General features: G+C 44.4%; 3 protein-coding genes across 4 annotated transcripts; 1 reads left to right on the top strand and 2 right to left on the bottom strand.

The window, feature by feature from the left end:
- Positions 1 to 21,980: 21,980 nt before the first annotated feature.
- On the bottom strand, positions 21,981 to 43,758 carry MOGAT1 (monoacylglycerol O-acyltransferase 1). Its single transcript, XM_005232238.4, has 6 exons — positions 43,543 to 43,758; positions 32,477 to 32,655; positions 31,855 to 32,056; positions 29,105 to 29,279; positions 25,336 to 25,535; positions 21,981 to 22,265 (listed from the first exon to the last, which is right to left on the bottom strand). Exons 1-6 carry the CDS (start codon positions 43,634 to 43,636, stop codon positions 22,111 to 22,113), a joined length of 1,005 nt encoding a protein of 334 aa, XP_005232295.1. The 5' UTR covers positions 43,637 to 43,758; the 3' UTR covers positions 21,981 to 22,110.
- An 841-nt stretch (positions 43,759 to 44,599) lies between these two features.
- Positions 44,600 to 87,203, top strand: FARSB (phenylalanyl-tRNA synthetase subunit beta). Of its 2 annotated transcripts, XM_055816785.1 has the most exons (18): positions 44,640 to 44,756; positions 45,559 to 45,636; positions 45,845 to 45,900; positions 47,945 to 48,099; positions 48,638 to 48,710; positions 49,962 to 50,077; positions 50,517 to 50,667; positions 51,888 to 51,996; positions 54,291 to 54,361; positions 55,675 to 55,736; positions 55,824 to 55,875; positions 57,443 to 57,504; positions 57,928 to 58,135; positions 58,560 to 58,640; positions 61,611 to 61,703; positions 63,733 to 63,850; positions 70,449 to 70,601; positions 86,515 to 87,203. In XM_055816785.1, exons 1-18 carry the CDS (start codon positions 44,699 to 44,701, stop codon positions 86,664 to 86,666), a joined length of 1,848 nt encoding a protein of 615 aa, XP_055672760.1. In that variant the 5' UTR covers positions 44,640 to 44,698; the 3' UTR covers positions 86,667 to 87,203. The 2 variants fall into 2 exon arrangements, with proteins under 2 accessions (XP_055672761.1, XP_055672760.1); XM_055816786.1 differs by lacking the exon at positions 45,559 to 45,636 and having other exon boundaries at positions 44,600 to 44,756.
- Positions 87,204 to 89,424: 2,221 nt separating this feature from the next.
- Positions 89,425 to 131,491, bottom strand: SGPP2 (sphingosine-1-phosphate phosphatase 2). Its single transcript, XM_055817599.1, has 5 exons — positions 131,249 to 131,491; positions 116,909 to 117,067; positions 104,500 to 104,679; positions 101,868 to 101,957; positions 89,425 to 95,324 (listed from the first exon to the last, which is right to left on the bottom strand). Exons 1-5 carry the CDS (start codon positions 131,459 to 131,461, stop codon positions 94,779 to 94,781), a joined length of 1,188 nt encoding a protein of 395 aa, XP_055673574.1. The 5' UTR covers positions 131,462 to 131,491; the 3' UTR covers positions 89,425 to 94,778.
- Positions 131,492 to 142,539: the final 11,048 nt, after the last annotated feature.

Here is a 142,539-nt window from a genome sequence, read left to right as displayed (position 1 = left end):
TCAGCAGCCACCCAGAGCAGGCTCCCTGGCACCTTGTTGTGTGCCCAGGTGTTACTCTGGGCACAGATGCTTTGGACGTGCTGCAGCCCTGTCCACTGACACTCCTTGGCTCTCCTGGGCACAGCACTGATTTAAGACTGTTTCTTCATTAAAGCAGCACTGGTCACAGAGCCCTTTTGCTTCTTAGACCACCACAGTAAGACTCACCAGGTTGTCTGGATTACGCTGCGTCCCCCTGGCATTTGAGAAGGAAGAAGGAAAAAAAGCCACTTCCCTGGACAAAGTTGCTTTCTTCTGCAACACTGAATAAATAAACAGGGTAAAGGAAGTACTGTTACAGATAGAGCTGGTAGTTGTAAACCCTGTAACGTGACAGTGAGTGGCTAAAAGAATCCAAGAATACTTTACTGCTGTAGCAGGTGAAGGCTGCAAAGACTTCTGATCGTTTGCTTTTATTCACCAGGGTTTGTTTAGTCAACTACTGTACTATGTCTTCACAAAAGAAAACCATTTTACCCTCTAAGACTTCATCCACGAAACAAATAAACGTGGCCAAGGATTTCCAAAACAGAAGCTTAAAATCCTGCTTTTGTGCAAATCAGATGTTTGGGGTTATTTGAGAAAGTTGAGGTAAACTACAGAGTATTTGGCAGTTTGGGAAACACCATGACCTAATTACGTGCCTGAACGTAGCCAAGACGCGTTCTGGGAAAATATCCCCCATTTACCCTGTCTCCAATGCAAACTGCATTCATGGTGGAACTTCTCCCTCACATTTGTAATGTGCTTTTTTGTCTTGAGAGGGTATATGTCTGTTCAGAAATTTTATTAAATAAGTCACTACTACCCCATCAAGATTACTTACAACATTTAAATCTGAGAATCCTAACCAGCAGGAAAACTTTCAAGCTGAGAAGCAGAAAGAGGGTGAATGCATGCATTTTCTTACTCTGGGGTGTTAGGTGGAGGTAAATAACGAAGATGCTTTAGAGCAGACCGAATTTCAGAAACAAAGTCGTGACTAAGTGTAACAGTACCAAATTTTTACTGAACTTGTCTATACTGAAAATGAATACAGAATTACAAAGGTAGGAGTGAACGAATTTAGAGTCCTGCCTAAGCTATGAAGCAAGCTGTGAAATCCTTCGAGGTATGGAGGCATGCACTGCAGGTTCATCAGAAGATGAACGTCTAACTACAGACAAGTTATTCCTAGAAACACAAAGCTGAACCCTGTATACAAACAGGCAGGTGGGATGTGTAAGAGCCAAAACTATAGTATACATTTTGAAAAAGAAAGCTCTTGCAATAAGTCCCAGGTCTGGTATTTAAAAATCAAGCATTTGTGACTCACACACCCAAAGGTGCTGTTGATCAATACACTCAGAGACTGATTATTTAAAATGCATAATTCATTCATACATGAAATTGATTTTGAATGCAGGGTTGTTTGAATCCTAACACCTGCATCTAATTTCATTTTGGCATAACCAATCAATCATTTTAATACTTGTGAAATTTAGTCTGCCAAACTTAAGTTCGTTGAATGCACTTGGATTTCCTTTGTAGTGCAGTACAGCAATGCTTCGATAGAATTGTGAAACTTCAGAAGAACAGCTTTCAGTGTGCTTTGTATAGGAGGGAGCAACTCCTTTCCGCCAGCCAGAGATACAGCAAGGAAGCCATCCCACTGATTTACACTAAGCTCAACTAGGGAATCCTTCAAAAAGTTAAGGATGTAGTGGAGGTGTCCAATTTTGCAAGCCGTGCTGACCACTGCCAGGCTGTCTGCTGCTTGACACCTGCAAGGCAATGGGCTGTTGTATTTAGTGCAGTTTGTCCATCACACTCCTGTAGAGCACTTTGAAGACACTGCAGCCAGGCAGCAGCAGAGCAGTAGACCTGAGACATGCTGGTAGCAGATGGGAGGGCAAACCCCTTAACTATTTCCTTAAAGCCACATTTATGACATTTGTACATGTGTAAAAGCAAGGATTATTCAGAGGCTTATTTGTCCACGTGTTCTTCTGGGCAATGCTGAGCAGAATGTCAGATCTGCTCAGTTACACATTTACAGTGTTCCTTACAGATTGCATCAGACAATCCATACAACCTACTGCATAAGGGAACGTTTGCTCTTCAATTTACTCAGTAATGATATGAGGAGGTTTATTTAGGTTTTGATTGATGGACATACTCCTTTGCTTCATAGTAATTACTTAGTGATTGAAAATCTGGTATCAGAAACAGTAGACAAAGAAACAGAACTTCTCTAGCAGCTAGGCTTTATATATTTAATAAAGTAATTATACGCTTAATAAAGTAGTTGCAAAATTCAATAAGTCAGTCAGAGTAACTGCAAAAATCAATGAATTTTAGGGCTACCCCACCACAGTATTAGAGAAAGGGATCACTGTTTAAAACCCAAAGAAAAATAAATTCTAAATCAATACTGATATACTTACATACACTAAAATTCCATTCTATGCTATAAAAGCATATTAGAAAACACATTAGAAAGCATTAGAAAGCATATAGAACTGAGCACTCACAGTAACAAGTAAAATCAGAAAATATACAGAGAATAAAAAGAAAATATGCAGATAAAGGCAGGAGGATTTAAGAGAAAGGTCTGATTCAAGAATTCACAGCTGAAGGTGCAATAATGAAGTATGATTTATAATCCTCCTAAGTCTTCACATTATTCTGAAGTAAATCTACAAAGGCATAAATAACTGAAGACAGTGTGATCTCTTTGATGATTAAAATGATACAACACTGAATTCAGATATAGGGTGGTCTGGGTCTACAGAAAATAGGCCAATGGTATCTGGGAGCACCTGGAGCATTCATCCTCACCTGACACAAGAAAAGTCTAAGGATTAAAAGGATTAAGATTAAGGAAAACTGTTCATACGTGAGGAAGACTACAACCACACTTGCCTAACAACACACAAAGAGGACATCTGCATACCATGATCTACATCACTGCAAAATGTTTGCTTCATCAGTTAATGGATCATATGGGTGTTCTTCAGAAGACTGCATTCTGTACCTCTTCAATCCTCTGATATTTCAAAGACATGAGCACTTCTAAGAAATGAAAGTAGAATGTATGCAAATGTGTATATGCGGGGTGAATATTTTTAAGGGATTGTTCCCCTAAATCTTTCCCTTAGGAGACCAAAGCTCTATTATATTCACAGGAGAACACCATAATTCAAAGTCTTAATTCCTGAAAAGATGGTCCAGCTTAAACGTGACCAATATTTCCTCCTGAATACTGGATGCTGGACCTTTCTGGAGAAAACCCACAACAAGAAGTTCTAACCCCAGTCCAAACTTCCATTACCTTTCGCAAGAAGACAATGAACATGAAATTATCCTTTCAAACTACAAATCACTCACAAAATACATTTGTGGCTGGTCTTTGCTAGCCAGTTAAGTTCCTGAGCCAATATGTTCAGTACTCAGCAGTGACAAGGACCACTGCACTGCGTCCCTGTGCAGCCAGCTGGCAGCCGACAACACCGTAGTACACGTATTCACAGAGATCTCCTATAGCCAAAAAAATGTGTGGTTTTAATACATAAAGCTTTCACAATTATGCCAGTTTGGAAAAAAACTAAACATACTTTACCTAGTGATCACCTAGTTACTCACTGTAAAATGCTTAAATTGCATCTGCACTTTGTTTAGTGTTATTTGGGTTGGTTTTAAAGGCATTTTGTCTCATCTATTTCTCTAGTTGAGACAAAAACCTGGAATTTTAAATGATAGTCATTAGCACAGCTCACCAAGGTCATGTTCTCACATAACCTGTTCTGCACTGGGAGACAGTTCTGAGAGCTCAGTTGCATACACTGAGTCAGCTGCCCTTTCCTTCCAGAATAGATTGTTAGCACAGGCAACAGCATTGTTTTAAATCGTAGCAAGGTATTGCTGTTTACCACGGGAGGGTTTGGCAGTAATTAATTAGTAAACACATACAAATGAACATTCTTATCTGGAGGCCTAAATAAAAGTCTTCGTTAATTTCTTGAAAATATGCATGGATGTAAAATTTCAGACCTGATAAATATTAAGTCATTATACACTTCAAATTCTATTTCATCACGTAAGTTAAAGTAATAAAAGCAATAGTTTTGTAGTACAATGTGTTAGAAATGTCTGCGAACAATAGGGCTGGTTTAGCATAGACTATTTTTAGAACAAATTAGAGCACTATTTTTTCAAGATTTTAAGCCTGTTATAGGGAACTACACTACTCTGACAATACTGTAATTACAGAGATGTAAATGTAATAGTGAATAATGAATGTAGTTACGGAAAGTATATTGTGGAATATCTAATCAATGTGTGAAATCTGGATGCCCTTAGGATATGATCAGCTAGAAGAACTGGCATTAGATGTCATTTGCTTTGTTCCTGCTGAGACAAAGAAAGCATGGTACAAACCATTGAGAACTACTATTTATTAAGAAACTTATTTTTAGAAGCTATAGATTCTCATTACCTCATTATTTTTCTTGTGCAAGGGATACCAGATTTTATAGCAATGTTTCCTCTGAGTATCTCAAAAAACAAAACTCAGGGGAAAAAAAAAGCTTTACACAGCACTTAAGGTAATGATCGACATCATAGCCATTATGCCATGAAAAGAGCAGTTATTTTTTAAGTGAGAAAAAAATCCAGCTTGTGGTTTGGTTTTAGAAATTGATTAATACTATTCTGCAAATATACAAAGAATCATGCAATGTGGAACAGATTACACCCCAACACGCTTGTCTAATTGTTTGATTAAATATCCAACCCAACATAACAAGGACATGGGCCTGTTGGAGCGAGTCCAGAGGAGGCCACAAAGATGATCAGAGGCTGGAGCACCTCTCCTAGGAAGACAGGCTGAGAGAGTCGGGGCTGTTCAGCCTGGAGAAGAGAAGGCTCCGGGGAGACCTTATGGCAGCCTCCCAGTGCCTAAAGGGGCCCGCAGGAAAGCTGGGGAGGGACTTCTGACAAGGGAATGGAGTGACGGGACAGGGGGAATGGCTGGAGGCTGGAAGAGGGCAGATTTAGATCAGATATTAGGGAGAAATTCTTTCCTGTGAGGGTGGTGAGGCGCTGGCACAGGTCACACAGAGCAGCTGTGGGTGCCCCATCCCTGGCAGTGCCCAAGGCCAGGCTGGACGGGGCTGGGAGCAACCTGGTCTGGTGGGGGGTGTCCCTGCCCATGGCAGGGGGGCTGGGAATGGATGATCTTGAAGGTCCCTGCCAACCCAAACCATTCCATGATGGTTCTATGATGTTACATTTAGTAGTAACTTTTGTCTGGAGGAATACTAAATAGCCACGCTTTTACTTTTGAGGCACCAAATGATCTCCCAACCTGCTGAAAAGCACTGCTTCCAAAGTGCTTCTAGCCCTTATAGTCAGTCCTGGGCGAAACTGTGGTTTTCCTACTTTTCATTTACCAGACTCAAGTACAAAAGAAAAACTAGTCTTCATCTAAGAAAATCCCAGCAAACACAACATCAGTGCTTTTATAAACAGAGCCTTTAATCTTGACAGGCTCTGAATCCAGAATGCAAAGGATGCAATCTTAGATTTGCTATTAACATTTTTTTTATTTCCTGTGGCGTAAGTAAAGAGTTTAAAAAAACCAACTTTAGGCTTACAATGTGGCTTTCAAGAGACACTTCCTGCATACAGAACCCAGTTCTTGATTTAGGAAATATATATATATGCTATGCTATCATGGGAATTGGCTAACATAAATCCCAGAGAAGTCATATTTGAAGTACCAGCTGCGGAACACCCCGGCTGTGCCCAGCTGGAAACACAGGCAGGAGAACTGCCACTGGCATTTCAAGAGGAAGGTGTTACATTTCCACGACAACTCTTTTAAAAGAAGAGCACAATAAAACTGGTGCTGGGGAAGGAAAGGTCAACAGGTAATCCTCCTCTTGAACTAAACTCTTGGATCCCCTGAAAATTCTGATTTTTCCCTTCCTGCAAGAACATTAGTTCTTATGTTCAACTTTATCTGGAGCAGGCTGTTGCCAGGACATAACTCGCATGCTCCAACTCAGCTGCCATAACCCCCGCTCTCCATCACCTTTGCCCTTTTTTCTTCATCTTCATGGCTTGTTGTGGTACATGGAACACAGCCCTTGATCTTACAGCAGTTGCACTAGACTAGGATCAAAGTTTGGAGGCTGGCAAATTAGCATGGGAGACTCTAGCCACAAGGAAAAAGCCTCTTCATACTTGAAAAACAACATGCATACTTCTGCTGCCATGTAACTAAAAACATAGTTATGGTTAGGCACATGATGATGAGTAACAAGGATACAGATTACTAGCTCTTGAAAGCATGGAGATGTGTTCATGCCATCCAAAATGCTGACAGTGCCAGGATGCATCACTTTCTTTTAGTGACACCTCCCCTTACGTGCTTTATTTTTCCATCATGAGCAAAAATTGCGAAATGTGACAGCAACAGCTGGTTATGGATCTCCTGAACTGACGAACAAGTGGTTATCCACAGAAAGCCAGATATATTTAAAACACAATGGGAAGTTCATGCATCTGTATCCCATCTCATCAGCACTAATTGTGCCATGACAGGCTTAATGATCACCTCTCAACGGCAGCATTCCCTGCCCCTTAGCTCGGCTAACCGGTGGCTGACCACTTGTGCTGAAATGAGACAGGGAGGGGAGTTAAAACTGAGTCAGGTTCTCCAGCTCTTGGTGGCTCAGAGCAGCTCTTGCTGTTGGTTTTCATTCAATCCCTTCAACAGCTGATGGAAAAAATGGGATAGCGGGCCTTTAATATCATTCTCAGTGGTAATTCTGGGACTGGCAGCCGGTGTTGGCAGGAGGACAGTTCTCAATGGGATCAGGAGAGGCACTGCTGCTCCCCAAAGCCAGTTATTTTAAGTCACATCTAAACAAGGAATTATCAGCTTATGATCAGCATTTCTCCCCTGCTGCAGGTTCAGTTAGATGCAATACTTGGTAACTAAAAAGCAAAATTACATCCTTTTTGCTTGAGCCAGACTCCTGTTGGCTCTGGTGGGTGTTGGCTCCTACCAAATCGAAGAAGTCACAGCCTGGCCATAGGTATGTGGGTAAATACCTGGGAGGGTGACGTGCCCTGTGTGCCTGCTTGCGTAGCTGGATACCAGCCGGGGAGGTACAGCAGCCTCATTTCAGACACTGGTCCGCGTGCTAATTACTGGCATCCTTGCCTGCAGGAGGGCAGGTGACTCCGCACCAGTTCTGGTACCACCTGTGTGACACTGCCGTGCTTTCTGGTGGTAGTTATTCACCTTCTCTCTAGCTCATCCCCTGAGTAAAAATAAACAAACACACCAACAGAAACTATCACTGGACTCTTTACACTTCCCTGCCTGCCCCACACACGCTCATTTGCCTCCCTGCTGTCTGTACCCTGCATTTTCAGTGGCTATTTGCTCTTCAGCCATGCAGTGTTTAGCGGCAGCATATCTGCACCAGCGGTTTGCATCAGGAACACTGCTATAATCCAAGCACCATTGCAGACAAGGTCTCAGAAACACAAAGAGGCTCGCAATCAGGAAAACAAAACAAACAACAATGCTCTTAACACGTCTGTCAATAGCTCTATGAAGCTATTTTATGGGGGGCTATTTAAACCATCACTAGGTCATCTATACAGCATTATTGCCCATGAAATAGTAAGATTTATGTACTGAAACAAAACATTTGCTAACAACCAAATACCAACATCTTTATTTCTGCCAGGCCCAGCTGAGGAAACCTCTTGCTGGGCTGAAGCTAAGCACTAACCATGACACCCAACAGACATTTATATTGGAGATACCACTGGATGGTGACACCCAGCTCCAAAGGGCAAAGCTAGGCCTCCATTTCTCACTGCTGAATTACAAAAAATGCACGGGTAAATCCCCTTCCCCCACAAGTCACAGCATTTCTATTAACATCACTTGCATGAAGACTTCACGCTATATCCAAATACCTCTCGAGTTCAGGCAGGTGCAGATCCAGGGGTGACACTCATGTCTTATTGAGATCCATGATACTGCTCCTCAGCTTCCCTGCAGCTTTACCTGCCCACACCTAAGGCTTGGGCTCCACCGACCTTCTGACCTTCTCCTTCGCAGCTGCTGTGCCCTCAGCCCTGGTTAACCTGCTCAGCTCCTCTAGCTCAGTCTGGGTACGTCCAACTTCTCAGCCAGATTTCTGAAATGATTCAGTTTAGGAAATAAACAAAATGGAGCTTCCTCCCTGGGGGACAGGCATGAGCAACAGGTGAGCAGCGAGAATACCAGCAACCTGCTGTCACAGCTGGATTGTCATTAATTTACATTACATACAATTAAGGCTGCAGTTTAGCTTTGCTGAATTAATTTGTTCAATTCGCTCATTTGCTTTTATTGGAGGGGAATGATCTGAAAGCAGCTGAAATACCAGCATTGGGTCACCACATTCAGCTACATGTGGACTTTGGCTGTGAAGTCAAGTTCCAGATTTGCACTTAAATTCAAACTTAAAACCAGAAAACTCCCATCCAAACTCCTCTCTACTTCTTTGTGCCTGCTTCTTTAGGTGCAAAAATTTGTTTGAAATTGATGATGAATCAGGAAGCTTTTGTAGAATCTGACCAGAATAGAAATCCAGGTGAATTTTGTGTATATATACATTTTGAAAGATTTCACTTAATTTCATCAACATTGCTGTATTAAGCACAATACTTTTGAGAATCCAGGTATGCACTTCATATAAAAATGTGGAGCAAGCCTAGGACTGATGAGAATGCTGATGGAACTAATCATAGAATAATTTAGGTTGGAAAAGACCCTTAAGACTATCAAGTCCAACCATTAACCCAGCACTGCCAAGTCCACTAGTAAACCATGTCCCTCAGCATCACATCTACATGTCTTTTAAATACGACCAGGGAAATGTACATTGAAAACATAAAACCCTTCCCTTCAGTATTAATTTGATCTGGTGTATAACAGAGCAATGACAACCCTCAGATTGCTTTATACACCAGTGAGTTGGACTTCAAGTGCTTTATGACAGAACTAAGAAAGCTCATGAAAAGAAAAGCCATCATTCAAAATTTCTGAAAGTTTCAAAACTCTCAGAAGTGGAAATTAGCTACAGAAAGTTCTATCATCTTATTACATACATACACACACATGCATAGATGTATATGTATGTGGAACTGCTTATTTACTTATTAATTAACTTTTCACATTTCCCATCCATTGTAGCTCCTTTGCTGCGAGCCCCTAACCAAAGCTTAGGGTTGGCTGCAAAGCCCTTTTGAAACATTATCAGGACATGAACATTATTCTAATTCTTTTTATTTCAACTGTTTATAATTATTAAAACAGGAGATCTAGCTAACTGTGCTGTAAAGAAATCATGTTTTACCTAAGCTCAGCCTGCTTTTTTGGCAATACCATTTATTTCAATACCTGATAAATTCAAATGTATTGCCAGTGAACACACAATGAAAAGCTATTTTTCTGTTGAAAATTTAATTGAAAGCTATCCCAAGTAATAATGAAAAGCCATAAAAGCATTGGTGTTATATCAAACGTCAGTCCTGGTGCATTAAAAACGTGCTTCTGTACCATTCCTGATCAGAGAAAAGATTAAACGATACAGAGAGTTGACTGGTGTTTTTTTAATAAGTTCTGGCAACCAGGTTACAACTCTGGACAGTGGTCAGGAGTTTTCATGTGCAGTTGAGGATACAGCTCAAAACAGAGCAGGAACCAAATCCCCCTCTGCAGTCAGGGCTGGAGAGGGAACAAACCAGCAGGTGCTCATGGTGGAGCCCAGGAACCAGGACTGGGGATGGTTGTACATTACACTCAAATTAATTTTTATGTATTTTTTTAATGCAAGCAATTATAAACACTGCTGTCCACCTGCACTCCCCAAGGACAGCTGGTTTTGCCTGCTCACAGATTAAGTAAATCCAACCAGCCTCCGTCACCCACTGAGACCACTGCCCATTGATGTCAGTGCCTAGTCCGGTCCCATTCTTGCTCCACCCATTGAGTGTAAGCAGCAGGTGACCCCAGTGGGACACCACCATGGCCAGGGCAATCTAGATGCCTTTGTAGATAAGTCAAAGCGAGGAGGCTGTGCCTGACTGCTCCTCCACCACCTTGGGCCAGAGCAGCCCTCCGGTTGCGTAGATGGGGTCAGAGTGGCATCAAGATGAACAGGAACTGTGAATGAAGCAGAAAACATTGTACCAGCCTCGCCATTTGAGGAGCATCTTAGACCTCAGGGCACAGCTGAAACGATGCCCATCTATAAATAGCTCCTTGCCTTAAGCAAAGAAGTTGCCTTGATATCAGGTGGCAAAAGGGCCCTGAAATATGAACCTTCGTTGGAAGCAGAATCAAAATTTTTGATGCAACTGCAAAAAGTACAATGGCAGGCGATGAGCAATTTTACATGGAAAGAGCCAATTTCATGCTCTTCTTTATTTTTTCTAGCTCTTACTATCTTCCACTGTGAAATCCTACACAGCAAACATAGCAATATAGTCAAGCAATGTTAGAAGAACATCCTTCCAATACTGAAAAGGATACATCACATATAATGTTAGCAAAATGGTTAGTAATGCCATATAAATATTAAACATGGCAACATTAATATGCAGCTGCCACTGTGAAGGACTGTAGACAAATAGTATAATAAACATTTTTAAAACTGGGGGCTTCCATGTAGGTATCCAAACCAGTCACTTTTTTCACAGAGGTTTAGAGTGCTAGGCTATCATCATATAAAATCAGGTGAAGAGATTCTTGTAGAAACAAGACATGGATTCCAGTTTGTAAAACAATTAGTCAAACTTCAAAGTAATTTAATGTTGTTATATTCATACTTCTGGTTTTGTTCTTTTAAGTGTGGATCATTTTCTTACATACTTTGTTTTTTACTAACAGTTGCGCTATAAATAACGTGTCCATTTCATTTCCCCATCTCTTATAGAAAGGATCAACTAGGGCATTTATACCAGCTTTTAAAACAAAAGTTATTTTCTAAAGGAAGAACCTTGGAACTGTCTTGTCTACAACAGCAAACTTTAGTGCTTAAAAAACAACACCCAAGCTGATGACAATTTCACCTACTAGTTTTATCTCCGCTGACAGCATGCCCAGACTGAGATGAGAATCAGGGCTTTTCACACCCACGAGTGGTTTGCTTCAGAGGGAGATGAGCTTCTCAAGATACTCCTGGTAGGACTGCTCACCTTGCAGTGAGGGCCAGGTGTTCAGCACTAAAATACCTTATTCTCTTCTACTCGTTAACACCAGTGTTTGCATGGGTTGATTATTAGAAGTGGGGGTCGCAGATGCCCTGGGGGTAGCAGCCTGTGACACAGCCGTGCCCGCAGCCTTTGGTATCTAGCTACACTTTCAGCAGTTCGCAGCAGTAGACACCTGGGCAGCAGTAATGATGCTGGGGCCAAAGAGGTAAACTGAGGCACAGAGGGCGAGGGCCTGGTCCAAATCCCAAGGCAAGCAATGAATGAACTCTGATTTGTTTATCACAAAATGGTCATCCCTTTGTGAACCCATTCTGCCGACCCACTGTCCTGACTTCTGGACCACATTCAGACCCGCTTTTACCTGGTTAAAAGGACTGAGAAGGCAGCAGAAGATCGATTTTCCCATTTGAATTTGGTTTTAAATGCACGAGGGAAGTTGTTGCACCATCAGTACCAATAAGCGGAATCCTCTTGACCTGATCCTCCATTGGCACAAATGACTTCTCTGAAGGTTACTATGAGTTTTTAAGACTGAATTAGGACTCTCTGACATGCTTCATTCCCATACGGTTTGTGGCATAGCACTGAAGTCCATCACACCTGAGGTTTCTCTTTCCTTCAGCAGTATGCATTTTCACAATGGTTCCTAAGACATCTGGAGTGGTATGAGACTATCTGGGCAACGAGAAAACTTCAAAAGCTTTGCTCTGAAATGTCCAGTCTCTGAAGACAACACTTCCTGAAAGGCAAAAAAGTCTTGAGAACACATTCCTGCTAGGCTTGCAAGAGGACCCTGAGTCTAAAAGTCAAACAAACAAGAAACCCACACTACGAGGCAGACTGGATGAGTCTTTTTTCCTTGAGCTATACAAATTTCAGCTGACCTGCTGGTGACTTCTCACTTTTGCCTCATGTGAAACCGAAAGAAGCTTCACACATAAGACCCAGGATAACATGCTATCTACTGGGGGATTGAAATCATCTCAAGTTTTCCCACTGACTTCAAAACATTTCCCCTGACACCATATGTTTTCAAAAAGAAAATGCTACAGACAAATGCATTTCAGCCTTCCCTGCTGTTCAACTGATTCAAAGCAGATCTGAATTAGCTGCATCATATATATTTAAGAGTTGCCATACCCCAGTGAAAAGACATGTTGCATTGGACTTACTTCTGTAGTGCTTCTCGGGACAAATGCCTTAAAGGCTACAGATGTTTGGTTGCTGAGCAGAATCCAGAACCTGAGGATAGCAGCTGGGGGAAATTATTGACGTATCTACATTTTAGTTCAGCCTAGGGATGCATATTTGAACTGAATCTCTCAAGCATAGCAGTAAGAATTAGTTAAAGGTATGATTTGTGATGAGTAAATCCTATAAAACTGAAGGAGTAAATTACTAGGTACAACTTCGCTACTCACCTGGGAATAACATTTAACATAGGGCTGGAAATGGAGCCATTTCTTCTATAGTTGTTTGGATTCAGTGAGAGCTGTGGATGCCAGTGCCCATACTGCCTTTTCAACACACCTGTAAAATCCTCAGATACCTTGACTCCTCAAAAAATGACAATAGCTATTTCAGCTTGGCTGTGTGTGCTTTCTCCCTCCCTGTCACTGTTTGTGGCTGAAATTGCCCCTTCGTTTTCTTCTCCCAAACTTCCCACCGCGCTGTCCCCACCTTACGGAGGCTCTGCACCGCAACATACAGGACATGCTGCAATTCAAAGGCCAAAAGTTGCTAAAGCGCTTATGCAAGTTAATTACTGTGCCCGTTTAATCCCATGTAATGCAGATTAGCGCTGTCAGCTACTGTTTGGAAAGCATTTGATGTAACAGGCTGGCCAGTCAGTGCTCTTCAAGAGCAGCAGAGTTGCTTAAAGTGAGGAGATGCTGACCAGCGCCGGGAACAGGGAACAGAAACCTCTCACCCTGTTCCCAGTGGCTGTCAGGGCAGAGGAGGCAGACATAAAAGCTAGATACGACAAACAGGCAGGTTTAAAGAAGGCGTCGCACTCCTCATTTTGAGAGAAAATTGTCAGCTTTGACCCTGTGCTCCACTTCTGTGCATTCAGATTAAAAACTCCAAAGTTTCAGAGCACAGTCCCACGAAAGACATCCTTAGGTCAGGAACCAAGCTGCAGTGAAGTCAAGCCACTAGTCCCTATTTTCATATCAAAGTAAAAAAGCTAATACATGTTTCCATGAAAATGAATACTGATACGCCAAAGAAAGCCATCCAGTTTGAGCAGCCAGTCATCCCTACGGGCAGGAGAAGGTGGGAAGGTGGAGGGCTTCCTGGGAACTTGAGTCCAATTTAACTGGATTAATTTACAATTGTTACTCGAGTAAAACGCCCTTTGGCAGCAACGTGTGTTTACATAGGGTCTGCTTATTCCCCAGAAGAGTGCAAATACAATGCATTCAGATAGCTCATTCCAGAAATTAATGTAGTATTTCAGGATTTCCAACAATGCTTTTCCTGTTGTGGAGGGGTAAATAACACCGGTTTTCTTGATTTGTAAGTGGTAGCCGGGACTACGGCATCTCATACACCACCGCTGGTAACTGAGCTACAGCAATAATGCCTGTTTCACATTATATGACAGTTAAGCAAATACTTTCCACTGCAGCAGATTTTATGGTCAAATTTTCTCTCTCTGGCTTACAGCTGACAAAACTTTGCTTGATGGAGGTAATAATGGCAGAATATGTGATAAGGCTGGCTGCTGCTGGCTGCGAGCCAAGGCATGGGATACTAAACTTCCATGTTTTAAAAGCCTTTCTTTTTACTCCACGTGGCTTACAGATGCAGTAAAACTGAATCATTATTGTAAAAAAAAGGATAATTAAATATAAATCACATAAATACTTTTTTCCATTAGAAATCTAAGTCTTTTGTACTCTAAAACACCGAGATTTTGCAAGCAAAGGAGATGTTAGATTAAAAGATGAACAAGTGTCTAGAAACATTTAACCTCACCCTCAGCGTGCTTCCATTGTTAGCCCCAGTGCCTGAGGATGGACAAAAGTTTCTCTTAAACCAGCAGCCACCTACCTCAAGCTGAAACTGGTTCCCTTAAAACCTGCCTGCCAGCAGCCCCCCGCGCCACGCCGCAGTGATGCTCTCCAGGATGATGCTCGCAGGTGAGCGAGCAGAGTCTTGGCAGCAGCCAGAGACATCCCTGCCCACACTGGCCTCTTCCTCGCACCTCTGCCGCCTGCTGCCACCCGAGTGTCCATGATGGCTTGAGATAAGGTGCCAGGCTGAGATGGGGGGCACCCAGCAGCTCTGCTAAGGGAGTGCTGACGGCCGTCAGGGAGATGGGGCAGGCAGCGGAGGGGTGACATCTCAGCCACCATGGCAAGATATGCAGCAGCTCAGGTATCAGACACCCCACTGCTCTCTGCTTGGCCCCAAGGACAGTGGGTACCCGAGCAAAGAGGGGGTGTCCCTCTGACTCCACAGGAAGGGAAGGCAGGCGAACATATCGGCCAGTCGCTAGCCAAGCCCCCCGCCTCACACAGCGCTGGGACAGAAAGCTGAGAACGAGGAAGGCAAAAGCATCCCACAGAGGCAACGTGGCAAGTACCGGACAGCAGGGATTGGGAGAGAGGTTCAAAAGGATGAACACACAAAAAAGTAAACCCTGTAATGCAAACAAGTTTCTAATTTGAGAACATTAAATGTTCTCGTATACATGTTAAATGCTGAAGATCAGAAAGTGGTGATGTATTTCAAACAGCTTCCAGAGCAGCAACAGTTGTGCGACCTTTTCTCCGCCTTCCTTCCTCCCAGCCCCAGGTAAACATGCCAAGCTACGATGTCAGATAGAGAGAGAAATTTTTCAGGCGAAACGCTGAACCAGGAGGAAAAACGATGGAAGAAGAGGGGGTGGTGGCAGGGAAGGAACGCATCCGAGCAGCAGCACTCGCCGCAGCACCGGGACATGCACACGGAAAGTCGGGGCGCTCCGGGAGCTGGAGATAGGGCAGGAGCAGCAGCGCAAACCCGCCCCCCCCGCCCCCCGGCCCGGGCCTCCTGCTGTGCCGCCGCCGGTCCTTCCCGCTGCAGCGGCGTGAGCCCGTGCGCGCCGGCATCCCGGGGCCGGGGGCTGCGGGGCATCCCTCCCGCTGCCCTCCTCGGTACCCAGGCCTGCGGGGCATCCCTCCCGGGGCTGGGGGCTGCGGGGCATCCCTCGCAGGGCTGGGGCTGCGGGGCATCCGTCCCGCTGCCCCCCTCGGTACCCAGGCCCGGCCGGTGCCCGCTCTACGCAGCCAGCACGGGGCGCTACTTATGGCTCTAGGGGCTGGGCTGCAAAAGCTGATCACCGGTTTAAAAACTTGTTCATTGATGCTGGGAAAACCACAACGCCGGGCTTTGAAGAAGCGCCTGCCCTCCCGCTCTCCCCTTCCACCGATTCCGAGGAGCCGCACCGTGCGCTGGCCTCACCGGGAGGCTGCCGCAGCGGGCGCTGCCGGCCCCGCACACGCCTCTCGGGGCGCCGGCGGTCAGGAGGTCAGGGCCGGGCCTCCCGCCGCGGAGCCAGCCTGCCAGCGCCCGCCGAGGGAAGCGCTGGAACGCCCCGGCACTGCGGGCCCCGCGCTGCCGCCATCGCCCCGGGGCCGCCCCGCGCCGCGTCCCGCCAGCCCCGCGCACCCCACTGCGCCGCGGCACGGCAGCGCCACCTGGCGGCACACACGGGCGCCGCTGCCCGCTCCGCGCCGCCCCCCCGCCCCGCCGTCCGGGCCTTCCTACCTTTTTTGGGGGAGCTCCTAAACACGCGCACAGTACGGCACCGGGGGAAAACGCTGCTGTTGAGCAGCAGAGCCGTAGTTTACCAAAACGCCTGCCTTCACCAAAGCACGCGCGGGTGTACGCGGGGAGGGGGCAGCATCACCAGCCACGCAGCGCAGCCCCCTCCCGCCCCCCCGCTCCCCCGCAGGATTCGGCCCCCGGGGTGCTGAGTGACATCCTCACCCCAAACCTGTGTTCCTTCAGAGCGGCTCCGAAGTCGCGCATCACTAACTCCCGGTGGTAACTGATGCGGAGTGCAGGGTGCGGGGCTCCTCCGAGCACACAGCACCGCTCAGCCCAGCCCGGCTCTCACCTGCTGCGGGAACCCCAGTGCTACGGCTGCCCTGGTTTAACTGGACTCTGCTTAACATAGGCCTCTACTGGGCAGGAGCAATTGGGGGAACATCGTTAAAAAAATGCTTGCTTTAAATAGAAGAATTAGGTTTTACCTTGTACACATGCAGCAAACAAGTTTAGAGAAACAGCACAAATTTTAGCAACAGATAAAACACCTAGGCTCTGTTTTGATGTGGACTTTGCAATGCATTTTAAAGCACGTGTATGTCCATATTATGTCTAGGAATTAGTCCCAAGCAATTTCTCCAGGAAAACACTGTAATTCATATTGTCTCCTCCAGGACAGGCTCTGCTCTACACACACAGAGAGAGAAAGCTGGTTTTCCCGTCAACAGACCTACTCCCCGTATTTAAACACTGATTGACAACTGCAGAAGGGAAAGGTTGTACCACTGTTGATTGACGTTAGCCAAGAAGAGCTCCCAGCCGGCGTGCTGGGCTCTGTCTCGGTCTGTCTATCAAATTTCATCAGCCATTCAAAAAGCAACGGGGCTCCATTCATGTCAGTAGGAAATTCAACTGAAAATAAATTAGACGAACAGAAGGTGTCATTTGGCTAACAGTTGTAACAGCTACTAGTGTCCAAGATGGAGAAGAATCCAGGTTAGATGTTGGCCAAACCCAGCGTACAAAGGCAACAAGTATTTCTTGATCCCAGCACACTTTAAGGCGATCTCTGTTGCTCTGCACTGCGAAAGGCTCTTCCCAAGCTTGTGCTGTTTGTGAACCCTGCTGCTGGGGTATGGAAGGCAACCATGAAGGATATGGTTCCTCTCCTGCTTTTAGTTACTCTTTTAGAAGGATCTATGTCTCCATCATATGGCTACATTAAGTAAACAGATTTCCTCTTTGTTTCTCTTCCCCTCGTCTTTTTCTACAGCTCTAGTCTGTCTGTTAAACTGAGAAAAGCCATGGGACCACTGGGATCTGCAACACAGGCACTGCTCCAGCAGTTCAGCTGACATGAAATTGATACCACCCTTAAGAAACAGCAGCTGAAAAACCACCTACATCCTTCAAGCCACCTGATTCCCTCCATAGCATCACTTACCTATCACAGCAGTCCTGATCAGGGTAGGTGTTGCTGTAGCACTTTGAGAAGCATGAAGATTCAGTCTCTCTCCATTCCTCATTTCTCTCCATTTCTTGCCTTACAGGTGTAAATTGCTTCTTTTTAATATTTTGGCAAAACCAGGATGTGATGCTGATCCATTGATAAACCATGACACACCTCCTCCCACTTACAGACACGGGGGTATAATGAGACTACTTCATAAAGCAATCCAACGCCACTTTACTTTTTATCCATTTTCCCCCTTGCATCTATACTGAGATGCGAGGTGGGATTGTTGCATAAACAAAGTATTAAACCAGTAACAAGACACAATTAGCCTTTCCCAGGCTTGGGAATTCATACTTGTCACTGCAGCTGTTAACATAAACATTGCCACATTTTAAAAAACCCTAAAATACATCACTGTTTCAAGGTGGCTGGTCTTCCTCTTCCCAATAGACAGATGCAACACCTCTTTACTCCAAGCAGCTAGTTAGTTCCCCAGTTCCTAGTTAAGCAGAGCCTCTGCAGGGCTTGTTCTTTCTAGGGCACAGATACTAAGAGTTGGATTCCTTGATGCAAGTTTCAGCTAAAATTCAAACTTATCCTTAAATTTAAGTTGCATTCAACTCCAAAGGCTATTATATTACCAGTTCCTCAGCGGAGTCACCCACCTTCCTGTGCTCCAGCTTCCCTGCTGCACCCCTCGGCACGGCGCTCCTGGCTGTGGGCTGCGCAGCCCAGCCCTTCCTTGCTTCCTTGCCGTGGGTGGCTTCTTCCTCAGACCCTCTGGGGCTAACAGCAGGAACCTAGCTTCAGGCGATCCCTCGGGAGATGGCAGCGAGCAATCCACCCGTCTTCCCCGCCCCCCTGATTTCTCAGCACGTTATGGCCACAGCCTTACAGCTGGTCTAACACGACCTCCTGAGTTCAGATGGACCGAGGGTTGGAGCCCTTACCCAACAGCAGTGATGCATCTTTGAATTCCCAGTCAACACAAGCACACTTTGGTACAAACCTTTATTACCTCACACCTCCTTGCCACAGCTATCATTGAAACAACTGACATTCATCTTTTACTAGTACCATAAAAAGTTGCAAAATGTCAAATATGCTTTGTAGTTCGCAATGTAAAAATTCTTGAGGATTAACCTTCTGTAAACGAAATCTGGCAGAGATGCTCACCCGCAAGGGAACAGGCTGGCACTGTCACCTGGAGCAGGCTGGGGAGGCAGTGTTTGCACGGAGTAGAGGCAGAGCATCTTCCTTGTTGATAGATGACTAGCTTCCCTGGGCTTACCTGCGTCACTAAAAGGCACAAAGAGAAACACACCACAAAGCAGGCCCCAGTAGTGTGGGCATCCCACCAGAAATCTGAGCACTAATTGATTCTTCTAATCACAGCTGGGGGTGGAGGGTGTCACTGTTCCTTCTGGCTGTTTGCTCTTGCTTTGTCAAGCACGAACTGCAACCCAAGACTGCATTGATGCTCAGACCAACACGGGAAGCCTCCCGGCGGCTGCAGCAGTGGTGCCTGCACTAGCCACAGCAGGTCTACAGCCACCAGGGCTCTGGACTTTAGGCTCAGTGTTGCAGGGCTGTTTTACACACCCACACACTGACACAGAGGTATTTCAGATAACGCCATGCCTATCAGGTGGTATTTCAGATAACGCCATGCCTATCAGGTTTGGAGACTGACATTCTATTTTACAATAGTCCTAGATACACTAGACAATTTGTTAATAGAAGGCAGTTTGGAAGGACCACCATAAGCAACATGCAGCAGTTACTGAGCAACAATATACATTTAAGTAGCTTGTTTTCTTTGTTTCTCCATCTTCCTATGTTACAAAAAGAAAAATCAGTAGTCACAGTAACACAATCCCTACATGTTCTATCTGTGCTGGTTATGGATGGTATTCATAGCCCACAGATAATTTTCTCGTGGAATTCAAAGGTAAGCCTGTTTGTGGGGTACCTTCTGGACCATCTGTTGCCCCCAAATCAGTATCTGTGTATTCCCTAGAAGTTTTGGCTAATCCGATCATCAACAATCCATTGTTATTTCCCATCCTCAACCCAATGCTAATGCTTTTAAATTTACATCCTGAGCTTCTATATCATTAAGGTAATGAGGGGAAAAGCAGACTGAGAACGAGAGGAAATATCTCATTAGAGCAGATGGTCTAGGAGAGGACAGTCTGACACAGACTCCAAATTCTTCCTTCATGAATAATCAGCACTACTCATCAGGGCAGGCAGCAAAAAACTAAATCCAAAGGCAATTCCACACAGCTGGCTAAGCAAAAATGACTACTCAGGGCTCATCACTTACTACAGTCCTTGCAACCCTGGAGACCTCTTCCCAGATGTCAAGCCTGCTGTGTCTGACCCCCCTAGACACATGCCCTTCCAAGAGCTGAAACAATCCTGATCTTAAGCCTATGTTAAATGTGCACAGTCACAGCGCTTCCTCAAGCCCTGCTCCTAAACACCATTTCTGCTGAGTGAGAAGCCACCGCTCAGTATTTTGCATGCACACACAGTCCTTCAAAGATCTTAACCCAGGGGAAGATGGACAGAGTGAGGAAGTCAGACGTGTGCACCACAGCGATCGCCAGGCAGCAAAAGCGTGGGAAGGGAGGGGAAGCACACACGGTGCCAGGAAAGCTGGAGTACGGCAAGGCGAGCCGTGGGCACACGGGCAGCAGCCTGTCAGGGCAGAGCGGGCTACCTCAGGCATTGCAAATTCCAGCCCCAGCTCCAAGAAAGACACCTGTCGTCCTAGGGAAACTGAGAGCAGGATTCACTGGCTCAGTGCTGGTCACATCTGAATGACAGATAGGCACTGGAAGGAACTGGAAGTCCTCCTAAGGAAACCGACTTGTTGCTGGAGGTTTTTTTGGAGCACGTCAGGACAACATACATCTGCTCTGTCTGCCAAATATTTATTCAGCTTCAGAGCTTTGGTTCATTAGGAGGCCACTCCGTAGGAGTCGAGATATTTCCATTCTTCTTTAAACACCCACATGTTGCTAAGATCTTTTCTTTCAAGAGTTTTTAACTTTCTGCTCAAGTCCCAGCTGCGTTTCTTCTACAGAGACTCCAGCCCAGCAAGCACACGATGTGCCCAGTGCCTTTGTGGAGCCAGTGCTGCTATTCCCAGAGCACACCAGTGCTCATCTAACCCACCTGCAGATGCCCCAGGCTGCCTGGCAATCCTGTGCATGTCCTGTCAGGTCAGAGCACTTAACTGATGTAATATTCAGGCACCAAAACTGCTTAAAGCAAACCAAACACTTCAATAAAACCAGATCTGCAAAGTCCATGTGCAGATAGAAAGCATTTACAAATAACAAGGATTTATCTTGTAAAAAAATCCATAATATACTATAATTCTCCTTATGTAACATCGCCTCCAAGACCTAGGTGTTTTAGCTGAAAAAGAGTTTGGCTAAGACTTTTTTTTCTTTTTTTCAATGGATATACACATTTGGGATAAACCTTCTCTCCAATTTAAGCACCTGGTTTGTATAACAAAGCATCTTCTTAACCTGCTGCACCCTAGAGCTGTGCTCACACTGCCTTGGCAATTACAGCTGTGTCACACTGCAACACCGCTCTCTGCATACTTATCCACATCTGTCAGGGGGGAAGATAAAGGCATGTATCAAGTACGCTTTCCTTGGTGAAGTTTCAGGACCAGACTAAACAAACCGGGCTCCCCTTCCTTCTGTGGAATATGGCACATGACCTTTTTTAATTTGCACAAGATGTAAAGTTCATATGATTCCCCCACTAGCCTCCTCAGTACATTTCTCCTGTCCTGTGCCTGCCACCTCCTCTGAGGCTACAACTACCAAACAAAGCTGCTTCATCCTCCAAACCGATGATCCAAAGCACAGCTTGTCCCGAAGAGTCGTATCATTCAGTGCTTCCGACCATGCAGCATACACACGCACACAGAAAACTCAACACACTGTTCTCCTCCAAACAGAGGGTTTGCTCTGCTCCGTAACTTGGACAAACCATTTGTGCTGATATCCCATTCGGGGCAGAAAGCTCCTATTTATTCTTGAATTCACGTGTAAATGGCTTACAATAGCCATCTGCTGAAAACATACACCTTCATTTCTATGGAAGAGCAGCAGGGTTTTCTGATATTCAGGGAACAACCTGATGTCATGTTTGATACATGCTGGTAAGTCCCTCAACTTCTAATCAAAGACTTCTCAGGTTTATATTTTTCCTGTTGGTGAACTCATGCTGGGGCAATTTTGTCTGTTCAAGCTATGGTTCGGTACCCTGGGGGCAAGAACATCTGTGTCGAGTCTCTCACTAGTACTTCTGGTACAGATGAACGTAAAAGGACAACTCAAACCAGCACTGGCTTCGAGGCTCACACCCTAAGGATTTCTCCCCCTCCCGTCCCCCCAAGAGTAAGATAAAAATCAATACATCATCTAATAATCCCTTCTTAAAATTATTCCTTACACAAGGATAATTACAGATTGCAAAATACAGATTGCAAGAAAGACATCTTTCAGCATACAGTGGTTTTTTTCCATGAGATTCGGAATTACAGTTTGCTACTCAAAGATGAGAGTTTTATGCTCGGGGATTCCATAATTTCTTTTATGTTCTTCAAATAATTTTCTTAGTTTCTGTAGGTACAATGCATGCAGCTGTTCGATCTCTTCTGTGGTGGGGTTCAAGTTCCGTTTTACAGGGATGGGGCTTCCCACTGTAAATCAAACACAGCAGCAGCATTAGCTTCATTAACATCTCTTTTTAAGTAGAACTGCTCTCCCTCCTGTAACAGCTCCACCATGGCTCCCAGCGAGGTGGCAGAATCACAGGACCCTTCTCCTGCCCCAGGGCTTGATCCTGCCTTTCACAAACTTGAGCCCTGGGTCTGGTTCTCACTTGCTTCTGCTCAAATGTACATAAAATGAATTTTTAAAAAACATCATTTCAGTTTGGCAGCAAAAGAGCAAATGAGAAGGAGCAGTCTACACTTCAACATACAACCCCATGGGCTATGTGCTGTCTTGCTATCAGGGCAGGACTCCGCAAGGTGAAAATAGCATTTAAAAAATGCAGCTTCTCACCGGCTTCTGTTCTGATCTGAATACTAAAGGTATCCAGTGTGAGGGACATGCCTAAGACAGTGGTGCCCTCAAGCACACAGCCACATGAACAGGACTGAAGGAAACACGGGGATCTTCTGATTTATTCCAAATGGGTATTGCCACACCGGTGCCAGAAATGTTGTTGGCTACCTTATCCTGGGGGGTGGTAGCACGTAAAACCCCCACACCCTGAAAGGTGTCTCTGAACCATCTGTTGCCCACAAATATCATTCCAGCTGAAATGTTCTTCACGCCCCATGCAAAGCCTGCTACCCACCCTGTCAGAGCAAGAGGAAGCATGGGAGGCAATTCCACAGAAGTCCAGAGGGCAGCCCCCTCCTCCACAAAAAGCTACGGCGAAAAAAGCCTGCGATACGCTAGGAGAAGCTTCCCATGATCTCAGCCTTCCTCGTGCTGTTCAGTCACTACAGGTTTTGACAGCTGTTGTTGCACTGCAGGCACTGAGAGCTTAACAGACCCGACCAAGGTTACGAGGAAGTCTGTAGAAAAGCAGAGTTAAAAGCACCCCCCAGGAGCTTTTACAAAGGCACCTGAAAATCCCTTTCAACAGATGTTGCCACTTCAAATTGGATGGTGTTGACTAAGGGGAAGGGAAGCCTAACCAGAACCACAAAGGGGATGACTCTGCATTTTCCTGCCACAGCTTCAGCTGCCAACAGCTCTCAGGTGCTGACATTACACCGCGAGGGGTGGGAACCCAGCCCCGGATTGAGCAACACCTTAGAGGGCGTGAAATCAATATACATCCAATACGGGATTTCCAGAAGCATAACTGGAAACACCAAGCAACCCCCAAGCCCTTCTGCAGCAGTCTCTTCTCCTAAGAGTGGAGATTTCTTGTGGAACTGGAAAATACGCCCATCTCTCACCTTCCATGCAGCTTTAAGCGACCTGCTTGATTTTGTATTTTAGAGTCAATTCTATTTCTGAAAAGCAGTAATAATTTTCAGGAAAAACAAAAGTACTCCACTCATCAAGCCCAAAGACCCAGACTTCACCGACCTCGTGTTTGCTGAACTGCATCTCCTTGCTTTAGGAACCACGGCTTCTGAACCATGAGGAAACTCGCCAGTACCCGGCTGGCCACGCTGCGGACACGGCTAACTGGCTCGGTGGAGCTCAGCGTGGCTGCAGCTTTCAGGAACTGAGCTAACACTTTCAAAGTGGTGTCGAGCCATACCGAGCCCCCTCCCCAAGAATGCAGGGACATGGGGACAGTTTTCAAATGGGATGAAACAGAGGCACCAAAGTTAAGGGATTTCATGAGATCATACAACAAGCTCTGTTGCAAGATTCTGGTCTTGCCGATTTGTAGCACTCCCGTGCTCTAGCCATGGACCACCTCTGCCCTTGCAGTAAATATTACAATGATGAAAATTTACCTTAAAGTAGAGGATATTTTAAGCTTCAGAACAGTCTAGATGTCATCAATCCAAGGAAAAATTGCAGAAAATATGTCATTCTCATTCCAACGCTTTGAAAACTTTTTGGCTTTAATGTAAGTGACATTTTTAGCCTGCCTGTGCACACCGTGGGCTTTAAAAATTAAATCTTTCCTAAAACACTTAACTATACGAACTGATAAAACACAGATCTTCATGAAATTTAACATGAAAAGAGCTACATTTTTGTCTTAAACATTTTGATTTGCTCCATACTAACACCAAATCTCTCCATTTAAAGGGAGGGCCTTCTTAAATGTCCCTTGTGGAACATCTGAAAAGTTTGATTCACTTTTCTTTAGAAATAGGCTTCATTAGTTCACTCAGCTCAGAATCTGGCTAAAAAATATTTATCCAAAATATATAGACAGCCAGCTATTGCCTTTGCATGATGCCCAGCACCACTTTTTTTTTTACAGGTGTGGTTGCCAATAGCACTAGTTAAAGCCATTAAAAATCAAGACATTCAGCCCCACGCCCCAGTGAGATGACCAGGGATGAAATCTTTTGGAGAAAAATACTCTTCCAAACTGCCTGCCAACACGGCATGCACACTGTCAATTAAACACGCACGGATCTTTCCATGGGGAAAAAAACAAAAGGGAAAGAAACACCTGAGGGAGCTGCAATGCCTTCTAAGCAGCAGCCTGCCAAAGGGCTGTGGTGAAGCTGCCATGGGACACCCTCTCCCTTCCCTCCTCCATCTCTCCCTCTGTCCCGACGAGCACCAGACCAAGCGTGTACCAGCTCCTTCCAGTAGCCCTGCCCCAGAGCACTGCTGGGGTAGCCATGCAGCACCTGCAACGCCCGACTGCTGCTTCCCTGCAGGGCTAAGAAGTGAAGGTGCTGGGCATCTTACAAAATAATTGCAGCATCTAGAATCCGCAGCAACAGCTGCAGGGCTGCAGCAGCCCTCTGGTACAGACTGGACAACCCTTGGGTTTCTCTGAGGATTGCTGGGGATAGAAGCCTGTGAGTAACTGAATGAAGTATAAGGTATGGCCTGGGACAGAAAGGGGGAAGGGAGAAAAGAACCCCCCTTTTTAACAGGGGAAGGACAGGAATTTTTTTTAAAAAAACATTTACTTAAAATCTCACATACTGGTTTTAGATGCACGGTAACCAATTGCTTCTGTTAGAATAAAATTGTAAATTTACACAGATATTAGTAGCACACTTACGCTTTTCATAAGCATAAGAAAAGGCACAGGGGACTTACCAACAGTATGAATAGGCTGCCTGTAAGGTATTAAGCCGAAACTGTACTGAAACACTCCTCTAGCATGAAATAGAGGTAAAGCAAAGCCCATTATCTTTTGCAACTTCTCCTGTACATTTCTGAGCCATGAACCTTTGGGGTTTGCAACTTGCTTGAATAGTTCATTTTCACCAAATGAAAACACTGGGACCAGATGAGCCCTGTAAAATAATGAACACGCTGAGAATCCCACATCAGCCTGCATTCGCACTGCGGTTCACATCAGCAGCGTGGAAGTGGTTTCACAGTAAGTGACACAGAAAGCTTCAGCAGCTCTAGACTTCATCAACAACAGGCATTCAACTCTTCTGATACACAGCTGCTTTTTGGCTGCCTTGGGCTTAAAAAAAAAAATTAATTAAAATAAGGTGATTGGCATACAGCTAGCCTTTTGGTCAGTATTTACCTGTTTGGTAGCCATCACAACTTGTTTGATAGTTCATGATTATAAAAATGAATAATTGTATGTATCATAAGTATGATCTTATCCACCACTATTTCAGCGAGTCCACCCTTGTTCCACTGCATTTTCTCCCTTGGCAAGCAAGGAAGCCTTGCTGCTAACCTTACAATGCTCCCAGCTGGGTGGCGTCAAAACCAGATCTTGGCGTTCCTCTGCCTTTTGACCGGAGTAATGCATGCACTTGATTTGAGCACAAAAACAGTGATAAAAACCAGACATCCTTGCAGACACAAGTGCAATGCCAAATCGCTCTGCTGTCCAATTCCCAGTGAAATCCTGCTTCCTCCAGACTTCTTCGAAAACACTAGCCTCAATCCATTATTACCAGAGGTCAAATCCTACCCACGGAAATTATACTAACTCACTTTGGCTCCGGCACAGCCTAATGAATTCTCACTCAGTTCATGAATTGGCTTGGGAAGAAAGCCACTGACTAGCTCCTGGACAAACTGCTTAGGCAGATGGAATCGGCACACTTGTCTCCAACAGGCAAAACCACCATGTATTTGAAGCCTTGACTGTAGTATGCTTTTTGATTAATGCTTAGTTTCATTAAATAGCATGCTGCAGAGTTTAAAGAAAAAGAAGCAGGGCAATCCTAAGCAGTCCCTGAAGGATACAAAGGTCTTTTATTCACTTTACTTAAGTCCTAGCTTCTATCTCTTAGCTCCAGTTAGCCCACACTATCTTTGAGAAAAACCTTACTGCAGAAGACCAGCTTTGCTATAATATTGTCGGGGTGAATTACTGCAGAGCTCTGGACACCTACGGGGGATGCGCTGAGGACAGAGCTGGCTGGAAGCACTGTGGGCAACCAAAGCCCCCCCGTATGGAAAAAAACCACTGCTTCTACAGCTTCTCGAGCCTGAGGGCCCCTGAAGACTGCCATTCCCACTCACTATCCTGCCTCGTGTCTGCTCAAAGGTTCTTTCTCAAATAGAGCATATATCACCCGGCTACCTGTAAAGGAAGTATCAGAAAGCCTGGAACATACCGCAGCTGTGTAAATACTCCACTTTTTACTACAACACTAAGACAAACAGGAACATCTTGTGGTGCAATAGCACCCTGAGACTGTGGGATTTGTTTTAATCTGGTAAAGGCTTTTGCAAGATGCTATGTAGGAGGCTAAGACAGAGAAATAAGTAACTTATGATTGTGAAACTAAAGATAAGTTAGCTGATTCATCATCTGTTCCATGTCTTTAGGATTTCTTCACCTTATATCAGGTTCTGTACTACCTTGTACCAAAATGTATTTTCCAAAAGTGCAGGGGACTTTTGCTAACATATTCAGAGCGCATGTGACAAGTTCCTCACTGAGGAACCACAGCATCTCTGTGCTGGCAGTACAGGAGCCAGGGCCAGAAAGCACAGGCCTCTGCACCCTCATGGTCTCTGCATTGCCCCTTCCTCTCTTGGTATTTGATGCTGCAGGTCAGAAGCATCAGAAATACAGGCAAGCACTGACAGCAGGTGGTTCTTCTCACCTGTGTCCCATAAGCCTCCCTTACCTTTTCATTTCCATGTGAGTTGGAAGCTTTTTTCACATTTTCTTAATTGTTAGGAACAAAATGTTAGAACCAGAAGCAATTATTGGATGCAGAGTCTTTGGGCAGTAGCTCAGGACTGCCAACAATGCTGCAAAAGCTCTATTGGGGTCAGACTGTCCCACAGCTCTACTGTATAGAAATTAAGTCAGAATTCCTGGGCTTCACATAGAAGCAGTTTTTCCTGCCGGTGCTCAGACCCAGAATGACTTGTAGCCTGGCGGTTAAGGTGACCATGTACGAGATGTAGCTGTTCAAGTCACCCGGGCAGAGACAGGTGTCACCGCCCACGCAGGGCTCTAGGCAACTCAGCCTCTAAGATACACGATGAACCATCGTTTGAAAAAAGGACTTCATAAGGAAAGAAGTGGCCATTCCTGTGTTTTGTAAGTGTCCTGATTTTATTGTTGCATGTTGGGGATGCTTTTGAAATCAAGGCCATGAGAGGCACAGGTGTATCTAGTTTCTCAATCCAAATCAGTTTGGATGAGAGATAAACACCAACTTTTGTGATCTCACAGATCAGATGTTTATGGACATGCTCAAAAAAACCCCAAAACAAACCACCTAAATATTCTTCTAAACTTTATGTTTAAAAAAAGAAAAGGTACTGATAGTGTTCAGGATCCCACTGGATTAATTAGCAGCTGAGCAGAAATTGAGTAAAGACTCATTTATGCACTAAAGTCCTAATACACAAGTGTTGTTTCTGGGTACACATTAGAGTAAAATGTACTCTTCTACTGGAGAACAGGTCCTTTGTGAGACTCCTAGTGATATGCACAAGAAACCCCCTTGGAATTTTGACACAGAATTGTTTCTAGAAAAAAATGGACCTTAACATCGTGTGTGAAAACAGAGAGCTCTTCTTCTCAGAGACCACCCTTTTTCCAGTTAATAGCTTAAAAAACTGTTATAGATTTCTCAAGGTAGTATTTTTTTCTCATTGCTTCACACATTAATATGTAATCCTGGTTGCCGCTCAGAAAGTGTAGCAGGAACAAGTCATTGGTTCCAATATTTCTAGTACACAAGACATCTAGCCCAGTCCAGAACAAACACAATAGCTTATACTGTGTAAATCACTCAAAAGATATTTATACCCTCTCTCTTTAGTTACACATTGCCGGCTGTTCAATAGTACAAAGTAAGTTAGTTTTTCTTGAGATTGCCACCAAAACTTCCCAGAAACTTACTTTTGCAAACAACAATCTTCAAAAGAAATTCTTCAGAATAAAGGTGAAAACAAATCTTCCTAGCGCACAATTTTCAATGACGTAATAAAACAGGGCGGGCCTAGCTTCCTAATTTTTTTTGTTTGCTTAAAATGATAAGAAAATTCTATCTTAATGTTAATTCCATTTAGAGAACAGAAAACAGAATGTCTGCTCCACTTAGCAATAACAGCCAAGGTTTACTAATATAGTTTCATAATTCTTACTCTTTGCTAGTGCAAAAACCAAGTGAAATAAAACAGCAAGATATGCTAATAACGCCTACTGCTTACAAATTATGAAAGTCAAAGGGAGTTTTCAACACTCCCAGATTGGATCTAGGTGGACAGACTGGCTCCTGTGCCAGACTTCTGCACGTTCTTAGACAAGTAACTCTTTCAACTTCCAGTTATACGGGTTTACTAAATATAACATTAACTACCTTTAAGAATCAATCTGTATTCAAAACTTACTTACTACAAGCAGCCCAGAAAGGAAACCTACCCATGTTTCAAGGCCATTTTAATAAAGCCCTTCCTCTTGAGGATGTTCAAAGTTAAACTTCCAGGATGCGCATTCAGAGATTCCTCTGCTCCTCCGATCACAATGATGGACGCGTGGCCGCCTCCTTCCTTGTTCAGCACGTATGAGACACTCTCCTTGGATGCAGAAACCATTCCTTCAGGAGCAAACATTTTAAGAGTGACCACTGGATCTTCTTGTACAAGTACAGTGGAATGTAAGAAACATTTAAAAATATCTTTAAATATGTAAGTATGTTTTACGATGATTACAGCACAGGACAGGGTTCAAAGATTTGTGTTCAACCCCCTCGCTCTGCAACAGATTGGCTCTTAGGTAAGTCCTTTGATTTCACACTGATGAGCTAAATGCTGTTTGCCTGTCACAGGAGTTTTGAGATCTTCAGGGAAGAGTGTGCTCTTCTGCCGACTTAACTCCCCCTCGGAGAGATTCTGTGCCCGAGAACAGAAGAAACGGCAGCAGATACTGCTGAGAGGCAGCAGCTAAAGCTGTACAGCAGGTGCAGGTAAACACAGGTGGTGAGGGTTTACAGAATGGCTAGAGGACTCGTTAACTCGCACACCGATCTACAGTGCCAAGCTCACCCCCTTCATCCTTTTCAAAACTATAAAGCAGCAGCTCCATCTCAGGCAACGGCATGAGAGCGTCAGAAGCAGCAGAAAAGGCTCACTTGTACCATTCCAAGTGACTGCATCAGCTCATTCTCCAGTAACCAGGACCTGGCGCTCATCAATCTATTTAGCCTAAAATAGCATAAGATGTGAAGCTTTCCTGGTACTCTTGCTGATCCAGATACTTCCCATCGGAGGCACACCGCTGTACCAGCCTTTAACATCGACTTAGACCTTACTCTGAATTTGGTGCTTTGAAAAAACCCCTTTCTACCAGATAAGCGTCTAACCCCTCCAGAGTTCCTTTGTACCGTAACTTTTACCTCAAAGGCTCATAGTGGTACCATTTACCCAGAAGCCACATTTAATTACATCGTGTTGAATTAACATAGTCTAAATGACAATGCAGAGATCAAGTCTAGTTTGCGTTGGTTTTTGACACAGCTAGTATCAGAGCGTGCTCTTTTGGATGCTAAGCAAAGGCTCCGTCTCCTGTCACCCCACTTGCTTTTTTCTCCTGTTAGAGACATTACAACATGGATTATGAACATGTCACAACAAAGGGAAGATGATTGTGGTCTAGTTTTGAGAGCTGGCCACCAAGGGGAATAGCTTGCTACTGGAGCAAGCTCAGTAAAAAACTACTCCCCTTTGCCATACACGTCTTCACAGTCACTGTTACTCTGAAAAATGCAACTGAGCTGAGACACAAATAATTTGAGCGGTGCTCATTCATCCATCAGCACGCGTTTTCTCTGGAAGAGAAAGCAAGAGCCACTGCCTTTCCCCAGGACAAGTTTATCTCCCTGCTGAAGCCGTGCTGCCAGCCCGGGTGCAGGGCACTGTTCCCGGCTCACTGACACAGCAGCTCCGTGATGCTGCAGCTCTCTTCCCAATGGTGACAACGGCAGCCTGGCAGGCTTCGGAGACAGAGCTAAAGGCTGGGAGATGAAACAAGGTGCTGGGAGCATGGCATTTAGCACACAGAAGATTTTGCAAGTGTTTTATGATTTGACTGATAACCTGTATTATACTGAAGGTCCCCTCTGGTTTACCAGCTACGTACCTGTGAAAAACGAGCTACAAGGCTGACTGTTCTTCAGCGTGCTTTTTTACTCGTGTTATTTCTCATCTAGCAGGTTAATATTTGTTCCTATGGGTCAAGATGCCAAAAACAAGACTTCCAGGCTAGGCAATGTTTAAAACAGTCATTTTCCACCACTGCCAATCCTTTAGCTTTGCAATCCTGAAAGAATCTCCTCAGAAATAACATTCGCATGGAAGGGCATTCTCTGGTATGTCGAGGTACACATGGATAGGCAGTTCTGATATTAAACTGAACATCCTAGACACGCTTCTATGAATAGAGCAATGGAACAGCTTATCTGAGACCACAGCATCTGTGCTGCAGTCAGGAGTAAGAGCTAGAACCATGTCTCTCAAACCTAGTCTTATGCATTAGACTGTCCTTATGCAAATGCTCTGGTTTATTGAATTTAAGTAAAATAACTCCTGTATTAAACCACTGTGGGCAAACACTAGGCCTGATTTCATTATACACGCTTATGTTCCCCAAACTTATTGCTTGTCATTTTTTTCTTTTATTACTGCGGTACCAATCATGAATATCACCCCTTTACGACAAGTGCTACTTGGAACAGAGAAAAAAAGGTTCTTTAGAGATTACATTGCCATTAAAATTACAGAAAGTTGCAATATGAGACCTCAATCAGAAGTAGGTAATTAAATTCTGACTAGAAAGATATTTGTAATGAGTAGGACTTTGAGCCCTTCAGGTAAGAGATTATCCTCAATTTGTTTTACAAATGTCTGTGCAATGACTAAATAATGTTATAAATCAATATGCCCTTCTCTTCTTGTAAATAACTGGTACATGATACAGTTTAACAAAACTATTAATAAAACCTTTCAAATTGTTTTGCAACAACAGTTCATCATAAAACAGAGGTTTAATTTAGCACCAATGCTGACCCTTCTGAATTGGCATTACTTACCATTTATAGATACAGAAATAAACCCTACATTTGAAGCAGAAGTTATAATATGGAGCAAAAGCTGAGACATTCTGCTTTTACCTACCAGCACTCATTATGTATTCTCTGAAGAAGGGACAGCCAAACCAGATGGGCATGATATGAAGATATGGAGTAAGCCCAGGAAATAAATTTTGGAAACTTGGACCAGTGCAAAAGTTTCCAAAGGCTCCAGCTACCAGGACCCCATGAGGGTGAAAGCCAAGTAAGTAGTTGTGATTTGGATTCAGATCTGAAGTTTTTATAAGCTGAAAAATACAGACAGTGGAGAACATTATAATACTTGCCTCAGAAGGATCGACAAAAACAGTAAGTATGGAGATTGCACATTGACAACACACAGAACCGATGACAATTAGTTTACTTCTCAGCACTTAACTGTCCCATTTTACAGCCGAACAAAGTTTAAACAGATGTGTCTCAAGATACCATGTCTAGCATTTACTGTGCTGAGGCACTGTCTTATGACCAACAGTCCAAGTAGAAAGTCAGCCTCTGCCCTTTTTTCTCACTAAATCTCAGAATTCCCATGCTTTAAAAAGAAATTCACCCTGGAGTAAGTATTAGAATTTTACCAAAGATGAGTCTTAGACGTTTGTCCATGCTCATGGTTATTCAAGCTGTTTCTGTTCCAGTGTTTACAGTCCTGTGAGAAACCTTTTACTCACATGAATGGGAAAGTATTCCCTAAAGTACTTCCAAACAGTCCAGCTTCTGACCCACTGGGAGCGTCTGCCCCCCGTGCATGGTGTTTCCCAGTCAAGGTAGAGCCACAGCAGGTACAGAACAGCAAGGAACCAGAAGTTGCCCAGAATCAGGATCACGAAGAATCCACAGCAAAACTCTGCTACAAAAGACAAAAAAGGAAACCACAGCAAGCATTAAAGACACCTGTCTCCTCTTAAGACCCTGAATTTCCAGCCCTGATACTTACATTATAAATGCTCTCAAAATGCACACAAATACAAGTTAGCTTGTTCCACATTGTGTGAATGTTGTTACACCCTTGTAGGTGTTTCACCCTTAGTGTATCACCTCAGTCTGTATTGCTTATTCTACTGCACAGCTGGATGAATAAGCCTAAGATGATGCTGATTTACTTTAATAAACCAAAGGCATGAGCTGAAGACCAGGCCAGCACAGTTGCCTTCTCCCTGTGGTGAGAGTGAACACTAATGTTTGGTAGAGAGCATCTGGTTTACCTAAGGCAGAATAAAAGGAGAAAGCCAGAACTAGCAAAGAGGTGATGCTCAAGTGAGCAAAAAAAAGGGAGGAGAGGTGGGGAAGTAAAGCAGGGAAAGAGGGACACAGCAAGACATGATTTTCTATTTCTAGATTTTCTAATGAGAGTGGTGTTGGGCCATCATTTTCCCTTTCTATTTCTTACCTTCTCTACCTATAAAATAGAGATGGCAGTTCTACTCCCCATGAAAAGTGCTCTGTCACTGGCCAAGGAGATGCACTAGACAAGACTAAAACATTACCCTGCTTCCGTGAGACCCCCTGCAGTGCTGCGTTCAGCTCTGGGACCCCCAGCATAAGAAGGACATGGGCCTGTTGGAGCAAGTCCAGAGGAGGCCACGAAGATGGTCAGAGGCTGGAGCACCTCTCCTAGGAAGACAGGCTGAGAGAGTCGGGGCTGTTCAGCCTGGAGAAGAGAAGGCTCCGGGGAGACCTTATGGCAGCCTCCCAGTGCCTAAAGGGGCCTGCAGGAAAGCTGGGGAGGGACTTCTGACAAGGGCATGGAGTGACGGGACAGGGGGAATGGCTGGAGGCTGGAAGAGGGCAGATTTAGATCAGATATTAGGGAGAAATTCTTTCCTGTGAGGGTGGTGAGACACTGGCCCAGGCTGCCCAGAGCAGCTGTGGGTGCCCCATCCCTGGCAGTGCCCAAGGCCAGGCTGGACGGGGCTGGGAGCAACCTGGTCTGGTGGGAGGTGTCCCTGCCCATGGCAGGGGGGCTGGGAATGGATGATCTTGAAGGTCCCTTCCAACCCAAACCATTCTATGATGATTCTATGATTAAGAGATTCCACTTCAGCCTCTAAACATGTCACTGTAAGTGGAAGCTCACCATTACTGTGGGAAGACAAAAGCAGTTTTAAGTCCTGATACTTTCAGACCCAGGTTAGTAAGAATCGTAACATCCTGCTACAGTAACAATACATCGGAATTGTATTTTACACAACTCAAAAGAGCCAGAAAAAGTTGTTCGATTAAACATAACATGTCACTTTGGGGCTCAATCCTGAAATTATTCAGGGAAACCCCCTACGGAAACCTTGTCTTTGTAGGACTTGTAGAATTTTGCGCTCATGCAGCAGCTCAAGCAGCTCTGGATGGAGTGGGCTGAAGCACAGCACAGTGGTACCGGCTGCTCTCCACCCTGTAGTATGCCCTGCACCAGCCCTCTCACCCTGGCATCTCACGAACAGAACACATCAGGCTCACGCATCAGAGTAATTCAGCAGATGCTGAATTCCAGGTTTGCAAAGGAGTCAGAACTTTAGCATCACGTATTCATACAATGGCAAACAAAACAGGACCCAGTCCTCACTGGAAGTCTCAACAGGCAAGAGCTGTATGAAACAGGCACTCCTGTGTGATATTTTACAAAGCAGAAATAGTAGTCTGTATGTCCCACAGCTAGCTGGCTTTCATGAGGGCAATACCCTGTTTACGTCTTAAAAGGAGTTACACCAGTGAAACATATGGGGCTAAATACGTAAGTAAATAGAGGTGAGTAATAAAGTAACAGAAGTACTTCAGGCAGTAATTTGGCTAACACAAGCTAAGTATTAGCAGAACTGAAAACTTAGAAATAAGCAGATGGACCGACAGTAAAACCAACTCATCCTAGTTAAGATCAGTTTCACTCAAGAGAGTGAATACTTGGGCATTGAAAACTCACAGCACATTCCCTATACCAAGCAAGTTTCGAGCTGCTGAAATTCAGAGCTTAACTTGGCCCACAGGCACTCGTGTTTCCTCCAACCCAAATACTTATTTTTTCTGAACTTCACCCAACTTGTCCTTGTGCCTAGTTTGACTGTGCCTTCAGAGTAGGAATGGATATATTGTCACAGGGTGACTGAGAATGACCACAGAATCCAGCAGCAGACAGAGCTGCTGGTTAGGCTGGGTAGAAAAGAAAAGGATGGACATTCCCATCCCTGGCAGTGAATGAGCAGAAAAATAAGGAATTGCATTTGCCCCGAGCAAGGGAGAAGGGAGCAACCATAAAGAAAACCAGAAGCAGAATCAAATCTATTGCTTTGAAGGAGATGCCATTCTTCAGTACCACCAGTACAGAAGCCCATTGCTTCCCCATTCCACAGGAAACCAGCCCTGGTCCTGCGCAGAGAAGCAGCTCAGTAAGACCTCTAGAAAGATACCACAGCTCACCGAGGCCCACAGACCTCCAGAGTCAATGTGGAAAACTCCCAAAAGCTGCAACAATGAGTTCTAGGGAACATCATTAATACAGGACGAATAACACACATGAAACATGACACAATTCCACTGCTCTGGAGGGAGAACTCACTGGGAACCCCACACCAGCAACACTTCAAAATAGGGCACAGAAATATTCTGAGGAAAAGTCATTACCTGTTCTTTGAAGAAGAGATCCTGAAACTATAGACATTTCTAGGAATGTTAATCTGGACAGGATGCCAAGGCTCACGGTCTCAGTTTGAATAAGTATGAGAAGTTTGTTTAATTGCCATAAATCAATTAATTTCAAGTTGTTATGCAAAAACTGGCAAGTATTTATATTTACTACCCTTCAAAAGGACTTTTGGCTCAGTGCGGAATCACATGCCTTTTTACTATCAGTATCCTAGCCAAACAGCTGAGAGGTGCTTTGGATCAGAGCATCCTTGCTGCAAGAGCTAATTAAATCAGCGGTGATAAGTGCCAGATAGCAGTATTTAATACTATGCAGACAAACATACACAAGATCAACAAGCTCATTGCTTTGCTTTAGCTAGGACACGTTCCTGCGTGCATGTAAGGTATGGGGAGATAAGTATGCTGTCAGCACTTCCTAAGGGAAGCTCAGCATCATGTAGGACAAAGCTCATTTATTATTGCATTCGCAATGAGACATGTGAAGCAAATTCCTTTTACCATACCTTATTATTTCAATGCATTAACAGCCTGCAAGATGAGTTAAACACTGATGACTCAAAACCAATAAGCCTATAAACACAAACCCAGTGTTTTCTCCTTCAGAGAAGACAGTGAGCAGATAAATGGCAACCACTTTACCTCAATTCATAAACAAATTCCAGGCAAAAGGTGAATAACTTGGAATATGTCACTTTACTATATCACTGCCTCCTTGGATGTAGTTCCAGTGTACACTGCAACCATAATTTTTTGCTTGAACTTGAATTTGACAATAATCTCTGTAGTATATTGGAACAGGGGGGGAGAAAGGAAATATGGATTAAAAGACAAATCACTGCCATGAGACTGAATATCTGGTTTGCCAGCCAACACGGGCAAATCCTTTTCCTCCACCTCCCCATTTTCAACCTGCAGATAGTCATCTGTTGCAAGAAATGGATGAAAAATATTATATATAGTGTCAGCTAGCAGCACTAGCAGCTGTCCTGCCCAATGATGTTTGAACACCTGATGCGTCACTCATTAAATAAGCTCTGAGTTTGCAGCTGTGGGCACCAAATTAATGAAATAGTTAAATACCACAGGGATGGGAAGTAGGAAACCAGCACACCAGGTAAGGAAATACAGGTGATCCCAGCAAGTGGAAGCTCCAAATGCATTTGCAGTTACTCAGGAGTCAAAAAACGTTTGAGTAATATCTATTGTGAGGGCCACCTAATCATAGATTGTCCACTAGAAGAAAAGCCTCCCATGACGCTCGGAGCAGTCACAAACCCTGTCTGGGCAGTGCAGGTGTATCCTAGGTGGGGCCAGGGTGCTGATCTCAATCTAACCAGCACTACAGGCTCCCCATCGCACCCCTAAAGCCACTCAAAGCAGCTCGCACTGAGACCTCTGGACTGCTCGACAACTCAGGTCTGGACTACAAGCCAGTTCCTGCTGCTTCCCACGTGCCCTTAGCAAAGCTTTCTCTAAAGACACTGTGCTGCTGTGTTTTAAATGAGCTGGAGGCTTTCAGAGTTCAGTGACTTGAACCTCATCCCACAAAGGACACGGTAAACAGGACATCTTTATCTCACTGGCATTCTAGTGAATAGACAGGTAGAGATGCAATTTTTTATATTGTGCTTCTCTGGGCTTTATGATTACATGTGCATACCAATACACACAAAGCAAGGTGAAAAGCTAATTTCTTTCATCTACAGCCACAGGGGCGAAAAAAAAAAAAAAAGAAAAAAGAAAGACGGCATATTCTTCAAAAGCTACACTGATGTTCCTACAGCAGAACAGTCCTTCCCTCACCCTTACTCTTCAGAGCAGCAATGCCTCCAAGCTGGGTGCCTGAGGAACAGAGCGCTGGAGGGGACTACTAGGAGAATTGCACAGTGATGTTTCCATCCCTAATAAACATTTGCTCCTCTCCATTGTCCTCAAGGTACTGCTGACAAGTTGATTTTGGCATTAAAAAATGTTTTCCCCTGCTCAGTGGATTCTTTCATTAGGGGAAAAAAAGAAAAAAAAATTAACCTTAATTTCTGGCAATACTTTCTAAATTATTTATAGGTTGTAAAGAAAGGGATAGAAATTTAAATGAAATAACACATACAGCAAATAGACCAACAGTCCCACCAAAGGAAGACCTGGGACAACAGGTGACACCTGAGGAGGCAACCTGCCAAGGCAAACAGTAAGCAAGCTGATGTCTCTGCAGACTGCTGCTCTGCAGCTCCCACATAGAAAAAAACCCCACTTTTTTAAAAAAAACTGAGTCTAATGTTGGCACTATCCTGCTGCTTAGAGCCTGCTAGTCTGTGCAATTCTGTCAATACACAGATTTCCACCAGGAGCACAGCAACTTGCTGTCACTTTCTACCCATGGCAGATACAGACTCGCCAGCAAAGAACTAGCTGGGAATTTATTTAAACTAACTGCACTGGAAAATTGGTCAAGTCCACAGGAATCTGGTAGCCATCTCCAGGACTGAGGTGGTAAGGAGGTCGCCGTTTGTTGAAGACATACCAGTCTCCTGGAGTGGAAGTTTTTCGTCAGTTCACTGGTCACAGCTGGGAGACCCGGTCACAAGGATGTTTGAGCATTCCTACCAAGGGAGCTGTATTTCAACATTACTATGATAAAAAATACAAACCCTCTGATGCCACGGTTTGGAAGCTTGTTTACTCTGGAATTTGGTTCCAGTTCTAAGCAAGCAGACCTTCCATTGGCAAATACTGATAAACTAGTGATACAGAGCATGAGGTACTATTGACTTGTAGATAGTGTGGTCTGGATACGGCAAATCCCTGAGTTACTAATTACCAAATCCTGAGACAGCATGCCAATTTTAGCCTACATATTTCCTGTTTCTTTATTTCTCCTCAGACATCCACTATCAGTTCTGGTCACACACAGGTTGCCAAGCCAGGACCTCTGGCCTGACAGAGCACTGCCATTTTTCTCTTCTTATTCCCAAGATATACAAACTAATATACACAGAGATGTGGTTAAATTCCCTCCCTGAGATGTAGGTAACAGCAGCAGCATTCCTAGAAATACTAGTCAGTCAGGCATCACTAAGCACCCTGTTTGTTATTCTCTGTGATCACACATCAGTCCCTACCCATGGGCCAGCAATAAGCTTCACAGACAGGTGAATACAGACTGACGAGAACAAGCAGCAACACCAGCCAGCTTACTAGGAAAGGCTCGCAGAGCTTAGCCAATTTTCCTTAGGTATCAAAGGAGAGTTTTTTAAAAAAGGCTTTGAGGAAGAACACCACCATTTTAGTTAGCCAGCTACAGCTGAATCAAATCAGCACCAGATAACAAAACATGACATGTGTGGGGAAAGGGTTGTTTTTTCCTTTAGCACATTACACCGACACCTGCTTTCTCAATACATAAGTCACTTATTCCAGCAGCAATATCTCACCCTGTTGCAAATGTTTCATCATTTCTATTCTTTTGGGGAAGCCAGATCCACAACTCAAAACTGTCTCCAGCCAAGTTCAATTAACAGAGTACTTCATCCTACATGCACAGAAGTTTAATCACTAGAAAACAGGATGTACTTTAATATACACCAATGTCTTTAGCATATTATTTTGTGGCTTCATGCATATTAAAGTATACCTTTTATTTGTACTAATTTTGTATTATTAAGTATTTTGCAAATAAATACTGAGCTGCAGGCACAACAGTCACTTCCTAGGTTCCCATATTTTGCAAATAAATACTGAGCTGCAGGCACAACAGTCACTTCCTAGGTTCCCAGTAAGAAGACCTGCGTGCTATTGCCAGACCCATACAGTGAAGGTGCACCGCTCTCCCCAACCACCACCTCATCTCAAAACAAAATCCTGGTATCCTTATCATAGGGTTAAACTCTCTCTCATCTCCATCTCTCATAGTCTGGACCAAGTCACCACCACTCCACCCAAGCTACCTAGTTCTGCATTGGATTTTGTACATGCTCAAATTCTACTGTCCCTTTTCACATCACACGCACAGAAGCTGGCAGGGGAAAAGCTCACCAGTTCACCTTCTTGCTTTTTCTTCAAAATGCTGTCCTTTGATTTATGTACATTAGAGAGGAAGAAAAACAAAAGGCTAAAGCAGCTGTAAAGCAGCACTTAAATGAAACCTCATTGATTTTTCCTTGTTTGAATTGTTTTGCCTTTAAATGAACCCTTTGATCTACCCCCTGCCTAGGTAGGGATCACCTCCTGACACAACCTGAACCTGGCTCACAGCCCTGCAGCACTGAGGCATGCAGCTCACCCCGCCACACGCTTACAGACCTGCGGAACAGAAAACCTACGCTGGCTCCTAACCGGAGGATATCAGACGTACCATTAACTGCAGCCAAATATTCAGTCAGAAGCTCTTAAGAAAAATATTTCCAAGCTTAAAAACAAAGATTTGATGCTAAACACCAAGGACACCCAGCGCATTCATCAATGGTGACAATTTCTTTTGTGTGTATGTACCGTGAAACCTACAGTATAAAAAATGGGACTGATGTCACCTCTCTGCTTTCACCCCCCGTCAGACCAGCAGCACTGAACAGGCTTGGAGATTTCATTTCTCCAGGTGACCTTCTCCCTGGACCGCGGCACAGAGATCAGAAGCAGGTGTCGGCACACAGCTTCACCAGTGGCCATCAGATGGGTGCTGCACATGCTGGGAAGAGGGCCAGACCTACCCTGGGACTGTCAGCCCCTGGCCAAGGCGATGAACCCCAAATAACAGCAATTACAGGCATAAAACGACGTCTACCAAAATTGTCTGTTTCAGCTTTTTTTTCCTGAAATAGGTACTCTGAAAACGCAAAACTTCATATATTTGCTGCTGTGGCAGTGAAACACTAATGACCTGAAATCATGCTTCAGCCTGAAGCCCTTTTGGATTTCTGCTTAACACAGCAAGAAACAGCATCATTTTCGCATTTCCTGTTTTTCAGTTTTCATAGTTTTAGTTTTCTAGACTCCAGGCTCATAGCACTCTTCTTTTAAATGAAAGAAGCTTATTTAAAACACTTTTTCATGGAACTTCACCTGAACTATTTTAGCCTGCTGCACTTAGAGCACGTAAGATAGGAAACCACGTGGCACTTTTCGCTGGCACATGGTGGGAAACTGTTAGATGGGCATTTCTCTCGTTTCATCCAGAAGCTCTTGGATACAGATCACAGTATTTCAGAACTTATTTTTGCTTCTGGTGTCATGCCCCTGGATAAGTAACAGAAGAACCACTGCTACAATGAAAACTCGTCTTTTCTGCTTGAGGGTGAACTTTGGCAGCTCGCAGTACAGAGCAGGGAAGCACAGGAACTTACACCCAGAATTTTAAAGAGGTTCTTTTTGTATGTAATGAAATTCTGTACAGCTTTTTTTGAGGCAGAGGCATGTTTATTCTGCCTACGCTGTACAGCAGAAGCAATGTTCTGTAGTGCAGACCCAGCCCAAGCCAGCACACTGTACAAAGAAGCAGAACTTTTCTTGTTTGTTCCTTGCTACTGCAGCTACTTGTTCAGCATTCCTTGACCGATTCGCTCTTTCTCCAAGTGGTGATGAGATTCTTCAACAACCATTGCCTATACTTATTTCAGGCCGACATGTGCGTAGCCTTTAGTCACAGAAGCAAAAGGGCATTTTCAATCGTCAATTCCATGGTCTCAGAAAACCATGCACCATTACAACACAGCAAACCTGGAAAGCAAGGGGCAAAGACCACAATGTGCTTTTTACATTAAATACAGCTACTCTTAAGGGTCTCAGCCAGGAAGACAAAACCAAAGCTTGATTTTGAGTCTCCTATCCAAGTCACATAATGGATTCTAAGCTGTAACAGACTCACATTCTGCTTACAGCTTACCCTGTGTGCCAAATCATGCTTTCACATGTCACTTCCCAGATTTCAAGGATATCATTATCCAATTCAGCTTTTGTCTTTCAGGGCACTGATTTTAAAAGTTATCTTACTTTATTAGTCCATTTTATTAAGCTATGGCACCTCACCACATACCTAGATGGACAACTTTGAGAACTAAGCCAGTACCTTATTTATTTACTGCTCTCAACAGAATCCCTGTATCTATAAAATGAATCATTAGTTATCACATGGTGCTATCTGTTCATGTTTTCACATGCAGATATTTTTACATAAGAAAGGCTGAATCTACAAAAGATGTTGCTTGATATAACCTAGTTCCAGCCACATACCAACCCACAAACAACACCTACCCCTCCAACCTATCCTGTGAATTCACACAGTATTTCACTTGTACTGGGGCAATCCCCTGCACAATTTCAAAGTGTCACTTTTGAATTCAAGAGCAATGTTTCCATATTTTGTCTGCTCAGCAGACAAAAAAAAACCAAAACAAAAGGCTGAAAAAATCAGGCATAAAGGTAATCCAGGACATCAGAAACCAATTCGTTTTTCCTTTAAGTCATTTAGGATTCAGCCATGTGAATTTTCCTGGAGCCAAGTGAAACTTTCTGGCCAGATCACTCCGACTGCCCTGTGACTGAAAGAGTACACTACAAATAACAAGGTCACCTTGGATAGCTCTAAAGGTAAATATCCCCATGAAAGTACAAGCAGATGATTATTATTAATTTGTCCACCAAAATTCAAGCACTCCTGCAAACAGATTTTTTTCATGATCACGTGCACTCACTATATATTTAACATAACCAGCCATAACACCACTTCCTTGTTGATTTTTGACGTTTATCCTCAGACAGTGCCAGCTGCAGAAGACAGCTGCCTACTTCTCCCACTGAACTGCAGCGAATGTGGATTTTCTGCAGCCCAACCACTTCCAGCAAGCACAGAAGGACATTATTTTCTGCAGCAGTGTTGTTACCAACCAGGCTCGGATAAAAAATTGTTTCCTTCCATTACCACTGAACTTCCACCGCATTATCATCAGACTGGAATAATGGCATATGCAAAGGTCTAATTCAATAACAGAAAATTAAAAGTACAGGCTATTTACAATGCAGCCACAAACATGAACTCTTTATAGTCCAACCACATATAATTTAGAGGTAACAAAACACCCGAGCGCTAAAGATACATCTATCAAGGTGCTTCATACCCTCCATGTTTCCCCCACAGACCTAAACCTGTGTGGGCTAACAACCAAAAAAAGAAAAAGACATCATCTGAAAGACATCAGACTACCATGTAAACGATACTATATTTGCAAGATATACAAGAAATATATGCACACATTCCTTTTCTCCTTGTAATTCCTAAAGCACAGATAATCATAAATCGTCCCGACACTTCCAGTAACACACAGGTAGTCAGCTGCTCTATACCTCAGGACAGTTTTGTTCCACACAGGCTATTCAATAACCACTTGCCAATTTACACAATCCATGGATCTGGTCCCAGAGAATTAAGGCTTAGCTTACCTTATCAAGTGACTCATTTTATCAAGTTCAAGATAATTACCCATGAGAGTAAGATCTTGCTATTAACAGGTGTTTAGTGATAGGAGCCTGTTAAGATATTAGGAAAATTCCCTACAGAGGAATAAGGAGTGGAAAAAAGTTTACCAAGTAAAATTCTTACAAACACTTTCTTAAAGCAAGAGGGGACATTTTCCATTAATTTACAGAGGCAGCTGCATTGAAGCCAGTTCACTTGTTGATCCTTATTAATTCTCGTCACCTAGTTAAATGAGAATTTTATTGAACTACAGCATATAGTTATTTTACAAAATCAGTAATGAAAACAGCATTAGTCACATATCAGCCTTTACGCTCATGTTCAATAAAAAGCTGGCAGTTGTCAGAAACCTAGTGGGCATCTCAGTGAGAAGACTGCTCGCTAGTTTTTATGGCAGAGAACCCGCAGATAGAAAGACACCCCCTCCAAAAAAAAAAAAGAGGGAAAAGCCATCCAGTGCTTCCAGGGAAGAGAAGGGCCGAGCCCGAAGCGCGATGCTCCCGCCCGGCCGCCTCTCCTCCCACGTGGAGCCACGGGTGACACCGGGCGATGCCAGCCGGTGCCGCTGGCGAAGGGAAAAGCCGATTCTGCCCCTTTTCTCTGCGGGGCAAGGGCGGGAGGGAGGATGGCTGTTACCCAGCAGGAGGAAGGAGAAGATCCACTGCAGCACGGCGACAGTCTGGATCCTCCTCTTCAGGGGGATGTTGATGGGAGCGAACTCGACCTTCATGCTGACGGCGGGAGAGCAGCGCGGCCAGGCACGGACCCGCCGGCTCCGGCTGCGGCTCCAGCCCCGGCCCCGGCCCGCCGCACATGCCCGCCGCCGCGCCGCGCCGCGCCGCTCCGCCGGCAGCCGCGCCCCCTCCCGCCGCTGGCGCTGCCCACGGCCGCGGGCCCGGGCCCGGCCCCAGCGGGCGGGGACGGGGAGGCGGCCGCCCCGGGCACCGTCCTCCCCCGCGCCCCGCCCCAGCCCCGGGAAACCCGATGCGAACCGGCGCCGCGACACGCGGCGGGGGCTCGGCGGCCACGGCTCCCGGCCGCCAAACGCCGCATCGGCCCCGGTGGAGACAGACGGCACCGGGCAGCGAGGGCGGAGGCAGCCGCGGCTTTATCAGCCCGAGCACCGGGCCCGCTGAGCCGAGCCGCGGGACGGGGCCGCCTCAGGCCCTCGGGCGGGCGCCTGCCCCCCGGAGCGGCCGGCCACCCCCGCCGCCGTGCCCCGCCGAGCGGGGATCTTCAAGGCAGGAGCTGACGGAAGCCGGCCAGGCACCTACAGCTCCTGCGGACTTGGGTGTCACTCGTGCGTTTCTAATTAAACGCACACGCTCCGCCGCCTCCCGCCCCCGCCTCTTAACCCGGGGCGGCAGTAGCGGGTATCCTCACAGGAAAACCCAGCGTGACAACAGCCCACCCCGACAGTCGCAGAAGCGCCGTCCCGGCTGCACCCGCTGCCCCGCCGGCAGGGCGGAACCGCATCAGCCCGCCCTGCACCGCGGGCCGGCCCCTCACGTCGAGGGACGCCGGGCCGGTGCCGGTGCCGCCGCCGTAGCTGCCCGCCGCGCTGCCGGCGCTCGGCGCGCCGCCCGCCCCGTCCCCGGGCGCAGGAGCCGGGCGGGCCCGCAGCACGGGCGGGCGGCCAGGCCGCCCCCGCAGGGCCGCGCTGGGGGGCGAGGGGCGCGGCGGGCGCAGGAGCCGGGCCAAGGGCGGGCGGCGCTCAGGCAGCGCGGGGGCAGGCGCGGCGAGGGCCCGGCGGGCGGCGGCGCAGGCGCGGTGCGGCAGAGCCGGTGCCGCCATGCCGACTGTCAGCGTGAAACGGGACCTGCTCTTCCAGGCGCTGGGCAGGACCTACAGTGAGTGGCGCGGGCGGGCCGGGGGCTGCGCGGGGCCGCTGCTCGCCTCACGCCGCCCCCCGTAAGGCGGGCCGGGCGGCGGCTGCGGCGGCTGGAGCGTCTCGGGAGCCTCCCGGGAGCCTCCGGTTGTGCTGCGATGGGCCGCGGCCTCCGGCCCCGGGCAGGCCCAGCCCCCGCCGGCAGCTCCCCGTCGCTCCTTGCTCAGCCCGGTGTCAGCGGAGCTGAGCCAGGCGGCGGGGGCAGCCCGGCCTTCAGGCCGACGGCGGGGTCCGTACCGGCGGTGCGCCCCAGCCGCCTCCCCTCACCGCCCCGCGGCACGCCAGGCGAGGCCCTGGATTTCCCCCGGGCCCTTCAGGCCTTTTGCCCAGATACGTGCTGTATCAGCCCGAATCCTTCAGGACGTCGGAACCCTGCATTCCCAGAGCGCAGTGTCTGGTTGCAGTTTCCCTGTCTGTTTCAGGAACTGGTAAAAGCAAACAGGAAAGGGAAGAGGTGGGAGCAGGCAAAGCAAACAGTTAATAGTGTGGTTTTATTCGGGCCTTCTTCCCTGGCTCTGTAGAAATTTCACTTAAAAACTATTTGGCTGGAAGAGCGCTTGGGGACACGCAGCAGTTTATCTAGTCCCTGCTGGAATTGGTGCGCTCTTCAGACAGATGGGTGCAAATTACCATTTTCACATCAGGGTTGTGTGACTGACATGTCATAACACAGCTGATGCAACCTTTGTATGACAAGCTGACTGATTAAAAAATTAGCTGTTGGCAGAAGCTGTGTAACTACTCCCTCCTTTTTATCTGTTCAGGCCAGAGCTACTCTGACAAACTTGCCGGAGTTAGTGAAGCCGGCAGCAGAGCCGGGCTGAGAAGTCCTTGCTATGGCTGTAAGAATAACTTGTCAATAAATGCAATCGGTACTAAAGAAACTACTGCTCAGATGCAAATACAAGCAACTTTCCTTGAATTGCTATTACCCTGTTTCAAAATATCATTTGTTACCTTGTTTGAAAACATTTAAAACAAACAGGAAAAGATTCCTTTTACAGTCTGAGGTCTGCTTATTAAGCAAAAATTCACCTTCTTTCTTCACAGCTGATGAAGAATTTAATGAGCTTTGCTTTGAGTTTGGTTTGGAGCTTGATGAAATTGTAAGTAATGGGGTTTTATTTGTTACTTTTTCAGTAGATGTAGTGTATTGACAGCATTTATATTTGTAAGAGCTCATGCGGCATTATTTCCAGCATATACATAGAGTTGTAGAATGGTTTGGGTTGGCAGGGACCTTCAAGATCATCCATTCCCAGCCCCCCTGCCATGGGCAGGGACACCCCCCACCAGACCAGGTTGCTCCCAGCCCCGTCCAGCCTGGCCTTGGGCACTGCCAGGGATGGGGCACCCACAGCTGCTCTGGGCAGCCTGGGCCAGCGTCTCACCACCCTCACAGGAAAGAATTTCTCCCTAATATCTGATCTAAATCTGCCCTCTTCCAGCCTCCAGCCATTCCCCCTGTCCCGTCACTCCATGCCCTTGTCAGAAGTCCCTCCCCAGCTTTCCTGCGGGCCCCTTTAGGCACTGGGAGGCTGCCATAAGGTCTCCCCGGAGCCTTCTCTTCTCCAGGCTGAACAGCCCCGACTCTCTCAGCCTGTCTTCCTAGGAGAGCTGCTCCAGCCTCTGACCATCTTTGTGGCCTCCTTCTGGACTCGCTCCAACAGGCCCATGTCCTTGTTACGTTGGGGGCCCCAGAGCTGAAGGCAGCACTGCAGGGGGTCTCACGAGAACGGAGTAGAGGGGGAGAATCCCCTCCCTCGACCTGCTGGCCACGCTTCTTGTGTTGCAGCCCAAGATATGGTTGGCTTTGTGGGCTGCAAGCGCACATCGCTGGGTCATGCTGACCTTCCTGTCAACCAGTGCCCCCAAGTCTTTCTCCTCAGGGCTGCTCTCAATCCATTCTCTGCCCAGCCTGTGTCTGTGCTTGGGATTGTCCCGACCCACATGCAGGACCCTGCACTTGGACTATTTGAACTTCATGAGGTTTACACAGGCCCAGCTCTCAAGCCTGTCAGGGTCCTTCTGGATGGCAACCCTTCCCTCCAGTGTGTTGATACAGTATTGGCCTGATAGGATTCCCTGATACAGTGTTGGGTAATGCCCTCTAGCAGGTACCAAGAAAAAGTTTAGGCAAGGTTTGGAGGATACAATGTTGTATCCTCAAAAAGCAGTGTAGAGGAGACTTGAAGGCCCCTTTGACCTGTACAGTTACTCAGCAGCACTGCAGCAGGCTTTTCATCCTGAAATATCCTTACACATCTGCATACCACAGGGTAGAATATGCAACACATACCTTTAGGTTCTTGTTTAAAAACTATTGTTGCAATAGATTGTATTAGCACAGGTGTTTTGAATCTGAAAAAAAACAGAAACACAAAAATTACCATCATGGAAGCAAGAGAACCCAAGACAGCATATTGCTATACTTCATGGATGTCGGCAGCCTGCACAAGCTCCAGTCTAGCCCCATTTTATTTAGCAACATAAATACAGCCACAGACATGTATTGAACATATTTTACAAGATCTGTTTGGCTTTGTTTTGTGTGTATTCTTCAGTGCAGTATCCACAAAAATGTATTTGTCCTGGACATTGTTGTCTAAATTGTAACTAATTTATATTTAAAGTTTTGATTCAGGTTCTGTAGTCATGAAATTTGCTAGCCCTGTTACCTGTTTTCATGTAAATCTTGTTCAAGTAGACCTGTTTTTGATTTGCTTTTTAATTTTAATTAATTGATATTCTAATGATATTTATTAAAAGACATCTGGACATCCTATGTTATGCTTTATTTCAGAATAGACTTGATATGACAAGCCATGTGCTGATAGATTGCTAAATATAATGTCTCAGTTCTCTACTGGGATCTGCTAGCCTGGAGACTCTTGCTTCTATAATCTCTTTTTTTAAAACTCAAATTCTAATGGTGGATTTTCTTTTGGTATACTGCATTACAGTCTCTGAATCTGAGAAAAATTTAGATTTTACATAATTTCTGGTGTTTGGTGTATCCATTTGCTCTATAAATCCCACTTACACTGTTAAACTTCTAATTAATACAATTTTTCCTATATTACCTCACCATCATACTCCTGTCAATGTTAAGAAATTTCAGGTTAAAAACACATTTTTGCTTAATTTCAGACATCTGAGAAAGACATTATAAGTAAAGAAAAAGGTGAAGAAAAGGCAAAGGGTGCATCTGATACCATTCTCTATAAAATTGATGTTCCTGCCAACCGTTATGATCTCCTTTGCCTTGAAGGATTGGTCCGAGGACTGCAGGTCTTTAAAGAAAGGTAATGCAGAGTTGTGAGATTTTTGTGTGGTTTGTTATTTGTTTACATATGAGTCCATTTCTGGTCAATAAACAAACTTGCCACCTGCTTGGATTTTGAGTACAATCTCATGTGTAGATCAGAGTTGTCAGATGTTCCTCTGGAGAGGATTTGTTGTATATTTTCAAAAGACTACACTAGAATGTTACTGGGTTTTGTATCTGTTCTAAACATTTTTCAGCTGCTGTTCCATTTGAGACTTAACCTCTGTAAAGAACTCCTGCAGAGGAGCTTCCTTGGGATGCTCTGTACTTAATACCAAAACAAATAATTGTTTTCACTTTTCTGCAATGACTTTATCTTCTTGAGTAGTTCCTTTCTAGTTCAGTAATCTGTTTACTATTCCATAGAAAACAAGTTTTAAACAGTTAGCTAATTTTCATGCCAAGAAATGTTACTAAAGAAAGTTTTCTGCATATAATTGTTGCTACATTTCTGAAGTTTCCTGCATTTGGGGAACTTTCTTTCAGTTACAGGCTGACTTCTGGTTTTATTCTAGGATAAATCTCCCTAGGTATGAAAAGATAATACCACCTCAGGGTGAAGGTCAGAGGCTGATTATCACCGAAGAGGTAAAAATGTTTACTGTACATTTGTGATTTTATTGAGAGTTTCTGAATCAGCAAGATAGGTATCACTACTCATTTTATAAGAGCACTGAGACTGGAAATCTTAATTGCAGAACAAGGGATAAAGAAATTTAAATATATTTTAACTCACGATTGATTTCTAGGGACAGGGAGGGGGAGGAACAATAGAAAAATCATTTTTGGTGAACCTAGTAGCAGATAGCAGAATCACAGAATGGTCAGGGTTGGAAGAGACCTCTGGAGATCATCTAGCCCAACCCTTTGCTAAAGTAGGTTCACTTAGATCAGGTTGCATAGAATTGCATCCAGGCGGGTTTTGAGTATCTCCAGAGAAGGAGACCACGACTTTTCTGGGCAGCCCGTTCCAGTGCTCTGTCACCCTCAGAGTAAAGAAAGTTTTTTTATATTCAGATGGAACTTCCTGTGTTGCAGTTTGTGCCCGTTGCCTCTTGTCCTGTCGCTGGGCACCACTGCAAAGAGCCTGGCCCCATCCTCTTGACACCCACCCTTAAGATATTTCTATGCATTGGTAAGATCCCTTCTCAGTCTTCTCCAGGTTAAACAGGCCCAGATCTCTCAGCCTTTTCTGGTAAGAGAGATGCTCCAGTCCCCTCATCATCTTCGTAGCCCTCCGCTGGACCCTCTGCAGTCTGTCTCTCTTGACCTGGGCAGCCCAGCACTGGGCACAGCACTCCAGATGTGCCTCACCAGGGCAGAGCAGAGGGGGGATCACCTCCCTCCACCTGCTGGCCACGGCCCTCCCAGCGCACCCCAGGGTCCCACTGGCCACCTTGGCCACACGGGCATGCTGCTGGCCCATGGGCACCTTGCTGCCCACCAGCACTCCCAGGTCCTTCCCCGCAGAGCTGCCCCCCAGCAGGTCAGCCCCAGCCTGTGCTGGTGCGTGGGGCTGCTCCTCCCCAGGGGCAGGACCCTACACTTGCCTTTGCTGAACTTCATCAAACCTAAGTTCCAGATGCTCACGTTGCATTGACCTTCTGGGCCATTACACTGTGAATTGGAAACCTCCCTGTCTGTCATCAGACCTGGAGTGGGTTTGTTTGGTTTGTCTTTTTTTTCCCCTTGATATTCTGATGTCTTTCTGTGAATTTCCCTTTTGCTTACTACTTTACGAAAGAGGACTTTATAAAGACAAGTGCACATTTAATCAGTTTTAGTTTTGTATATTCTGTGTACTTGAAATCTATAATGTGTTGCTGTTGTAAATTGTAGACTGTCCATGTCCGTCCTCATGCTGTAGCTGCAGTCCTTCGTAATATAACTTTTACCAAGGAACGTTACGATAGTTTCATTGACCTCCAAGAAAAACTACACCAAAATATTTGCAGGTTAGTACTTAATTTAAAATAATGTCTATGTGTATGCTTTTATCACGTTAAAACTGCACATCCCTCTGGCAGAAAGGCATTATATTTATAATTATGCTAAGGAAAGTCTTCTATAGCAGCTCTCTTGATCCTTCTCACTTCCTTGCCAGTTTTTGCCTGCTCTCAGTATTTTTCAACATAAATAGCTGTTACAGCTCCTACAACAGTTGAGAAAGAAGCACTTTGCAACGGTCCCATTAGATTTGCCTTTGACTGTTTTGTTGTTAATATTTGTTAAAATGTTATTCGTGAAAAGAATTTCTAGGTTTCTCAAAATTGCCCTTCTACTTTTTCAGTAAGTTCTATGAATGTATAGAAGTATAGAGCATCATGAGATTCTGTCGCGAAGGAACTCCAAATATTACTAGTGAAATCATTATTTTGCCTTCTTTCTTTCTAGGAGAAGAGCATTAGTAGCAATAGGTACCCATGACTTGGACACCATCTCTGGTCCATTTACTTTTACAGCTAAAGCACCTTCTGAAATTAAATTCAAGCCCTTGAATCAATCCCAGGAGTACACAGCTTCACAAATTATGGATCTGTATAGAGTAAGTGAGATTTTTCACACTTGTTGCACTAAACGCAGGAAGATACATTTTCAAGGCTTAATATCTCTTTTATCCTTGTTATTAAGAGTTGTACTTGCAAATAAATAAAAGTTATCTTCTGTAGCTTCAGGCAGTGAACATTCCACATTTTGCTTATTCATGAGAAATGCATGGTAATACTTTATCCTAATTGTCCATGAAAGATACATTGTGATGTTTTGTGGCTAAGCACAACTCTTAGAATAGTGAGTCTGATATTAACCCTCTGATTTATCAACACAAAGACTGCTTTTCATGATGTTCTTAATAATACTGTAAAAAGATGGTGTATTTATATATCTACACTGGTAAGATAGCATACAAAGCTGAGAAAAGCTTGGGGTAAGTAATATCGTATTTTTTAATGTTACTTTAATTAAGCCATTTTACTTGGGGAGGATGTCAAATTACTTGCTCAACCACAGATTAGGCAAGCATAGCTGTGTGAAAGGCTCAGGTTAAGTCTGGCACTGCTCTTGGCCGAGCATCCTGATGAAACCAGGTAAATGCTAGGAAAAGATTCTGTCAGGTCTAAGTTTATGGTGTTTATGTGGGCCACTTTAAATGCCAGCATTAGAAAATGATACTGTTATCATTGTCATTACAGTATGCAGCTGTGCTGGAACACACATACTGGCCATAGAGAGAAATAAATTCTCAAAGATCTCTTACTAAAGATGAGTAAGAGAGCTAGGAAACAAGGGGTATCAGAGAGACTATAAGTAAATTATCTTTTTAGTGCAGCGTATACCTCTGTCATTGGAACAGATGTAAATTTTCAATTAAATTTAAGCAATTTATAGTTAGAAGCATTGTAGCGCTAATTTTTATCACTGTAAGGAAAGTTCCTAGAAACTAAGGATGTGTGCCCGTGGGTTTGGCAATGAAAGGTCTGCTGCGGTGAACAAGGGCATCATTTGGACAGCATCGCCTACGCATCTTTGAGAGAGTCCTTAAACAAATAATTTTTAACACTTGTGAAGAAACAAACAATCCAGTTAGCTCATTTCAAAGTTTTCCTGCTTCTGAGAGCAAACAGCTTTTGCTAGTGAAGTACCTAGCTCTCAACCAAATCCTTCCCCCTTTCAAAATTCTTGTTAATCTCTCAGCAAAGGATTGTAGCACTATGGAAGTTCACAAGTGAGCTAATGTGAAACATACGTTGTGCTTTGTTTCTCCAGACTGACAGCCACCTTCGGCACTATTTACACCTAATTGAAAACAAGCCACTTTATCCTGTCATTTATGACAGCAATGGTGTTGTTCTGTCCATGCCACCAATCATCAATGGTAAGATTACTTATGACTAATTTATACTGTCGCTGCTATTTTGTGTGTGAGCCAGAGTGTCTTAACAGAAGCACTGATGTAATAAGGATTATTCTGTTTACTTAAAATTGTTTCGTTTACAATTTTGTATAGTCTTCTTTCAGTTTAAATGCAGCCAATGTTTTTGCTCCCTCCCTAGGCTGACAGTGTTCCTCTTTCCTCATCCTCATCAAGAGGATGTAAAAGTCCCACTGCAAGCCTCTGCGTTTAGCTTCTCGTACCATTCAAGAACTCAAGAAAGGTTCCTCGTGAAAGGAACTGTTGTGAGGAAAGCATTTTGTTTGCATACATAAACATTGTTCATCAGACATTTTGCTAAAACAAGCATGTAAGAAATTATTTTGTAAACTGATATCTGTAACAGTCTGCGTGGTACACCGTTTTATGTGGTCACAGTAGGGGACTTTTCACCTAGGTCTTAAGCCCAGCGTACAAGTGATTTCGGAAGATGTTAATGGCTCAAAAAGAATAAACTGATCTGGACTTTTTTGCATTGTTTCTAAACATGGTTTTCCTCTGAACACAAAAGAAACTGTGGGTGATTTTTGAGAACCGTGTTTACTGAAGCTAGTTAATGACATAGCAAGAATTACTCCTTTAACAAAGACATTTCAGTATACCTACATATTTATGTAAAGAATCGGTAACTTTCCCTACACTGACTGATAAAATTTGCAGTGATAATTTCTTTGGATGTATTTTTCCTAATTGACCTTATCCATATGTTAAACAGCTAACCCAAATCTTCTTAAAAGGCAGCTCAAGCTCTGTGGCAGGGACTGGTAAGAATGACTGTTCAATTGAAGGTAGTGTCAACCACTGTTGACACTTCAGAATGTTTCATGAATAAGCATTGCATATTGCTTACATTTTATCAATTAAAAGGTTGAGTTAAATTTAATACCTGTCTCTATTGTAAAGAACAGTATTTAAGAGAGGCTTCCAGGTTGAAGGTACTTTTTAAACAGATAATGAAATGTAAACATCTGTATTGGTTTTTTGGATTATTGACAAGCACTAAAGTGAAAGGTTGTATTTGCTTTGAAGTGCATCCAGAAATGCTGAATGGATGGAATGCCATCTGCAAGGAGGTACAGCACAGCATCAAAGGGAAGGGAATACAAAATCCCTCAGTCTTAAGATCTTCAGTGCACTTAACTTTAAGTCTAGCTGTAACCTGGTTTCTCAGGTAGGAAACACAGAAGCTGAATTACTTGATCAGGGTCAAACAAAGGAAGCAAGAATGCCATGTGTATCCAAGTGTGTACTTCCTTTTGCCTCCTGTGGCGTGCGTCTCCATTAGCAAACAGCGTAATGAAAGACAAGAAGGACAAAGAGGTTGGATTTGGCACAATCCCATACAATTGTAGGATGCCTGTGTCCATGCTGCATGGTTACCTGCAATGACATTCATTCAAGGTGTGCACTGCACATCTATACCTAACAGGCAACGAGGCAGATTTCTGTACAGCTGCTCTAGATCGCTCGTGGGTTACTAACAGAACCCCATTCTTGTAGGGAACCAAGTACTGGGGGACACTTTGCGTTCAATTTGCAAGAGACACACTTTAGGTGATGCCCCTAAGTGTATGTTCCACCTGGAATCTTCCAGGTGGGAAACAGTTCTGAGTGCATCAGTGATGTTCTTCAGTGCACACCTCATGACTCCCAGTACAGACACAAAGCAGATTCATGCCTAAAAGGAACCCGTAGTAGGACATGAATCACTAATGTAGACAAATCCACAGTGTATCAGCAGTGTCAAGAGATCTTGGTTATTCACAGAAGGAGCTATGGATATTTGTCATTGTAAATCATCTTTTCAAAACCATTGAACTCATTCCTGTCCACGGCTGCTCGCTTACGCACATCACACATCAAATGTGAACGTATTACTAAAGCCAGGAAAGATGAGGTGCCCTGCCAGTGCAGAACCACTTTGCAACCAGCAGACAGCCACCATTGTGCCAGCTCGCTTTCTTAGCCAGATAGCAAGATGCCTGTAGATTTGTGTGTCTTTCAATGTAAAGCATAACCTGGTCTGTCTTTTTCCTAATTTGAATTCATGAATTTAAAAGTAAAAAGAGGTGATATTCTGGTAAGAATTGTGAATGCTCGTGCAGTAGGCAGTGGCTTTTTAAGCTATGGAAGAAGATGACAGTGATCTTTCTGAATCACAAAAGGAGTTGGTATCAGTGTCATTGCAAGAAAAGTAATAACATTTCTTAACGTGTTTTTGTCTTCACATGTTTTAGGAGATCATACAAAAATAAGCATAAACACCAGAAATGTATTTATTGAATGTACAGGCACAGATATTACAAAGGTAAAATAATCTTTCCTGCTTCTGTTATGCTGTAATGTCATTGTTTTCCCTTTGGGTGATAGGGCCACAATACAAAGACCTACAGTAGCCAGGCTACTTTATGGATCCAACCTCCCATTTCAAAAGGGCAAGATAAGTTGTAGGACTATGTGGAATTCCTTCAACAGTTTTTGCCTTGCTGTATAGACAGTGTTATATTTTCATTGGATTTTGGTTTATACTGTGTCTTTACACTGACATTTTCAGTTTGTATAAGAAAGTGATTTAAGTAAATTATGGGCTTTTGTTGTTGTTGAGCACTTTTTCTAAATCTGAAAGGCTTCGAAAACAGTAAAACTCACTAAGACTGCTTATTTAGCCAGAATACTCATTGTAATGAACCATTTTACCTCCTACTTAAAATTTGGGCTGAGGGAAGACAACACTTTTTCTTCTTGTTATCTTTTTCAAGCAGGGATGCTGTGCAAATAATTGTCATATCGAAGTTTTTCCACATGCAAATTCTGTAACTCAAAGCCAAAGCATGAAAGCCTAGCAGTTATAATTGCCTGTTCAGGAATATAAGTTGTGCATTCGTTGATAGTTTCCCTAAAGAGAGTATGTTGACGCTTAAGAGCAAAAGTGCTTTTAACTTGCCCTACTACACAACGAGATGTTAACCACACAAACAAATCCACACGTTGAGGGGTGGCTTTTAAGCAGACTAATAAATAACTGCTTTTTGGTACTGCTTGCCTTGATAGTAAAAACAAAAATGGTGCTGATCTGTTTATGTGAAGGAAATTATACTGTACGGTATCAAAAAAACAATCCTTGGAAACTGAGAATTTGATCTGAATTTCATGATTATGTTCTGTTATACTAAACTCTTAAAATATTAACTGTAAACCAAAAGATTTTGCAAATGGGGTTATTTCATAGTGTATTACTACAATGCACAGTCCTTCAGCCTCTACATTCTCACTTGAAGTTCAGTGAAATAGCTAATTAGGCTGAAGGTTGGGAAGACCCAGTTCTGACTGGTAAAAACTCTGTGTATCTTCACAACAGAGCTTAGCAAAGATGTAAAAATGTTTCAGAACCATGAAAACCAAGGATTTTGAGTTTTTGCATAAATCTCTCTGTAGCAGAACAAAAACATTTTTAAAATTCAATCACTACTCTAGTCTGCTAGGATTTTGGTTGTTAAGTTATTGAATAGAATTAAGAGACTGTAAGTTAAGTTTTTTCCCCCCCATTTCTTGTTAATATATTGTCTACTTCAGCACAAGTAGATGACAGATTTCAATGTGATTATTATCTTTATTTTGTAGGCAAAAATTGTTCTTGATATTATAGTCACGATGTTTAGTGAATATTGTGAGAAGCCGTTCAGGTGAGTATAAATCTCTAGTCAGAAACGTATTACATTTGGGCTGTGTTTTAAAAATGGTTTTACTTCTCTTTTTCTGTCTCTTCTCAGTGTTGAAGCAGCAGAAGTGGTTTATCCTAATGGAAAGACCATCATCTACCCGGTAAGCGTAGTGATACGATATCTTAGTATCCTTGGGGAAAGGATTTTATTTACACAAAGTCTGGTAAGAGTGACATTGTCTTGCTTTTCTGCAGAGGCTGTCAGTATACACTGGTTCTGACATAGTGGAAAAGCTTAGCTTGGCACTATCTATATATTAGTGAGTCAGGGCCTTCTCTAGCCCCATGAAAGATAGATCCAGCTTCCCCTTATCTAGGAAACTCATTCTGAAGGTCCGCTAATTTATGATAAGTCTAAAAATACAGTCTCACTGACATAGCCCGATACTCCAAAAAGAAGGGTAGGGTTTAAAGTTACGAGTGGTAACCATTGTTGTGATTTAGAGTTCATGTGATATGAACTTTTTCAGGAACAAGTAAAGATTGCAATCAAAGGTCATAATCTGTGTCTAAAGTCTTTAAAACCTACATGTTCCAAATCAGGAAGAATGACTGCAGGAAGAGGTCCTTAAGCCAGCGGACAACTGTAATCAGCCTCAGCATAACGTACTTATCAGATCTAGAAGCTTTAATGCCCTTCAGTTAAAATAACCTTGTAACACTGGATTTTTCAGTCTTTCACCTCATAGACTCCAACTATATAAAGGTCCATAAGGCAGGATGTTGACTTCAAGTGCAGGTTTGCCTGCATTTGGAGTCCCAGGCAGACCTCTGCAGTAATGGGGTCTTAATTTTGCTCTCTTAAGAAGTGTAAAGAAAGCAATTCCTCCTGTTTCCTGAAAGTAACTGAAAACAAACAGAGGTCTGGTTGGGTTCATAAAACCACATCTATCAAGCAAGTACAAACTGTTTAGAGGGAAAGAAACTAATTTTTACTGAAAGTTTTTCTAGTGGTGTTTTAGCTTTTTCTCTTAGCAATGTCAGCTTTAATCAACAGAGGAAAGACCTAGAATCTTGAAGAGATATCCAACAAAACAGAAATCTCTGCAGTAACCAAAGTAGCTTTCCTAGACAAAATAGAGCAAAAAATCCCCAAAGTTTTAGGTGCTAAGGTTTTTAAGGATTTGTATATCTGGAAGTTTAGAAACACCTTAGTAAATACATACAAAATAACTTTCTTAAATATGTTGCAAACTTTCTAAGTAAAATGCCAGTAGATACTTCTGTGCCAATATAGAAATAGAAAGTTTTCTTTCCTTTTCCTCCTAAAAGTCATTTGATCTGACCTAGACCATGAGATCTTATGCATGACCATTCATTGCTTTAGGGCTTTGACTTAGAATAAACTGGTGACTAGAAACTTTCAGCAACTCTGTTACTTGCATATATCAGAAATTATCGGAAGTTTCAGTAATGGGGATTTCATGCTGCATTCAACCTTCTAGCTTAACTGAGAACAGCTTTTACATCCAGTACTGTAACACGTTTTCTAGAATCCCGTTACCTTAAAATACTTAGTTTAGCCTAATATTCCACACTGGCCTTCTCTGTATGTCATTTTAGTATTGTAATTAGAAGGAGTTAGGCTACTAAGATGTCAAAATTGAATCCTCTTAGGTAGAAATGGCAGATGTTGTGTATACTGAAAAGCTTTGTCTTTCTTTTTAGGAACTGGCTTACCGAAAAGAGAAGGTGAAATCTGATCACATTAACAAGAAAATAGGGATCAGGTGTGTTACTGCAAATGCAAACATAGTTTTCATTAGTCGTGAAAATGGTACTAGAAAATACTGATTATTGCATTGTATTAAAAATGTTTACACTGTGTGCTTTTTTTGTTGTTTTAATTTAACAAAAATTCAGGGGCTCTCCTGGATAATAAGATCAACTCTGTAAGACTCCTTCCCCTCTTTTCAAGGAAAGTGAATGATTCTTTATGGCCTCACACAACTGTTACGAAGTAAAGAAAAATGACTGTCTCAAGAGTCAGAACCTGAGCTGGTTCTGATCGAATGCTAAGTCTATGTACAGTCCATAACACACTTGGAGATGCTTCAGGATATAAGGCAATGCAGCAGAAACATTGATTACTTTAAAAAGCCAGACGATACAGTGCAAGATCCATAAATTTCTACTCTCTTGTTTTGTTTCAGTGAAACTCCATCAAGCCTTGCAAAGCTGCTGACTAGGATGTGTTTGAAGTCACACGTCATAGGGAATGGGAACAATATAGAGATTGAAATCCCTCCTACCAGAGCGGACATTATGCATGCATGTGATATCGTAGAAGATGCAGCAATAGCTTATGGTTATAACAACATTCAGATGACTATTCCGAAAACGTACACCATAGCTAATCAAGTAAGATTGCCCCTTCAAATAAATGCTCTGTTGTCCGTAAATGACTAGTGCATGCCAGAAGAGCTTTGGGGAAAACAGGACCTAGGAATTAAATATTTTGACATGCTTTGCATTGAGAAGTATTTACCATGGATGGGATACAAAACAGATGCCCCACTGATTTGAGTAAGTCCAAGACCAGTGGTTGCTGGTACTTGAAAAAGGACAGGGTTTAAGTAGGGAGCCCATATTAAATCTCTAATTGGGAGATTCATTTCCTCAGGCAAGCCTAAAGGCATCTGGCTGATGCTTTCACAAATTTTAAGCACACAAGCATAGTACATCCCTAGTAAATTCACCATAATGTAACAAGCAGAATCACCTCAGGAGAGAATACAAGAATGTTTATAGATGGAAGTTGAAAACTTTTTTTGTTTCGTTTTAGCTCCCCCTCAATAAGCTCACAGAACTTCTGAGACTGGACTTGGCAGCTGCTGGATTCACTGAAGCACTCACTTTTGCCCTGGTATATTATATTGATTTCATATTTGTCTTAGTTACATGTTGGAACAGCGATGCAGCCAAAGCTGCAGAGGATGGTCTTGAGGATATGTTATTGTATAAATGTACCGGTATTATCTGTTACTGTTTTGGCAGGTCATTGTTTGCTAGTGCTTTGGAATTATAGGATAATATTTTCTGAGTTTGTAGGTCAGAGAAATTGAATGAGTCGCTGTTAACGTGGCATGTAGTTCCGAGTATAAAGGCTAACATAGCTGCAGAATTACTGTTTTTAATTTAACTTGATAGGATGACTATTGTAAGACAACAAGTCTCTCTCAAGACTTTGATGACCAGATGTGAAATTCATCATAGTTTGATAATCTGGAGAACAAACATAAAAATGTGGAACTTTCTGGTGGCTATTACTACAGTTAGAGATTACCCTGTTTCTGTTTGTCTCCTTAGTTTTGTCACTTGCTCATGATTCCTTGCATTAGATACTAAGCTGATACTTAGTTATTCAGTCAGCAAAGAGTTTAAGAATGCCTGTAAAAAAGTTATAATCCACGCTAAGGGGACACAAATTCCTCTGTAAATTTCACCACAGGTGTTTTTTTTTTTTTTTTTTTTACATGGAAGAGCAAATAAAAATACAGTGATTGTTGTTACCACTGGTTGCAGGTATTATTTGTATTATTTGTTACAGCCATGCCATAGTCTTTTACCAAGAATTAGGACTCTGCAGCAACATGTGCCTCTCCAGTACTAACAGCTGGCATTATTTCTAATACTGAAATTTTATTAATCCTGCAGCAGGATTGTTTCATTGAAATAAAATGTTCAGTAGGAAGCACCATCTTTGTCACAGCCACTTGTTCATGCCCCTTCGCCATAGTTGTGAACTGGGTCAGAGAACCTGATCTACTATGAAAAAGCACCCCATGCCCTCCAAATGATTATGGTAACTGTCCATACATGGACACTGGCATAGTTAGCTATTGAAAGGACATAATGCATTTTAGAAAGTCCTTTCTGTTGCAAGATCTGCTTAAAGCCTTTGCTTTAAGGTGCAATTTGTGGACTTTTTAGCTTATGGGGAACTACCATCATATATGCTACTAAAACCGAAATTTCTCAACCTTTTCCTGAACTTAAAACTTACTAGATGACCAGAACTATACATCCCTGAAAGTACATAACCTTTTAAGAGATATTTATCTGATCGCAGTTTATTTATTGGTAATTTACTCAAAGATTTTAAGGTACAGAGATGCAGGCTCCTAAAACACTTTTACGCATTTGAAAAGTTCAGGTATTGCAACCGAAGTTGGTAATCCAAATGGATTGAATACAATTTTAAACACCTTCAGATTTCATAGAGCTTCAAAAGCAAAATTTGGAGTAATTCAAAGTCTCAAAAATATATTCCAGTTTTAATATTTTGTTATTAACTCATTTAAGTAATCAGGATAATAACTAGTATTACTTCCTGCGGTGCTAGTATTTGACAAAGATATTTGGACTCCCTGTGGTAGTACTACATATGGGAAATAATAAGTATACCATGGTCAAGCTTTTATAGATTTCGCTTATTCATTAATAAGTATAATTCAGCTCTTTCAGCACTGAATAGATAATATGCTTAAAAACGTTGAATATATTATGTCACTACAACTGAGGACCTTTACAAACTGCAACAGCAGAATTTTGTAAGATCAGATCAGAATATCATGTTATCACATTACATATTTGTATTTCTGCTGTGACATGGTGAAATCCATAGTCTGTCGTGTCACTGGCACTTTATTAAAACACCATTGTGAGGCTTGTGACTATGGCAAATATCATTTATGCTACAACATTCTGTAGCCCAGTGTTACATGACAAACATTGCTTATGTTTTTGTGTATACAATCTGTTTCTTGGTTTGAGCCCCAAATTATACTTGTACACAATAACATCGCTTTCTGTGAGGAGCTCCAATTTAGCCAAAATGCATTTAGTTAAATTGCAGTAACATACTGTTTAGATACACATCTGAAAACTGTTTAACACAGTGTTCTCCTCCTAAGGTCAGCATTCATTTAAGATTTTTTTTTTTTTTTAATTCAATAATCCACTTTTTCAGATGGTATCATCTGCTCATTTTCCTCACGTTTGGTCTATCAACACACTTTTTGGAGTTCTGCCAGTGCAAAGGGAACACTTCTGGGAGACTGAAGTATTCTAGCAAATCCTCAATTACATGCCTAGCCTGCTATTGGTTTCTTTAATACATTAATAAAGCTATAAATTCTGGAAATCTGTAGGGTGGATCTTATCAGTAGCATCTGTCACTGTATGTGCACAGACATCAGCTGAGCCTGATAAAGTGCACATGTATTGCTTTACTAACCAGCTTAAAAATACACCTTGAGAATAAGGGCTTTAAAAATACTCCAACTTAAAAAATGAAAACAGCAACGAACTATGAGTATCCTATGCAGCTATGAAAATTGAAGGCTTGGCCATATGACCTGTTTTTCACAGGCAGTACTTTACTGTCTGTAAGTAGCCCCCAAAGGATTGTTTTCTTTGTGAGGAAGCTCAGGTACCAATCCCTTTACAAGTGCTATTTTCAGAATAAAATACTTCACCCGTTGCAAGTCAGGGGGCAGAATCTGAACGCCTGATTTTCTGTTTTTAAAACAATTACAGCAATCCATGACAGAAGCCTAAATAAACACTTGCCTTTTTCCTTTTTTTTTTTTTTTTTAAACTAGCTTTATTTTGGTTAGTAATTAACATTGGTAGATAAACCAGTTTGCCTACTTAGTTTTAAGACTGAGGCTTGATATTTATTATGAGTGGCTGTTGCACGTGAGAGCATATATTGTGGGGCCACAGAGCAAAAGCTACAATTGCATTGTTCATTCTTGATACCAAATTTCATCACTGGCTTACCGTCTATTTTAACTACATGACCTTGGTTTTTTTCATCTCTTCCTCTTAGTGTTCTCAAGAAGATGTTGCAGATAAACTTGGCATGGATATCTCTGCAACAAAAGCAGTGCGCATAGCAAACCCCAAAACTGCAGAATTTCAGGTGAGATGATTCTGGTCAAATTTTGAGAGTAACATTGTCACAGATTCTGTATTTATAGAGGAGAGAAAGGAACCAACAGCTACTTTTCCTGCATTAAAGAGGGTGTGGATATTTATACGCTAAACTTGGTAGCAGTCATCTTCCGTTACTCCTTCACTGGGAAATACCTTATGTGGTGTGAAAAACTGTTAGCTTTTCAATGAAGTAAAATACCATGCTCTGTATGACAGCATGTGGCAAAATTGAGCTGTCTTATTACAGAAAGTCCCAGATGATTGATCAACTCCTGCATCTAGAAAAGTCATTCAATATAAATGGAACTACTAGATCTGGCAATCTCTAAATTTCATAAGCTCTGGAAAGGGAATCTTTTTTTTTAAATTATTAACCATTATTACTCTTAAAAAACCAAACAAACCTGTATTGCTCTTTAAGTATTTTAATACCCATTTCTAGATCATTTGATCTTTGCTAGAGCAGAAGGTGAGAGCTCAGGTACAGTATTCTGAACAATTCTGAAAATACCTAAAAGTGTACCCATAGTTGTTGCATTTCTTTTAGAGAGTGTTTTTTGAAAAAGATGCTTTCTTTAGTTTACAGGGAAGGTAAATTTGGAAGCTTTTTTTCTTTCTAACCTAAGAAATACAAAAGGTAAACACTCACTAGAAAGGTTTGGGAAAGTTTCAGCAGTCTGTGGGTATTAATGTTTTGTGATTTGTTTTTTCCCCTCAAGATCATCTTCAGTAAGTCTGATTTCTCTGAGTGGCTAAACCACCCTTCTAGATCTTATCTGTAATACTAAAAACAGGTTTCTGCTGCTCTTAAATTCAAGAACAGAAATTTTGGGTACCTTCATGTATTTTCTGTTCTATTTGGTACCACAAAAAAGCAGACACACAGACACACAGTCGTGACCTGTTTAGACTATTGTCACCTGTTCATATATGCCATTTGGCATGGTGATTACAACTGAGCAATATAGAATATACCACAAAAAGTACTGAGTGTGAACAAACAGAGAAAAAGTGACAGCCCATCTAGCCAGGTACAATTTCACATTCCTATTCTTCAAAATCTGTAGGCCACCCCAGAACTGGGAAGGATTACTCTCTGTGATGCACTGTAAACTTTCAGCTTTAGATGTTAACTGTGATGGGATTCTCAGGATGGCTTTTCCCCCATCCTCTATCCTCTGCCAGCAAGGCAAGGGCAGAATGATGCCAGGGATCCTCTTAACAGCTGAGCGTGCAGCTGAAACTCTTCATTGGTTAGGAAAAGTATAAATAGACAGAAATGATGCATGACCAATGATAAGAAGTAACTGTGGCTGAGCACATGGTAACTTTTTACCTGCAGTCAAGCAGCAGTCACTCCCATCCCTTTTCCATTAGATTTACTGCATCAGACTCTTCCAGTTTGAAAAAAAGAATAGTTCACTTCTAAGGAAGTATCTAAGTGGAGAACACAGGAATATGTGTTAATGCATCTGTAAAAGCAGTAATATGTTTACCTCTTACTTGGTTCTTTGCATGTGTTTTCTATATATTTTAGGTTGTCCACAACTGCGATCTGAATATATCAGTTTCTGTTACTTAGGTTCTGCCTGTGTCATTGATTGATTCCTGGAGGTATCAAGAGAATAGTTCAGATAGCACTTAATATTTCCAACATAACACTTAGTATTTGCCTTTTGCGTAACTGAGATTGAATTTACGGGAATTCTTTTGCACTTCTTTCCATATTATTTGTTTTTCTACCCTGCACTGCAGCTGAAGCATCTGTGCAATGATGCGTGTTCTTAAGCTCACCTTTATGCTCCTTTAGAAAATGCAGTGTAAAGAGCACACACGCAGTGTACATCTTCAGGTTTAATAATTTCAAAGAAAAGATGCCTCAACATAAGAGAGAAGTGAAGTATTAGCACCTGACTACTTCTAAAGTCTTGTTACAAATGAGAAAAACATTTTAAAAAGTAACATTAGCTGTTTTGGAAGGTTTTTCACTTGCAGCATCCATGTTTGTCCTGCAGGTGGCACGTACAACCCTCCTTCCTGGGCTACTGAAAACTATTGCGGCTAACCGAAAAATGCCCTTGCCTCTCAAACTCTTTGAGATTTCTGACATAGTAGTAAAAGATCCTAATACAGGTAAGAGGAAGTTCCTCAGAATCTTTGATAATGGAAATATGGTTACATACCAAATGGTAGGAGTAAGTAAATCTGTATTTCTTTAAAAGTGTAAGAGTTGTTACGTACTGCGTTGGGGATTTTCGTTTTTGTGCACAGTGCGAGTTAAGAGGTTGGCATAACAGGCTAGATTTTAGAGTGGCAGGAGGTACAGTTCCATTTTGCTCTCTCAAAAGTGGAAGTAGGTACGTTGCAAATATTTTTAGGCGTCTAAATAGGCCTCTAAAATCTGTCAAGTACACCACAAGACTGCAAGGATAAATGCAAGACAGTTCAGCACCAAAGAAGAACCTGCTCTAAGTTGCTTATGTTGATGCACCCATTTTTACTTGTTCTTAATCATGAGAGAAGCTACCTGCTGGAAATGTTTTCAAGTGGTTCAAACCTTGGAAAGCAGTCAATATTGAAGGCATGCTGCTGTTACAGTACTAGAGCCTGCTTAAACTGGTGTGGTCTCAAAGACAGGCAGTGCTGTGCCAGCTGAAGAGCAGTGTGTCTCATGTCTGGGCACAGCAGGTTGTGTTTGCAGACAGATTCTGTTCTGGAGAGCTATAGTTCAGAGGAAAATTTTGGGGCCAGTGTGTCTCAACTGCAATCCCTTTGCCATCTTTCCAGCATCTCTAAACAGGATTTCTTGTTCTCCAAAATAATCTTTTGGAAAACTGACAACCAATGTGAAGAATTAAGATTGGTAGCCCAGATAAAGGGTAAAGAATGGAGCAAGTCTGTGTGTAAAAATGTATAAAAAAATAAAAAGCTCAACAGTATACAATTTACCATCTCATCTATAAATCTTTCCACTTCATCCAACTATGCTAAGAAAGCGTGGCTGCCTTTGAATTGTTCTCTAACCTTAATCATTTTACATGAAACAGCCAAAGCAGCTAGCTCACTTTTCAAAAGCTTCAATGAAATCCTCCCTGTGTGGTGGGGCCTCTTTGCGCTGATTTCACTGTACAGGATCAAAATTTCAAATTACCCTTTTTATCTGGAAAAATGTATCAACGTAAAATGAAGTGTAAAAATGGATTTTTAAATGTTAAATGTTTGTCTAAAATTTACTGATACATTTCTTTCTATGCAGTATATTAGGGGAAAAGGAGTGCACAAGCTACAACTTTTGGGAGGAAGTGCATGTATACTGAGTTACAACTCTCAAGTTTTGCCTCAGTGAAAAAGGCTGACATGACTTTAAATTCAGCAGCAGAAATGGTTCTGTTGTTTCATTATCTGGTTTCACATTTTAGCAGTTGTGTTTAAGGTATATGGGATCTGCAAAACAAAGGTTTATATAAGGCATAAACAAAATGGCAAGTAAATTGCTTTGGTGATGAATTTAATTTGTAAATTACTTTTTTTCTTTTAAAGGAAAAAGAGCCTTGCCAAGCAAAATAAGCAGTTTTAGCAAACCACGTAGAATCTTTTTTTATTAAATACAGACAGTTTGGTGGTGCAGCTTATTCCTTGTAGGGCAGCAGTTAGCTAGAATGCAAAAACCCGTTGGTATATATAGCAGAACAGCATCAGCGTTCTTCAGAACCAAGGGTGGGGCTGTTGATCTTGGTCTAAGGAGTGCGTTTATTCTGGCTTTATAAAATTCGCAAGTTAAATTGTTACTTTTATTTTGTGTGTGTTAATTGTAGCTCTTGAAAGCTTTCATTTATGTGGATGACTGCTTAATAGTTTTATGAAGACTGATTTTGTAGTGTACTTCATTTTGATGGGAATCATTGCAACAGATGAAAGATAAAGACTTCTGAGGCAGCAGCTTTGTACCCTGTGTTCTTGGGCAGTACTGCCATGGGTCGACCACTTGCAGACCGTGAACAGTATCTGAAATTGGTTTTAATGTTGTGTTTAGAATAACTACTTTCTTTCCCAAATTTACTTCCAAAATTAAACTTGCCTAATAAACAGTTCGAAAGGGGAGGGGAGAAAGAAATAACTTGTAACTCTGCAATCACTGAAAAATGTGGGGTTGTCCTCTCACATATGGAATGAGATTTCCTGCAGAAGGCTTATGTCATCAGACTGACTAATTTAATTTTATTATTTCATGATTTTGGCATGCAGAATTTCCAATTAATAATTTAAAAAGTATGGGTCAAAAGAGTACTGACATTAACTGTATTTGAAATGGCATCTTGTACTCATTCATGTGTGAATGAACCTAGCTCTTTTAAACACACTGGTTTTTAATAAAATACCTTCTTACACAGAATTCATGCTTACCAAGGTGAACTGAACATACTTCTCTTCAGACATATCTGGCAGAAAGGTTTGACGTACTAAATTAGCAAAATGTGTGCCAGATTTAATATAACTAAAAGGAGCCAAATCTGAGCAGAAATGTTTCTTCTCAAGGCAGGAGGAAGCGTGCTGATTTTGGGTATGTTATGCAGCATTTGTGTGGTTAACTTGTAATGCCAGATAGTCAGTTCTGGTAGGATAGTTACACTAGTTCAGCATATAAATCATCACTTTACACCACCAGTCCTAACAGAACACCCTTTCTCTCCCTTACCACGACAAAAGAAATTAATCCATTAGAAAATCACCTCTGAACAGTTATCTAGGAGAATCTGGCAAGCTTATGGTAGCACACACTTAGCACAATTTACATCATTTGTGAGTACAGCTGCTGCCATATTTTGAAGCATTTTTCCAAACTGTCTGGAAGTGTCAGTTATATGCAGGAAATAGTTCAGGATTTTTGTGAGGCTGAGAAACAGGTTTTAATGAGCAGGTGCCCCCTTTCAGATCACCAAGTCATTTTTCTGAAGCATCTCTAATTTGGAAGGGGGCAGCATACAACACAGCTTTATCTTCCTCTGCACTTTTTTGGCTCACATATTCCTAACCAGCTGCCCATCCTTTGGATTGTTTTTCAGCAGCATCCCCAGGAAGCCCTTTGAAGTCTTAGAAATATATATATATATATAAAATTTAGGTTGACATACTTGGCAAGCTTATTTAAAAAATAGGAATGTTTCATGGCATGACACAATAGATCTCTTAAGTGAGTTATAAAGAGCTGAAGCATTTCTAACAGCCGCCAGCTTTTGCCTTAAGTTCCTAATACTTTCTTTTCTATTTCCTATTGCCTGAAGTGAATAAAATTCTTGTGTTGTATTACAACTCTGTAAAGGAGTAAGTTTATAACACAGAATTTTTAAGAATTTTCCTTTACCAAGGATTTCTACAGTTGAAAACATGAGGTATAAAAATTGGGGTGTGTATTTCTTTCTGATGCTTTAGGTAAGAATACTGATCTGAAGACAACCAGTGACTATCTGAATAATAATGAAATTAAAATTCAGATAGTTGTCACAAATTCTGCTAACATAATGACTCTCAGAAAAAAAGGAAGTCATTCTAATGAATGCCTAGCCTAAATAAGTTGCTAGCTTAGAGAAGGGGAAAACATTTTCTTCTTTTCTGTTGCTCAATACAACATGAAAATAAATTATCCACCATTCATGACTGTATTATTGATTACTTTCTTAGTAGATCTGGGAAACAGAGATACATATAATGGGACAGAACAGCCACCATGCTCACACCAAAAATCAGATCTTGTATTTAGTGATAGTTTCTCTGTAGCCTTTACTTTTCTGTGTTGCCATTTTAACTTCAGGACTGGATTCTCCAGCATTATTTAACACTGCGAATTATTATGACAGGAAAAAGATCCTGAGTGACAAAATGCACATTTACTGCCACAGTAAGTTCAGCTTTTGGTGACTGAGGAGAGAACTTGCAGCTGTATTGCCACGTTGCTGCCCTAGAAGTTTTGAATGACTTTTGGCTTAAAAAGGCTGTGCTTTCATCTTTTGTGTAGGCTCTTGCTCCTGTATTTTGCAGTCCTTTTTAATCTGTGTATTTCTAGTAACTTGGTAAATGTTTTCCTGTTTAGTTTTTGACAGATTTTTTTTTACTAAATGGTTAGTTGGAGCAAATAAACAATATGTAAATTTAATTTTTAAATAGTCTCTGATTTCTTACATGGTAGAACAATTCAGGGAACATCCAATGAGTGCTAAAGTTTCTGCCTGTATTTAAGCTCGTTGTACATCAAGCACAAAGATCAGCTGTGGCAGGTCAGAGCAAAGGCTCATTTAGCCCCATAACCTGTCTGTAATACTCGCTGGAAGTGCTTGTCAAGGGAAAAGCATGAGAGCAGGTACGCAGGGTGCACGCTTCCAGAGTATAGCCATGAGCAGCTCAGGGACTTCCCACCTCAATCACGGTTCTTTGTAGTAAGAAGTGATAGATTTACCTGCTATTAACTTCTTCTGCCTCCTCAGAGCTGTGTAACCTTCTAGCATCCACCAAATCCTGTGGGGAAGAAGCTTCACTACTTATCTCTATGCTGCCTGAAGAACCCCACTCCTTTTCTTCATTTGAGCTTGGCTCCTCTTGATTTTTATGTCCCTTATTTCTTCGATTGAATGCAGCAGCAAACAACTGATGCCTATAGAAAAGAACGGCCTCTTGAGGTCTGAGGCGCTCAGTTCTGATCCTGTGTGCTATGTGGAAGTACAATTCAGACCATAAGTGCAGCTGTAACTCCCATGAAGTCACTAACCCTGTAGGGATCTTTAACCACACTCTTGCCATGAGCAGTATGCAGTGCAGTGCCTTTTTTCCCTGGGAACACTAAGTCCAGCTGAGGTGCTTCGTGACCCAGGGGTCCTGACACGCTCAGTGTCATAAATAAAGAACATAATTCACCCTGGCATATACCGGATTGCAAGTGCCTTTCTTTTGGGTAATTCCTGGAAAGAAATACGAAAGCCCGACACATGCAACTATGGCACATGGTGCTGCCCTACCTTAATTTGCACACCAGGCAGACTTCTCTTTTTACTCATTCATTCTTCATTCCTGCACTACTGAAGAAGTTCTTATTCCCTTGAAGTTCTTATTCCCTCTTTCCCCTCAAACATTACAAGTATTTATACATCTGAAGGATTTTTGTTTGTTTGTGGGCTTTTTTTAAAAGTGAATGCAATTGCTGTCAGTAAATACATTTCCTTCCTATATCTAATCGCTGTTAAGCAGAGGAGAAAGATGAGTGTCCATCCAGACATGAGCAACTAGGAGACTACAGAAGCCAAAGAACTCTAGAAGGGAAGTAATCCGTGCATGAAAATCTGGCTGTAACTTGTTGCGCTACATGTCGATATTACAAAGCAGTGCAGTACAGGAGGAGATGGGCAGGTGATTCACAGTCTGTGCTATAGGCACATAAGCTGTCCTTTGGACTAGCTCTAGTCTGATGATGTGCGGAATGCCCTTCAGTGGTTGAAGCTATTCAGGTGCCCTTCTGGAACACCTGTCCTGACTGCACTGCAACTGAAAGGAGTCTGGGTTACAGGCTGCAGGGTTGCTTTACAGTGTGAACAAAAGCACAGTAAGTGGGGATGATCAGGAGATTTCCTTCAGAAGCGCAGGTCTAGTCCAAACTGAAATGTAATGTATATACTTAAGATGCTTTCAAAGCATATGAATGTCCTGAAGAAGAGGACAGTCACTTAAAGAGTCCTCCCCTGGTTTCAGCAAACTTTGTATACACCAGCGTTAATGCACATGCTTGCACTTTAATCTTGAGAAGGTAAAGACCTGAAGGCAATCAGTGAGTTCACTACAGTAATCAGTATTTTGAATTTCATTGCTGCTAATCGGCAGCTGTGACAATAGACCTTTAACTCTATTCCTAGATTGTTCCTCTCAAAAAGTGAAAACATTGAAACCCACAATGAGTAAAACTTTGAAGTAGGCCAGAGTAGTCCTAGAGTGTGTATTGCAACGGAGTAGTCTAAAAGTACAAGTATTAACAACATACGACTACATACTGATTTTGAAAGTTTAAAAAAGAAAAACATATTTTAATGAACTCAATAATGTAAGAAAATTTACAGGAGGGGGAAGGCAGGTTTTTGACTTAAGGAACTGTCCAAAGTGGGAGACAGTTGTGTCACAGACTTCAGTTTGTGCAATGTAACACGTTTATCATGGTCACTTGGTTGCAGGGACGTCCAAGATGATCACGAAAAGCATCAGCTGTGATTTGGAATTCGCATCTTTTCAGAGATCACCATGCTAACATTATTACTCATTTCAAGTTGTCGGCTAGTTGTTTTGTGCTGGTAGTTATTCTGCAGCTGAGTTCTATAAATATATACCTTTCCTACCAGCATCACAAGTTTATTGATGCTTACTGAGTATTTGTATTTTGGCTAGTCTGTTTTTAATTTCTTTAACACTTAACTATATGCTTAGTACCTGTCACAGTGTAGAAGATACATGTACGTAACAACCCTGTTTCCTGCCTAAGGCATAGGATACTTTAAATCTTTCTTTACATTTCTGACTGTGAGAGGGAAGTGGGTTATTTCCTCATTGTATCACAGGTGTGTCAGAGAAGCCATTTGACATAGTCATTTCTTCTTTCAGCCACAAGTGCCTCACAGTACAGCAGAAGAAAACGGATGCAAAAGGCAAGGTTGGAAGTGTGATAAAGTTTCCCCAATAACCGAATTGTTTCCTTCTTCAGATGTAGGTGCAAGAAACTACAGGCATTTCTGTGCAGTTTATTACAACAAGAGCCCGGGGTTTGAGATTATCCATGGTTTGCTGGACAGGGTCATGCAGCTTCTTGAAGTACCACCAAATGAAGAGAATGGCTACACGATCAAGGCAACTGAAGGTAAGGAAAACAGAGCTGCAGTGTACAGCAGAGGTTGTTCTGGAGCTCAAATGTTCCCCTACAAACTGATGTGAATTTTCGGTTGCTCTCAGCAGTAAGCACCAAGAATTAAGTATTATCGTATATGCTATTGTACTGCACTATGATGAAACGATAATGAAAAGGCATTAACTGCATTCACTGATTGTAAAACGGGATTGCTGTCTTTCTGTGACCTATTTTTAGAAGTTTTATATAAATTGTGAGTTGACAGCTTTTTAAGGAGACTTACAGTAAAGCATATGCCATGAGCTTCATTGATTGTTTACAATTAATCAATCTGCTGATTGCCTGAGTAGGTAAGAATTGACTAGAATGATGAATATGCCAGATACCCACTGTATTCTCTTTGGCTAACAGTGTCTGGAAAAGACAACTTTTTACACCTGATCTTTTAGTTTATAACTTTTATTCATATGTACCTTTTATTGATATGAAGATATATGCCTTTTATGTCCTTTATTCAAAGACCTGCTGTCTTTGAGACTGAACCTGCTGCTTAGACAAGTAGTTGTGTAACAGCCCTCTTCCTTCTCCATACAGGGTGAGCTGCACATGAATTAAAAATAACATCCTTAAGTGCAGAATCTCCTCTGTGTATGTGCATATACATGTAAGAGAGAAAGCAAGCAGGTTGACCCCATTACTTCACCGAGAGACCATAGGCTGATGCAAGAGAACAAGCATCAGCAGCTAAGCTATCCTGCTATCTAAAATAAGCGTAGTAAATACAATACAGAAAAAGAAGACTGAAGGGATAGCAGCTATGATTCTACTTATACAGCATACTTTGGTGTTCAGAGATATGAGACACTGACTCAAATTGACTCAGCTTGAAGAAATGCCTCCATTCTGCACTTAGCGGAACCAGTGGCACTCACAGGAATCCCTGACAGCCTGACTGAGCTTGCCATTTCATAGAAATTTAATGAAAAATTGTTAGATGTCTCCCTGTTTTGCAGTGCACTGCCACAATGCCAAACAGAACACTTCAACTAAGTGGTCTCCTACCGCTTTAATGCGTATTTGTGTCACAGATTGACATTTTTGTTTTCTCCTGTTTTTTAACAAAGTACTATTTTGCTCAGTGTTATTTAGGCGGACTTTCAAAGGGTTTATTAGAATATTGTTAATAGGATTCCCAGGTTGACCAGAGGAACGTTTAAACCATGTCTCTTTGTTACTTCTTGTTCTAATTCTACCAAGCATAAAACAGGTAATAGTAAAGCTTCTTATTTGGAGGAAGGGGGTAAGAGTGTTAGAGGACCCTCTAGGAGGTGGGTACTGAGCTGTCATTGAAGCCAAACTGAAAAGCTAAGATCCCTTTTCAAAACTCTTCTGTAGCTCATTTTTGAATAGACATATCAAGAGTTTGCTTTAGTATGGAAGACATTTGCAAGTGGTTTGTATGCCATTTCAGTTACTAGTTTCGAGAAACTGGAAAAAAAAACCCTCAAAAAATAACCCTAACACAGTGAAGAAGCTATTTCTAGATATAGTGCTGTTTAGTTTTCCTGATGCTGTAGGATTTTTAATGCCCATTCAAGATCCCTACATTCCCATGACATTACTCCACAATGCATTTAGTGTAAAGGATGGATTATGTCTTGTCATATGCAATATATTACAAGCAGTTTGTGGCTTTTGGCTATAGACAAAAAAAAAGTGCCTTCTACTTTCTGTTTCACAAGTGATTCAGAAGCTCTCCAGGGCTGGTGTGTAGATTCCTTGCAGCTCTCCTGACATTGGAATTTAACCTTGGTAACAATGCGGATGGCTGATACTCTAGTGCCATAGTGAATACAGTGTCACTGCACCACTTACTTCACTGCGGAGATGGTTGGAAGTCAAAGTAGCCTGGGGGATTTTATTTGGGGTTTTTTTGTTGTTTTAGTTTGGTTTTTTTTAACTTGCTTTGCAGTCTGTCAATTAAGCATGTGTGAGAGAAAATGTCAGCAGATGATGGAGTAAGGTCAATTGCTTAGTGAAAAGAAGATATCCTGTAACATCTTAAGAGACTGCAGGATACCAACATAATTCAGAAGATCAGTGCCAGTTAAATCAGGACATTACACATGGCATGAATTTTTAGATGCATCTTTATGGAGCATGCTTTTTTTTATTGCCTGCGCCAAATTAAAATTTTTTACACTGACAAATGGGTTTCTACTATGACTCTGATTTAGAAAGACTGTAGATACTTTTTCTGTATGTGATTTTAAACAAAACTTGAGACTAGTAAGCAACAGAGTATAAGGGAAGAGTTTTAGTCCGGTTGGTTTTATTTCTTGTGTTAACTGATTAAAATAGTTCCTGTGATTACTGTAAAACAATGCAGGGGAAAATGTTGTTTTAAATGAACAACGAATAATAGATAGAGATGTATTTGGCACATATTTGCCTGTTTGCAAAATTCACTTTGAAAAATGAAATGCCTGTACTAGAGTCCTGTTTGGTCCATATGTGCAAATCATGGTTATTTAAGCTCCTTCTGTTCTACCAACACCTAAGTGCCCTATGATTTGACCTTAAGGTCAGAGCCTTTTTGCCTTTATAGCAACACCTGTGAAAAAAAGTGCAGATGCTAGAAAATATGGGTGAAATTGTGATGTTCCCCTGGCCTTTGCACTATGCTTTGGTGTAATCTGAGCTAGGTAATAAATGGAGAAGAGCTGTTTAGAGCAGCCCTAAGGAAGAGAGGGGTTTGAGTGACTGAATTCAAGGATTTCAGCATATATTTGGCACTCAATGTTTTTTGCTTTCTTACAGCGAATAGAACTTTTTTTTTCTTAGTACTACTAAATACACAAAATCTTGAAGTTTCAAAGACAGAACTGTGATATGCTACCCATTGTTTTAAAATGCACAGGATAGACTCCTCGATACATTGGTGAATCCTACAGTTACTGGCCTAGAAAAGCATTTTGCTTTTTTCTTTGTTTTATATCTTAGGCATCTGTAACCAAACTTGGATTGACAAGAGTACGATTATTTCATCAATCCTCAAATTTGTATGTGCTCCATAATAAAATTTTGTACATAACACTCTTGAAACTTTAGCCAGTTCCGTACCATTAATAAATAATCAGTATGGATGTGTATGTTTAGGAGGTAAACAAAGTAAAATAAAACTTTCTAAAAAATAAAAATAGGGGTAGAAAGACCCAACAAATTTGGTCACGTATTGTCAGGTAATTTAATAAAATCATTTAATTTCTAGTTCACTTATTCTCAGTTCCCTTGAATTGAAAACTAGAGGCATTCTGATAATTATATTGCAAGGTATTCTTAATTTCAGGTTTTAATCTCTGCAGGAATGGGCATGTTTTCTGCAACGTCTTGGTCATCTTGTGCTTCTGACTGACCATCTGAGATGACTATTTTCTTTCAGAAATCAGAACCATGATCACAGGAGGTGATGTTAATCATGGGATTTGGGTCCATAGTAATGTCTTGCTTAGGCTATAAAGAGAAGAGGGCTTAGTAAGCACTGACAGTGGATTCTGTATCGCAGGCTTCAAAGGAGCACTGTGAAGTGCAAGGTATAATTATCCTCACTTGCATCGTAACATTTAGAATTACTGTCCGTTATTTAAGGAAAGAAACCCTAGTTTTGCAGTACTTTGAGAGTCTGTACTTTGCAAAAGGGAATTAATGGGGCACAAACTGTTTGAAAAAGGAAAACAATATCTATAGTCTATGAAAACGAAGCAATTTGATAGGTTCACAGAAAACTTTATTGTAAAATCTGTGCATCAATACTGCTTCACTCTCTGCCCCACTACCTTCCATGACAGAACTGATATTTGATGGAACGTCCTTCATTCAAGTGAAAACAACAATGGCTGAATAGTGTGAGCTTGTGACATGAGCTACTTTTTTTGTACGTTATTGATTCTTGTGAATTGCAGCTAACTCCTGGACTGTTTATTTTTTTAGGTAAATGTTCATGCCATTCATGCTTTTAGGGTAATCAACAGCTTAGTAAAGCTGAGAAGGCAGCCTGTTTGTCTTCAACATAAATGTTTACTTAATAAATGCATACTAAGTCTTGCTTCCTTCAGTAATTGACAGTTGTCTTTCAGGAAAAAAGAAGGGGGAGAAATCACACTTTCTTTTTACTGCCCTTATTTAATTAAATGAAAGGTGTGGCAAAGTGTAGAAAATTTTAATTCCACAGTAAATCATAGTAATAGCTTCTCATTTAGTAAGGTTTAGCTGTGAAATTAGAGGTAATAGTTATCTCCATAACTAAGAACATCAATAAACATTTGCTTTTATAATAATAATTATACAACAAACAACTTCAAAAGAAGATTTAGACTGTGAGCTTCAATTCGCATACAAGAGGAGAGAGGTCTGGGACTAATTCTGAGTTACATGTATAGAATTGAACACTGGCATTTATCTCTGGTGAGCAGTTTAAATTGGGAGACTAATATACACAGATGTTTAGTGCCCATGTTGAACTTGGCTTTATTAATACCCGTTTTATTTTAAGAAACTATAGCTTGATTGCTCTTAATGGCAATCCTGGCCTTTCAGTTGCCTGTCTTGGCAGCCATTGCATTGTTCGTGAATGCCAATAATTGTGTATTTACTCATAGATAACTAAAGGAAACGGGCCAGTTTTACTATGAAGCCTGCAAATATCATTTGTGACATGCTAGAAGGTATCAGTCGATTCTTAATCCATTTAATTGGCATTCAAAATTTGATACTTTATAGGTGCTATTGCACCTTGTATTTACAGTCTTTCAAATTACAAGTTTGGTAGATAATCAGATTTGTTTGACATCTATTTTCAATAAAAACATATCAGCTGGTAATTGACTGTATTCAAGTCCTCTGGATTTCACATTTACCAATTCCCAATTAATTTTTTTTCTCACCTAGGATCAATCTAGGTCATCCACCTTGGAATACTAGCACCACATTAACATTCTTCTGGAACTACAGGGTTCCATCTATTGTTACTATAAGTTAACAGCAGCAGGCAGGGTATTTGCTTTGCGAATCGCACCATAATTCTGGTGCCCATGACTCCTAGCGTCTGAGAAACATCCTAGTCCTGGTAGATGTAACCAAACATATTCTTCATTTTTTCAGTAGACTGGAAGACACCTTTACTATATTCAAAAATAACTATTTTTCCCCCAGATGAAAAGAAACATTTACAAAAAACTTACACATTTCTGTCTCACATAAAAAGTTCAACCAGGCCTGTTAGCAGATGAAAGTACTCTATCTACAATTTGTTTCCAGTATTCTTAAAAAAATCTTTACAATGCATCTTTATTGCTGCCAGTCATTAGTATTTCTTGATTTATTCAATTTCCTTGATGAATTTTCAGCCACTGTTGTTAATCACATTTTATGAAGTGCAATTTATTTCTCTCATTTTTGTCTGTTTTGACCGCTTTCACTTCAGCACTAAATATAGGTACAATTTTAGCCAAAAATGTTCCCAGTTTTTGTTGTGAAACTAGTACTACTTATTTATCAAATTGTTAAGATTTCCCAGTCTTCCACTCCTATTTTTCCGTTATTGTGAGGTGGTGTGGTTTTGTTTTGGGGTTGGTTTTTGTTTGTTGGGTTTTTTTCTTACTTACCCTCGTAGTCAGTTTCATGAATTAACAACACTAAGAGGTAAGGACAGTCTTTTTAAATCGAACTGACTTTAGTACCCTGTTACCTTCTGCAAGGTGTTTCAGCAGTTCCAGCACCGATCATTACAGTGGCTTAATTATAAGTCATCTTGCAAAATTGGATGCTTCTCACTAGTTCTTCTGGCTTTTCCAGTGTTGGCCACTACTTTGAAATCTAATGAAATTCTAATTAATTTCTCATCCTTTTCTCTTGAGCAGTTTTTCCTGTAGCATCAAAGGAGCTTAGTTAAGTGAAGAACTACAGTTATAACAAAATTCTATTATCTAATAAAGTGGGTGTGGCTGCTCACTTAATGTCCCTTTAATTGTCTGTTATTTGTGCTCTTTATTCCTGTTCTTTAAATACAGAGCTTCAGATCTGCAGGAACTAAATCCCTACAAATTTAGGCCAAGTTTATTTTTGTCTTATCAGGTATCTTCCCACACTAGTGCTGATGCCTCAAATTTGGTTGTAACTGGATTAACACCCAAGGAGGTACCTGGCAAAGATATGAACCAGGAGAGTGGCTTATATTATTTAATTAGCCAAAGTGGGAGTCTACAGTGTTTGAAGTTTCTCCGGATAAACCTGTTTTATCAGAATTTGGCAGTGGGCTGTACCACTGGACATCTCAGAAGTGTCTTGCTGTTGCAAGTGGTGCAGTTAGGCTAACCAACATGAAGAGGCTGTGACAAAATCCACAGTTTGGTTCTGGAAATAGGTCTGTCTTTGTCATAAGACAAAAAGCTCTCTTCATTAGCTTTGTAATACAATTGATTTTTATTATGAAAAGAAGCTATTAGATGTGAGTTTAGGGAGGGCTTTTTCCATTCATATGGTCATTTCAGCTCCTCTCCTGAAAGTTTTTGAATGTTCCTTCCCAATACCCTCCAAGTATAATCTGTTTGCACAACCCTTATCCCAAAAAAAGCTGTATCAGTTGGAGGAAACTTACATTATTTTAGTACAGTATGGGATAATAAAAGGTTTGACGGGCTTAGACTTCTTTGTCTTTTAAGCTTTCATCACCAAATCATGTTTGACACACTTTTTCCACCACACATGAAATAAAGTTCAATAACAGAAGAAAATATTTGTTTCTCAAATTCAGAAGATTATTTCAGAAAAGAAACTCCTTTGAACTGACTCATTTAGAAGTATGTTTCCTGTTGTGTAAGTATGGGAGGAAAAATCTATGGTAACTGCAAAGCTGTTCTGGGGAGGGGTGTCCAGTCAACCTGTCAAGAGACACGAGCTACCTTCCTCTTTTCGCCAGTGCTAACTAATAAAGATTGCGATGTTCTTCTTCCTGTTGCATTTCATTCTGACAGATTAGGGATGCTCCAAGAATTAGTAGCATTTCTCCTGACAGACTTTTCATTTTCTATTAGTTTTTGTCAACTGCCAGAACCATCTAGATGATTAGATTAGCATTTGTGTTCCTAAGCTCAAGGTGTAAATTTCTTCCCCCTGACATCAAGTCTTTGCTCTCCTGCTGTTCCTTTACTGAGAAGGCCTGTTCAGAGTTTTAATTTGTCTGTGCCCCCCCCCAAGGCAACTATCTGTGTTAATCATACATCATAACAAGTCTAACAGATAAAAATCTTCCTTGCATCAAGAGTTTTAAATGTCTGATACAGCTCCCAGTATCTAGAATTAGGTCATCTCCATTTTTCTGGCTCTTTCCTTACATTAAAAAATAATTTTCTATTTCAAAATCACAGACTACATTTTCAATGTTGCAAAGCCTTCCTCTAGAAAAGAAATTATTCATCCAAGCCACCTCCTTTCTCAGTGAACGGGATCAGTGATCTAAGCGGTGAGGGGCAGGGTGCGAGTCTGCTTGTGCCACTTCTGTGGTGAAGCCCCACTTGGCTGGTGTCACAGCTTCATCCTTCGATTCCGTTTTCACCTCCTGCACAGCCTGCTATGGCTAGAGGCCAACTAAGTGTCTGTATGCTTCCATTTTCACAATAAATTAATAATGTTAATGCTAGCAATTGTGATCAGGTCAAGTTTATAGCTCATAGTCAAACAGTTCTGTGATCCAGTTTGAACTGTGCTATGGAGGCAGAAGGTGCTTCAAATTTAATCTTGCATACATTTTCTAACGTACATTTATGCAATACAATTTTAAACAGGAATTTGCAAGATTTTAGCTCAAGACTTTTAGATCAACGTGAATACCAGATCCCAAGATTAGTATTTCTGTTGCCCGTGGTGGGGCAATTGACTTTACCTTTGCTTGTGGTGTACGTACTAGAAAAGGGACGATAAGCAGAGGAATGATGAGCTAGTGCAGACCCAACCCAGTACATGCACTGGGCGCAGACCCTCCGTGTTTGGGTCCCGCAGCAGGACAGCCATGCTTGGTGCACACCCAGTATTGCTTCTGGTCCCGGGCTCGCTCACCCCCGGCCAGTTCCAGCCCCTCTGCTCCTAGCGGTGCAGCGTGCGGCGTTGGTTCACAACAGAACTCTGAGCTGCTAAAACTAAGTGATTAACAGTTCCAGTGACTGCTGGGATTCATCGTTTAATTATGTGTGGTTCCATGCTAGTTTGTCAAGTCGTTTTTTGAAAGGCATGAAATGTGGTGGCTGTGAAGGCATAACCTCAGGTGGCTGTTATTTATCCCAGCAAGTAATGTCAAGGCATTGGGAGGGGAGATGGCTTAGTCTAGGACACGAAGTGAATAAACAACATGCAAACTAAACACAACACACTAAAGTAGACTTGCAGACTGACCTAGTGCTGGTTCGCGTTATTCTGTAGTGCTTGTATGAAAGCAAGCTTAACATCTAAATCTGCTGCCTGACTGTGCATAGAGTATGTTATACCCCCTACCATAAAGAACATGGCTTATTGTTTCCTAGTTTCTGACAGATTCTGGTGTTTGCAAGGAGGAATTATTCCTTTAGATTTTTAAAGAGGATTAAAACCAGTCATGGAACAGGAAGAAATTAAGGGTTTTAATATTCAAAGCTTTCTTTTCTCTACCTCAAGTGAAATAGCAAGACATCTTATAAAAAAAAAAAAAAAAAGGAAAGCTTTATTGGGGGTTAGGAATTCTCGACTTTTATAATAGCTGTGACAACATCAGCTTAGGTTTGTGACTTCTAGACAGGACGAAGTATAACATTTCAGATAAATCAGATAAAACTGGCCTAAAAGCAAAGATTAGCTATGTAATGGTAACTCTACAGTACAGTTAGATTCCAGTGTAGAATTGCTGTTTCTCACAACTGCCACACAAATGCAAATTTATTGAGCTTTATACAAAATACTGATTCCTAGAAAAATACATGGAATTTGATAGACTTCTTTCTAGGTTTCCTACTTAAGTTTTTCTGTATGCATTATTCAGCAGTCACCCTGATACTCCAAGCACGGAATGTGTGCGAACCTGTTACCCAGATCAATGATTCAAAATGTCTGCTTTCCTTAGCCTCAGCAATCACCCAAATATTACCTTCCAATAGGAAAGGCAGGAGGAACACAGTGGTTTTACCCAAATAAGATTCTTAAGTGTCTGACACTGCTGTAATCCTGAGAATAACAGAGGCGAATGAAGAGCTCCAAACCTATTACATTCTTGAACTAGTTCCTGACACCCAGCCGCACCAAACATCCTCTGTTAAAAGCTCCTGGGGCACTCTACAGCAAGAATGAAAAATAAATCTAGCCTAGAGGCCTGTGCTGGTCTCTGTTCTCAAGGCAAAGGAAGGAAAGAGATTGCTGGCTACACCAGTTCGTCACTGCAGCACACCTGAGCATGACTAACAAAGCTGACTCTGGACCCAAGCAGCGTTATGATTGTTTCCACACTGCTTGCAGCGTATGGTAATTTTTTATTTGTGGAACAGTATCATTGATCCCTAAATAGTCTTAAATGCAGTCAAATGCAGAATTGAGTATGTTCAGTTGTAGGCTTGTGTATGAGGGTTCTTATGAGATAGAAGAATTAGTTTTTCCTCACACCCTCCCTGAGATTCAAGTTAATAAAAATGCAGCCGTTGACTTAGCTGTAACACGAGAAGATGATTAATTGGCTGACCACTGCAAATCTGTGGATGATTCTCCATATTCCCTAGCCTCATTGTCTGCACGAGGACTCCAGTAGCCAACTCTATTTTTGGATATCCAGTGTACCAGTTCAGGTAAATAATTGATTGTCCCTTTACGCTCCTCTGCTATGCCCTGTATGTGGAGGCTTTTGAAAAAACATTGGAAGAAATCAGAACGAAAGATTCCCTTTAGACAGATAATATATTAATTCATATCATACAGCTATTTCTTCTGTCATCTTTTCAAGCATTAATTATTTTCTTGGCTGAGGGGGGATTAAATCTCAGGTGCTTATCTTAAATTTGATTGTACTGATGTGTCTTTCCTGACATGCCATTACAGTTTGGTGTGATCTGGGCAGTGGAGGTTGTTCTGGCACTGCTTTGGTCAGGAGTTACAAACAAGGAAACTAAAGTTAATAAATATCCCACTGATCCCAAAGTGTGTTTTTTCTGGGCATGAGAGTATACGGAGGAAGAACTGCTGACAACGTACAACTTAAAAGAGCAATTGGTCTGTCAGTAGGTTCCAAAAATCATGCAAAATTTGAGATGTCTGTGATTTTTTAAATTACCTGGAATTAAATCATCCCATCACAAGATATGATTTTGAGGTTGCTGTTGCTTTGCATGAGGTTCTGGGAGCCTGACTGCACTGTCTACATGGGCAAAAAAAAAAGTAGTTGCCATTTAAAATGCTGTCTGGTCTGATAACGTCCTGTGTCTTTGCATTTGAGCTTATCTGCCAAAAGAAAGAATTAGTCAAAAACGTGGATAACCTGATCCTAAGAAGAAAAACAACATCTACCCTCACAAAACTAAATTCTGTCTAATGTAGCACAGGTAAAATACTTCACCATCTGAGTCAGTATGAGGTAGTGAAAGGGCAGCTGGAGTGACTGAGGGGATGGAGAATTAAGATGAAAGACTTTGGAGGCCAGATGAGCTCTGCTGTATTACCCTCTTAAGCTTCAGCTTCCGATGTTCCTTCAAATTATAGGAACGAGTGAGTGGGTTTGAAGGCTTAATGCAACTGTAGGCCTATAATACTACTTTAATCTATTTCTTTTTGAAAAAGGAGGGAGAGTTAAGGTAGAGAAAAGAAACTGTGCAAGGTGTTTGACAACAAAGAGCACAGGGAACTCAGAGCTCTTTGAGGGTCAATTAGCCAGAAAATGTGCTAAAGACTACATGCTCTATTGGATTATTGGCCAAAGAATTACCCCAAAGCAACCACAGTGGCCCTGTTGCCTGAGTACAGAGAGGCAATTACAGATTTTGAGGACATGCTACAGAAGCTTTAATTAAAGGTATTATTTCTACATCACTGAACACTGGAAATTAAATTCTTACTTGCAGGCACGAGAAGTAGCTTTTGTGTTTCGCTTCCATGTAGTATATCAGCATAAGACATGGCTGGCTTTGGCATCTCTTCTTTAGGAACACATATTGTATTTCACCCCACCCCTTCTCCTAACTACCAATTATAATCTTGACATATTAAGAGCTGCATTTCCATCGCTACACCTTCTGGCTTCCTCTGGCATTGTGTAGGTCTCTATCAGCAAGGACAGTATGATCTCTGACTAGATTTCAAGGTGAAGTTTATAAAGTACTATCTGTGTGCGGAGCAGAAAGGATTAACTATATCAAGAGCGATAAATCTGTTATCCCTAAATCTGATGGTATAGTAAACTACAATTTCCAAATGAATTTTGGCTTGCAATGTACTTGATGGTACCACCACCCAGTCCTGCAAGAGTAGCCCTTCAATATAATTGCAGCAGCAGCAAACTGGTAACGGTGCCTCAAGGTGTGCTTTGGTGGCCACTTGACTAGTGCAAGCTTTCTTCAGGAAGAGCATGGTCTGATGTTATGATGATGATACCATTCCTGATGTTCCTGCATACACAGACAGGACAAACAGTGTTGTCTGCTTTGAACTCCTGCTCAAAAGCGGTGGGTCCAGCTGTTAGCTTTTCTGGGAAGGCGCCCTTTGGACTCCTTTTGGCTTCAAGACTTTATTGAACCTTAAGAGCACTGGACTTCAACTTACGGCGTGATTTATTCTAACAAGATAATGCTGTGTGCATTTTTTGCTGATTCCCCATATATGCAAGTAGCACAAGCACATCTTTCGCACAGCCTTGACTCACTCTAAAATTTTATGTATTACTTCAAGAGTTGACACGATAGTCCAGATCGTAACACAGGCTTTGCTAGAAACCTAAACCACCGTTGCTATTTACTTGATAATACAAGAAATACAAATCTGAGGGGAAAAAAAATAATCCTTACCTTTGTTTCGTGGTTATTTTAACAAATCCTCTGGTCTGCTGTCCTGCTCTGAGGGTTGCTCGGCTCCTCCTGCAGCCTGTGGCTTGTCCTCAGCACAGTGAGGCTCCTTTAGCTCAGGTCTCCTTTTCTAGCCATGGCTGGTCCGTCAGACAAAGCATTCCCCCCGGCTGCAAAATGCTCGGTTCTCTTTTTTTCCCCCCTTTCTACTCAGATTGTTCATGTTTCTTCTGAGTTTTTCTTTCTTCACGTGCTTCCCTTTCAATGTCTGAATTTTTTTATCTGAAATTTACATTGACTCTAAATTCTGGTGCCCTGACAGAGAGAACAAGGACCAACAACACCCGGTCTCAGGCGTGAGCCAACCTCCTTCCCTTACCACGTGCATGGTCAAAGGAAGAGTCACTACGATGAGGAAGACCTCAGGTTCCCCATCTGTGGCATGCAGTCTGGAGGCCCTTTTGGCAGGCAGGAACATACTTTGAAGCGTTCTGTAGTGCAGCCAATTATCATAATAATAGTTTCATTATTAACCAGAGTTCATAAACTCTGTAAACCTATTCCTCAGCTCGTATTTCTTTGGTGCAAGGGCCAAGTGTTAGCTGGACAGATGGGGACCCTAAAGCTTTTAACAGGTTCTTTCATTTTTATTTGTTTACCGTCTGATCTTTTCAGTCACAGAATTATACCCTGCAAGCACCACGTCTGCAAAGCACTGGGCACACTAGTGACTGCACTGTGAAGTAACCAACATTTCAGGGTTAGCTAACTAGAAACGGAGAGGTGATTTGAAAGTCCTGCTTCCTGCGCCGCGGGGAGCTAAATATTCCCCCTTTATTAATTATATATTTACCTCTTCGCTGCAAGGAAGCGCAAAGTAAAATAACATCATGGTCCAGCATCAGTTGCTGCATATGAGATGGAAAATACGGCTGAATGAATGAAAATACCCATAGCCTGGAGCAGCGTATTCAGAGCACGCTGAATTATGGTTTCATGGTAAAGGCTTCAACCAAATCAACAGCTCGTCCCACACTCCTCCCCTCTCCAGGTGGAGAGACACCACCTCCCTTCTGGCAGTGGTGATTGACTGATTCAGTTCACTTGTGCTACGAAGCTTATGGTAAGAAGGGATAAATCTTCTCAGTGTTCAGATCCTAGCTAACGTAACTCTTTGCTTTATGCCATAATCACAAAGATATTTCATAGCTTGCAAAATAATACCATGAATTGCTATCAGTTTATCACAAATCCATGTTAGTTGGTTAAACACAAGGGACCTTCTACTGAAGGTAACTTTCTAGGGAAGGTCAGTAGGGGTGGATGAGGGCTGGGTAAGGCTTCAGGTCCCCCCGCCGCCTGTCTGCCTTCTGCCTAACTTCTACCTGGGAGACCGACAGCAGGTGATGGCCCAGATAGCAGAGCACTTCTTGGGCCTGAAAACATAAAATTGTTTCACACAGTGGGAAGTGGCACAGATCTTGGAAACTGCCTTTGATAGATTGACTGAGTGCAGTATTATTTTAGACCCCATCCAGATGTCTACAAAAAGTTTAAAAATAGTTAAGTCTCATGATATAATTGGGTCTACATGTGCAAAAAGATGAAGTAACTTTCCTAAGGCTACACACAAGGCAGCTCAGAAGAGCAGACAAGTCAGACTCACAGCTTTTTAACTAACCATATTGTCAAAGCTCTTTTTTTCTATAATTTTATAGTGGGGTACCATGCCAATATTATTAACTTCTGCTTGGTTCTTGCTCTTGTGCAAGTTTAAGCTTACAGTCAAGTTTCTAAAAGAACATCACTGTGTGCTGCACACATCCTTGGTGTACAATACCAGCTTTATTCACAAATAGGAAAGCCTTTACCACTGACTACAAGGGTACTTTATTTTTGGGTTACGTTTTCACCCACAATCTGCAGAGTGATCTGTATGTGTGGCATTTGTTTCTTTCCTAAATTTGTTGTGTCAAGTTTTATTTTAACACTTGTTTTGAATAGTGCAGCTTGGCAGTGGCCAGCCTGTTTGGTTAGAGTCACGTGCCAGTAACACCCAGGGGCTAGATCACTTTTGTACATCCAGTGTAAGCAGCTGGTTTGCGCTCGTAGCTAAGACTGGAACTGGATGATTTAAGAGATACTGGTTCTGAACATTTGTTTAAAACAGCCTTTAGGTAATGTTATTGTGATCGTTTACTACTGCCGTCAGATTTCACAAGGCAGCCGTACTTGCAGCAAGTTGGACAGGAAAAAGACTAAATTGCCATTCTTATTCTTGTAGCTGCAAGTTGTAACTACAGACCTTGCAGGAGACACTTCTTAAATGAACTGTTTCCGTTGCGGAGCTAACAAAGAATATATCTCTCGGCTTGACCGCTAGTGATCAGAGTGTCATGAAAATATTCCTGAGGTTTGAGGTTAATTTGGCCCTTTATTGCCTTTTTTTAAATAGCTCCTTGTAAACACAGTAAAATGTCCTGGGCTGATCCTGAACCTTAAATAGCATTTGGAGCAATCTGAGAGTAAGTGGCTGTTAGGGGGTTCTTGTGATCCTTTTGCAGGATGCAGAGGATGCTGAAGGGCTGAGTGCCACGGCAGTGGCAGGCAGGGAGCAGGACTAGAAGCAGCTCCTCAGCTGTTGCCTTCATACTGGCACAGAAGCAAGCAGAGATGGGGTGTTTCGCATCCGCACTGACGCAACCTCACGCATACCCAATAACTAGCTCTTGAAGAAGGTGCCATGTTGGATTTTACCCTATTGAAATAAAAATGCAGACCAAGGGGTGAGGGCAGGAAGGCTGACTGGTCCCCAGTGCTGTCCCTGCTGACTTGTTTAACTTCTGAGTGGAAATCTAGTAAAGATCCCTTCCCTCTTTGCAAGGGCAGTAGCATTAAAAACACGGTGGAAGTGACTTTCTACAGGAGGATCTGTAGGATTCAGTGACCTTGTTTCATCCTCTCCCCTTCCCTCCTTTGAGTTCACAGCAGCATCTGGGAGGTCCTGCACACTATGCCTTGCTTCCACACGCTTGCTATGAAAGAGGTGGCTTCAGAAGGTTTTGTCTTTTGAAGGGCTATCAGGTCTCAATGCCACTCACCTTGGAGCAGAGAGAAAAAACCTGCAAGCGTAGCTGCTATAGACAAGCTTGAATGTGTTGCTGGTATAGCCACCACGCACAGATGAGTTCCCAGGTAGAAAAAGCTTTCCATGAAAAAGTCTGCACAGCTCCTCCAAGTTCTATATGGCCAGTTCAACTATTTTATTTTTCTCTTTTTTTTTTTTTAAACTCCCAAATAACATACAAAACTTGGGTCTTGGTTTGAGGGAAGAGGAGGATGACTTCCTTTCAGCTGTTCATTGTTCCATAGTTTTACAGTGTATATGAAACTGCTTAAAAGCTCTTCTGCAGATGAGGAATGTAGGTTATTTCTAATTACGTGACATGTAATCAAGCGTGACATGCCTACTTACCCCTTAGATGACAGCAAGCTTTATTTCCTTAGACAGACTAAGGTGGCAAACATTCAGGTGTTAAATAGCCTAAAGCTTGCGAAAGTTCTTCATTTCAGTAGCCCTCTGACTCAACTTATCTGTGCTAATTTCTATTTCAGGAGTGACTTAGTCAAAACAACTGGAGTGTGAAAAATGCCTGTGCTGTGGGCTTCACATTTTATTTTTAGCTCAAATTGTTTCCTCGTTCTCTATCAATCGTGATGACTGTTAATGCATGAAAGTGAGAGCCCCTTCTTAGCGCCTCGGCACAGAGAATGGTTTAGTACCCAGAGCTTTGTTCTCCATGTTAAATGCCTATTGACTTCTTTGGCCCAAAGAAATATTGATTTTTCTCTTACTTTCTTTACAGGCTCTGCTTTTTTTCCTGGTCGCTGTGCTGAGATCTTTGCCAAAGGTCAAAGCGTTGGGAAACTTGGAGTCCTACATCCCGACGTTATCACCAAGTTTGAGCTCACCATGCCGTGCTCTGCCCTAGAGATCAATATCGAGCCCTTCCTGTGAAGACGGGACTTTTATCCTCCTACAGCCATCCGCTGTCACATGCACCGCCCTCTGCTCTTTTGTCTTCCTCTGCAGGGACATCCTCTTACGCTTTTATGTTCCAATAAACTAGAAAAACAGAGCCTGTCTCCCTGGGTGAATATGTCCCTTACAGTGCAATTTGGCTAGCTTCTGCAGGGTAAGAATGTGGCATCTTGGACTAGACTGTGCCCTCAATGTTTTTGAAGGGCAGGGGGGCGGGGGGAGAAAAAAAGTTGGGTAAAAGCCCAGTGTTTTACAAGAGAAATGTAATGGCAGAGCACATGATTAGTTTTCAAAATCAGAAATGTTCCACAGACACAGCTTCATACTGTAACTGATTATGGCTGCATAACAGGAATCTCATTCTTTTCTTACTGCATGAAATAAGATAATTGATTAGAGCAAATGTTGAGTGAATGTGAGCAGAACTAAGGAGTTGAGCTTTTATTCTGTACGGTTGTCATGTGCTCATCAGTGGCTGGGGGAGGAAAATAAACTTGTTTCATGAAAACCAGAGCTATTTTGTAAGCAAGATGTGTGTAATATCTGCTTCCCTACTCTAGACATAACTGTTGATCCTTTATCATTCTAAATTCAGAAAGGCAAGGGGGTGGAATTAAATTTTTTCATGGTTGATGTAAGGCTAGTGGTTTTTGAAGCTCCAAACCAAATTGGGGAAATGCATTTAAGAGCATATGCCAGTGGTCTTTTGCATGAGGAGCTGAAAAATATCAAAGCCTTTGTCCGACTGAGGCTGGCATATTTGTCTGCAGAAGTTTGCGTGGTCCCGCTGCACTCACATAGCCCCGCCAGTGGCTTTCTGGACCCCAGCTGCACGGCAGGGACCGTGCAGTATTCAGGAGTTTTACTTTTCTTGCAGTTTTGCCCCTGACAATATATGAGAACCTCTTGCAGGTCAGGCTTTTCCTTCTAGGTGGCTTTCTGGCAGCGGTTATGCTGCAGCCTGGCGCACTGTGCCTCCACTGTCTGGGAAACTGAGAAGCTCCGTCCAGCACGGCAATGCCCCATACATCCTCTCTGCTGTAATGTCAGTGAGTGGGTGGCCAGCTCAGTACACTGAAGGAGGCTCTTTACTGGCTTGCTAAAGAAGCTGGCTATCCCTCATTTGCAATATTATAGCCATTGCTAATGTTGCAGCCTAACAATAGCGAGAATTTTTCATCAGGCCAATATGCTGTGGCTCGTTTCCATTCCGAGAGCCGGGTAGCCCCTTCTCCCAGGAGGGGACTGTCCAAGACTGGATATCTGGGTGATGCTGGCGAAGGGCGGTGCAACGACCATCTCACTGAGAACAGAGACGTGCAATGGTGAGGGTGAGGTAAACTCACAGTTTTATGAGCTGCATGTCTGCACAGACCCCCATCGCTAGATCGATGATCGATGGCTTTTCAATAGTAGCCCGATTGGTAATCTTAACAGGTGGGAGGGCAACAGGCAAGGCTTTTTGGTGCAAGTGTTAATCCAGTATGAAAAATGCACTACAGTTACTCATCTGGAAACCGTGCGGTTCCCCTCAGATGGAAGTGTAGATTTTAATTATCTCTGCATGACAGACGTGAAATGAGAATATAGCTATTGCCATACGTTGCACGACTGACTCCAGTGCCCATGGAGAGTGAGAAAACTGCAGCTCACATTTTAAAGTCTCCCAAGGGATTAGCCAGCTTGTCGTTTGCAGGATATATCTCTCCGTGATGCCTACACAACTGTAACCAAGCAAGCTCACAGTGTGGGAAGCAATCTGTAACGCAGATGGTAAGTATTAACCCCCCCTGTTTATTAGTGTGTCATGCATGGGGATTAGGATGACAATAAGGCAGATTTGCATTTCAGCAGAGTACAGGCATATTTGCGTGCACTAAATATATTTCTCTACACAAGATTTTCTGACTCTTTGGGTGTCCAAATTCTCCTGTGAATTTACTGTCCTTTGAGTGTAAAGACCAGATTAGGCTGGGACTAAGGGTTTGAACTGCAGTGGTATGTGCTGTGAGGCTTTTAGGGATCACTTCTTTTTCATACCAGTGGCCCGTGTGGTGATAGCTAAGTGCTCCACAAGTGGGACATTAGCTCTGTCCTGGGGAAGCCGCATTGCTTGCTAAAAGTAGAGGAAGAGAATCGAGAAGAAGGTTAAAAAGCCTCTTCAGAGCCACCGACTCCTCGCACGGCTCGATGCGGTGCCAGCCGCCTTGCGGGGGCTGCTGTAGCTCTGAAATTCAAGCTTTGCCCTAGTGCTGTGCTCAGGATTAGCTGTGAATCCTGATGAGTGGGACACTTTATACAAACCTAGTGTATTTATTGCAGGGCACTGTCTTTTGTAGCCCAGCACCAATTATCTGATACTTACACCTTGCTCATAGCTGTATTCAATAATCAAGTTATCAAACACAGCTTTGTGCTAGAGAGCGCTGCTGGGAGCATTACAATTTTGCTTTTACCCTTTGCAGTAGCTGTGGTCTCTGGCAAAGGAACATTGTCTGCCGATGGTGGTGACTTTGAGCAATTGTTGAACATCTTTTGAAGGCCGGTTTATTATTTATTTTTTTTAAGGAAGAGCTGAAGTTGGCTTTTTCACTAGTGGTCCCCAATTATGAATTACTTTTGGCCTGTTCCTTCTGGCTGTGGGTGCTGGGTCATCGCTCAGGCTCTGAACACGAGCGCAAAGGGCTGGAGAGCCAGTGACGGAGAGGTCAGAGCTGGTGCTGCCTGGGTGACTGCTGGGTGCCGTTCAGCTGGACAGGAGTACCAACTCCTGGGTTTGTCCTTGCTGCGCTTTGGTGCTGCAAAGGTGCTTTTCCAAACAGCAGAACCCCTGCGACAGCCTGGCTCCAGCTCCCCGCCGCAGGGCTCCGCACTGGCAAGTCACTGTGGCTGCTGAGCGAGAGCGTTGGTGTAAAAGCAGCACGTGGGACTCTTCCCATCTCCGGGCTGGTGGTGTACCTGCTCCCAATTCAAACCCTTCTGGGTTTCACAGGCGAGTATGGAATAGCCCGGGCAAAAGCAACAGGCGCTGCTGGAAGGCTGCCGTGGGGATCACGGCCTCGGGCACACACGACACCTCTGACCGCCCAGCAACCTTGAAACTGAGCCGGGCTGAGGGAGGGCGAGCGGGGTGGCGGTTGCTGCAGGCTGAGCAGTGAGCACAGTCCCGCAGACAGCAGGAAGCGATGCGCTCCGACGGGAGCAGGAGCTCGGTGGGAGCAAACGAGGGTCATGCTTTACATGTTTTAGCAAATGTGCAATATCCCACCTGTAGCAAGCTGCACTTCCACCCTGCTCAGAGACGTACCCATGTTCCCGAATTTCTACTTGCAGCACACATTAGAAGGGTTAAAGCTGAAACAGACCATTTTCTTTCCTCCATCCCCTGAATTAAATCACCTGTATCCAGAAAAGCAAGGTGCAAGCTAACTTGTAGTTTTACACAGAAACTTGGGTGGATTAGGACACTGTGGTCATGACAATTACTGTTAGGTTGGTTTTTAATACCTGCCAAGGGGTGCAATAACATTTGGCTGCTGCCAGAGTAGCTGGTTCGGCGCTGGGGGACTGGCACACAGAGATGCCCTGCGACAGGAGAAGCCTGGATCGGCCACGTGTCCAGGAAGCGGTTTGCAGAGTGAGCGCAGCAGAAGGCAGCCTCAAGGCAGGACAGAGCGGACTAAGCTCAGGGCGAGATACAAGCTGCATCCCTCCTGACAGCAGAACAAAGGCACACCTAGGAAGCCTGTCTTGGTACCGCCCGTCCGGCTGAAGAAAGCCACAGGATGGAGAGCTGCAGGGCTGGACCAGGACGTACCGTTCAGCACTGAGAAGTCAACAGCCCGGGCTCCTAGGCTGATGCTCCATACCTGGAAGTTATCTCCTACCCTGCTCACATCAAAGGCAGTGTCTTACTCTAAAACTCGTACCACATACACAAGAGGATTCAGCTGATACCTTTATGCTACTGAGTACAGAACATAACCAACAAACCGGCCACAAAACCTCATTTTCTACCATCATGCTGCAGATGCAGAGGTAGGGAGCATTGCATGACTGCGGGGATGAAGCGGTGGGGAGCATTTCCAAAGACAGCAAAGACACACACGGATTTGCAGCAAGGACCTGGTGCTTCAGGCTAATGAAATATGGAAGGGGTGTCGTGTCTTACCTTGTCAGACCACTTGCCTCTTCAAGCCTGGCCCTGCAGGAATGGCTGCAGTTCTGCGAGCTTCCCACAAGCAAAACCTCAGCCCAAAGCCCAGCTGAAAGCCTCACGTGGTCCCAGCAGCCCAGGGATGCTGCAGCAATCGGGGCTCACCCCCATCAGCTGTGGGCACTTGGGGGCCCAGGGGCACACCACCTCCAGGCAGGGCATGGTGCTGAGGGGAGGACATGGTCCCAGCCGGTTTCAAATACACATCCTTGCTGACATAACCCTGTTAGGCTCCTCAATAAACATGAAATATTCTGTGGTTTATGGGATGTCATGCCACAATTGCATATATTAATTTAAAATCCAATTTAGCTTTCAATTAACTCTTTAGTCTATTAGATATTGCAGGTGAAGATTACAGGCACCCAAGTGTCCCCCATAACTAATGACACGGCAATTCATGCATTTCCATTTGCAAAGGACGTAACAAATAGTTGTGAGTAGCTCAGTAGTCTTTTTTTTTTTTTTTTAATGTTTTTAAAAAAGTAGGTTGTTGTTGCTAAGCCCAAAGGAGCCGAAGCTCGCAGCTAGACTGAGCAGGGGACACTGGGCTGCAAGCGGGCCAGCTTGGGAAGAGAGGTGGGCGGTTGCATCTGGGAAGCTTTTTAAACTGTGACTCATTCCCCTTGTATCAATCATTTACAAGTAGCAACAGAGGGTGCAAAATGAACAGAGCAACAGCAGGTATTGCAAAATAGGTTTATTTTTACATTTGAACCAAATACAGTTTGCATTTATTGCATGAATCACATGCAGGTGAATACTATAAAAAAATACCTGTGCACATACTTTCTTAATCCAAGCATTTATATATAACTTATAAAATCTTCATAGCATAAAATAGCTGTGATTCAGAACAGAAATTTTACACGTAAAACTGCATGAATGTACCTGTCAAACTGTGCCTTTCTTAGGACCAACTGATTCCACCCCAACAGCTTAAAACAGCTTGCTGCCAAGTTTTTTCCCAATTTTGGTCCCATCCGCTGTGATGTGGCACCTCCACGGGGCTTCAGCTCTGCCACGCAGCTGTACAACATAAAGCACTTGTAACAGAAGATATTTTAAAGGTGTTTTAAAGCCTGATGGCAGTGCTTCTGCGGTGTGTGGGAGGGAGGAAGACTAAGGATGGGACCCTGTGGCTTTGGTGGCCTGAGTCCAGTGCTCACCAAGGGGCACGTGCCCTGTTGAAACACTGGTTGAAGCTGTTTGCATGCACATGTAAAGACCTCACAGACTGATTTAAAACAGTCTGTCCGTAGCCTGGGCAAATCTAAAAATGGTTAGAATTTCTGCCTGCATTTCTTCTAGAGACTACCGACCTGGCTTTAAAATCGTGCAGCTCTTTCAGCCTCCCGCTCCTCAGACAAAACTCCCAGCTACATTTTGGGAACTTGAGTATATCTACCTAAGCAGTTAAACGATGGCAAAGCACCTCCTTTACATTCTTCAGGTTAATTTTTCTTGTAGCCAAGAAGACAAGCGCACGTGGTTAGAAACCTGGCTTTCACTGTACATTCTACCAGGGAAGGCACAGGGGCCATGCCTGAAGCTCCACGGCCATAGCGTGTTATATTTTTCTAGCCAAGCAGACCACATTCACCGCTGTATTTCTCAACAGCTCATTGGTCCAATAGCAGAAACAAATATATTTTTAAAATAAGCAGCCTGAGTTATAGCGAGGACCCTCCTATGAACGTGCCTCAGCTGCTGCCCTACAAGTGTATACATGGTATTGCAAGATGCACGGAAGACCAACCGTAATGCTGTGCAGCACCACAAAATGATGGCATCTTATCATCACCACACGTTGGAGTCACCGGAGTCACCACTCAGCTCCTTCCACAACGCAGTTTTAAGGACGCTGTTTGTCACCCCTGCACGATAGGAAGGACTCTGTCCCATCCCCTACACAGGGCAGCTAAATCAAGAGTTAAACAGTGTGAACGCAAGCCTCAACACTGGGGTAACAACTCCGCTCCTCTACTCGGTTGTATGTAGGCAAAGGATCTTTTAGTGGAGGCTTTCTTATTAATAGCCAAGATAAATCTGTTACAAATCACTTAAAATGTTTTGTGTTGGATTTTTATTTCTTCTGTTTTACTTTTTGGGGGTTGTTTCTTGGGGTTTTTTTGGGGAGGTTGGGGATTGCAGTAGATAAAACCCACTACAACACGCACGGAACTAGCCAGGTCTAGCAGTGCCATCAGAAGGCACTATGACAAGTGATAAATACAATAATCACCAGATTTCTTTAGGGAAATGCTCAGCCATAGCCACGTGTGGCTGTTCTGATCTCTGCTGACACTGGCTGTTGAATAAACCTGCCACCCTGGCCAGCAGGATGCTCCTGCCAAAGCCTGACAGCGGGAAAGCGCCAGCACTCGTAGAGCCCCCACCTCCTTCCACCTCCGCCTCACCTTCCCGCTTTCAGCCACTCTTCCTTTGCCCCCAGGGACAGCAGGGTGCAGACAGAGCTCTGCGCGCCCCGGGGACGGCGCTTCGCTCTTGGCTGGTCGCTTCTCTCCCCACCCCACCAGCCGCTCGCTCCCCAAAGCGAGCCCCTCCCCGGCTTGCCCTCCCGCCCCGGCAGGAGCAGCCCCCAGGCAGGCAGCGGGACCCGCGGGGCCGGCGTCCCACGGGCACAGCCACGCTTCCCCGCACCCCAACCCCCTGGCGAGCCAGCCGCCGCTGCTGCTCCAGCTGGGATCCTGGCTTTGCGCTCTGTGCTTGGCAGCTTTAGTCACCTGGGCCAGGGGTCTCTAACTGTGGGACACAGCGGGGTCAGCGATCTCTAACCCAGGGATGTTTGCGTGCAGCAATTCCCGTGACCCCTACAAACGGGGTATCTCAGGCCAGTCGTACTGGGTTTGCACAGCAAGGTCATGGTAGCGGGGGAAGCTACAGGGGTGGCTTCTGTGAGGAGCTGCCAGAAGCCCCCCCGTGCCCACAGAGCCAATGCCAGCTCCCAGACGGACCCACCGCTGGCCAAGGCCGACCCAGCCGCCATGGCGGAGGCGCCACCGGGATAACGGGTTCAAGCAGGGGGGCAAAACCCCCGTGCAAGAGCTATTGCCACCGCAGAGGAGTGAGCATACGTGGGAGCAACAGCTCAGCCCCCCAGGGCAGGGCAGGGGGGGCTCCAGGAGCCGGAGCAGACATTCCCCAGCAGCCCGCGGCAGAGCCCACGGCGAGGCAGGCTGTGCCCCCAGCCCATGGGGGTCAGCGGGGGGCAGATCCCCACCTGCAGCCCGGGGTGGATGCCCAAAGGAGGCTGTGACCCCATGGGAAGCCCATGCTGAAGCAGGTTTGCTGGCAGGACCTGTGGCCCCATGAGAGGGACCCTAGGCCGGAGCAGGGGCAGTGTGAGGACCCTCCCGCTGAGGGGGAAGGAGCAGCAGAGACAGCATGTGATGGATTGACGGCAGCCCCCATTCCCATCCCCCTGAATGCTGGGGGCAGGAGGTAGAGAATTTGGGAGTGAAATTGTGCCCAGGAAGGAGGGATGGGTGGGGGGAAGGTGTTTCTAAGATTTGGGTTTATTTCTCACTATCTTACTCTGATTTGATTGGTGATAAATTAATTTTTCCCCAAGTCGAGCCTGTTTTGCCCATGACAGTAAATGCTGAGTGATCTCTCCCTGACCTTATTTCGACCCACGAGCCTTTTGCTACATTTTTTCTCCCCTGTCCAGCTGAGGAGGGGAGTAATAAAGTGGCATTGGTGGGCACCTGGCATCCAGCTAGGGTCAACCCACCACACCAGTGCAGAAAGGCACAAAACACTTCTCGATCAAGTTACCAGCCTTGATCGACTCATCACATCTCTGACCTGGTGGTGCCACAGGTCCCTTGGTGAGGAAGGTGCCGCGCTCACATCAGTCCCAACATCTTGTGCAGCACTGGCACAACCACGGTCGCGCTGAAGCCAACTGAGGAGTACGTTATAAATTTATACGGCACTTCAACTTCTAGTCGCCTCCGGGCTTCCAGGTCACGGATGGGAAACTTGTACCGATAACCCAGCATGCCAAGGACCACACTCTTCATGAGCTGGCGTGTCAGCAAGACAATAATAATCCCTACGAAGAACCTGGCCAGCACCACCACCACTATTTTACCGGTGAGCAGAGGAAATCCAAGCTGAAAATTTTCACTGGTGTAGGCTGGAGCAGCATACCGGTTATTTAACCAAAATCCCACTGTTGCTCCAGCTCCTGCTCCTAAGATAGTAGTGGTGTCTCCCCTGGTAGGGCTGTAGTAGTCTAGTTTGGGGTAGTTGTAACATAAGACAAGAGGCACGACTATGGAAAGCAGTGGACAGAAGGGACTAGTTAACAGCAAGTGATCTATCACGTCCCACACAGGATACAAGAGCACGAGCAGCACAGCCGAAATCAGCGCTCCACCGATGACGTCCTGCAAAGAGATCACATTTAAAAGTTTTGTGAGACCTGGAAGGTGAAACAGATATTCTTGAGTGAAGATAAAAGACCAGGATCTGCATTTGTGGCCAAGCAGCAGCAGAGGAATGCCCTGAATTCACAGCCATGGCACTGCCCATGTGCAGTGACAACCTGAAGCCTGTGCTAAACAAATCATGACCTGAACCTGACCGTGGCCTTCTCCGTATTTCGGACATATTGACCCATATTTTTCCCCTGAACAAGTGAGATCCTTCCCCTCACCTGCTTCCGTGTTCTAAGGGCACTCTCCTCCTACAACTTCCATGGAAAAGGCACATGCACAACTCCATCCCAGGGGCAACATCACGGTAAGCTGCATTCATCCAAACCCTTCCCGTCCCATAATCCTAAAGTCATGTCATCATATCAGTAGAATCTGATGAAATCGCTTGTTTCCTCTCCATCTCTTTTGTCAGAAACACGCACCCCATCCAGGACCAGCAGCTCCAGGGGAGGAAAGCACAGAGCCGCAGGACGCGGTACGTGCCACGACTTCTGCCGGCTGCGGCAAGAGGTAGCACCGCCGGGCAGGAACACATCGAGAAATCTGTTGCCTAAGCCTATGAAATCCGGCTTGCAGTAATGAGCCCGAGGCAAGCGCATAGTTAAACCCTAATTTATTAACAGGGGTAAATAAGGTGTTTTGAGCACTTGATTGTTGCCATCCGCGAGGCTGGGAAAGGAGACAAGAGGTAACCCCTAATAAAAGCTGCCCATGTGAGAGCAGCCAGAGAAAAAGCAAAATAACAAGTTTCCCTGTGCAGCACTCCAAGCATCGCGCAGGAGGCAGCAGTTTGCAGTCTGACCATGAAATAATCACAGACAGAAACGTCCTCTGCTCAGGACAGTATCTTCTTCACCAAGTCATGACAGCTGACCACTACCATGCTTCGTCACAGTCTAAAATGACTTTTAATGAGAATTTCCCTTACAGTTAGGCAGGAATGAGGGGACTTCTTCACAACAGAAATATTTTATGACTTTCTGGTAAATGCATTGCTCCAGTATGGCTGAATTTTAGCTGTTTACAACTTCCAGGCAATAGATTCACAGAACATTTGCTTTTAAGCAACTCCCAGAGCCATTTTGCATATTCCTAATACTAATGTCCACTTACATTTATTCCCTCATCCATGACACAAGGATAGCCATGGAAACACACAAAGTTGTTCACAGATATCTAATATGTAAAATACCATTAGATGTCAATAATATTTCATAATAATCATCTTTTGATAGCAATTTTTAGATGATAACTTCACCACAAAGGCATGTTTTGGCCCAGCACTAAGTAACCACATCAACAGGGAAGAGCTGGGGGCTGCACCCAGCACTGATGCTCAGAAATCCCATCACCACTGTCCAACTCCATCCCCCACCCCTCTATTTGTCCACCTCATATTAGAAGAAAAAGTCCTGACACCTCAATACTCCCTCCACATGTGATGGAGTGAAACTCAAAAGCTGTTTATGTGCTTTTCTGTTCTAGTTAAAGACATTTAACCAAACACTAATATTCCCCTAACAAAGGCTTTGCTCAGCTCTGCCCAGCTGACTCCAGCAGTTCCCGGGCGGGGTGCAGCCAGCCTCTGTTTACAGACCCGATTAAAGTTTTCTGAGTTTTGCTATCCTCTCATACAGCCCCAGCGCAGGAGCACAGCTCCTGCAGTTTTCAAGCAGGACCCAGATAACCAGCTCTTCTCCCACCAGTGGCTTACGCCAGTGGTCTCCAAACTGGGTGGGTGCACAGGGCAACCCGTTGGGCTGTAGGAAAAAAATACTTTTTGCACCACTAATAAGTAAAATAAAACATATACATACATTTTTAAAGTAGTGCTTATTTCATCCTTATCTCATCCTTCTTAAATTTATATTTCTGTGTGTTTTATAACGTACGTATCAGTACAGCAGTATATGTATATAATTCAGAAGTATATTTACAACTACTGGGGGTGCACGCTCAAAACTTTTTAACTGATCAAAGTCATCGAGAGACCGGTGGTTTATTCTGGTTTTCCCTCTATCCACCAACTGATAGGCTTCCCGTTTTGGAGACTTCTTACGAGAAGCTGCTGGAGGGTGCAGGACATCCCCAGCCACGGCCATCAGCAGTGGCTCCCTTCGGTTCCAGTATGCGTGGGCAGAGGCTTGGTTTTGTGAACACCCAGAGAAGGCAGTTGAGTCCAAGATCAACACCTTATGAAGATATTTAGCTGTGCAGAATTAATGATTTTCCCCCCTCACCTGTAAAACTAAGGAGAAGATGGGATGAGGAGGGATGGTGCTGATTTCCGTGAGAAAAACTGCTTTTCCTGGAGTCTGCCCACTGTGCACCCCGGAGCGGGACCTTAGCTTTTCCCAGCGGTGGAGCGGCTGTTAGCACTCCCAGGAAGCACATTCTTGTCCGTCTGCCTGGGTAAACAGATTAGCCTCTTGCCAAACCCACAATTATAAAGGAATTTTTAAATGAGGGCAGGCATGAATTTTGCTCAAGGTGCAGTACTACCGGCAAAGGTGAAAACCTTGTTTCCCTGCTAGGACGCTCCAGCTCCCTCAGCACAGACAAGTCCTCCATCCTTCCCCAAAGCCCCCCCGCTGCCATGCAGCTTGGCCGGCTCGCACACAGAGCCCCCCACCTCTCCCACAGCACAGAGCACCTGCCCGGGCTCCAGGAAGGGGCCTGGCTCCTGGCGACCTGAACTGCAGCAATGCCGTTCTGCTTTGCTACCTAAAAACAGGCCAGTACCAGGTTTCTAACGCTCCAAGTTGTTCGAGTTATTTGCTGATGCTACAGGTACATAAAGAAAAACAGCTGAAGTGAATGTCCAGTTGGATGTGCTGCCTGGGATGCAGGACTGCGGCGCTTCAAAACACCTTCTGCCCATCCCCCAGGCAGCACGGCAGTGGCACGGTCCATGGGTACCGGCATTGCTGCTGCTGTTCTTGTGCTGGGCTGGTTTTGTGGTTTCGCCAGGTCTTAGAACACGGTTTGTTTTAGTATTGCAAAAGCTTTCTGAAGGCAAGACCCTCCTATGCTCTCCCCATCAAAACTATGGTTGGAATTGCAAGCACTCACAAAATGCCCCCAGAATATCAAACCATCACCCTGAACATGGTGGCACTCAAGCACCTTCCCTGACATTGCCAATCAAAGCAAAAATAACACTTTTCCTATTCTGTCCTGTATATCGTCACTTACCGCCTGAACTCCCTTCACACCTTCACTTAGTGTGAGATGCTACTCACTTTCCTAAACAGAAATATCTTACTTGCTTTCCACTCCTAAAGGTTGCCCTGTTTCATCCCACAAGGAATGTACTGCTACTGGAAAGTGATGCCAGTACCTTGTTTGTTTATCAGTTCTAAAATATTTAAGATAATTTCAGGATTAATGGTGGTGTTAAAAACCCTGAGGTACCACAGCGCTAAGCAGCCAGGTAGGGGGGTGCAGCATGTCACCTCCTGAGGCTGCTGTCATCGGCAACAAATGCATCAACACTGCATCATCGGTACATCTCAAGGAAAAAAAACCAATTTGCTTTGTTTACAGAAACAACTTTCAGGTTTCTTTTTGGTCCTAAAAGGCGACCTTCTGACGACTCCTGGTACCCTACACACCACACTGGCCAGCATGGGGCATTATGGCTTTTAACTGAGGGCAAGGAAAGGGGAAGCTGCCGTACCACCGGTAAGGCTGCCATGGCATCAGCTGCATCTCTGGAGTGACTGGCTGACCCCGAGCCCCCACCGATGGCCGGTGACAGGGGAGCGTGCACTGTAGCCGGGAGGGGACCCGGCTCCGCTGCCACAGCAATGCCAAACCCATCAGCTCGGTGCATGAAGAAATTCCTACTGCTGGCTCTGAAAGGTTAGAAAAAGGTGAAAAGCTTCCCCTCCTCCTGCCGCCTTGGGGGCTGCCCTCGGCTGATGAAGTTCTTCCCAATATGATTTGTAATGATCTTGCTTGCATCTTTCAGGAATACTGTGCACTCACACAAACACCATTGCTCATCATTTCAAACACAAGATGACTCAGGCATGCTCCAGCAGCAGTGAGACAGGAAAACCCATTCACCTCACCGAGGCAGGGATCAACACCGGGGCCAAGGTTTTAAGATGGAGAGTAAAAGGATATTTTCTAAAATACAGTTCTCTGGGGAAAAAGACAAACAACAACAACAAAAAAAAAACCCAGTCCTATTGTCTCCAATTGCTTTTTGTTCCTTAAAAACAACCCCTATAAAGTCACAGATTCACTGCCTCAAAACATGTCCAAATGTTTGCTTTGCCCTTTCCAGGTAACCCCAGATTCCCTCTTCACCAGCTCCTCAGGCTCCATCATTTAAGACCTAGAAGGAAGGGCCCTGCCTTTCCCCTGCTTCTCCACGCACATGGGATATTCTCATGTCAAGGTGGTGAATGTGGGTTGTTGTAATTAAATTATCTCTCAGCAGCACAAGTGCATTGCTTCCACCCCACCCCCTACCCGGGTGATGCTCTCCTGGTAACAGCCCAGGCAACGGGTGTTTATTCCCTTTTCCCTAAGCATAGTATTCATTCCGATACAGCCATAATGATGCAGACAGCTCTCATACCAGCATACTGCCTCTCCAGAAGGTCTTTATTGGTAACGTCTCTTCTACCGGCACGACTGTGATTTTTGAGGCCACTCCTGATCCAAAAGCAACGCCAGCAATGCTGAGATACAGACTGATTTGCAGAGCTGGGACTCCCGAAGATGAGCCCCCGCACCGGAGCTTCAGCTACAGCTTCGCAAAGCACAGTGCAACCTCCTCACCAGTCCTCCTCTGGTTCCTCAAACGGGAAAAATTCACTTTCACTAAGTCAGTGGGTATATTCAGACCCATTCATTTGCTTTACTAAAATATTTTGATCGCTTAATACATAATTATATCCTGTCAGCGTTCGTTTTCTGTTAGGATCTCAGTTAAAAATCCATTAGACAGAGCCTGTTTCAGCTGGCAGCTTGGCTGAGCGGCTGCTGTGCCTCCTGGCCCGGCACCTCGGACCGGCCAGGGTGGGAGCATCCCTCGACGTGTGGGAAACGGCTCTAAACTGCACTTCTTCCCCAAAGGAACCTGTCACTGCCAGAACCTGTGGTGGGATGCAGCCGCAGAGGGGGGTCGCATCTGGGCAGCTGTGACCACTAGGCGCCTCACAGGATGGGGACCCCAGCGCAGTGCATTTACCCTTTTGAAAGGCAGCATTCCTCACACTTCAACTAAAGAGCTTTTTTAATTAATTATTTATTTTAAAGCCCTTTTTTAGCATGTCAAAGACACAAAGGACTTTTTCTTCTTTACCCTAAAATCCATCTAAATTTAGAGGAGTCTTTCATTAAGATGGACCAGCATGGGAAGTATGCGAAGAATTTTTACTGATTGACTTAAGGTCAATAGCCAAGAAAGGGTGCCTCCATCTTTGATTTAAGATATTATTTTGATCCACTAGGCCTGGAAGGGAAGGTCAAGCTATATTTTATAGAAAACCTTGATCTTATAAGGGCTCCCTTTCTTACAGTTGTCAAGTCTCCTTATTACAAACATAGTTATTAGTAAAAAAATGCCATTATTGATGCATATGCAACCAACCAACAGCACATATCAGCCTCCTGCAGGGAAGTAGCCAGGAGCTTCTGTCCGTGCTTGGGAAGCTGGACCACCCCTCTGACCGCTGGATGTGACACATCAGTAATGCTTCCCCTCCTCAGAAAGGAACCAGCTACACTGTAGCCAAAGTCACACCGAAATCTGTTCTTAAAGCAGGACTGACAACTCGAAACAACTGAGCCCTAAAAATCTGTCATATACAGCCACAGATATTTTTTTATTATTTTCGAACAAAGTACTTGTGCATCTCAGTCCTTTAGGAATGAATTTTCTTCCAGCTGAAAACGAGAAGCTTGTCATGGTATTTTTCTAAACGCCACATGCCTGTATGGTAACGGGAGACACGCTGTCCCCCGGTCCCCCAAGGGCAGCTCACTTTTCATGTTTGACCCTCTCCTCTGCTTGCCGCTGGTGTGACTCACCGACCTGCTATTCCTTCCCTGACACTCCCAAGCTAAACCAGCCCAGGATATTTCTCGCTGACAACAGTGATACTATTGCACAAAGGGCTTAGCTAAGGAGCAGTGTCAGTTGCCCAAGTGCATTCCTCACAATTAAAATTTCAAAATAGAGAAACTCCAATTCAGATGTCACACCAACCTCACCAGGCTCCTCAACTCACCTGCACCACTGCTTCCCTCATGGTATAAATAATTCCCCTGCAGACTCAAATAGCAATAGCCCCAGGGTTTCGCCACAGCTGCCTTTGAATGCACAGCCTGGAACTTCGTGGCACAACTCGTATGTTCCTGCAGTGGCATGGCCAAGGCAGAATGGACATTGCTTGGGAAGTGGGAGATGGGCACCGCTGTGGGGAAGCAGAGCTAGAGGCACGACCAGCACGCGGCGGCGCAGAGCATCCTTACCAGGACTGTGTGCATCCCCGTGTAGAGCCTGCTGAGGCACACCAGCGTCGAAAACACAAATGCTGCTACCAGGCCTAGTTCGAATGGATACTGCAAAAAGGAAAAACAAAACAAAACCAAAAACCTCCCCATTACACCATTATCCATTTTAACATCACTATATAGCTGAAATAAAACACCCAAGCAGCCAGACTGATGTAAGGGTCTCATGTTGGGAAGTGGCTCCCGAGTTGTACTTTCCCAAAGAGATTAACATAACCCCAGAGGAGACCTCACGCTGGCCAACATGCAATCCTGCTGGGAGGTTGTCTCATCTGCGGTGCCACTTTTGCAAAGGTCTAGTCTTAGTGTGGAAAAAGCCTGGAGAATAGATGGCATCTGCAGAGTTCTTCCCTGCAATATCTACCTGCAAAATCCATGTTAGTGCTAAAGACCTTAAGGAAAAAAGCACAGCATGTCATACAAACAATGCCTGAGGCTGAACTGCAGCCTCAGATCACCTGAGGGGAACGCGATAGCCGCAGAGCCTGACCAGAAGCGTGATCGATAGTCCTGGAGCAGTGGGCTGGGAGGGGAAAATCAATGTCTGAGCTGAAACCGCAATCCAGCTATTAGAGCAGTCAGGACCACTCTTCCCTGTGACACCTAAGGTTTAATTGTCTTCTTACGAAGCCAGTTTTGCACAATTCCCTCTCTGAGTTTCCTACAAACACGGAAGGAAGTGTTGAAATAAACCAACATTTTAAAAAGAGAAAAAAAGCCCCAACTTTTGCTGAAGAATAAGCTTAACATACAGCCCTTAATCCACTCATTCAAACCCTGAAACCCAGTGGGCTGGCAGGCTCCTTTCAGTCTGTAAAGGAGATTTTTCGGGAAAAAAAAGGAAACCAACCCAAAATATAAATAAAGGAAATTAATTCCCCCAATTTGACATAAAGTCTCCATCTACTGCTGAAAGCTGACAACTGACCAGGGTGGCCACAGGTCAAAGCAAAAATGCTTCTGTGGAAATTTTAAGCATAACAACTTGCTTCTGACCCTTTCCCCTCGGGCGTAATCTAGCCCCCGGAATACAGAGCTCAGACCCAGCTGCAGATGTCACTCCCAGTTCATAAAACGCTATTTCTTCCTCACTTCTCTAAGCCTTCAGAGGATTTACGCCCACTTTATTTGTCCCTCAGCAGGCAGCCTGGGAGCTAGTCCAGATCAGTAATTGATGACAAGGGCAGCTTGAGAAGATAGCAGCATAATGCACTGGTAGATTTTTCCTTCTTAATAGAGGCAATTAAATCATTTAATTATTTTACAGCAGCTTTATTGTTTCATGGCAATTTCTAAGAAGTACAAGACAGCATGTGAAGAGCTGAGCTTATCCACTGGTAGCTTATCCATGGAGGAGGAAGACAAAGTGCTGCTGACCGGCTCTTTTTGGCAGCTCTGAGACATGGGATGGATTTGGCCTTCCAGGGCTGACAAATATCCCACGTTATGGCTCCTCCTCCCCATCTGCCAAGCTGCTCCAACCAGTTCACATACAATCACCAGGGAGCAGGAGGCTGGCAGCACAGCTTTGGGTACCACCAACCTGCTCACTCATCCCCGCGCTGTAGGCAGCAGCAGAGCACGCTGTTTCATGGCTGGGACCGGGTAAGTCTGGAAGTTAAATTAATTCAGGGATCCTGGTGTAATTCAGAGATCTCTGGCTCCATGAGTTACAGCCCCAGGACACAGCACCTTTCACCAAACGGGTGGCCAGCTTTTGTCCCTGCACACACGCCAGCACCATAGGGAGGACACCTGGGGACACTGCAACGGCAAGACCCCCCTGGCCATACTGCGAGCCCTCTTGGCTACATCGGCTTATCTTTGAAATACATCTGAGAAGGCTGAGAAACACACTTAAATGCAACGCAGCCAGGAGGTTATTATGGATAGGGTGCAGGAAACCCCTATTTGGATTCATAAAATGAATGGAAAACTGCCATGGAGAAAGGAGTTTCCGGAAAATAAACCTTTTAGGAAGATCAAAGGCTGAAGGTTTGGGGGAAATAATTATGAGATCTCCCCAAGCAGCCTACAGCTCCAGTGCCACAACACTGCTGTTACTTCCCTGACAAACAAGCTTTCAAATCACGTTGTGCGCTACGAGTCTACCACAGGTTAGAGCCAGGGGATATCCAAGGATGCTTTTCCTGCATCATACAAAACACAGGCAACACAGAGCTCCTTTGGTTTCCCTGGGAGCTGGCATTTGCTGATGTACAGCGATGGCTTGGTGGGCACGGGGCAAGCACAAAACACTGACACTGGGCAACTTCTGCAGCAGCATGGCAGCTCCCTGCATGGTCACCCCGCATGTGAAAACCCAGGGAACCCACCACACCACCCTGCCCACGGCTCTAAGCAGGGCTTATACTAAAGAAAGGAGATTTCCACTAAATTTCTTCTTGTATCTATTATCGGCCAGCTATGGGTAACCACAGGGAAAAATACACCTCTTTGAAACTAAACACAGCTCCTCTGGAAGTAGCAACAGCTTTGGATTTGCTAGTTTTCTGTAGCCTGCTGCAAGTAGGCTCATGATTTTCTTTTTATTATTTATTTATTTATTTTACCTTTTTGTACCCCCTACCTTGTACTGGTTTGTGGTCGCAATGAGAAAGGAGAAGGAAATGGCGGTAGCTGCCATGGCGTGGGTGGAAGGCATCCCGTACTCCGCATTCGTCCTCATTTCCAGCTTGACAACAGGTGGTGAGAGGGGCCGAGGCCACTTCAGAATGTCCTTGGAGACCTGGCCTATGTACATCACAATCTGGGGAGAAGAAAGGCCACAGGGCTATCAGTCAGCACAGGCAATCCCCACTCAACCACCCGAGAACCACTGCTATTTCTGCGCTTTTTCCTGCAAAATCCACCACCCCGAGTGCAGAATTCATTCCCTGAATTATTAAAGGGGTTTCCATTATCCAGTCGGTGAAGGAAACAGCGGTTTTACTGCACCACGTTGTAACCTGATCACAAGTGGGACCAAAAGGAGAGTTCACTGATGAGATGCAGCAATACAGGATAGCGTGAGACAGACAGCTGGCTCCCACCCCACGCCAGAGAAGTTTCAGTTTCCTCCCCATCCCTTACATCCCCTCTCCTGCAAAGCAAACAGCTACAAGAGAAATTTTTCTGCCACCACTTGCAAATCACCGCCTTGCCCAGCCGCGTCCCTCCCAGCTCCGCGCAGCAGCTCCGTGAGGGCAGCTCCCACCCCAGCCACCGCGGGAGGTGCTGCAGGAGCCCCGCTGGGACGCACCACCAGCATGGTTATTAAATAATAACCTGGCATCCTCGAGGAGGCAACAGTGAGAAAATTGGGCAGGTGACATGCAGCGCCAGTTCTCCTGCCTGACTCCCCAGCGATGCTGGGCTGTTGTGCATTGCTTGGGACACGAGAGGTTTAAGCAAGGGCCCTGTTAATTAGCTACCGAGCACTGCAGCATAGTGATTTTAGGGGAAATGTCCCATTCTCAGGTCACTGCAAGCCGTAGCAAAGGGAAGCAGAGGCATGAGGCAAAGCCAGCCGGCATCGCCGAGAGGTGCAGCCCCCCCAGAAGTAGCCAGGGCACCCACCGTGATGACAACCTCTGCTCCCCAGCACCCTCTGCCCAAAGGCAACGGGCTCTCAGCATCCACAGTAGACAAGGACGTGAATAAAAGTCACCCAGGCTGTTCCTGGAGAATACATTTGCTTTCTATTGCCACCCTCCTCCCTCTGGATAGTGCAGCCAGACACGGGCAAATCAAGCTCTACAAAAGAAAGCAAACTATTTTTCTTCTTTTTTTTTTTTAAATACAAAAAATAGGTTAACTGATGTCTGCCATGAAAGCTCAGTTGCTGCGCGAGACGGCTCGCTGTTCGCTTCTCACACTTCCACTAGCAAAGGAGGGGTCCTAAAATAACATCCTTCCCATGCTGGTGTTAGCCATATGCCAAAACAGCAACACAATCATCCGCTGCCACATTTGTCACCAGCCACATTGCATCCCTCTCTCTCCCACCAGCCATTTAAAAATGGCTTCGTGTTAAAAAGAAAAATGCCAGGATTCAGGATTCACAAATCGGGACCAGGAAAAAGCCAAAATGTCACGGTCCTTCCTCCCCCTCTCTGCAGCAAAGCACATGCCGTGGGGAGTGCTAGGCTTACAGCCAGCATCAGAGCCTGACAAAGTGACTGCGGGTGCCTTTGCATCCTTTATCCCTCATCACGTGAATCAATTACCGCCTTATTATCAGTGCCACCTGGGGCACGCCTGCTGCTCCTCCTTCACCCTGATACAGGGGACATAGGGCAGTCAGCAAACACCCTGCCCCGCACTGGTCACAGTAGAGAAAGGGTCAAGAAACAAGTGTCTCAAAGAAACCACTCTGGGTTTATTTCGTTAATGGCACCTGTTTCCAAATGCATACAGGCACATCTTTGGAGTTAATTAAATTCCAGGGTTGAAAGCAAAATTACTCTCTGTGACAGAACATAAAACATTGAGGCTGCCATTTGTGATACCATCTGAGAGGCAAGGTAGGACAAGCCAGTTTATCAGCAGTCCTCTCTAATAATGACTTCCACTTGTAGCAGTATTATTAGCACTGGTACGTAAGAGTATTACAGAAAGGGAAATGAGTCATCTTTGAAATGAAGGCTATGCTAGGACTTCTCTGCTGGTGGAAAACAGGCTGAATGCTGGAGGTGGTATGGGTAAGCAAAAACACCAGGCATCCTCACAACACCTTCCTTCCTAGCATTCCAGATTGAATTCTGACCCTTTTAAAAACATGTATCATATAGACACGTAGAGTAATGAGAGGTGAGACAGCCTCCATAGAACATGAAGATGAGTCCAGAACACGTTCAGACTAAGCACCAGACTTTGCCTTTAGCTTCTCCAGGCGCTGTGCACATGGCTTTTAAGCACAATGTCCTGGACTATTTGGCAGAAGCAGCAGTTGTGGGCACAGTAAAACACTCCCCCATTAGCCAAACTGGCAGGCTTTCCTGAGTGGGCAAAAAATGACAAGCACACCATTGCTAAAAGCCCCCCAGCAAAGGTGTTGCACTGGTTCACCGGCCTCCCCATGTGGGGCCCACACGCAGCTGGAGGAGCACAGGACAGCCCAGGCTCCGCACGGGCTCCTTGGCTCGCAGCACAGAAAAGCCAGCAGCCCAGAGCCCCCGCCAGAGCTGCCCACGGTGGGCAGCGGGGTGCCCTCCTCGGGGGACAGCCCTGTGGCACACAGCAGGGCTGGCAGAGCGCCAGCTGGGACCTGCACGTCTGTGCCCAGCCCAGATCATCAGCCAGTCCTGCTGGAGAGCATCACACAGCTGGCGACAAAGAGCAAGTACCTCTGTGAGCGTGCCAGGCACTGACATCCAGAGCTCAGCCATGAACAGGGAAAAAAACCCAAACCAAAACCACACCCCAAAAACAGAGAAGGCCACCGCAGATGCCATCACTGCTCGACAAGTGTTTTGCAGAAACATAGTTACAGCATTATATTTTACTGCAGGATATATCTGAATTACCTACCACCTTCAGAAGATGAGTGGCATCTGCCCTGGTCAAGCAGCATATTCTCTCTTAAGGCACATCTCATTATTTCCTGACCTCCTTTCTCTGCCTTTTTGAATTTACTCCCTTAACAGTCCCAGGAGAGGAAGCAAGCAGCCTGCAAGTTTTGGCCAGTTACCAGCTTTTTTCAGCCTACCAGATGAGAAAACCCCGGTAATAAACCTTGTGAGCAGCAACCACTGAAGCGCTAGGAAGGAGGAGAAGGGAGATGAAGAGCTGAGCATGGGGGACAGGTTAAAGATCCACACAGAGCCAAGCCACACCTATGCTTAAGTTACCTGTTTGTGCTACGTAAAAGCCTTTGATGGCCTGGGAATAAATTTAGCATGGGCAAAAATTAGCCCAAGTGCAGACCAGCAAGTAACTCGGGATTGCGTTGGTCACAGGACTGCGTAGTTTTGCCGTGCTTTCCAGCCCACCCTAGGACGCCGAAGAGGGCACCCGCGATGGTTTGGGACAGGAGAACAGGGGAGGCAGGCTAAGGCTGGACCAGGCGCTGTCGCCTTGCAGGTTATGCTGGGCCATCCCTCGAGCCGCCAGCGCTGGGCTTCACCCAGCTCCCCTTGCTCCACAAGGGCTGGGGAGATCTACCAGGCAAGAAGGGGCCAGGCTCAAACCACGCTGACCTAGATTTAAATAAAACCCATTCCAAAAGTCTTTACCTGCCTGTGTACGTTTCCACCCAAAGGGTCTCCAAGCCCAAAGCTGAACCCTTGAAGACTGAGCGAGCAGACACCATTTGCTCTCTCGTAGGCACGGCAAAGAAGAGAAACCCTGAAGCAAATAATTTCTTCAGGCTCTGTTGTTCTGTTTGCTCCTTCCTTTGCTGACAATTTTTGCCCACCTAGAGTGCTACGTTATGGCTCGCAATGCTTTTCTTCTGTGTTTATTTCTAGCACAGGCTCTCTTCCGCTCTGTCCAACTGACATAGATCAACCAAATTTTCTGCAGTTCTGGTGCAAAATAGTTTGCAGACATCTTCAGCATAAATAATTCTAATTTGCACATTAATAAGTACCTCTGTCTCTTCATGGGGAATTGGTCTGAACCTGGAGACTTTTCCATTACTGAAGCAACAAAGTGAAAGCGTGATGGATTGTGTAGGACTCAATTTGCTGGAGATGATAACTACGCTGGAATGCACGGGAATTGAGCTGAGATTTCACAAAAGTCGATGGGATGAGCATGGCTAATTTCCTTGTCTGAAAGCTGACAGCAGCAGCTCCAGCTGCCCTGTACCTCAGACTGCTCAAACTTTCAAAATGGAATTTAACCGCTTCACACTCAAGTTACAAAGATGTGTTGGCAAACAAGGGGGGCTGCTCAGGCTGGCGGGGAGGGAGGGGAGCTGGGCTTCAAGGATGGGAAAGGGAGAAGCACCGCAGCCTTCCTAGGTCACTGGACACCCACGAGTGGGGCCCAAACCTGGGCAGAAGCAAAGCGATGCTCTTGGGCATCAGCCAGTTCTGTAGAGCCTGCCCTTGTCCCAAGACCCCAACTGCACCTCCCCATGGAAGCTCCCCACCGAAGCACGCTGTTGGGGAGGCTAAGGGACTCTGCTCTACCTCTGTATTTGCAAGTCCTGCAAGCTACAGTTGTGACAAGTGCCACAACGTGAGTCTCTTAATAAATAAATGATGGCAAAAGCAAGGTGGACCACAGCATGGGAACAGAGGTGCAGTGGAGGGGTCACTGGCAGCAACCATGCATATGCATAATGCAGGGAAACGCCACCTTCCCTTCTGTATGGAGGTGTGTGCACGCACACACTGGGAAACGCTGCTCACATGCCACTGCCATGGTGGGGACCCTCAGGAAGCTACGTCAGCTCCCTAATATTTGCAGTGTCACTTGACAGTGACATGGCAGCGCCAGCTGGAGATGTGGGAAATAAAACGCATCCCCCAAGCTCCTTCTCCCAAAGCCACACGGGCACGGCCCATCGTGGCAGGTCTGTCCCCCACCGCTCCTCCCTGCAGGCTGCACAGCTCCTGTGTCCCCTGCCACGGCTCTGCCTCAGTGAAACACAAACCAGGTGTTTCATTTACATGGCTGAATCCGTGAGCTGCATCCGCAGGCAGAGCAGAGCCCAGGGCTGGGTGAGGCAGGCTCTTCCTCCTGAGGGCTCCTGCTCTGCACTGCAAGGGAATACATCACCTCAGTCTCATTCTGCTCCACGGTGAAGCAGTAAGCCTGGCTTACTGAGCAACGCTTGGGATCTAGGCTATGGCTACCCTAATCTGTTCAGAGTTGAACCAGCCTCTACAGTTTCTGCATGGCCAGGCACTATCGCATCAGCTCGGCACGCTGCGGTCGTGCTGGGAACGGGATGCGGCACAGCCTCTGGCAAAGCTGCGGTCCCGTCCAGGGGTCCCGCACTGGTAACCACACAAGCTGAAAACGCGGGCCAAGGCAGCCAACCTGACACTAAAAAACATTTTCCTAACCCCACACTCACAAACGCTACAACTAAATTTTGGATCTTCTGAACTTCCTTATATAAGCCTGCTCTTCTCTCATGCACATCCATGCTCTCCCAGCGCTATGAAGATGACTGTGAAGTCTTCTGAATTAAATCCTCACAACAAATGCAAGAAGCACTAAAAAAAAAAAAAACTTGGGTAAAGACTTGTTTCTTGTTCCCCTCTCAAAGGGTTTTTCTGTAATGCTGTAAGCAACTTAAAAACAAGGCTTTCCCCAAACGCTGGTGCCTGCCAGTACTGCTGGGGTGGCCTGGGCAACACGAGGGGAACCACAATCCCTTACAGCCAAGGCATCAGGTGAAGTAAAGGCAAAGCTTTATTGCCACTTTGGGTCAACAACATTACATTTAACTACACAAACGCAATTAGCAGTTGCTATAGCAGCACAGCCACCTCTGCAGCCTTTTCCTGAGGGTTTCCTCTGAGTCATATATATGGTCCATCTCCAAAAGTACATCCTCACCTGGGGCTTTGCACTGGGGTAAACAAGGCAAATCTGTCTCTGTGTTTTAACAGACTTCGCTTTAGTGAAGAATGATGAATCCAGCTGGAGGCCTTGGCATCCACATAGGTCCGGGTGCCAATTCATTTGTTCCAATATCTACAGGGGTTCCCTCTGGGGTGAGGGGCTGTTCCCTTCCTGTGAGCATCAGAGTCCCATAAAGTGACCTGGCTCCTCAATGTTCACGTAACTCTCTTACTGCTTCAGCGATCTCAGAAGGGGTTTTCTCACCTGCAGGTGTTGCTGGCATTTTCCGTGGTTTTCCCTCACTACCCGTGCCACACCTGTGGGCAGCACACCTGCAGCAGGAAGCAAGAGCGCTGTGTGCAGATTTACCACCACGGTGCAGACGCATACGAATGCACACAAACACACAGAGCCAAGCCAGCTACGCAGAGGCACAGGACCGGTGCCTTGGGGCACGATTTCCCCTTTGGAACATTTCCATGGCAGCTGCCCAGACCCTGAGCCTGGCAGGATTTAGGGAACGGGCCTCGTGCTGCAGGTGTGCTGCATGTGGCACGCTCTCCTTGTGCCTCCGCTGCCACCACCCCTGCACAGGGACAGAGGCACCCGGGCACGCGAAGGTCAGGAGGAGCTATTCTTTTTGTACTCTGTAATATTGCAGCTAACAAAAGGCGAACCAGAACATATTTCTTTTCAACTTCTGATTTTGCAGCTCTCCTGTCTGCGCTATTGATCTATTAAAAGGGCAAAATGAAATTCTAGAGAAGACGCGGGGTCAAATAGCACTGGTGACTTCTTCCTTGAGGCTCGCCGTGTGGCAGCCTGACTTTGAATCTACTGGTTTGACTCCAAAATAGAAACTCTACAACCTGGCTCTAGAAATCCTAACCTGCAATAGTATTTGTTGTCTTTCCAGAAAGGAAACTTACAGTTTGAAAATGATGTTGCTTTTGTTTTTATCATAACCACTGCGTGCTGACAGGAGTGACAAAGCAAATCGGCAACACTGGAAAGAGGGGCGGCAGCAAAATAAGGATGCACTATTAATAAACTGGCATTTGCAGAAGATTAGTCAAGCAGAAGCAAAGACTGTATTTGTGGTTGTCAAGGCAGGCGTGACTTTGATTCACCATACAGAAATTAAAGCAAGCATGCAGTCTGCACTGTTCACAGCTGCTATTCTCAGCATCCCCCAACTAAGGCTTAAGTAGATAAACACTGCAACAGACAATAGCTGTGGCTGTGCCCCTTGAGCATCACTTGGGTCACAGTGAAAGAGGAGCAGGGCAAAGAAGAGCACGTTCTCGTGAAGATACTCCTCCTGCCCCCAAGTCAGTGCCAAGAACTAAGGTTTGGCTTCGGGACAAAAACCCACGAAAGCCACTGAAGAGCACTGGTGGCCTTTCACCCCAGCAGCAGCTCAAGTGGAGGAAGCCCTGCAGAGCAGAGGAGCCCCAGCACCCTCAGCCTGGAGGACCCCAAGCTACCCTCTGATTGCATCCTGCTCCCCATCCGCTTCCCAAGCCACTCAGCTGCTCTCCACATGCAGAGATGCCAACAGCAACCGTGAGGCTGGGCACCTCCTTGAGGCACACGTGCCTTACAAGAGAGGGCGGCTGGCTAGGAAAACTCCAGGATCCACCATCTCCAGTGTGGCTATTTTTTTCCAGAAAACACATCAATCTTGCACTAGCTGTGCAGGAACTGTACGCGTTTGCCAAGGATTTGGTCAGGTGCAATGGGGTATTCAAGCTCTCATTGAGCTGGTGGGATGCTGAAACACTTGAGATGTCCCAGCCATGCTGTCAGCAGGATCACACGAGGCAGATCTCCAGCCCGCCACGAGCAGGACCATATCAGCAGCAAGCCAGCGGCACCACAGCATGCATGTCATGGCAAGGGGCAGCAAGGGACAGGAAGGGGTAAGAGACAGCACAGGCAGCTTCTTGAAAAATATATATATAGGAGGGAGGACTTTTGGTGTCTCAAGTCAGCCTTCAGAAACTCAAAACCAGAGTAAGAGAGCTTTGTGCCTTCAGAAGCATAACCAACTGACATCCCAGGATGCTCACTCTGTCTTCAAAAGAAGCCTTTGGACAAAAACTATAAGGTAGTTGACTATCTTATGATGGGTTTAAATAAAAGAAATTTGGGCCCATTCTCTTGGTAACAGGAAAAACCACTGTCACATTGTTCTAGTTTTATCATCTAACACCTAAAACTGGGAAACTGCTACACCTAGTAGTTCTAGTGAAATAGGAAAGGTTTCAACTTAAACTTCATCTCAAATTACTCCCAGTTGGCCTCAGTCGTGCAAGCTTCACTGGCACGTTTTCTTCAAGGGCAGAGTACAGCTACCAGCACCTACAGAATTCTCTTTCAATCAACACTATCTTGTGCACAGCATTTTCTTTTATGGACCGTCTATTTTTGCATTCTGACATTTTGTAGTTAGTTGCCTGCCTGAATAGAGTCTTACATGTTCTTATGCAGTGTAATATATGGCACTTTAAAGAGTTTGGGTGTTAAGTGACTTTCATCAGCTGTTCCAAGCTTGTTTTTGTGAAATGTTGCAAAGGCACAAAAATATTTTGCTGAAATGTTGCAAAAGCACAAAAAATAACAAACAAGTATCAATAATCCAAAGTTTTCAAAACAAGGTGAGTTTTCAAAGCAGCATCCAGTGACTCAACCACTGCCCAGTAATGCCAGTGGCATGATGATTGCAGGTAAATTCCTGCTGGTTATTAAGCTCCTGGCTGCCCTGAGAGCCAGACTTCAGAGCTCATCATTCCCAAGGAACTAAATGCCAGCAGCCTTTGGAAACCTGTTCCTCTGAAAAGCAAGACTGGAAACTAAATTGCCATGGATCCAGACCCAGGACCTTCTCAGGTGTGCTGAAGATGTCTGCACCCAGTGCCGCTCAAGGAGCTCAACAGGGCACAGGCAGCCCCCCAAACTCTCCTTCCCTGGAGATGCCGCCTCCACCTGAGTCAGCAGCTTATCGCCGTCATACACCGACAGCTTCCACACCTGCCCCCGCAGAGTCCATGCTGGCCAGCTCTTATTTGTATAGCATAAATTTAAGTTTTATAGGGTCAAAAGATCCACGCACCCTGAAAAAAAAAATAACCAGAAAAAAAATTCCAAGCAGGCTGAATAGCAAGCAGAAACTGTAATTATTTTTTTCCAGGTCTCTACCTTACCTCTGAAATTCCACACCAAAATAAAGCTTTCAACCCTGAATGGGTGCAGAGAATAAAAAAAAGCAAACTGAGCTTTCACCTCTCGAGCTGTAAATGCGCAGTAAATTTAAGGTACATTTGGGGGCTGGTTCATGTGAAGTTATTTTTCATCTCTGCACTGCCTGGCTGAAGTAGCAAGACTCACTGGCATCAAAGTCTCGTCTGTGCAGATTCAAGAGTGTTTTCTTCACATTGCTGGAGAAGGGAAGCAAAGACACGAGGGTACCTTCAGCACTGACCCAGCATCTTGCTCAGGGGTGTCAGGCAGTTATTCCCCTTGCCTGTCTGTAAAGGGAAAGGTAAAGCCTACATATATACTGTGAATCTTCAGAGGAAAGGCACCATGGAAGCATAATGTGCTCCTTTAGGTTTCTAAAGGATCTGGATGTGACGACAGCCAGCGTTTCCCAGAGCCACCCAGCTAAACAGAAAAGCACAAGTAGCCAGTTTTGGGGACCTAGAACTGGAGAAAATGTCCCAGGGCACCAAGTCTACTCCTCTGCTACTGCTGAAATAAACTTTCTTCATAGTTTTTCTTACTGCCCTTCACCATTCTAGAGCTATTTCACAACCTTTGGCTTCAACTTGGCTTATTTATGCCTGCCTTCTGCATGTTTCTTCTTGCAACTGTACTTTTATTTTCAGAAGCTCCTTCCTTCCCCAGGTGCTTACAGCCAGCCCCATCCTCCCTCTGACTTCATTTTGTTAGGGTCTTATCTAAGCTTTCAGTCTGCTCAGAAAATAGCCTGTTCCCTAATCATCCCTGGCCGCACTCCAGTTCAGATTTATCTCTCAAATGTGGTTGACTGGCTCTGCATAAATTATTACAGATAAGACGGCAGGAAGGCCTTGTAAACAGCATTAATACTGCTTTAATTTTTAAGGGAAGAAACTGCCCCGATTCATCCTGGGACAGTGACTCTCATTTCCAACTTGCAGCAGAAACTCACAGGTTTAAGTCCCCAAGACCACAAAATGAAGTACTGCAGCCAGCACTACTGTTTCTCCAGCGCCTGAGGGTGAGCCCACCTCTCCCGTAGGGTGGTCTGACCCCCTTCATCATGCCATCCCTGCAGACCGTGCTTCTCCAGCGTGTGCTCCCAACATACCCCCGTGCTCTGCACCAGGTGCACGAAAAGGTCATTGCTGGTCCATCATCTCTCTCCCTGCTGAAAAGCTTCACTAACAACCTCTCCCCATCCCAAGCAGTTGGCTTGATACCACCTCCTCTCCCCAGCTGGATAAGAGCCTTCTGCAGACCGTGCCTGGATGCTGCACTCGCCCCTTCGTGCCCTTCCTAGCCTTCTACCAGCAGCAGTTGTCAGAGACTACCAGGCTACCTGGATTTTTACTTTTATCCAGCACAGCTGTTCTAAGCCCCACATCATCATCCCTTCAGAAGCATTTCTTTAAAACCTTGCATTGCAGACAGCCTGCAGACCCGCACTGCCGCTCCCCACCGTGCCACCAGCCAGGCATCCTTCCAGTGCTGTCGCCAAAAGCCTTCCAGCGAGTTAAAAGCACAGCTTTGTCACACTGAACACCCTGGCAGCGCCCGTGCAGCTAAGCCGATCCTGCTGTCATGTACATGACCAAGGCATCGAAAACAGACTGACACCGCTCACAGCACCATGAAGGCCCATTCCTGCTCACAGCCTGCTTGCCAGCAAACAAGCCACTCAGCTGAGCTTCCCATAACAGTAACAGATAGCCTGCATAGACATTTTTAGCCATTTCACAATCACATATAATTAAAATGTTTTTAAAACTACAGATTGTCACAAGCCTGTGTATTTAAAACAGCTTCTCCTTTTCAGTGTACAATACAACTCCACAACTCCCTCTGTAACAGGAAAAATAACATTCGTAAACATAATATCACATGCTTGAACACCCTAATTAAACCAGCCTAAACCTGGCCAGGACTCAGGCGGACTCCTTGCAAGGCAAAGGCAAGGCAAGTCTGCAGAGAGGCACGCAAGGAGCTCTGAAGAGTCGTTTTTTTGAGCAATATGCAAACCCAGAAGGCAGTGACTACCAATTATCATCTTCTGTGGCATGTTTCCAGAAGAAGTAGGTGTACTCCTGGCCCAAACCCAGCTCTAATTATACAGTGTCCACCTACTTCTAAATTTCATCTGCAAGTTATTTTTCATGTTCTCTTTATAAAATGTATTGACTCGGGTTACTGGCACAGAACAACTGATGCCTTCTGTCCAAGGCTGGGTGCATCTCAAATGTAGGACCCAATTCAGATTGCTTTTATTATTTCTCATCATATAATTTGGATAAAAGACAGAATATTATTAATCAAAATGGTCAAGGATCAAAAAAATCAAGGAGAAGTTTCTCTGTAAAGGAACAAAGCTAGATACCACATCCAGGTCTTTTTACCCAGCTTCAATTTCTCAAATCAATGTAGATTGACAGCTAAACCTCCAGGGTTTGCCATCTGCCAAAGATGCTCCCTACCTCCCTTCTTTGTTCTAAAATGGTCTTATTTCGGCAGAAAAGATCTGATTGATACCAAGATAAGCAATGGCAGCAACAAAACAAGAGCCATTCCCAGACTGAAGTGCCTGGTCATCTTCTGGTTTTCAGTGCCAGAATGGAAACACATTACTCTGGGTACCCCAAACCACATTTGTGAAGGCTAAAGCAATGTTGACGCCAGCTAATTTGAGAATGCTCTCAAAGTAACCAAACCCAATGCTTTTAAGTCTTCAACAAAGAATTTGATTATTTTTTTCTCCTCAAGTGACTGCAGAAACACCCTGTTTATTCCACTGCAGCCTGCGCATCCCCTTTCTCTTAGGTTTATACTAATTTCAACCAAACCAGAATGGTATGAAGAGGTTATGCAAAAGAAATTGGGGTAAAAGAGAAAGATTTCACAAACTGATGAAAAATTATCCTTAAAACACCATGACACATTAGGAAAGAAGTGTTTTCCCAGCTGTTCTGTGCAAAGCCTATCAAAAGCAGCTCAATCAGTTATTGGGCTGAAAAAACATCAGTTTGAGATGTAACAGTGATGAACAGTCACCTACTCTCTCTTTCCTCCTCTCTCAGCATCCCAATGCCTCTGCTTCCTCAACACACAAGTTACACATAAATAATCTTGGCTTTTTTTGTTTGTTTGAAGGGTAATTCTTATTCTTAAATATTCATTTACTACAGTTAGAGAATTAACAACTACATGTTTAAATAAGTCATAGAAATACTTACAGACCAAATAATTATCATCCTCCTAGACACAGAGTGGTCAATGTTCCAGTAAATAAATGGAAGGAAAGTGATATAAAAAATCTCTTCTCCCAAAGCAGCCGAAAACTTGAACAAGTAGTAGTAGAAGTAGTTCTTCACAATATACTTCTGCGTACAACCCTGGAAATGAAAAGATTTTAGAAAGTTTTAGTGAATTAGCTATTATAGCAAGCATTTAAGATATTTTAACTGTTACAGTTCCCAGCCCTTAAACCAAATAATTTGTTGGAACAAGTGTCATGAAATGAAGTTAAATTTTTATACTAAAATGAAGGCTATAGCAATAGCTCAACTACATTTCCTGCAGACTGGAAATCTATTCAAATTAATTAAGGGTAGCAGTCACATGGACAAAGATTTTCCAAGGATCAGATCAGTCTTTCCTCCAGGGAAATCAAGTATATTTCATAAAAGGGCACCAATGCATTAATTGTGAAGTTTCTACATCTGTAGATAGAGAGCCACCATCACTTTCTTTGGAAATGTGTTTTGAGATGAAGAAAGTAAACTGCAGTTACTGAAACATTTCATTTAAAAATTTGCATCAGTATAGCAGGTAAAGTTCACCCTGCTAGTCCCTGAAATTTGCCGTCAGGTGCTGCTGGCAACAGCATCCCCTGTACTGCCCTCAACACTGGGCTCTTCTGCATGCTTCTGACCCCGCGCTCCCCCTCGGTGGGATGCTCACGGGATCGCCCCGCACGGAGATGCCGCAGCCCTTATATGCAAGTTGGCTCCACAATCGCAACTGCATGAGCAGATCTGGGGGAAAACAAGGCTGCAAGTGGGCAGAGAGAAGAGCTGCCCCTGTCACCACCAAATTTTCCCTCCAATATCTTTGAATAACCACCACCAGGTTGTCTCTTTAAATATTACCAGCATATATATTGCAAACAGTATCAGGTGACGCTGTTTGGGACTTTAGTCATTTTATTAAGGTACTGACTGCACTTTTCTCTGGATTTGGCAGCCAGATGATTTCATTAGATGAACTCTACCCAACATGCTTGTTTTCTCTCTTCTATAATGGTGCACCAGCCCACCAGAGCTGGGAAGCCACGCAGCAGCACGTATTATTAAGGCCATGACTTTGGCCACTTGTGGAAAGGTCTGCTGTCTGCTATCACTGCCATTTGGGACCAGGACACCACTAAGAAGCCTCCCCCACCCTGTCAGCAGAAGCAATATGCAAGTGAATCACATTTTATATAAACACCTGTATGCTTCAGAAAATAAAGGAGAATGATGTAAAGAGGATTTTTGATTTGGGGGCAGGAGCAAGGGAGCCAATCTAGTCTCTCTCCACCTCCCCAAAAAGAAAAGTTGGCTATGTAAACATGAGATGAAAGAAATTCCTAAAGATGAGAGCTGAGATCATGAGGGTTTCAGCACAGCCACACTAAGTTAAGATACAGCTTTGACATAAGCTCCTAAAATTCTCCTAAAAGGAAACTATTATGCTTGGAGTTGACTGTGTAACTAATCTAGCAGAGAGAAAGTCATCCTACGTACTAGTAAGGAAAAGTAAAAATTGCCTAAGGAGTCTAGAGATGCAATTGTGACTCATTGTAAAAGCTATTAGAAGTCCCAGTCCCCTCATTTGCTTTCAGGATGAAGATGAGGCAAAGTGCATCAAGACAACAAAAGCAAGATGGAAAGAAGTTGCATTCATCCACCTATCATAGAAAAACCCCACAACTTATTTAAATTGATTTTTTGCATCAATAAACATAAAAGGTGATTCAATGCTTTTGGAACACTGGGGTTACAGGACTTTCCCCCATGTATTAGTAATAGAGGTCACAGCTGAGTTACTGGCATCCCTCTAAGACAGCGCAGCAGTATGCTACAGCTGGCCAAATGACAGAGCAATCAGTCTAAGTGTCTTGACTCTCATATGCCACTTCCAAAACACCCCCAGTGCAATTAGCAACTCTGATGCTTCTGCCTGAGATCCTGAAACCGTACTTGGTCACGCTTAACGTGCCCCAGAGAAAGCCCTCTTCTGGCATCGCTAATTCCTCAATTAAGCATAAGTCTCCAACATATTAGGAATTATGTGCTCATGTGCTTTAGATCAAAGATGATCAGACACATCCCTAGAGTAACACTTTTATACTTGGAACTCATGGGATGAAGGATAAAATTTTCTAATTCCAGTAATCTGTTTTGTCAGGAAAAAAATAATTTTTCAGGTTCTAAAAGAAATCTGAGTTAAAAATATATTCCCAGGCAGACGCCAGGGCCAAGACCTTCCACGTGATTTTTAAAACTTTTTCTTTATTCTTTTCCTTTTCTATCAGAAATCACCCCCACCTTGTTTGGAATAGTTTTGTTTGGCTGGGTTTTGAACACTACACCAGCAGTTTCTGACAGCCCAACGTGTGAGCCAGGTGACAAACAGATGATGCCTGTGACACACAATGGTAACAAGCCCCATGCAAGGTGTCACAGAATTGCTCCACTTGATGTTAGGTAGTGTATGGTAAAAAAAACCAAAACAAACCAACAAAACCCCCATGTTTTCAATCATTGTTACCCTATAGCACTGTAAGTACGGAAAGCCCACCCCATGCACCCCGCACCCTGGCCCATGCAAGGTCCCAGCGGTCAGCTCATGTTCCCTCGTTATATCCATCATTTCTGCAGAAAGCAAAGACAACTGTGCTTCGTCATCCCTTTTCATTCTCATTCTAACCCCAGTGCAGGAAAAAGCCATGACAATTATTGTGTGAACATTTAGCATCTTCTAACACCCTCAGAAGTTTATTCAGTCTCTACTTTTAAATAACTCTGATCCTTAGACTTGGTTATTCTTTAATGTACTGAAGTGACCTGATGCCTTCCACAACCTCTGAAGCACTTTCTGTGAGTCAGCCTCTCCATCCATCTCCATTTCTATTCCATCGGGATCACAGAGGTTTTAATGGGTGGTAATTAAGGCTGTAGGAGAAAGTCAGAATTTTTAGAATGTTTCAGAAGCAAGACGCAATAAGCCACAGCATTCGCAGACACGGAAGACAGGTAATTTCACACAAACAGCTCTACTCATCAACTATAAAATACCTTTTTTGAAAAACTTTAACTGCTTAAATTACAAGAGAGACACATGAATGTGTGAGTCTCCATAAATTAACTACTCGCCCGAAGCGCTGGCAGAGAAAATGACTGCTGTGAGCCACCCTAGTTTCACAGCCTCTGCACAGTGGCCAGGGGTGGGTCACCAGGTGCTGCCCGCCCAGCCTCCCCCGGAGCATCCCAACATCTCCCTGCGGAGCAGGAACGACAGGGCCAGCAGAGCAGCTCAAACCTCCACCATGGTGGCTCTGGGAGACACTGACACACTATGACATAGCACAGCAGGAATCCGTAATTTTAAGAAGTATGTACATCAAGAATATTTAGCCTTTACAGCTGAAGGAACAGCAGTTACATCACTAACATAATGGATTTAAAATGTATTTTTAGGCAGAGGTATACCCTCAACAAGACTTAAAAAAAAAAAAAAAAAAGCTGTGTGAAGATACCACTCCTTTGAATTTGTAGGATCTCTCTTGTCAGAGATCAGCTTTCCCTGCCCTGTCTCTAGAGACGAGCTTTGCAGTATCAGACTTCTAAGGCTCAGAGCCTGAACCAGAGATACCATTAACCAACATTTTGTTCTCAGCTCTCAATTACTTTGGATCTTTCAGAAAATGTGCATGTTTAATTAAAGTTCTCAAAGTCCCTTGCTTCCCCTCCAACAGAATTGCCTTGCAGAAGATCAGGAACTTTCCTCCCAAAGCCCCTAGTTAATGCATTGCAATACTTCTCATTTAAGGGACCGTTCATGCTGAAAACGGGCACAAAACTTAGAGAAAGCACCAAAGACCACAAAAAGCCAAAAATTCCCATCTAGATGCTGCTGCACACAAACAATGTAAATCAGGCAACACAGTCCCTCAGGGCAGTACTGGGGGGGTGTATAACCAGTAGGAAAAAATCATTCTGTACTGCAGTATTCTGTATGAGCAGCCTGTTTTACATCACCTTCTATATCTGTTAACTGCATCCAGTTAATACAAGAACCTTTCAAGTCACAATAAAAAAAAAAAATCAGAGATCAGATTTTGGAAAATAAGAAAAAAACAAAATAAAACCATGGTATCGAAGGCTTCAGCTCCTCCATCCACCCACACAGCTAAATGCCAAACAATTGCAGAGTTTTCTGAAGATCTGATGAGCAGCTGACAGCATCCAGTAACATCCCCAGCACCTATAAGTTCACCTTCCCTGGGATCACCAACACTGGAAACTCATCGCCCCAAGATGAAACAACAGGGTGGCCAGGAAAAAGGGGCTGTGCCCTGTGGGAGATCCCGGTATGGCCATCAGCCCCTCACCGGAGGAGGGGCTGGGGGCACAGGACTGGAGGTTAGGGGGTGGAGGTGCCAGCAAAAGGAGGGACACTGGCACATGGAAGACATTGCAGAGATGTCTGAAAGATGGCAGAGGGGAGGGCAGCAGCACAGAGCGCCCACAAAATGCACACACAGAGCCCCAAGGCACGAAAAACTCACTAAACCAAACTCAGATATATGTGAGCTTCCCGCTCCGTTCAAGGGCTTTTAAACAAGTAATTCTCTTTTATCCCTTCCAGAACATGACACAGCCAGCTAGCGATAGTTGTCCAGGTTTACAGTGTCCCTGTTGTTGGAGAGACACCTAGAGCTAGCTGAACTGAGGAACGCGGGGATGCAGACAAACAGAAATCAGAAAAAAAACCCTCCTTAAACACTACGAAGTTCTGACCAGCTCTGCTGTTAGCAGCAAGTGTTTGTTGACTGGCACATGAATAGGCAACATCCAACTCACAGCTGTTGCACAAGCATTTACAGTGGCAGGCACTAATGGCACCACGGGCAGGGACACGGCCATGGATCACCACGTGGTGCAGAAGGCAGGCAACTGCTGCAGGAGCGGTAACGACATGCGAGCTTCAAGGCAGGCAATCACGGTACTTTCAGTGGTCTCAGGCAAAGAGCAAGAGGGCATCTCAAAGTCAGGCAGACTTCTGGTAGCATTTCAGTAGTTTAAGCCATTCAAAGCACCAAAGGAGGCTGCTATGTAAAGCTCTCGGCAAGGTACTACAGCAGAGCAGTGGCAGCAGGACGGCTGGAAGCTGTCAGGCTGAAAGGGGACACATTTTCCAGGACCAAAGAGCAGTCAAGTAGGAAACGGCAGAGGTGCATCCCAGACTCCCACCAGCACTGCCACACTGGGCACAGCACTCGCCCTGTCAACGTCTCTCACACTGTTCGTCATGTCTCACCCATCTTACACCAGCGCATCTTCATCCAGCCTGTAAAGGATGGTCGGCTGAGCCAGACACACCCCCAGCACACCGCAGCTAGGGCAGCTCCTGCACACAGTTAAGGCACTTCACTTATTCCTGAAGATTTCATTTTTTAATATTTAGGTTATTTTCCCTTCCACTCTGATCACATGGGAGATAGGCTGAATTATAGGTTGTATTTCCACATATTGCTCTTGAAATAATGTAATTACCCCTCCTTCGTTCTGTTGGAAGAACACAGGTAGATGTAACAGAATCTTCCAGGTCATTTAAATGTAAAGTGGAATAAAATAAGACCAGAGTTGACAGAGCACTTGTTTAGGCAATTAATAGGAAGAATCAATGAAGGAAAAAATTGATTATGTCATCTCCCTAAAAGAAAGCTTTGTTAATTAAAAAAAAAAAAATAAATTAAAAAAAAAAAGGAAAGCCTGTAATTCTCTCTGAGAGACCTGGGGAATGGCTGCTAATGAGGCTGATGCTGCTTGTGAAGGACTACGCCTGCAGTCAGCTGGAAGGACCACCTCAGCTTTCCTGAAAGCCAGCCTAACCGAAGCCCAGCCTGGCTGGACCACCAAGGACAGGCTGCTCATGCTCCCATCACTGACAGACGTTTGTCCCCCCTGTTCTTACAGACGCCAATGGGGGAGGTTCCACCGCTTGCTCCAGGTGCTCTCGAAGTGCTTTGCTCTCCTGCTGCCCAGCCTGAAATTTTCTTACTGGGAATTTAAATCTGCCTACTTTCTTACCTACTGCAGACGACAAACAAATTGTTTCCTTCCTCTGAAGGCAGACATGAGAGTAGCTTGCTACAACTGTTCAAATAGGGCATAAACTGTCCTCTCTTCCACTGCTTCACCGCCTGGTATTTCTTACAGAAGACATTTAGCATTTTCCAGACTTAACGTGTCTGTCTTGAATTACAGGGCCCAAAGAGCAGACACGACACAGTAACGCCGAAGGAACAGTCCTGCACAATTTCAGCTGTCTGCAGGCTGTTTTCAAACCAGCATGCCACCATTGAACCATGCTCAGTCTGTGATCTCCTCAAACCATTGTTTTCATTCATGAAAGCACTCCCAAGTCTATTCTTTTCCATTCTGCAGCTCAGTATTTACTACACTTGTTTGTTCAATAGGTATCTGCACCTATTGAACAGAAGTTAGTTTTCAAACATACCTTCAGCTTGACAAGACTGATTTCTGTCCCTCCTCCAGCCTACCCACAGCTCCTCCTAAACAGCATCTCCCAGGCAGCACGCCCCTCACACCGACGTTTCCAGCTACTTCCACATGGCAATGACACCTGTCCTAAAAGGCCTCTGTACTCATCGCTTTCCATCAAAAGGTGTTCTCCGTGGCACTCAAACCTGCAGGCTATTCAACTCTGTATATCCCTTTCTCAGCCGATGCCTGGAGAATTGACATCCATGATTCACAGAATCATAGAACAGTTAAGGTTGGAAGGGACCTTTAAAGGTCATCTAGTCCAATCCCCAAACTTGCAAGAGCTCCAAAGCATGAGCTGGTTAGTAAAAAGGCAAGATTAGACAATCTTCTCCACAACAGTGGTCTCGTGGTATCAGAATTATGCTTTAGCCCTGTTCTTCCAACATAATTCAGAGAAACCCAGAGAGGTCTACCTTCCACCATGGTCTTCAGACTTTTGAGCAAACACCTATACACACATTCCTGACAGGAGGGTAATGCCTTTATTTCCTTGCATGTTCTTTATGGAAAGTTGTCCCTCTCATGGTCATTCCAGTTGCCCAAGTAAATCCCCAGGCGTCCGCTTCTTATGCTTTTGTTTTTAATCACCGATGTGCGTCAACAGCAGTTTCCTGCCAAGAAAGCCACGCAACACCAGCCTAAGTAGGGCTGCGTGCATCTCCTTGATGAGCACTGTGAAGGCAGCTCACCTCCTCCGTTCTCCCAGCCCTGCTTTGCCAACCCAAGGTTAGGCAGGCTGGACTCGGCTGTTTCAGGTGCCCTGACAAGCGGTGGGTGAGTTTCCCACACGCTTCAGCATCCTCCTACGTTCCAGGAAGAACTGGTTGATTTGTGCAATAAGGAAACAACAGGGCAAGAGACAGGCAGGAGAGGGAAGGGCCGAAAGGAAAGGCTTCCTTCCTCCCTGTTTTACAGTGGAAGAACAGGTTTGTTTAATTGAGTTTTAATTTGCGAAAATTAGATTGCAATTTTGTGAGGTGCACCACAGAGCCTACGCCTGAAAGCGTCCAAGGAAGTCATTCCTTAGGTTAGGTAGCTGCAGCGTCTGTGGACAGAGGCAAGAAAAAACATGAGTTAAGGACTAGAGAAAGTCTATTACAGACAATTCAGAAGGACGGGGACTGCAGCTTCAAAACGGAGATCAAATTCCTCTGAAACTCAACTGTATTTCATATCTCCAAAGGCTGAGTGTTACTTATAGCATTTTTGGATAGAAGAAGGATGTATCACGCAACAGCATCTTTCAAACTGCACAGCATTAGCTGGCCACACACGCCAGCTCCCTGCGAGCACCACCACCTCGTATTTCTGACTCCCTACCAAAACACGAGTCAGAGCATTACAAGGACCTGCATGGCTGCTAGATACCCACACAGAGATCTGGAGGAGGTGGCACAGGAAGCCCCTCAGCTCAGTTTTCCCCGGCACACCAGCTGTGAGGAGCTCCCAGCTCCTCCGCAGAAGCCTAACCTCTCCAAAGAGAGGCATGCCAGAATGGCCAAATGACTGTGGAGAACCAGGACATTGCCATTACGTTTCTTTTCAGAGCAAAAGGCTTGTTCTCATCTTAAGACTCAGGTTTAGATATTAACTACTAGATTTAACTCTTTTAGTTAATTTAACTAAAATTAACTAATAGAAAAATCCTGGAAATTTGACCCCCTGGATTAGTCCCATGTTCCCACCCAGCAGCATCACAAATCCAATCACTGGGCTTTTGCACAAAGGTCGGTCCCACAGCAGAGGTCTGTCCTGAGAGGTACAGAGCAGCAAAGCTTCTGGAAGATAAATGGGCAAAGCAACACCATACCCTTTTTCAGACACCTGACATAATTTTTTTCATCTGCTATAATCAGGCGCCAGCACAGGGAGAAGTGACTGTTTCCCCACAGGTAGTTCCAGGATTCGAGTCAAAGAGCAGTTTGCTAAGGTAGTGCCGGGCCAGGCTCTGGGTTAAGTGTGATCACAGACGCGCGAGTCCCAGGCAGACGTGCTCCTGGAAGGCAGAGACTGCGGTAAATGGGAAGACACGGGGCTCCAGTTGCAGCTGTGGCTATAGAGAGGCATGTTGGAGGACACCTCAGCAGCCTGCCTGCCCCTAGGGACGAGAGCCATAGATAAGATGTTCTCATTTCACTCCCTGCCTCATTATTAGTTGCAATTAGCACGGGCCATGCCGATATCAGCTGTTTCCAACGGGGAAACACACAAGGAGACCGACACGTAACCCGATGTTGCCAGCAAGCGCTGCTTCAAGGATCCCTGCTGCTGCTTCAAAGCCAGGACCTCCTACACTGCTGAAGAAGTGACCCTGTGGCTGAAGCCCCCCGCACCCCAGCAGCCTCCCCACGCCAGCAACTTCAGCACCGCGCTGCTGGCACCATTTGGCAGGTGCCTGCAAGGTTTAACGCCTCCGTCTGTGCCAGTTCACTGTTGACCCTGGCACCTCGCCGGCAACACCGGCATCGCAGCCACCCTGCCATACACACCCCCTTCTCCTCCCGAGACCCCCCCTTAACTTTTTCTGTCCCCTGCTTCATGCCATACATCCTGATCTACAGGCCTTACATTTGCCAGGGAACGAGTTCCTCGCTGCCAATGACTCTGAGCCCCTTCCCGTGCCAATATTTGGTCTTCGCTCTTGTGGCACAACTGCGGTGCCCAACACTGTCTTCTAAAACAAAGTACCTCGGCACTCTCCTTTTACACAGAGAAATGGCAATGGGGAACACTGAAGGTAATGCACCTAATTAAACTAAGTAGTTATAATTACGTCAAGTCAAGCTAGTTGCAAAGGGGATAACAACGACCTGATCTGCTGTTACAGAATGACCACACAGCTTGGTGTGTGCCAGAACTGACAGGCTCAGGGGACTCCATTAGCAGTAGTTTACAACAGCCAGTTTTCTTCAAAAGGAAGGATTAAACGTAGTTTGTTTTCTCATCTAGTAATAAATATTCAAAAACATGTTAACAGTAATAAATTAGCAATGTAACTCTATATTAAAGCATTCATGTACCTCTAAAACTAGACCAGTAGCAGTTTACCTTGGAAAAATAAGTTACAGGTGCCAACTACACTGAGCTGGTATGAAGCCCTATAAAGCAGGATCTTGAATAGCCATTTTCAATTAAAATCTCATTGTTTAAACAACACTACCTGTACATTCCAGATCTCAGATTTACTTGCCATAGCAGCCAACAGGCACCTTCCATCGCCCAGATGACCCATAAATATTCCCTGCAGAGCGTACAGGCGAGGTAAAGTAAAAGAACTGTCTGTCCAAAGGAATTTTCCAGGGAGAATAGATTTTGTCTGGCTCCTCGCCCATTAAACCTACCCCTGTTCTCCAGAGACCCAAACGAGAAAATGACAGCAGATGAGCTTTTAGTCTTCTGGTTGATATCTGAGCTAATAGCCTAAGACATCCAGCAGAATTATAAAACAGTAAGTGGCTCACCTCCAAACACTGGAATTAATCCTAGGATCCTGACAGCTTCTCATTATAAGGTCCAGCGGCCTCCAGAAGGATGACTCAGGCAGGGAGCTGGGAAGTGCTGAGTCACAAAGCACCTGACCATTGGCGTAAGGGCTCAGGCTCCAGCCGCAGCCCCTCGCATGCCCCCTGCACCGCCACCCACTGCACCCGAAGCAGCTCCCCCTACACCAGGCACCACGCACAATACCTGTTACAATCAGCGAGCGAAGTTTCACAAACTTTTGTCAGCATCAGGTGTTTCTGCAGCAAGATGTAGCAGATGACTAGACACCAGTAGCAAATGGCACGTGCCTGGCTTTGCTGCCTGCTCTCCAGAAGGGACACTGGTCTTCTCCTGGAGGAGCAGCAAACCCAGCGCTAGCAGGTCTCCACAGGGTACACAGGGTTGCCACCCACTGCTTGAATCTGGGATGCGACTGTACTGTCATCTTCCAAAGGACCATCCCTCACAGGGCTGGCCAAAACCATCCCATGAAACTGCCTCGTTCATATGGACCAACAGCATCTCTTACCAGCTGCTTTCCATTGGGAACCTTAAACCAAAAATCGGACACATGCAAGACAGGGAAGCTCCCTCGGCAGCCGCACTGGGCAGGGCAGAGCTGAGCACCAAGTACCACAGCAGCAGGAGTGATGCAGAGGAACGAGGAACGTAAGACTTGCGCTTACCTATCGAAATAAGAAACTGAACCTCACATTTCTCCAGCTGCAGCTCCAAACCAGGGGACTTCCAAAAGTTCAGCTATGTTCTCTAGGAGGACAAAGCACTAGCACTTGAGGCAGCAATGCCTTGCTGCCAGCTCTCCTAATGGTGCCTGTGGGCCTTCCTCACAAGGGTTTGTCGCACCTGCTGAACCTACCTCAGCTACTGCCAACTTAACGCTGCGTGGAAAGCAAAACAATGTGAAACTGAGTAAGGCAGTAATATGATTTTAAAAGCAAGGCTGTGAGGCTGATGCAAAAATCTACTGCAAGGGAACACCACAGAAGAGCGACCTTGACTCAAGCTCTAGAGCAAGACTACTCCAAATTAAGCAGGCATGCCATCACAGCAACAGCAGTGCTGTATTCGATGTCATGCCAGTAATCAACTACATTTTCAGGGACTGCAACACATCAGAGATGCATACACAGTTTTTACCTACCTTTTCCATTCCTGCTACCATCATCTTGCTGTTACCCTGGTTATTCACCTCCTCACCTAACAAGCAAGAGCTATACAATCACTAAACATCATTTGTAAACACTGCACCAGTTCGGAGCAGTTCTGACAGTTAAGGTATAACTACAGTGTAAATATGAACTGTACTCTTTTAAAGGCAGAAAGATAAGATCTCAGGGATGATAAAGCATCTGGAAAAAGGAAGAGTGAAGAAAAAAACAAACAAATCTCTACAGAGAACTTTGAATAAAAGAATTTTTTTTTATTTTGTCCCCTTTAATTCAGGTTATCAATTTCATCAGCAAAAGTCCATCAGGAGGTTAGATAAGCAAGACTCCACTTTTTAAATACATGTACCATTTATTTGGCTGCTTACTAAAACACTGGAGAAGTCTTCAGAAAGTTAAGTCAGAATTTTTAAGTGGGCAATTCTAGGACTTCATACAGAGCATCAGGAAAAGAAATCTTTCAGGCAGCTTCAGAAATAAACTCCCTGCAAATCAAATATTAGAAAGGAATACAGAAAGCAAAGTAGTATTAGCTAGAGACAGGATAATTACAGGAAGTTACTGTCTTGTCTTCTGTAGTAATAAAATCTGACAGCTCCTTCACTAAAAGCCCATGGGTCCAATACCAAGTCCAAGTCAGGGCATAAATCCAGCTAGAGTGTTAGACTAGCACCGTTTTATAGCACGCTCATATAGCTGAGTTTTCACTTGAGGTAATAAAAAGTGCTTCTATCTGGTAACCAAGGGAACATCAAGAACACAAGCTAGGCAACTGATTCAATATTTAAGAAACACATGCAGCCCTCACCATCACATCTAAGTATGTCGTTCCTTGTCTCGTCATTTCAGGGCAGCTACTGTGGAGCAGACAGGACTGAATTATAAAGATTCAGAAATAACAGCCACTCATTGCACTGCTGACCACTGTAACGAGGCCTTGCTGACTTGTTTTAAAAAACCAAACCAAACCAACATATAATCTGGAGGTTATACATAAAAGATGACACTGATACGTCACAAGCAGCACCACTGGCAACAAACACATGCAGGTAATTAAAGGCCTCCTTCTCCCAGATGAAGAGCTGTCCTGTCTCATTACCCTCTTCTCTCCACACAGTATGGCATCCATCCCTACCAGGCATGTCCATCCCCTCCCAAACCACCACCAGCTGCCAGCCCTCAGCTCCCTTTCCCCAGAGTCTCTCCAGCCCGGCCACCTCTGCATGTGATCCAGCCCACATCAGCTGCAGGGGCCCTGAGAGCTGAAGCAAAAGGAAGGGGGAATGTCCTGGAGAGATGGAGCCACGGCAGACCCAGCATCTGGCCAACTGTTCATGTCTTCCTCACTCAGTCGTGCAATATACTCTGTGTTCGCAGGTATAACTACTGAGCATCGAAGAACTTCAGAAGGAGAACCAGAAAACCTTTGTCTTTACTGCCACAATGCAGTGCTCTTAAAGTAATATGAAAGTTACTACCACATAGAAACCGTCTGTCCTGATAATATGGACTTTGAACCTCCCCCGCTTCAGAAGGGATGCTCAAGCTGAGCAGAGCACCACCCAAGGTTACCAGGAGTGAGACACAAGGGCAGTGCTTAAGCACCTTTCTGCAAACGCATACAGCTAGGAGCAAAAAAATACCACTGCCCACAGAGAGTTTACAACCAAGGACTTTGCTGTGTGCATTGGATTCCTAAACCCACTTCTCTGCAGATACATCAGGGCAGCCCCAGTTCATTTAGCAACAGGGCAGTGAGTATGGGGTTTGGGATACGGAAAACCTAAAGTCCCTTTTTGCGTCTCCTGGCAGGCTGCAGAAGACCCTTTCTGTAAAAATTAATTTTCACAGGAGCAGAGAATCTATCTTCATAATTCTAGCACTTCACTGAAACACTGCTCAAGCCATTACTCTCATCTCCATTTCCTTCGGGTTTGAATCCAGCTTCCATGTGTTTCAGAAGTGAGCGTCCTAATTATGTGGAACCAAACCCTTCTGCTTCTGTCTCGAGGTCTCGTGGAGTCTCAACCAGGAGAGACTCAGCCTTAAAACAAAGGCAGTTACGTCTTAGTTTGTGAAACACAAAACAACCGGCTAAAGGTAAAGCGAACGGCTGCAATCACAGAACATTAACTTGGACAGGACTTCAGTATCAACACGGTGACATCAACTATGTCACTCCTCAAATCGGTAGTGAAACCAAGTCTTTCAGTGAATTCACTGTGTAATTTACCAAAAATAGTTTACTGGAGTTGGGAAGTGAACAGGCTGCAGGACTGTCCCACCGGTCCTCATCCTTTACTGGAGAGAGAGTCGAGCAGTGGCCGATGAAGAATTTTAGATGCTTGAAAGGGGACCTCAAGCACTAGATGTAGCACAGGGAAGGGTGAAACAGGACGGAAGGGGCGGCAGTCGCAGCGCTCAGGCCGGCCCGTGTGTATTTTGCAGGTAGCGCCTGCGAGCCCGTTGTCACACCTCCCTGCGAACGGCACCGCGAAGCGATCTTAATGAATTCTTGCCATCACAGCCGGAGAAAAAGCAGGTCATCCAGCCTGTACACACGGCTTGCGTCATGCCCTTCCCCGCTCCCTTCCCAAGGGAATGACACGGAACGCCGGGTCGTGCGCGGCCCGCGGCAGCGCAGCCCGGACCCCCGACACCCCCCGGCAGCGACCCGGAGCCGCTTCCCAGCCGCTGCCCACGGGAACACTGGCATCCCGGGGGGCAGCGCTGCGGAACGCCGCCATCCCGGGGCGGGGGCGTGGGGGAAGGGGGCTGCGCTCCGCCAGGCGCCTCCGAAGGCAGGGCCCGGCACACTCCCACCGCCTCGCTGCGGGGGCGCTAGCGATGGGGGAGGTGCGGTGAGCCCCCCCGAGCTCCCCCCGCGGCGGAGCCGGGATGAAGGCACCGCGCAGCGCTCGCCGGCACCGCCCCCCCTCCATCCCCACCCCGGGGCAGGCGGGGGGCTGCGGCAGGAGCCCCCCCAGGGAGCCCCGGCGCGCACGGCCGCGGGCGGCTCTGCTGACTCACAGTCCGGCCCGGCCCGGCCGCCCCCCGCCGCACTCACCTGCGGGCCGCAGCCGCTCCGCAACCCGCCGGGGGGGCCGCGGCCACGGGCTGCCAGGCGGCGCGGCGCGGCCGCGCCGTTACAGGCGCCGCGGTCCCGGGGCCCCTCCGCGGGGTCGCCGCCGCCCTCCTCGCCGGCGGGGAAGAGCCCGCAGCAGCGCTGGAAGCGCGCCACGGGCTGGGAGCCGCGCAGGGTGCCCAGCAGCCGGGCCATGCTGCCGGCAGCGCCGCCGCCACCACCCGCCCGGCGGCCCCGCGGCCACGGCCAGGTGCGCCCGCCCCGCCCCGCCCCGCCCCGCCCCGCACAGGTGCGGTGCCCGCCAGCGCCCTCTGCCGGCCGGGCCGTGCGCCTGCCCCCGCGCTGCCGGGGTACCCCGGCCGGCCCCCGCCCGGCGGCGGCGGGAAATTCAGTTCGGTTTTTTTTTTAAATGGCTGTATAATTTATTAGGTGCACCCATAAGCAGCTGGGAAACTTTTCTGTTCTTTTTCCTGTTTCTCAGATACATGAAACATCCACAAGGGTAGCATTTCAATTAAAAATTGCATTTATATTGCTTAATTCCTTCTACATAGACTGACTTCCGTACAGCTGGATGAGTTCGGTCCATAGTGCCTTCACGGTTATTGTCATTGTATTACAGACAGACCCTTCAAAACGATTTCATTCTTATTTTGTCCCCCTATGTGGCGACACGCACAAGAGTTTTTAACACGTTCATCTGAAGAGTAAAACTGCTGCCCCGCTGGTGCGGCTGGGAGTTCTGCTGCTGATGGCAGTGAGACAGGAGCTCATCCAGGGACACAGCAGAAAGAAAGAATGCAGGAATGAATGTGCATGGCCAGCACTGGCACTCTGTAGGTATTTTAAAACTTCTCTTTGCCAACCACAAGTCAATATTTATCTGATCTGCCTACATACCTGTGTCTCCCCATTGTCATTATAATACTTCCCAAGTATTAAAATAGAACTAACAGCTTGTAGCCAGCTTCTACCTAATTCTTCTTCAGGCAGACACCTAGGTTAGTGGGAGTGTGCCTCAGCAGCCGGCCGATAAGAATTCAGGATGACTGAGATTTCTTTTCCAAACTTACTCTAAACCTAATAAAGCCCCCAAAATAAAAAATTAAAATAAAATAAATAAATATTTTTTAAAAAAGCTGGGAGGGGATTTCTACCTATTGTTAATTTTAATCCGCCTTGTCCATGTCTTTGAGCACTCCAGCTCTTGGTTTGTCTTGAGGCTTCCAAGAAAGCCACAGAGGGTATGGGAGGAATCTGCTTTGAAGAGTTTACCCTTTTCTTGGCATTAGCCCTTAGATTACGTTAGTAGATTGTTTTAGCAGAGGCGTTTGCACACAACAGCTACGTGCAGGTTTACCCCTGTATTTCCTTACGCCAGCTTGAGTAGTAAAGTGCTGGATAAAGCCACGCCTGGGACCCTCCTGCTGCTCTGTGGGATGGGAACACCAGAGCAAGCCAGCCCTCCCACCTCACAAGGGAATCCGCACGCGGATACGAACCCCTGGGGAATGGGGGGAAAAGCAAAGCTGGAATTGCAATGTCACTGAAAAAAAAATGCAACCCCGGGTCTGAAGCATGCCTGAAGGATCTTTAAGCACCCCTTAAGTCGAGACTGCAGTAACCCTTTGCAAAATCAGGCTGCATGCGTAAGGGATGCTGCCTGTCATTCCTAGCTTAGAAATGAGCTGGCCCTAATTAGGTTGGTGGCGTGGGGACATTTTACAAAGGTGCTTGGGGGCCCAGGGGTGCAAATATCCAGCTAAAGGGATTTGTGGAAAACCTGGAGAGGCAAGATGCCTAACACTCATTAAATCAATATAAGCAATTATAAGTGGTACATAAGCCAATGATGGCACAATTCGGGCTGCCTGATGGCCCCATCCCAGACACGCTCATTTCCAGGCATGCTGCTGGCAATTCCGCCCCTGGCCTGTCAGGTACCTAACAGGTACGGGCACGGCTGCAGGATGCAGGGGCGCAGCTTTGGGAAGAGGGAAGCACAGGTACTTCCAGGATGGCCCAGAGGATCGTAGGAAGGACTGTAGCATATCAGCAGGAGGTGTCTGCGCCACAAAGAGGATGGAGGGTTTGAGGAGAGAACCGAGGGCAGAAGAATGACTGTTGCAGTGGGAATTGCCTAGTAATACAGAGCAAAAATCTATAGGAAGTTTGTTTTATCATTTGCACTGCTCAGGGAACAACTTGTTTATTCTTGCTCGAACCGAGAGTATGAATCATTCCTCTTCTATTCCTCTTTCAGAACAATGCTCTAATCACATTTTCCTGAGACCTACCTCTGATGGCCAAGAAAAATACTCAAGGTTTGGCTCCTTGAAAGATTTGCTTTAGAAAAAAAATCTCAAAAGTAAACAAATGAAAAATTCAAGAGCTGTCCCGGCCCATACAGATTTTCTGACATTTAGAAAGGCAGTTTTCTGTAAAACCAGTGGAAAAAACATCACTACAAAGGACTAGATGAATAGCATTCTGAGAGTGTTTAAAAAAAGCTATTTATAAACTGTCCAGCTACAAAACCCATTTTTAAAGCTTTAGCTGGTGAAACTACCTCATCTAAGGCCAAAATATCTCACTAATAGCTGGTCAGCATTCAGCTATGTTTTCACAAGGGAAGAAAATCACCTCTGGGCTGAGGATAAGCATGGAAGATGAGGATACAAAGGACAACTTTTGAGAAAGCTGAAAATAGTGCCTTATGCTGAAGGCATTTCCTTAACAACAACGGGTGTCACTGTCATGACGGTGGATAATTTTGCCTCCAGCATCAACAAAGCTAACAGCAAAGTACAAATTCCACGACTGGGGGTGGAAAATGATGCTAGGAGAACACAGCTCAGTTTTCGAATGCCAGCGTGAGTTTGCAATCCTGACATCCAGACAAGTCTTGTTTTGACTTGTAAGCCGAGGGAATGGGTCTGGAGGAGCAAATACGAGCATGACTTTTACCATCGCTCTGCAGACAGCAACCGCGTTTCGCTGCAGAAGATTGTACTTCGAGTTACTTCAGCTGACAGCCCTTTGAGGTGGCGGCAGGTTGTTAGTTATACACACAAATGTCAGAGCTGCAGTTTTCTAAGCCAAAAAACACTGGGATGATGTGAACGTGGACAAACCGAAGCCTCGGCTGAAACTGCCGTAGAGCAGGCACAGTCACTGCGTTATGAGATGTCACTGGTATCAGGGGAAGGGACTCGCTAGTACCTTTGATACCAAGGGGTGATGGAGGTTTGGCAGGGCAGAGCTACAAACACCAGCACGTTGGGACTGGGGACCACAGAGCCTGATGGTGGGATGTGGGATGTGCCAGAGGGAGGGGTGGCACTCAGGGTTCTGCTGCAATCCCTCTTCTTCAGCATTTGAAGATACTTATGGCTAGACGCAGAAATCCTTTGGCCAGGCAGTGAAGACAGAAGTCCCACCAACTCATCAGTATCACAGCACGTTGTATTTGAACAGGTTTTGAACAGATTTTCTTTCCCAGCTTTATGCCATACGTTTTCACTATCCTCAGTCATTTTCTCAATGTACTTAGAGCCCAACAATTCCATCTTCCTTCGCTATTTCTTGGCAATTTGCATTTTTCACTGTTTATGATGCAGAAGAAACCATTAAAATCTGTATGTTTGAAAAGTTCCGACTATGCTTTTTATAAGATTCCTGCATTTTCATTTTATTTAGTTGACATGTTACTGAAGACATTATTTTGGATCTGAGACTTTTGTACCGAATGTCAGACCCAACCACCCACTAACCTCACAGGGAACAAAATGGAGCTTTCTCAGCTTAGCTGGAAGAACTTAAGATTTTGAAGTATAGTGGAGAGATGGCGAATATCTGTAGAAGGTACCCTTGGAAACTGATGCATGAGAGACCATGCTTTTCACAGCACTGGAATCTTTTGCTTTTGATTTAATGCATATCAAAGCTCAAAAAAAATCACTTTGAATAAATTTTCCAAACACAATACATTTTGAGGAAATTTCCTTAGAAAAAAATTTTTTGCAACATAGGTCAATACAGAAAGAATCCCACCGGGCTTGGCTCTGCAGCAGTAGGAACGGTCTTGTGTCTTCAATGTAAAGCCATGGATAGGTGCAATTTTCATTGAACCTCTCCCAGATTTGATCTCCATTTGAGATGTAACGACAGAAAACCTGCTTGATTTGGTACAACAGGAGTCCACACAGCTGTAATGGGTCTTAAGCCTGCACGCTTTGTATGCCTTTTCTGGCTGTGAGAAAATGTTTGCTATGCAAATATCTTTATTTTAACTGAGCAGTATAGCTAGATTGGAACACACTTCTGTAATACCTCCACAGCCTTCAACACACTGAGCACACGCGGATTGTCTTTGCACAGATGGTCTTAAAAAGGTAATGCTCCAGCACAGGGTATGTGCGAAATATATCGGTCCTTTAGGGTCCCAGCTGCTCATCAACTCCCATAACCTTAGGCAAGGGAAGAAATGGAATTGTAGACCCACATTTTTATAATTCTCACATAATTTTATGGCAAAATCCTTATTTTATATATAGTCATATTTTCAGTTTTAGAGAATGTAAGTACAAAAGCAAAGTGAATTTGGGAACTTGGGAAGATGAAAGCATCCCCAAAAACTGCAAGAAAGAGAATATGCTGAAGCTGCAGCTGCTGTCTCGGGTAGGAATAATTAACTTTTCTGTTTGCAGTGTAAGTAACCAGATAATGGTATGTAATTGCTTATGATTTGCACTGCTTGAAATGGTATTGCTAATTTCCAGTGATGATTAGCATGTCATTTAAATAATTATTCTGCACCATATCACTTGGACACTTCAATTGCACGCACATCTACTGTGAAATTTCTAGAGGTGTTCTCAACATTTCTGGCTATTTGTAGGCTATACCATACCTTGGCTGTTTCAGTGTTTTGGGAAATAACAGCAGACAAGAAATTGATAATGCTCTGTTTAAATACCGAATTTAACCCCTAAGAAATTTTAAAAGCCTGACTGTCATTAGAGTTGACCTGTCTGATTTTATTTGCAATACCACATACTATTTCTGGAAAAAAATCTGATTGTCTCAAGAGCAGTCTAGGCTTAAATTGGTGAAAATATCTCTGGGATGAGTTTTGTCTTGATGTACTTGAAACCATGGAAAGGGTTTCGAGTTGTTTTTTTTTTACAGCAGCTCCCTTGCCGCTGCCTGGTGCATCTCTGCTTACAGCAGCCAGTGCCTGGACTGAAAGGACAGCACAAAGACAAGGGAATTGGGCAGCCTCTGTAAATCACCCCTGTGAAAGGACCTGGGAGGGTCTCTGCTAGCAGTGACCAGCTCCTGGGCCGTTATAAGCAGCATCCCTGGAGAGGGGCAGCCTGACAGTACACCTTTGCTGTAGGGACGCAGACCCTGCTGGAAGGGCTCGGCTGAACAAACACCCTTTCTCTGTGCTTGTTTTACCCTGAGACATCTTCTGGCATGCTCTGTTGAACAAATCCTCATTCAGCCTGTGAAAAAAATGATGACAACACAACAGTTCCCGAGTAATTATTATCGAATACAGCATAATACCCTACTTTTTACAAGTTCCCTGTCTTTGAGGCAAGCTCTGACTCCAGAGAGGCGGGTTTTGCTCTGAGCCCATGTGTGCAGAAGGGAGCCTGAACACGGCACGTTGTCCTTAAGCAGCCAGCTGCTAACAGGCACCTCACACCCAGCATGTACAACACCAAGCGAAAACGGTTGGAAAGGAGCTGCTGATTGTAATCACATCCCTTTTCTGAAGGAAAAGTACTGGATACTCACTACTGCTGGGGAGCAGCAATTCGTCTCACCCTGGCAGACACCACACCAAACGCCCTCTGTGCACTGCATGTTTTTTCCATGGTTCTCCATCCTGTTCAGAGCAGAGGATGGATTTGAAAGCTGGGTACCTCTCCATCCTGCCCCTTGACAGCTTCTCCTTAGGGACACTTCACATGAAACCTCCTGCCATCATTTTTTAAGCTACAGCATTGTTTTCTAAATGTTTGTCACTGCCTGATGACAGCATGAGTCACTACTGTCAGACACTTGTTAGGAATGCAACAGGCTGAGGTTATTTTGCTTTCTTCTAAACTCTGTTTATTTGCGGGATGGAGCTGAGCATTGCCAATGCAAGTCAACCTGGCCATCAGGATTGTTCAGCACCTGCAGAGACTCAGCCAACAAAAAGTATCCTGAGAAGGGCAACAGTGGCTTTTGCTGGGAGCTGTTGACTTGTTAATTTATTTTGTTTCCAGGCAGTTTATGAGTTTCAACAAAAAGTCTGTTCCGGAGTTAACAGGCCAGAGAAGGAAGGGTGGGAGTGGAAAATGAGCAATGAAATGGACTGAGGCTAGTGCAGCCAGTTCATAGATTTATTTTGTTTGTATGCAGGAACTTTGGGTAACTAACGTTTTTGCAACCACTAAAAAACATACTCAGTCAATTCATTCAACTGTGAAGAACTTTGAAATTCTCTACTTTTCATTCTACTGCCACCCACATTACAGATGCCAGCCTAAAACCATAATTAGCTCTTGGGGTTTTTGCTTTATTTCTACTATTTACATGACAAACCTTAATGTCATTGATCCTATTTTAAAGACAGCAAAAAATCCCACACCCATATGTCAACGTTTTAACATTGATTGACTGGCAGTAAACCAAGGAGGATATATATGTACATTTTATGGTATAGTAGATAGAAACAATCATTAGGAGGTCTGAGAGCACTTGCCTTGATTCATTAGAAATAACACAAGTCATCCACTTCAAACACTGGAAGCTACGAAATTAACTGTACAGGGCAGTAAGAAAAACCCTTTTATATTCTGGGAATTTGCCCTGTTTCTAGCAATTAATACTCACCTGCTGATGAGGCAAGGGTACTGCTATTCTTGCATTTGGATAAGTAAAGTTGAGATTACTATTTCTTCCAGGTGTGACCAGCATATTTCCAGAGCATCAGGTGGTCCTGCCCTTGCCTTCTGAAACAGTTTGCAACCCCTTAAAAAGTGACCATTTCCAGACCAGGAGAAGAAAGGAAGGAAAAGGGATTCATAAGGAAGACAGAAATACAGGGCTACCCTGCACTTACAGACCCCGTTGTGGAGACACCACTGAATTCTGACCCAGGCAGACTGAGGAGATGGCTTGCTTGGGCAGCTCCCTCATCCCTGTTAAGAATGGAGTTATAATGGATCCTCCACCTCTACTAACTCACGGTAGGAGTGATTTTCTACTATGCCTTACTCTCAAAGCACACATTTTGCTGTTGAAATGTATTTAAATATCACCAAATGGCAGGCATTTTCAGTATTTTTTTGCAGGAGAGAAACGTGGCCAACTTGTTCATCTCCCTTTAATGCAAACTCTATCAACTGTCTGTACAGCTATTTTAATAAACCTCAGATTTAACTATTTTGGTAAAAATTTGTTCTCCGCATCAAATTGTTGAATACCAGATATCATCCGAGAGGTGACCGATCACACCTGACAGGAGCTGCTGCACCCTCTGACTGGGAGGGTGGATGTTACAGCGCTGCAGCCTGGCCTGGGGCTCTCCCATGGACACTAAGACTTGAGACATCTGTTGATTGTTTTAGAGAGGATAGCCATGCCCACCCTGTTCTCTCTATTGGTTTGTGCTCATGTGGGGAATATGCATTCCTTTGAAAGACAGTGGTAGCACTATCATTTTTGACCATCCACCATAGATCATCCATCTGGTTGGCAGATTTCCTGGCAACAGCTGAAGAGAAAATCATGTTTTAACTCCTTTTCTAAGCAGTTATGAGGTCTCTAACAGTGCAAGAGTTGAGAGAAGTTGCATTCCAGGGGTGCTTTCTTCCATTAGCATCTACAAATCCAAGCCACAACCATAAGTCAATGTCCGTGCTTCTGGCAGAATTCATACAGAAACTGTGGATGAGCTTCTGAAATCTTATTTGAAGCCTCAGAGAATCAAAGAGACAAGACTATAGAAATAAATAAAACAAAAATATTGATCCAAATACATTGGGTACAAGCATTTCTCTGAGATTACGGGATGAGGTTTTGAGGACAGAAGTGTCCCAGAAACCTGAAGTGGCCCTAAGAAAATAGGGTATTTTTCTCTCTACACAAAAAAAGTCAGTATAGATCACATCTCCCAAAATGAGATATATGATGATTTCTAGCATGAAAAATGAATTGCCTCTTCTGCTGTTGATAAAATCATCCAAAAGTCTTTCTTTAAAGTGACTGCCAAAGCAAGCTTGTTTTCCACTGACTTTGTAATCTACATATGAAAGACCTAATCTGGAATTAGACCTCAGCCAGGCTCCCGATTATGTTCCCCCAGGTCTAAAAGTGGAAAAATGATGCATGCAGGGCCTGATTCTGTACTCACTAAGGAAGGTGCAACTAGGGCAACTGCAATGAATCCAGTGGAATTCTTCCAAATTGGCATTCGCTACTGGGAGTACAAATTTAGTCCACATTTTTGTGGGGAAAACAATTGTGAACAAAAAATTGGCAATTTAATCAATTTTCAAGTATTCTTACTCATTACACTCAGGAACCATATACTCTCCAATTAAAGTAATTTAGATTTCAAGTTAGGATGAAGGAATCTCTTTCTTGACTCAGCTAGAACCACAATTTTAGCTAACTGGTGAGTTTTCTCTCCAAATGTAACATCCTGAGTTCTCACCCCCATCACAAAGACATCCCAGTTGTTAGTTGTTTTTGTTCCAAAATATTTAATATCTAATCAACCCATTAGAAACAAGCTTCTCATCTTCCTTTCCAATATTATGAAAAGCAGTGGGCCAGCAGAACAGACTATACAGCAGGCGTATGCCAAGTAACAAATCAGATATCCCTTTGCTTCTAGAGTTACAGTCACCCTTGGCGGGTTTAGAAGTTGGTTGCATCCCTTTTGGCAATCTCCATCGCCCTGTAATGCTGGCGATCCGTTCACTGTGAGTTGCTTGGCTTGTTCGGCAGAGTCAATTAGATGGCTGTTGTATCCCCTCTAAGCTGCCTCTTCTGGAGGTTGTGGAGTCCTGGTCCATTGGGTTCCCTTTGTAAGGAAGCTCTTCCCAATCCTTAGTCCTTTTTGCTCTTCCCTGAACACTTTCCTTCCTAGAGAAGAGGCACCAGAAGAGCACCCAGTGGTCAGTACGTGGCTGATACAGTGGTAAAATGGTGTTTTCTCTTTTGGCCTATAATTGTTCCTAATTTGCCCCTAACACTTGGCTTGCTTTTCTGATACCTCTTTTCAAAGCAGAGGCTGCACTTCTCCAGAGTTGCAGAGATCCAGGTAGGTTTTAGGTTAACATCAAGTGATTTTCAAATCTGTTATTTCTTGTGAGAAGACATTAATGTTTGTCTGGAGGGAAAAAGAAACTAAACCAAATCCAAAAAACTCCCATGTGTTCACTTTCAGCTCACAAAAATTTACAATTTTAATATCTGAATATATGCAATAGTATGAATGCAAAAATCCCCATACCCTTCATCTGTTTCTCATTCTGAATAAAATTGATTTAAGCACATATACATAATGTTGTGGTCTGAGCAATAGCAGTTGTTTCCAAGCTGACTTAAAAAAACATGTCCCTGTCATTATCAAGGATAAAAACTTGTCCCATTTGAAGCTGATGAAAATATTTTTACCAGCTTCACTGAATCAGGATTTTACTTCAGCGATAACCATCCCTATATTAATTTAGCATTACCAATGATATGCTGTAATAAAAGCAGTGACTGAAACACATACTGAGTCTTTGAGACAGAGCTCCCAAAGCACTGCATAATCTTTTAAAGCAGTTCCGCATAGGAACAGCTTTTCTCTCTCAGCACAAAGCAAGGACAATTTAGGTAGCAGAAAGTAACTGCCCAAGAGCAAACAGCCATGCTGGTAATTCACTAATTACTCTAATCACCATTATTAGTAATTATTAATTTTGGCCGTATTTTCCTGCTGAGCTGCTTTAATGCGGCCAGCATAGGCATTACACTTAGCTAATATGAAGCCCCAGGGTGCCACATGACACACGGCAGCCCCGCATCCCGAAATTCCCTGCTCCACGGAGATCTGCCTCCTTGCCGAGGCTCCTGCGGCAGCATGCTGCACCAAGCAAGCCCCAACAGGCTCTGCCAGCCCCACACAGCCTCCTAGAGCAGCATCCAGTGTCAAATGCAATGCTCACTATTGCTGTGACACAGAAAACACAGGGCTGGCCAAAACCAAGGGCTTCTCTGAGGTCATCTCTCTGTTTCTCTTTATAGCATGGTCCTTTTTGAAAAAACAACAGTTAAATCGGTGCAGTCCCTGGATTCTTTCTCAATTATATCATCAGCAAAGGGCTCAAAGAAGTGCAGTTTGCTTAGTAGAAGGTAAGTTCTATAAAAACACATTTGTCTGTAAAGCTGCAAACAACCTGGAAGACCACACCGATTTAACTGTTTGGATGAGATTAATTAAATCCCGGTAAACACCCAGAGCAGATCTGCTCTAACACAGAAACACAGTTCTTGCTTCGGGGAGCTGCTAATAAAGCTCCACACACAAGAGAGATGCGGCTCCTCGGGCGGCACTTGGCTGTGCCACAGGACCCTGGGGTGCACGGCTCTGCTGGCCGAACGCTTGGTGCCAATACTCCCCTTAGCTAGGTTCAACGTAAATCTGCCGGAGACACCTCCGCCTGAGCTGCAGAGTTAGCCCACATCTGCCATCAGCTTCCATAACGCTTCTGAGATGGGTTTGCTCTGGGTAGCAAGGCTGTGGCGAGGCTCCTTGTTGCTGTTAAACCTTGGCTGCCTGAGAAGGACATGGCACTGATGGACATACCCTCACAATTTTAAAAGGTCCCTCATCTTTTCTTAACCAAAGCTCACCATGCACTTGTCTGTTTGGGATGTGCTGAAAACACAGGATTATGGAAAACAAATGGATGGGAACAATTCCTGATCATTACACCAGAAATGATGTAGTCATCCCCAGCTTTACACCTGCATCCCTCACCCTTTTATTGCCTATAAACCTGTTGCACAATTTGGCATCAGACTGATGCCAACAAGGGTGTGTCTGTGCTCAGAGCTGCAGGTCAACACTGGGTGAGGAAAAGAAACTTAAAGCTTAACCTAGAAAAAAGAGAAAACGGAGACCTCACCAGCAGAGGTGAGCAATCAGTGAAGGCACTGTCTGTCACACATTCCACATTGCCTGAGGCAACTGAAACAGGACCATTTTTATCAGC

The sequence above is a fragment of the Falco peregrinus genome, chromosome 12 (genome assembly GCF_023634155.1).
Source record: "Falco peregrinus isolate bFalPer1 chromosome 12, bFalPer1.pri, whole genome shotgun sequence".
NCBI lineage: Eukaryota > Metazoa > Chordata > Aves > Falconiformes > Falconidae > Falco > Falco peregrinus.
Note: the sequence above shows the minus strand (reverse complement) of the source record. Positions and strands in the feature narration are given on the sequence as shown.

What these genes read in the sequence shown, in the direction of transcription:
- SGPP2 (XM_055817599.1), bottom strand. Translation starts at nt 131,461, where the DNA reads ATGGCCCGGCTGCTGGGCACCCTGCGCGGCTCCCAGCCCGTGGCGCGC. An exon ending in CGACCACAAACCAGTACAAG is followed by an intron (nt 101,958 to 104,499) that starts GTAGGGGGTACA and finishes TCCTTTTTGCAG; the next exon opens with TATCCATTCGAACTAGGCCT. An exon ending in CGGGGATGCACACAGTCCTG is followed by an intron (nt 95,325 to 101,867) that starts GTAAGGATGCTC and finishes ATCTCTTTGCAG; the next exon opens with GACGTCATCGGTGGAGCGCT.
- FARSB (XM_055816785.1), top strand. Translation starts at nt 44,699, where the DNA reads ATGCCGACTGTCAGCGTGAAACGGGACCTGCTCTTCCAGGCGCTGGGC. An exon ending in GGCGCTGGGCAGGACCTACA is followed by an intron (nt 44,757 to 45,558) that starts GTGAGTGGCGCG and finishes TTATCTGTTCAG; the next exon opens with GCCAGAGCTACTCTGACAAA. An exon ending in AAATTATGGATCTGTATAGA is followed by an intron (nt 50,668 to 51,887) that starts GTAAGTGAGATT and finishes TTGTTTCTCCAG; the next exon opens with ACTGACAGCCACCTTCGGCA.
- MOGAT1 (XM_005232238.4), bottom strand. Translation starts at nt 43,636, where the DNA reads ATGAAGGTCGAGTTCGCTCCCATCAACATCCCCCTGAAGAGGAGGATC. An exon ending in GGGAATACTTTCCCATTCAT is followed by an intron (nt 32,057 to 32,476) that starts GTGAGTAAAAGG and finishes TGTATTTTTCAG; the next exon opens with CTTATAAAAACTTCAGATCT. An exon ending in AAAATGGCCTTGAAACATGG is followed by an intron (nt 25,536 to 29,104) that starts GTAGGTTTCCTT and finishes ATTATTTTACAG; the next exon opens with GGCTCATCTGGTCCCAGTGT.